Source organism: Pagrus pagrus (assembly GCF_965226575.1).
Source record: "Pagrus pagrus genome assembly, chromosome: 1".
NCBI lineage: Eukaryota > Metazoa > Chordata > Actinopteri > Spariformes > Sparidae > Pagrus > Pagrus pagrus.
The window spans coordinates 20,550,088-20,694,266 of NC_140185.1; the positions used below are offsets into that span (position 1 = coordinate 20,550,088).

Sequence of the window (144,179 nt, forward strand, 5' to 3'; positions counted from 1 at the left end):
ATCCCCCTTCATTCGCTTTCACATGATTAAATGATCAGGATGTATGTGTCCCATCACCTCTCGGTGCTCCTACCATCATCCTACTCTCGGTCCTTTTTGCTTCCTGACGTGGTAACTTGACTTGCTCCTACTTGTGATGTTGTTAACACTTCCTCTGCTCCCACAGCTTTTCGCAGACTCTGTTACTGACTCATACTCGTCCCTTTTCCACTATCCATGCCCTCCCCCGCACTCTTCACCACAATATCTTATGGCTGAGTCCGAGGTCACAGATCAATCACTTCATCCCCCTGGGCTGCATATGACTGCATGGCATTTTGCTCTATGGTCTGCCAAGATACTTCACCTCTTTTGAGCTTACTCTTGGAACTTTTAAGTGTTTGAGCTGAATGTATTTTGGCAGAGGGAGTGTTATTAAAATGTGTAGCCAACGGGCTGCACCGTGGGATAAATATGGAGATGAATGTTGTGCCATTACGCATCTTTGTGGTCTCTGAAGAAAAACTGAGATTGGTATGGATATTGATATTCATTAGGTACAGTAAACACAGTGAAGAAGATGTATGAACAGTCGCTGTATCGCTCTTTAGTTAGCAATCGCCTCATTACCACTTGTTGTTATTACTTTAAAGGAGCACAGTGTTGTTCTGGGGAAGACATTTTAATCGGAAGACAAAGATCTTCATGGACTGAAACAAACTAAGGCCTAGTCCACACGTACACGGGTATTTTTAAAAAACAGCTTCTCCGGTTTCAAAAAGTTCCCATTCACACCGACAGTACTTAAAAAAAATCTCTGTCCACATGAAAACGCATACACAGGCTGTCATGCACACACCAAAGCAACAGGTGGCGATATAACCTCTACCGTAAGGCCACGCTGGCCAATCAGAAGACTGAAGTCATTACCGGAAAAGGCGCAACAACAACAATGGCGCCTCACGGGGAGAATCATATGTGTGGACTGACACTGAAGTGGAGTTAGTGTCAGACTTGAATTTAAAGTGAGCAAAATTCAAGAAAATGTGGACTGGGAGTCTTACTCATCAAAGTACGGCGATATCTCAACTCTCTTCCTCAAGCAGTACGGTTCTGAGACGTCGCCGGAGGATATAACCAGGATCATCATCACCACAAACACACACTCCGATGTCAAACAAAGGAGACAAGCCAAAAAACCCTGGTTTTCCTGTCGACACGTAAACGCTGAAAACGGCGTCTCTGAATATCTTCACCCTGGCAGGAGTTTTCCAAAAGCTCAGTTTTCAGTGGCGATAAAGCTTTGTTTTAAGAAATACCTGTGTGCGTGTGCACAGGGCCTGAACTAACAAACTCTCTTTGTTTTTACGACTGAATAAACAAACTGACATTAAAGGACAACACAGTTTCATACTTTGTTTATATGTGGCAGACCCTGCCACTTTTAGAGCTTCAAACAGTGTTCTGAGGACCTTATTTTCCTCTGAGAACAGCTTGTTGATTAAGATATGGAAAAGATAGATATTTCTGAGTTTGTATTATTACCTCATTGATATTGTAAACATTAAAATTCTGAGTTTGAATTTCTTCTCCGAAACGACACAGTGCCCATTTAAGATGTGTTTTAATGCACCCTTCGCCTAGTAGCTGACAACAACCTGTCCGTAAAAGCCTTACAAATGAATCCCCAGCTCCACAACTGTACACAATTAATAACCAAATAAAAAAAAAAAAGCATTGTTAAAGCCAGTTATCACACTTCCCTGTTTACATCCGCTAATTACATTTGGGCCCTGTCTGGTCTCAGGAATCATTACTAAAATGTAGAGTGCCAGCCTAAAATTTTGAGTCTATCAGCACTTTCCTCCCCCTCGCCGTAATGACAACTATTAAGCCAGAACGGATCCAGTCGGAGCAATGTGCATCATTATTACTCTGTCTTAATCTTTGTTCCATAAATATTGATAACAAGAGCCCCCACGTCATGTGTTACTAGTACCTGCTGTTATAAATAGACGGCCGGCTGATGGCAGGTTATCTCTTACTGTCAGATCCCAGTGTATCTCACCCCCCCCCTCCTCTCCTTCTACCTCTTGTATCTACAGGAAGTTGAGCTGTGGGACAAACAAAGAGCAGACAGAAGACAACAAATACTCTGATTACACACCGCTCCTGCACCTCAATCTTCGATTCACGCTCAAACAAAGTGCAGTTCGTAAAGAATATAAGTCCTGATTTACGCACAAACATAATTCCTTCTTCTTTCTTCATAATGAAGCGGCTCGAGCGAGTCACCCTTGTTGACAATGCGCTTCATGCTGTACATCTGTCATTCTGTCGTGCAGCTTCATAATATTTCTGTAGAGTGTGGAATTAATTATCAGGCTCGGTCGGTGACTCAGAGCTCAGGTCTTCAGAAAGTAATGCAGCCCCGTAAATAATCGCCCTACTGCCACCATACTTCACGCTGATGGCGAGCGCTGCATTTGTGCTAATTTCACCCGTTCTATGTATAGTGTGACGGACAGTGTCTGGATGGATGATATTTGGGCTGCCCCCGGTGGCCTAGCAGGCTGAAATTGAACTGAATGTGCTGCTGGTGGGATATTGAGGGTTTCAGTCTAATCTGTCTCCTCCACACCATCTTTTTTTTTTTTTTTTTACAGTTTAACACCAGGTGACTATGTAAACTCTGTCTTTAGTGCCTGAGGGGAGAGATCTGGAGCTCTGGGTGTGACATACAAGAGCATTGATCTCCTAACTCTGACTAACCTCCGTCTGCCTGACAGGCTGGAGAGGAGGATGCTGCCTGTCTCCTTTTAGCTTTATGACTGCCGGGGTGAGACGGGCAAACTAGGCCTGCCACTGGACTGAAACTACAGCAAGCAGCGAGAAGGGTGAACACAAAAACAGATTCATTGTTGGAGAACAATATGCATCGAAAAACTTGTCTCGGATCAAATCTCGCCCCAGGATTGTGACTTATTCATGATTAAACTGATTGCAGTGTATTTCAAATCTGCAGCACCGAGTGAGATTGTGTGAGCTCGAATGTGTATGGAGTGGTGCGAATTTGAATAGATGTATTTGCATCTTGTTGCTTAGCCAAAGGCATTATTGGTTCCCAGTGGTAGTGACCTGAAATTTTGCATGCAAGGCAACTCTGCAAATGGTAGCCCCTTTATGATCAGCCAAATATCGCACAGTGGAGGCACGAGGCACTGACCTTCCATGCAGCACATATATGTAACACATGTCGACGGAGATGTTCGCATTTCATGATTGTCTCTCCTCCGCGGCTTTTCTGCTGAACTCTACGAGGAAAAGAGAAACAATAAAATGCATTTAAATCCATCTGGAGGGCGATGGCGCAGATTGTTTCGGCGACACTGGTCATTAATAGTATTTGCATGCCACCAGGCCTTCAAGTAAGAAGTCAGACATACTGTAATGTAACAAAACTACTGGAAAGACGACCACACTAGTAAAATACCAAGAGTGTGGGGATTTTTATAGCTTGCAGACGTATGGAAGTCATTCCCCGGCATTTCTGCTGGCACACTCAGGAGGTAGGTGGTAGATTGTGAGTTCAAATATTCACTTTGTGTGATTCAGTCTGACACCAGTGAGGTGGACTGAAGCAGCGCAGGCTGTTGACCTTGTAATGGATTTCTGAACTGGACGTTAAGCCCATAGACATCTTCTTTTACTTTGAATAACAACACACTCTCTTTTAGTTTGTCAGAGAAGTTAGCCAGAGTGAGTTTCCAGTATAACCACTAACCGTTGTAAATACCTCTCTGTTAAATCCAGTGGAAGCCAACTTAAAATACAGAGTCAGACATGGTCAACAACCCCGCAGAACTAATATGAGCATTACTCAGGCTTTAAAACAAACCCGTTTTTTCATTTTTATGTAAAAGCCCTACTTCCTGACCCCCACACTAAAATGTCTATGTGATAAATATAATCTTTATCTGCTTAAGCACTTGTGGTCGCCCAGGAATAGACGGGTCAAAAGTTTTAGCTCTTTTACTGGTCGTCTGATGTAAAAGACAGCAGCCTGCAGAGGAGGTGGAGGCTCATGACTTGGAAGCCGGTGGTTAAAATACCCGGACTGACTGACGAAAGCAACTCAGCGCTCCGCCTGTCACAGTGTTGCTGCACAGTCTCACTGAAGTCACAACTGTTCAGTCACAACAGTGTAAGACTGTGGCAGTGTACTGGGCAGCTCCCAGGAGTGAGTGTGTTAACTTTCTCGCTCCTCGTCCGATTACATGACTGATTTTAATAAACTATATGTTTGGAATTACACTCAAAGCCGACAGTTTGCTTATCAGACATGAAGCAATGTGCAGCTGTTTGAAAAAGGTCCAAAATTGTAAAATGAACATTTGACACTCTGTGGAAACAGCAGTGGAGGAAGCAATCTCAACACAGGGTCAATTTAGTAGATGTGCTGGAGCTTTCATTCATATAAAAATGATCTTCTGCAGATGGAGATTGCCCAATGCTTAAAGGATAAGTTTACACAAAAATGAAAATTCAGTCACTATCTGCTGAGCCCCATGCCGATAGAACGGCAGGTGAAGTTTTATAGTCCACAAAACCTTTCTGGAGTTTCACAGCAAAACAGCAGCTGCATCCTCAAAACCCCCCAAAAGACGTTATTTACACAATTTATACAGCCAAAATCTTGAGTATAGCTGCTAACGTGTCAAGGGTTTAAACAAAGTCTTTTCAAATCAAGTTTGGATCTCAGGCTTCCAGAGATTTGGATTATGCTGCCAGTTTTTTCGCATTTTTAAGTCCCCGTCTCCTTCACTTGTTTAGGAGAATGCTGCAACTTTGTTTTGCTGTGAAGCTCTTAGTTTGTTTTGTGGACTGTGAAAGAAAGAGCGCCAGGCTTTGAAGTCAGTTTATCCCTATTTAAGTTAGCTGGGTGCTAAACAGGAAGATAGCCGTCTCGGTCGGCAGGAGTGTCTACTAAATGGACCATTTGGTAAATTTGTTTTCTTAACTCCAAATTATTTGTAATATTAGATTGCATAATTTGTTTTCATTTCAAAAATTGAATTATAACACAATAAACATTTTGATGCCAGTGTATCATCTTCCACATATGAGAAATTAAACAGATTCCTGACCCATCTTTAACAACAACAACGAAACGCTCAGTTTTAGCTCCTGTCTCTTTAAGCCCCTAGCTGCTAGACATAAATGATGCAGATATGTGACATGGTGACGTAGTGTGATGTCACAAAGTCACAGAATTAAAGGCGGGACTTGTGACGAGGCGTTTAAGGAGCAGTGTTTTTCTGTGGGAGAGAGGAGCTCTGTTGGTGCGGACTTTGACCTTTTTAACTTTCAGGATCTATAACATGCACACGAGCCCATAAAAACACTGAAGGAAAGGATAAAAATTAAAAAACATAATCGGTCTCCTTTATTCTTCCTGATATTGTTCAGGATGACACATACTTATTGGAGGTATCGTCATCCCATTATTTGTAAGAAAATGCAGACAAAGAAAGAAACAGTGTTACCATTTCTTTGTTTGTCCACACTAAGCAGTGACAAGTTTTTTTTAATTTTTATTTTGACTGCGAAATGTCCCACTGAGTCACAATTCTCTTCAAAAACTGAAACCTTTATCAGAAAAGTTCACGTTATGTGTACATGTGAAAATAAATACTGGCCAATATATTGTTTTAAAGAGTGTTTTAGCTCTCAAACAATGAGATGGTAAAAAGCCCTTATTGGTCGGGCTCTAATTTGGAGTTTTCCACAAATCATGGTGATAGCAATTAAGCGAAAATAGGCTAATATTCCAACACACTGTCCGTACAAACAGCATGTTGAGTCTACACTGTAAAAAACTTTAGAGGTGCTGGTGGGTGGATTTTTGTTTCGAGTCTTTCTGCTAAGCCAGGTTAACCAGCTGCAAGCTATAGCTTCATATTTACTATACAGACATGGGAGTGGCATTGATCTGATCTTACACTCGGTGAGAAAGCGAATATGCATATATTCAAAAATGTTAAAATATTCCTTTAAACTACTGGACAAAATTAACATTAAAACATCAAAACTTTCATTTAAACTGTGCAAACTTTCATATTTTTACATATTTTGACCGTCAAAAAGTTTCAGTCACCATCTTTCTTGATAAACGATATCACTTGGTCATGTGATGTTTTTTCATAACTGAACCGTGTGCCCCCAACTGCCCGGCAAACCCCCTCCTCTTTACACTGAAGTCAAACAAGATTCCCCATTACAGTTGACAGACAGACAGTAGGCACAAAGTTTAAAATAAAGGTCTTAAAGGGAATAAAAGCTTTGCAGTGAATGGTAAGGGAATTGTTAAGGAGAATACAAAGGAGTGGGATTTCTCGTGCATTTGTCTGCTAGGGATATCCCAGCCAAAGTTTCTCTATACATCAAAGGGCCGCCGCAAATAAAAGCACACTTGTCAGGGGCGAACAAACTGCCTCCTTTGTGCCTTCTACCAGCCAAATTCAGGCACACAAAGCCTTTGGATGTACAACACTGCAAAGAAGACATACTATTCAGATGACATGCTTTGCTCTCTGGTGGTTAGCTGTGTGCTTTTGTCTGCCCTGACCAGGACAGATATATAATATCACTGGATCAAAATCCTTTCAGTCCCTTTTACTCCCTGTTAAAGACTCCCGTTACACTCCCTCCCCCATACACTCCACTATTCTTTCTTTTCTTAAACAAAGTAAACTTGATGCAGCCAGATAACACTTGCAGCCCTCAGGCCTAATGCCCATAAATGAGTCTCAGGTTCATTCAGGTTTTTTAAGCTAAGAGCTTTATACAAACTGTGGTCAGACAGACCGGACACTTTTTCACTGTTGCCTCAGGAAATCTTTGTCCGTTTTGGTTTCCCGTTTCTTTCAACATCTGTCGTCTGCATCTTTGACATTCCTGCTAAATAAATCACTATCACTTGGAAAGTTTTTCCAAGACAAAAAAAAATGAGAAAGTCGTTTAACAGTGTGCATAAACACAGATATGACCCACAAAGTGAAACACACTGAGCATGAATCAAAATGATTTGTGCACGTCTCCTGTGCCAAATCTTGTAAGCACTCATATAACTATACATCTATTTTAATTAGAGCTGCAACTAATGGCTATTTAATTAATTTTCAATTAAGCTGCTGATTATTTTCTCAGTTAATAGTTTGTGAACATATATGAAATATAAAATGATTGTAAAAAAAAAATGCCCATCACCATTTCCCACAGTGAGAGCTGACATACTCAGATTGAATGCTTTGTCTAATCAGCAGTCCAAAACACAAAGATATTCTGGTTATTATCACAAAAACAACAAAGGCAGCAAATCTTTACATATGAGGAGCTTGAATTGAATCAATCAGTTGTAATATTTTGGATGTACTTCAGTTTGTTATGGAGTTTGCACCTATTGGTCAACAGATGTGTGAAGTACATTACACCCCCATCAGCTGTGACAAGCAGGATAAAATGTTGGCACTTAACGTGTCTGTAAACTGATACTTTCACATTTGTATGTGTCATACGTACCATATTGCCATTTCTACAATACATGTTATATCACATTCACATTATATGACCTGACTGTCAGGTCTGAAGGTTGAGGTGAGGGTGCTACAGGCGAGAAGGCTGCCAAGCCAGTGAGTGCAGTTTGAGACTGCGTTTTAACATTTGTAAGCGTGACACCACTGAATATTTCTGAGGAGAGGTTGTTGACAATTTCCAGCCGTGTTTGTGATGACAAAAAAGAAACCCAAAAACAGATATTTTTGACAGTGTAAGTGATTTCTGGACAGGTGTGAGGACAAATGGGTAGCGACAGATTTTCTGTTGCCTGAATATCATAAAGCTTATTATTAACCAAATAAGCTTTTTTTTCTGGGGTGCAATATGCAACTTCTGCCACTAGGGGTCTCTCTATCGAACCAGAAAAAAGACAATTGCGAACTGTCGTGTGGGAGGGCTGGATGGAGCAGGGGGATAAGCAGCTACTCAGCTACTCAGAGTCAGCTAAGGAGCTGTATGCAGAGCCAGACCTTCTGAAGAATAAACACCCAGAGTCGCTTTGGATTCTGCTCTGATCCGGAGCTGTTTACCGACGGGAGGAGAGCTCAGAGATTACTTTTGAAGTTTTGGGATTAAAAAGTGAATTTATCTTCACTCCCGTTTATCAACCTGACTGCAGCAACAATCGACGGAGGTCACCTCCATTGTCAGGTGTTTACATACTGTAATGATGACTGCCAACTGAAGCTATGGGGGGATGCTAAGGGGGCTAAGCGGGGATGTTCTTTGCTTCACGAAGACATTACAGAGAGGGGAGAGGAAACAAGAGAGAGAACCTGAGTCTCTGGTGAGAGTTGTAAGCGAGTTGAGCTGAGCTGTACCCTGCAGCTAAAATGAGGTTCTAGTCACACAAAGGACAAATTAATTACACCCACCGAAACCCTTCAAACACTTGGAACATGTCCTGACAAATGTAAAAACAGAAACACCAGCCACATCCTAACTGAATTGATACAGGATTTTGAACACGGCTCTGGCTATAGCTACTTCTAATAAAAAAATATGTCCGATAAAAAATTGCAAATGGCACTGGCGAAGCAGCTGAGGCGAAAAATAAGGACAAACTAGGCTAAATGCTTCTCGTACACTGATTCGGCTAGCTCAACAGCCAATCAGAGTGAATTATCTTTTCGGCTTGATCCGCTGCTGATTCTATGCGCTCAATCGGCCAAAAAAATGCCACCAAGGGTCGACTTGTACCAACAATACGGGATAAACCGCAACAACTAGGGCGACAAACGCTCACAGACGTCCCCGACGTTGGCCAACGGCTGACTGTCAACCAGTCACAGGGATGATGGTATTATTTCTAAGTAGATAACTATCGAAACAATAGGGACATATTGTCAAACCTGAGTGGTATTCAGTTAATCAACACAAACCACCAAGTCGTCACAGAATAGATTCATTTATGCTCCCTTGACATCCAAAAAATAGATACATAGAACCGTTACTGCCCACACATTTCCATGTGTCCTTCACGTAGCATGGATGTTACCATTGCAATGTCCAGTCTCCTTCCAGTTGTTCTGTAGTAACTTGATGTGGCTGGGCGAAGTAACATCATACAGATGTTTAAAAACTTCTCACCAACTTGCATAGCTTTCCCTCAAAAAGTTCAACCATTTTCAAAACTTCTTCCTCTTGTCCTGTGGTCGCTTGAACTATTGGCTGCACTGCCCACCACGACTACCGGGGGTATTGCTCCATTGGTCGGTATCCGTAAGCTTTCAGAAAATGTGCAGAAAAAGGGATGAAATGAACACAAACATACATAGAGAAGGCTGTTACATACATACATACATTTGTTTGTCACCACAGTTATTATCACAGCGGCTCTTAGCTGCCTTACAAAGCACATTTATTCCTCCTGCCAGTCTTGATTCTTTTCGCTAAAGTGATATGTTTACCCAAGAAACTAATTTCCGAGGAACACCTAATTATTGATTGGCTGGAAATATTATATAAAACCCAGTTTGATCACAGGAGCAGAGAGTCCTTTAATTGTAAGGTGTGTGTGTGTGTGTGTGTGTGTGTGTGTGTGTGTGTGTGGCTGGGAAGTCAGAGTCTGACTTCAGTGGATTTTAATGACGTTATGTGCTATTTTTGCTTGGCTTTTTTCTTTTTTTTTTACGTTTGAGAAAAACGTCAAGGCACACCTGAGCTCACTCAGAGGCACAATGGTGAGAACCACTGCTTCACTGCCTTATGAGATTTCGGCATGTTGAATAAAGCAAATCTCTGAGTGAATGCAATGACTCATCACCAGGGTCATTTGCCTTTCACTGCAAATGAGTGTGGGTGTCTGACTAACTTGCAGTTATAAGCTGGATATTGTTTTTTAATCATTGAAGAGAGAGAGAGAGAGAGAGAGAGGGTGGGAAAGAGAGACCTCGTGTTTGTGTTCATGCGTACAGTACGTATGAAAGAGTGTGAGAGTGTGTGTTTGCGTGGCAGCATGTACAGTATGTGTGTCACGCACACTCAAACTGAAGGCCACATTTTGAGTCTCTGATGAGACTCATCAGCGCCCAGAGCCACGCGTTTTATTTATCAAACAGCTGCTTTGGCCTGGAAGTGCAGTTTCCTGTCATCTGATGGAGACCCTCTGCGTGTCTCTCGCCTACATGGATTTGGGGGAGGAACTGGCAGTAAGTGGGAGGAGATATGATAAGTGTGGTTCCCACACTTTAAAAAAGGTTTTCAGTGGAAGATTTATCATCTCTACGAAGCAGTTTTTTTTAAAAAAACATTAAAGGTAGGCAGGAGGAAATCTAATTAAGTTCTATCTGCAGAAATCCAGCCCACATATAGCTACTATAATATCCAGTGGTGTGCCAGGACAAATTCACATAAGAACATTTAAATGTGTAATAAAACTTTTTACTTGAATATTTACTTACACTAATACTTATTTGTTTCAAGATGCAAGACACAAAGAAAAACAGATATATACAGATATTTACCTTATAAAACCCTTATTACAGACTTTAACCCCTAAGTTGAATTTTGCATGAAAAGTGATATTTTTAATATGACACAACGAGAACACAAATATATACAGTAACCGGTAACACCCTCTTGTCACTTGTCTGTGACCCCTAGGCGTTCCTCAGAGCTACCTATTGTAGCCAAATTATTGTTTACTAATATTTATTATTATTTTTTTATTTTAAAGTTTGAAAAAAAATATGTAACTGTCTGAAAATACAGTACACAGCAACATAGATAAAACATATTATAGGCATTATCACAACATTGATGATAGTCTACCCATCATTCCTTTGCAATCATGTAAGCAAGTTAACATAACTCATCACTAAATTACTGTGCATAGCAAACTATGTGTTATTGGAACATATTGGCCAGTTTTTTGTATAATCTTCCCCAGTGTGCAGACGATCTTGCAAGCCACAATGAATTGTTTCCTAACATATCGAGCAAGCGACTCTGTGATATTCACCTCAGAAACCATTGAGGAAATTACACAGGGTGAGGCTAACGCACATATTGTTAACTATGCTTCTGCTACTGACTTGTTTATACGCTGCACTACAGGTGTTATTGCAGGTCCAGTTTAACATTCAACAGAACTGTATATAACATATGTAGCAGGCTGTCCCTGTTCATCTCTCCATCAGTTATAGGGTCCTTAGCCTGAAAAACGTTGAAGACACCTGTTTTGGAGTGTGAACGCTCCTAAAGCCTTGAAAGTGCCACCTGTGCATCAGTTCTTGTGATACTTTGTCACCTACACTTGATGCGTCAGACACCGGAAATATCACTCAAAATCGTTTTCCCAGAAACCTCCCAGGCGACATACCTGAGAAACATGTGGGTAAGGGCATCGGATCAGAGAACGCTCCTATGTGTTGTTCTGCAGGGTGTGGTCGAACAACACAATTTGTCACTTAATTTGGAGGACTTTATGTTTTTTTCAGTTATACCAGTTATACTGGTTGATTTGACCTCAGCTCAGGTTAAAGCTGGGTGGAGATATGGAGAGATATAGAGTTAGGACATTTTCAATGCTTGGAGGGGCATAACTATCTCAAATCTGAATCATGAGCTCAAAAGATGAGCAACTGCATTATTCTGGGTCAATTTTGGATACATTTCACAACTATGTTGTGATATTTTGTTGTGATTTAGTTTTGCCACAGCTCAGATTTGACTCCAACTTGCTAATTCTCCAGAGCAACAGTGGCCGAGGCATCAGTTGTACTGAACTGACTAAACAAACAAACATTTCTCAGTGATGGAGATGAAGTAGTTAAAACACAAAACAACACCTTTTGTTAAATTATCAATGAGATGATAATAAACAAATGAAACTAAAGTGAGATGAGCAAAGTATTTGTTTGTACTAATAGAATATTTAAGGTGTTAAGTTGTAGTTCCCTAACAGGTGCAACAAATCCAACAGGAGAGTGATGCAGATGTGAATCAAGCACAGTCTGTACGCGCCCACACAGCCCTGAGAGGAGGTCTAATCTGGCAGAATAAGCGACAACACCTGTGTGGGCAATGTAAAGCTCAAACTTTATAAGAAACAGGACTAACTAGGCCTGTGTAAAAAGTTTTCAATTGTAGAATTAAAAGGAGGTCAGGATGTATAATGAGTGTAAGGTGTTGTGTTGAGGTTACACTTTCCCCTGCAGGTGGACTTCCTCACTACTGACAGATTAACTGGGCTACACCCTAGCCACAGTCAACCACTGTCGTCTGTGAGAGATTTACGTTCCTTAGCGTTTAGCACTGTTGCCCTACAGGTACTATGTACTCAGTCAAAACAAGAACCACAGTTTTTTTTTTTACAGCAGTGGTTCCCAACCTGGTGGTTCTGAGAAAGGTCTGAGGGGTCACCTGAAAACTGTTTTTTCCTACCACACAAAAATATTTTTATCTCGTAATATTGGCTTTTTATTTTGAATTGCATTTTATTTGCCCCCAAAGGTGTGCATGCTGGATATCAGTGGTAGTATTCCCACCATTTGCAGCGCTGACTTCAAATATATCCTGGCCCTGCCTGCTGCTTACATTTATTATAGGAGAAATGCGAAGGACATATTTCACCACAGGGAGTAATAAAGTCGAATTTAAAGGTGCAGTAAGAGATAATTCATTAATGAGTACACTTCCCAGGTTGACAAATACCAATACTTTGGCGTGCACAGTGTCTTGACAACCTGGCAAAGAGAGTCAACAATCAACTGTCTTTCTCCAGAATTGCCCACATGTGCTGACATGCTCGTGCAGCCGGCCCGCCTATCAAAACAACGATCAGAGAAGCTCAGATTACAACACAGACGGAGGGAGTGTGCCTTCATTCTCTATTCAGGACACTAAGACTGTTCAGACTACCAGCCCAAATCCGCTTTTTGGCATATCCAGATTGCATCCGGATTGATTTTGAGGAAGTTTGGACTGTAAAGAAACACATAAAACCACATTTCATCTGGAGGTGGTTTGATACGTGATTCAAATCAGATTCCTACAGATGCGTCTCAGTCCGACCATCTGGCCGCTCATAACGGATTTAAAAGGGTCTTTTGTGTCACTCGAAATGCGACACATAAGGGTGACGTCAAATCCAGAGAGACGGAATTGAATCAGAGCGGCTGAGCAGAATTCAGGCTGCTACTAGCAGAGCGGCATGAAGACAACGCAGACAACAACAGTCTGTGGAGTCACGCTGCTCCGTGACTTGATTGAACATTCTTCCATGTTGGGAAGCTGCGTGATTGGAGAAACAAATCAGATTTGCCTACTGTCTGAACATAGCCCGTTACTCCACCATGTCTTTTAATGATCACTGCCTGCGGCATCTTTTCGACCATCCAACCTGACCCACCGGACCGCAACGGGGGGAGAGGAAGAGAGACAGGATAAAAGTAATGGTAATGCAGTTTGGACTTAAGGCTGCTCCTGGCTGCTGTCCGCCCGCAGGAAAATGAAACGGACAATGGGACTCAACAATGTGAAATCAGACTGTTGTGCCTACATCTTTACAGAGAACTGTCTCCACCACGAGCTGTAATCAATGTGCGGACGGACCGCGTTCTGAGCCGACAGAGTGCAGGACGAGGAGAGGTGGACTCGACTGCGTTTACGTTATTGATGCTTGGGGCTCAAATGCAGTCAAAGATGATTGGCAGTGTTTACCTGAACCCTGAACACAGAAAATAGCTATTTGCTCAAAATATCATATATTGCACCTTTAAATCAAGGAAATGTAGACAAAGCTCTCATAAATGTAACGCTCCATTAGTGACAAACTTAGTAGAATAACCAGCCCGAGCAAATAGGACAGAGCAACAGGCTGCTGCAAACTGATTGAGAATCAAGAGAGGACCAACAGGATGTTCGAAGGAAACAGGTGTGAAGGACTGCCGGGAAACAAAAAATAATTTGAATGCCTGCATGCTCCCTAACCATCCTAAAGAGGTGGAGTCACCCTTCCACTCATTTTTTTCTGGAAGTTGCGGTAAAGGGTAATGAGCATACACTCATACACTGATAATACCAGTAGGTTTGGGACTTAACCCTGTCTCCATGGCAATTGGTGCAATGATGACAAATTTGCTGTTTCAATAAACATTCTGGAGCCTTAACGGATGTCTCACTGTTGTGTGTTTTAGTGATATAGTCATTCATGTGTAATACAGAAGGGACACATTAACACAGGGGGATATTTTACGCTGTGTGTCTGAATAAAACAGAATCGGTTTGTCAGAGTTTGTATTTGCGGTCTGTGGGTTCAGACTGTAAGTCAGCAAAGTACTTCAGTAGACTCTGCAAATCGTGAAATGTTTATTTGCAAGGCTACCTGCACCATACAGCTCATTCTCCTGAGGATGAGTCATCCACAGGCTACATACAGTACATCTGAGGTGGGCTTTGGATAAGCTCCTGGAGGAGAATCTAGAGGGGCAAAGAACACTGCTGAGCCATCACAGCTGTACTGATTTTCTGTCACATTGTTTCACAACAGGAGACATTACCTGGTAAAGGAAACTGTAAATCTCACCCAACCCCCACTACAACCACTGCACAAGGTCCTGCCAACAGTCAGCTGTGTATTGATAAAGGGAGCCAGGTATTTGCTGCCACATTGCTTTCTCACAAAATTTGTTTGCAGAGTTAGACGTAGAGGGAGACTGAACACTTCTGAAAACAAACTGAATAAGGAAGACGAACAGACACATTGCTAAATATACACATTATCAAATACATTTCTCTTGTAGATATCAGACAAAATAATCAACTGAGGATAAAAGACAGTGTGTGCCATCTTGTTTTCTTTGACGTCTCTTCCTTTCTGTAGTGGACAGACAGTATACATATAATGTCCCTGAGGATGGATGTTACCTCAGCTCAACAAGGCCACGTCTTTTCAAAGTCCAAACAACAAACAACTTCTTTGTTGTGTTTATGTTTCTTTTATGACACGGTTATGTAAAAAAGTCACCTAAGGCTTAAGGCTGTTTTAAAAACAGGAAAAACAACTAATTATTTTTTATTTGTTGATAAAATGTTTCTTTCTTCTTTAACTGTTTTGTCCACAAAATGTCATAAAACCAACTCCAGCTCTTGAAATGTCTATTTTTGTCAAAATCAAAAACAGAAAAGTACTACATTCTTACAATAGGGGTTTATTTTGCTTGATAAATCACAGATTAAAAAGAATTGCTGGTCGTTAATTTGATTTTCTGACGGCTGACTAATAATGCCGGCACTAGTTTAAATCTCTGCAAGAGTGCAAGTTTGTCAAGGCTTACCTTATCCAGAATCGCTCTGTCTGATCAACTTTTCTCCCCAAATGTGCTCGAAATTTGTGGACAATAAAGCAAATTTTTATTTTATATACTTCTATACGTCTATTCCTTTGCTTCCCACTGTTGGATGTACTGGACACAAATGTACCTGCTGTCAACAGCAATCCTCTTGGCCCTGTTTTACATGCCAAATTCAGAGTGCATCCCAGGAATTTCCATAACCCCCATTTAAATATTTGCATTTAGCATCACGGGACGGGGCAATGAGCAAAAGCAACTCTTTTATGCCTTGCTGCTTATGATGCTATTTTTTTCAACAAAAAATTCAAATACCTTATAAAAATGTTCCAATTTGATCTAATCTTTCTTTTGCTTCTGTTTTGATTTAATTGAACTATCTGAAAATGCATCAGTGCAGAAGAGCGAAAAGTTAATAAATACCAAGGCTTCCCTTGACAATTATTTAAAGCACCATTTTTAATCTGAAATATTAATCTTCATTTCACAGTAAGCTGTGGGGACACATTGAGCATTTATTTTCAGGTGACATATCGATATAATTTAAGGCTAACAGAGGTAAAACACAAGGCAGCAAGCGACACTATTAGTGGTAAAAGGACAGACAGTGCTGGTGGTCACCTCTCGACGAGTTATTCCACTGTGACATATTGCTGTAAGATATCGGGTCATCTAATTAGACAGGGGACGAAAAGTTCACAGCTGTGACGTGCTGCCTTGTGGGAGTCAGGAACACTGTAGGAGGGATCATATGCTTTTTAACTGTGTGTGGAAGTCGATGTCTCTCATCATGGCCATGCGCAAGAATAAATTCAAACACTGGATTGACCAAAACAAACCAAAATTCACATTCAAGGTTTCTTGAGAAGTATGATAAAGAATCAGAATTAACTGTGCTTTATGTGTGAGCGTTAGAGTGATGGTATCTGGGGGTGTGATGGGTTAAATGTTGCAACAGCAAATGCTGACGTTTCACCTACATATAGAATCGTTGCTTTAAGCAGCCTCGTCTGTTGTCTATGTTTATAACCACTCATCTCTGACTCTGCGTGGGGTTCAGGAAAGGTAATTATCTCTGTGATCAGCAGCAAAAAAATACAACAATGAAATCAAAATGATCTAAGATGTGCTCCGGTGACTTGGCGATGAAAATAAGACTCCTACATGTAGTAACATAATGACAATCAATTAAAAGTGCTCCGACTTGAGGGCAAAATGCCATTAAAGTCACTGTGATCTTTGTTGAACAATACAAAAATAGAGTTCACAACTTTGTGACGCATTTGCACAGAGGTGTTTTTTACTAACAAATCACAACACATAGCATGTAATGTCTCTCAGGGAGGCAAGATAAAACAATGGGTCCGACATGATCTGAGATTCTACCTGCAGTTGCTAAGCAACACCCACCTCCAACCTCTCAATCTGTCCCATTGGTCAGCAGGAAAAACGCAAAAGGCGCCCCATTGGCTAAGAGAAAGTTAATAAACTTTAGCCAAGACCTGCCTCCCTGTGTGCGCACACACACTCTCTCCCTCTCCCTCTCTCTCTCTCTCACACACACAATGAAGAGATTCTTGTGAATGAGAGCATGAGAGGGTGTCAGTGCTTGCGCAGTACAGTGCTGATATATGCATTGAGCTCCTGAGCTAAAAATAAAGATCACACTGAATGCTGTGGCACTGAAAGTTGCAAGACTGAATTCAAAGTGACAAGTCTAGTTCTCTCCAGACAGAGCAATGAGGTCCCACCCTCATCATAGATCCAGGAGGTATTTTTTGACGTTCGATTTTTAGGATAGAATTCTAATAAAAGATTGTTCCCAGCGATTCGTCACATGTGATCAGGCTAAAAATGTAGCATAGGAAATCCTGAAATATCTTTCAAATACAGTTTAAAAGTGGCATTTTCAGTGGTTCCCAGTCAGATGAGCTCAGGTTACCTTCATCTGTAGAGTCATGCTTGTTTGAATGGATGTAAACTTGATGCTATTTAAAACTGTTTATTGCTATAAAAAAGTGGATATTGTCATAATACAGGCCTATCATTTTTTTTTAATATCTGTTGCTCTTATTACAACCATCTTTCCATTAGCTGACTTTTAGCTAATTATTTCCAATGTTTATTTATTATGCCAACTTTATCATTAAACAGGAATTTCAACCAATGACTCATTACATTTAGCCAATGCAACATTTTTTATATTTCTTTCTATTACAACCATTTATTCATTACTTTTTTCATAACTTAAAGCTAATTACCTCCGCCTAGGAGGTTATGTTGTCACTCATGCCTGTTTGTTGGTTTGTGAGCAGGATTACACACAAACTACTGAACGGATTTTGATGAAATTTGGATGGAGGATGGGTCTCAGCCCAGAATAGACCTCATTATCTTTTGGTGTGGATCCAGATAAAGAAAAGGATCCAGGAAAAATCACTAGCTAGCTAGCAAACATTAACATTGCTAATACAAGCAACGTTAACTAGCTAACAGGGCAGTACAATTTACTGCATGCATACTGTAAAACTCAGCCATTCTTCTGTTTTTTTCCACAAACTGTCAACTACCAAGCCTGACGAAACATAGATACAACGTGAAACCATCAACTACATATTGCCAACAAACCTTGGTAGAAGCTGAAACCAACCATCAGAATTCTTACACAGGGATAAACAAAACAACCTTTTTGAATCCGAGAAAATGTTTTAAATTATTAATTCACAATCATGATAATGCTTATAATGTTACCTTTACACAAGCTCTGTAGATGTATTACTGTAAAAAGTGATTTGTCAACATAAATGTTGTCAATACAGCGGGAGAAACTCTACTGCACATATTCAGTAGGCCGTATAACCAGGAAGTAAACCCAGAAGCAAGAAAACTTTTCGGATGTATGCGCGAGGTAGGCATTTCTCTTTGGACTGATTAGGCGCAGTCTTTAGGTTCACCATCTAGTTCTATTTTAAATCTATAAGTGTCCAGATTTACATCCTTTCTGTTCACTATCATGTTCTGAAACTTTTGGGGGCTTTGTGGCAATTTTTAGCTGCAATACCACAAGTGGCCACAGGGTAAAACTGTAAGCAAGGCTGAGTGGCACCATTGTATCCAGTCCTAAATTGTGGACTCATGATTTTAACACTTTATTCATTACTTTTAGCTCTTCTCTTTCACTCTAGGGGGACAAGTAGACCCACCATTTAATATTCTTTTGTTTAAATCAAAATGTTATTTTTTGTCAAATTAACTGAGCCACGGAAGCCCCAGCAACTGCAGAAATACCCCCTGTGGTTCACATATTTTGTCAGAAAGACTAATTGACAATTAATGTGTCATAAAGGTCAACTGTAATGATGCTAATATTGCTAAGCGATAATAGCTGTGCTTTAACACTGAGGACAGCTAAAAACATTCCTTGGCCAACTCTCCACTTCTGATAAGTGCATGTTGAGATAAATTGTTTGGAGAGAACGGGAGGCAGGAAAGTGTGACAAATGGCTCTGATACATTGTGACAGCTCATGCAGTTTTTCCTTACTGAACTGTACTATAAAATGCATGTCTACAATTAGATTATAATGTTATCCAACGGCCATTTAATATTCTTTTGTTTAAATCAAAATGTTATTTTTTGTCAAATTAACTGAGCCACGGAAGCCCCGGCAACTGCAGAAATACCCCCTGTGGTTCACATATTTTGTCAGAAAGACTAATTGACAATTAATATCCATATCTACGCTTTGCTTTTTGAAAAATAATTTTAACTGAAGTTTCAGACAGCAGTGATTGAGTTAGTGGTAACACCAGTTCTGAGTCTTGTGTTCTGTTAAATGGTGAAATACATTTATCATCCAGAATCCCCATGAGGCATCGGCAGAGACAAAAAGCATCCTATCAATCACTGCACTCGAGGTTCACCAATCTTCCTAAAATGTATCAAACGGTTGCTTTTTCAATACGAAGACAACAAGAAAGTTATCCTTTTGAGTTATGCTGTGAGTCACTCCCAGGTCAGTTCAATTTTTCTTGCCATTTTATTTTTCACCTTCGCTGAGCCTGTCTAACGTCACTTATTTATCGTTGGAACATCTTGTAACCCACACTTCATTGAAGACCACATTCAGACTCAACATCAATAGCACAAAAACACACATTGCATCTTAGAAAGGGATTTATTCATCAAAGAACAGCCATAGATTCTGTTACAAGCACTTTTATTATGAAATATCAATAACCCCATGTTATTATATGTACAAGACAAAAAGAGAATAAAACATAAAAACACAAACAGCTCAGTGAAGAGCTTCAGTTTTTTTTCTATAACTCTATCTGAGGTCATGTGTAGTCTACCTCTGATATTAGCTGCCTGTCAAATGTCACCTACCAGGCTGATTATGGTTTAAGAGGATAGTACATAACGTACAACAAACACAGAACATCCACAGGACATGTTACTTTATTTCTTGCTGTTAGTGTGTACAAAGTTGGCTTAAAAATGACAAAAATCGGAAAGGACACGACAAAATACCTTAAACGATCAAAAGAAAAGTCTAAACACATGACCAATAACTATACAACATTTATATACAGTCAAGTAGAGTTCAATCAAAGATTGATCAAAGAGCATAACAAAACAATGCAACTTCACTGCACTTCATTTTATTTCATTAGCAGTTGTGTGGCCACATCTTCTGAGGCCTTAGAAAATAACTGGGAATGAAAATACGGACAGAAAACAGAGGATAGTGAAAATGTCCATACAGGCAAAATGGTCTCAACACGATGTGGCTTTACATCCGTTTGGTCACTCGTTTGAACTGCTGAGATGTTTTATAGAAAATTGACTTGGATTTTTGAGGTTCAAGAAGGCTGAGATTTCCTTCTGAAATGCTCCTCACAACTCTTCGTGCCTTGTTCTCGTCTGAACCTGAGGACGGAAACCAGACAAGGAATCGTATCAAGAATGAGCAGAATATAAAGTTAAAGTATTGTTTTTCAATTGTTATGAAAGTATATGTACTCTGTCTTTAGTGTGTTTTCTTGTGTTGACACTTGCCAGCAAAACGTTGCACTCTGAGTGGTTTCCGCGACACCGTGGGGTCTTTCTTTATACGCTTAGGTGCAGAGAAACCCTGTGTTAGCTCTTCTCGGATGCTGCTACAGTGAATAAAACAGAAGGAGGAAATTAAACAAAAATTAATCAAAGGTACCTCATCATCTAGAAACATGATTCTCCTCTCATAACATTCAGAACTGGCCATTAATGTTGTTATTTTGTTTGACAGTTCTGCATAGCTTTAGTCCAGACCCAAATAATCATAAATGTGTCAGAGCAGATTGTTGAATCCACTGCCAGTATGTAATAAAAATGATTTACACAAATGTAAGTTAAAATCCTGTGGCGCATTACCGGTTTAATTTACGCTTTCCTTGTGCAGCAGACGTCATATCCATGTAGGTCGGGTTGGCTCGTCTTGCTTCTTGTAAAGACGGGATCTGTTGTCTACAGAAGAAAGTTTCACATCACCATGACATCTCGCTGTTTGGACTTCACGTGAGAATTAACATTTTCCTTTGTATTCAAAATCAGACCACTAAAAATAAAATAAAACTTGTGTCAAATCTCAAGATTTGATATTTGATGCTTCATTTTGATGCACCTGCATTCAGAATTTTGGTTATGCAGCTTTTGTTGAGTCTCTGATAACTTTGAAGCAGTATTTTATTTTACCATGGCACCTTCAGGTATATAAATGAGTAAATCAATATTTTAGCCAGACCTTGAGATTTCTCATATTGCGCTTCTGTTTTTAATTTTTTCACTCACTTGGAGTCACTTTTTCCTTCCTCTGGAGTCCCTGTGAGCTAGACTTTGCATGAACCCTGTCCAGGAAACTGCCACTGAACCACCTCGCAGTTCCAGGAATCCATTTTCTACAGTTGGAAGAGTAAAACTAATGCAAGTTTCTTACAGTAGACTTGCACAGAGAAATATTTACTAAATGTGTAATTTGTTTCCTGCAATCTAAATGTAACAGTTTTCCTTTGAGATTTGACAAGGTGCTAAGTGCTCTCATAAAGTCGAGATTACTCTGATCTTCAGTATATCATGAAAAACAACTCCTTATGAAACACTATGTTTGGGGGGAAGCAGAGATTTTTCAAGCAATTTGATTTATTTGTGTCACGATTTTATTGACTGAGGCGATTAATTTTTATTTTGAGTTTGGCTCGGAAAAAATGTATGCAAAATTAAAATGATTAGACTCAATGTGTCACTGTGAAGGCTCCTCTGTTGGCAGCATCATTCACTTACACACACTGCTGCTTGATGGAAATGCTTCCTGTTTGGTTTTCTAGCTAAAGACACCATGACGCTGCTCAGCTCAGCTGACTGAAGCTTCCTGGCCCAATGTTCCAGTCTGGAAACCTGCTGCTGGTGAGAAGGCTTTCACTACTTACGCTCTAGTCTCCGTCTTTGTTTTGAATAAGGTTTGGGGGATTTACCATTTTTGAATGGTTTAGTTACCATTCAGACTGTCTTTTACACATAATGCCTTGAAAAGTGTTCAGTTTTAAGATAGTTTTTAAAGATTTTATGGAACTGATTTGAAATATTTCTTCACTAGTTCCCCCTGAACCAATTTTTAAATAATGCAATAGATGAATTTAATAAATAAAATATTTTCATTATGCAATTCTTAAAATTTTTGTGTACTGCACTGAGGCTTGCTTAAAATTTTTATAATTTATGCTTTCGGGGAGCAATGTTTAATTCAAAATGTGTTGTACAAGAACGGTCTGGGTTGAATACTGAACCAACACTAAATCATGGTGCTGGTGTTAGAGCGTTAGGCATTTCACCAAGATTAGCATGGGTGACACAAGGAGTGCTTTCCCTTTGAACCAATTTTCTTAAGAAACATCAAGAAAAACAAGCAGGTATGTCCCTGATGTTCACACATCAATTAAGAGAGTTAATGACATTCAGAATTTCTATTAAAAGATTCAGGGTGAAGGAGTAAATTAAGATTTTTAACTCTCGTGATTATCTATAAATAATCTCAATGTGTTCATATTTTGTCAGAGTGCCAATAGACATCCATACAATATTCTATTGCAAAAACAATAGAGGTATCTGGTCACAAATATTGTGATCAAAGCGTGTATGCTTTTGAGGAGATTTAAAAATATCAAGATATACATTTAGTATCACAATATAACCAAAAATATTGCAATATTATATTTTTATTATATTATTATCATATCGTCCCTACTAGCTTGTCAAGGCATGAACAATATTCGATCAAATCTTACATGATACATAAGACATCTGAAAAACTGAGAAATACAAAAGCGATGTGTGCTCAGATAGCAGCTGATGTTCACAAAACACTTTCAAATTTACTTTAATGATTAATGGCAGTAGAAATTGTGAATTTCTTGCTGCCAACTTGCTTCTCCATGTGTCATAAAGGTCAACTGTAATGATGCTAATATTGCTAAGCGATAATAGCTGTGCTTTAACACTGAGGCCAGCTAAAAACATTCCTTGGCCAACTCTCCACTTCTGATAAGTGCATGTTGAGATAAATTGTTTGGAGGCAGGAAAGTGTGACAAATGGCTCCGATACATTGTGGCAGCTCATGCAGTTTTTCCTTACTGAACTGTACTATAAAATGCATGTCTACAATTAGATTATAATGTTATCAGTTTGGTTTCTGCTGTGACAGCAGTATCATGTGTATCCCAAAACATTTCCCATGAAGAGGAGAGTTTCCTATCATCTTTCTTGCAATATTTCATGTTTATGTGTCACTATTGTGTTGTGTACTCCATTGAAGCAGTAAATATCTGGAGTGACCACAGGAGCTCTGTAGGCAGTATGTAGGTGTACTGATGCATTTGTTTACGACTACTTCAACGTGTTAGAAAGATGCACCATATGGACTGCCAACAGAACCAATGTAATGTATGCATAGAGTCTGTCAAGAGAACTGTAATCTAGATTACAGGCCAGACTGAAAAAGGACTTTTATTGTTATCTAGCTAAAATGACTTTCTTTAAGGGGCTCTATGTAATAATTTGTGATTTGTCATGAAAAATGAGACCTTCCCTCTCTCTTTCAGTTGCCTATACAAGCCTGTGGATGATAAATTTAAGTCATTTAATGCTGCTGGACTGTGGATTTCTTTGTGAAGGAGTTTACGTACGTTCTCAGGTGCATCATCTCAGTGCTTCTCTCAGCTCCACTAACAGAGAGCATCAGTAGCTAACGTTAGTTATGAAATGAAGTCTGTAAACTAGGGCCGGGACTCGATTAAAAAAATTAATGTAATTAATTAGAGGCTTTGTAATTAATTAATCGAAATTAATCGCATTTTTAAACGCATATAAATATTTGACCTGAGAACAGTGAGAAGCAGTTTTTTTCATATGGGTTTTAGTATACCATTGAATAATGACTATTACACGGCCTTACGAGTGAAATAAATAATAAATAATCACCCACAATGATTCAGCAGCGACAAGGATTGCTTGGTAAAGTTTTAACTTTCACTTTCAAGGCCGGCCTGAGAGAGGAGCTGGACAGCGTGCTGTGGTTGGTGTAACGCGTTGAAAGTCCAGCTGTCTTGCCTATGTTGCTATATGTTGCCAGGGCGGATCAGAGCGCCGTCCCTAGCTGCTCTCATGTGTCCAGTCACAGACATGATCTGACGACTTTCAAGGCCGGCCTGAGAGAGGAGCTGGACAGCAGTGCTGTCTTGCTTATGTTGCTATTGCCAGGGCGCCAGTGTCGGCGGCTTTTTAACTCGTTAAATAATTGTGCTCCAGTATAATCGGTACGCCTGAAACTCATCCAGTGAGAAATGCTCCGCGGTGCAAAAATAAGTGCGATTAAAATGCGCTAATTTTTTTAACGCGTTAATTTTTGTGTAATTATTTAATCTTAATTAACGCGTTAAAGTCCCGGCCCTACTGTAAACATAAACTAACAACCGCTTTCAAGCACAATGCAGAAGTTCCACGGAGCCCCTTTAACTGAGACGTTTTTTTCCTAAAAACCATGTGATGTGTGTACGGCGGATGGACAGAAAGCTAACCAACCAGAAGCTAAACAATCCTCATATATAAAAAAAAAGTTTAACACATGTTTTCTCACCTTTTGGTAGGAATCTGGTTCCCCTCATTAGCCTTGGGAGGATGGTGTACCTTGCTGGGACCTGAGAAGTCCGTTGACGTTGACGCTTGACAGGAACTCTCGCCACTTATTATGATGGTTGCATTACTTGCAGTTTGATCATCGTTGTCCAGAACTTCAAAGGTCATGTTGGGATCCATGGTGCTAGAGGAGCCTAGCGACAAGGCTTGAACAGTTTTTTGAGCAAGTTCTGGTGTGCACTGGAGGGGGAACATGCCCTCCTCAAACATTTGGGTGTTGGTGATGGTCCGGGGGCTTTGTGGTGGCAGGGACGCGCACAGATTTCTCCTAATGGGCATTCTGGGGAGGGGTTGCTTTTTCATATCCGTCTGATTTCCTTTACCTAAAAAAACCCCAAACAAACAATAATTAACAGTTGATCAAAATGATACATACAAAGCAGCAATAATATTAATTAAACCTAATAAACAAGACAGTTTATTAAACAACCTATAAGGGATGAACATGGTCACAAAGGGAATTTTATCCCACGAACTTCAACATCTGCCTGAGTTAGGATAGTTTTGGCTTCTGTATTTCAGCTCTTCTTGCTGGTTTGAAGTGGGCTGGACTAATTGTGAAAAGGTGATCACACATACTTTTCATCCACCAATCAGGTTTCAGAAACTGTGAATCAAACTTTTTTCTTATGAAAAACAAAATATATGAACTATAGCGATGAGTCAAATTGGCCAGAGAACTCCACAGCAAACAAAAAGGGGAATGACCCTTTGTCCTGTTTCATCGGCAAAGTGAACTGTGTATCCACTTTTTATGGGTCCCAAAGTTTTTGATCAAATCAGGAATGACAGCATTCTACTTTGTGCCTACAATGTTTGCCAGCAGAATGAATATCATGTCTGCAAGTGACAAGCTTTCTGTTAAAACAGACACTGCAAGTACATATGAATGTACCTTTAACAATCAACACGCTTGTTGACCATTTTGTCAACAGAGCTTTTCAGTTGTGAGACTATATGCAAACCTTTGGCCCACTTTACCTCTGGGCATTGAAATACAATTAAGAACAAGTTATGTTATATCAATGTAAACCTTCTTAGCAAATGCAGCATCCGTAAAAGGCTATCTTTGAAATGAATACATTGTTTACAACGAAGGGCTTTGGAAGTGAACGAAAATCAAACCACTTTAAAAAGTAAGCAGGGCAACAGTAAACACAGCCCTCCCCAAATGATAGTCCCCCATACTCAATCAGTAATCAGTAATAAGCGCTGAAGTGCCTGCCTTAGGCTAAACAGTGCAATTTAAAAAATGTCACAACAGAGAAATGAGATGGATCGTTCCCTTAAGTTACATCAAAGTGTGATCAGTAGTGTTGGAGATATTATGCATGGCACAAGGCAATTAAACATCATAGTGCCCCACTCTCACATCTAAACTTTAAAATGCTGGAACGGAGCTGAGACATGCATTATCATCCTAAAAAGCACTGCGTTTTATAAATAGACAAGAATCCAAGGATTTCACCTGCTAACGGCCTTGGAAGTTATTTTTTTCAGACTGAGGAAAACATGGTGCTCAAACACACGACTCTGAACTCTGTGAACTCGCTTCTGAAAGCAGAAAATGTAGGTGCTGCTGCTGTAGGCATTACTTGTTCAAATATATATGTGTATATATATATATTTATATATGTATATATATGTATATATATATATATATTTATTTATTTATTAGGTGTGGAAATTTCTCGATTACAAGATGAATCGCGATGCGGACATGGAAGATTCTGCATCGATGCAGAGACAAAGCATAATCCAGAGTCTGCAGCTTATGCTGATTGTTTACTGTCTGGCCTCAGCTGGATAATAAAATTACGTTGCGACGTTGCTCCCATGCTTTGAATTGTGGCGACATTAGCCTAACGTTACTTATATAGGAGGCATGTCAGAGGGCAGCAGAGATCATCTGTGAGTGATAAAATAAAAAATATAAAAATGTCATCATGTGGATGTCATTTTCCAGGCACATTTCAGTAGCTAGGTTGTAGCTGAGTACTGACAGGAAGCTAAGGATAGCACATAGTAAATAGCATTTCCAATTTACTTGTGTTTTTGTTGAAACTAAAGTTTGTCATGTTTGGCATAAGTAATAATGAACCCTTTGTTTTCAGCATCAGTAATTTTAAACATTAAAACAGGATTAACAAAATAGGTATATCCTGATTTATTTAAAAACTGATTTATGTGTTAAATTTTATCCAGGATATTTGTGGCCACATTGTCTAGCTTTATTGAAAGAAGAAAGAAAGAAAAAAACACCTCTGCTTGGTTGCAGAGTGAGGTTAATCATGGTGTCTACATCTCATTATGAACATCATTACACTCATGGCATTTCCTGCAGAGGTGTGGTGGGGGTGAAGTAGGGGACTAAAAACGGAAAAATGCCAGCACATAAAGGAAGTGAGAACACTAAATGCAAAGGTGAATGACTGATTTATACATTACCCCAAGTATCAAAATGCAATATTTAGCAAATGTGAGTCAGACCCCAGACAGTACACCGAGTGTGGAGACGATGATAAATAGCCCTTTTCTGTGGCAGAGGAGTTGTCCATAGCAATAAATGGCAGCAGAGTTCCTTCAATCACATATTTTTGGCTTGTAGGGGATTAATACATGCATGAGTTGCTATTTCTGGTGGAGGCTGCACTGAATTAGGGTCGCCTGGTTGCTGCTGCCTGTTTTTTATAGTGCGCCTTTTCTGGTTGGTGGAGCAGGGGAGTTTACGTCTGTTGACGTTTTTTCCTGCCCTGCTGTGGATCTGCATTTTCATGAATGAAGCTCAAGAGGGATTGGGAGGGTTAGATGCTAGACAGACAGAGAAAAACATTTAAGGGTAGGAGGGAAAGAAAGGCAGAATGGAGGAAAAAGCCAGCCTAAGAGACGTTTGAAGCAAAGGGGACAGCAAAATCTAGGGAGGAAAAAATAGATAAGAGAAGCGAGGGGAAGGAGATCGAATGGGAATATAAAAAGAACAAGATAAAAAGGGGCAGCGGGAGGTAGCCGAGAGAAAAATCGTGAAGCTATCAATAAATGACTGAGGGGAGATATTTTAATCAACACTAAATTATGGAATGCAGAAATATTCCTTCAAAGTGATCACTTTTGTGTGTCTCGCTATTATTAAGCAGTCCACAAAGAGTTAATGCTCTTTTGAAACCCCAGCCCTCTCTAAAACGGGTGAAATTTGATTGGCTTTGCAAGCTGCAGGGTGGAGCTATTTCTCATAACATGCTGCAGTGACTACCATTAACAGCTGAGGAAGCAGTAAGGGACTGACAAACAGCATCAGGATAAGATCAGAGCAGTTTGTCTGAATGCTAAATAAAAGCTTTATTTATTAAAATACATCTGTGTTATTTCATAATATCTTTTTTAGAATCATTGTCAGTTAGGATTACTAATAATGCAGCACAACATGTATAAGGTGTACCCATTGTGTCTATATATATGTATATATATTTATATATATGTGTCTCTGTCTATATATACACTACATGCATGTATGAGCTGTAGCTCTAGACTGAAATTAAAATGGACAGGGCGGTTTTTCAAGGATGAAAGTGTGAGTCAGTGAATGCATAATTGAGAAGGATGCACAGTTATGATTTTATTAGAGAAATTAAACTGTGGTTACATGATCCCAATAATGTGAAATAGTGATGTAAAGAGTTATTTAAAGGCTGAATAAATGACACTGATCAGACTGCATGTATGTTCTGTTAAAATTGAATGCATGCCTGGACAACAAATTTATTTCATAAAGTGCTGCTACAAGCAATCCTTCTACATTTCATGTAGACATTATTTATGAATTGTGGACATAAATCTTTTTGTGTCAGGCACATTTACCTATCATACTGTGCATTAATCTATTGTTCTTTCCACTTGCATGGAAGGTGCACTGTAATCTTCAACTTTATGTAGACGTTTAGCTTTAAGGAAGGATGCAGATTACATTATTATTTGTATGCTCTTGATTAATAAAGAACACAATCGCCTTTTAATTATGTAACTGAAAGCCATATGTACATATCAGTAAGCATCTAAAAAAGTATTTGAAATTTGTTTCAGTCCAAATTTGGAATATTATCATTTAAGTTTGTGTAAACTTCCCTTTTATTGGGTTTAAAGCGGACATGGCAATGCTTGGACACGTTTGTGCTGTCTCTGGGTGCATATCCACCAGTGAAAATGACAATGTGTCTTTCTGTTATTTCACAACTGTTTCAGTCCTCCACCACTCCGAGGTGGAGTCATCCACAAAAACTCCCTCAAATGCAGCACTCATTCCCCCTAGACTGGTTCAATAATTTCGCCCAGAAAGCTTCAGGTTTTGCAAAACAAGTATGTCTTGCAGCTGGAGCTATACCCTCTCTCTCTCCACTACACCCTCGTCCTCTCCAGACATTACGTGCCCTGATGTAGTCAACAGGGGATTGATAAAGCAGGTTGCTAGCCATAGATAAAATTAAGCTATTCATTACATGTAACTGACTTATTAGTGTATTATTAGAATATATTCAAAGTTATCTAACTATTATATGTTGTCAAAAAACAATATATAGGAAATGTGAATCAAAACATGATCTTTCACACCTACACAATCTTGAAAAATGTTCAAAACAGCTAAATGAACGTTTTTTCGATCTACCAATAGGCTTTCTAATTGTTATGAATGTTTAGTTCACCTAGTTTAGTTGTGGATGATTAACAAGGCACTCAACTTTGAATTCCCACTCAGTAAGCATTTTTATCATTTCAATCCAAATTTCCAAAAGCTTTGATAACAGGGATTAACAGCGCACCGTAATAATATAATTAGAGCAAGTGCATGTATTGACAAAGTTGACAGTAGATGTATTGGCAAGGACAAATAAAATGAGGAGGAAATAACAATAAATGGCTGGCTTGACTGGTTTGTAATGTATAAAGAAGGGTTGGACGGACAGACCATTGAGAAAAACCTTCAAAACTGAATGAAAGAAGTTCTCTTATTATAATAAGATGCAGGGAAATTTAATAGCAGTGGTGACAAACTCCCTGGTGCTTTAATGTTTCATTTCCATTCAAGGAACTCTGGTCATCTGGCAGGAGTATTTTCTTCAAAAGTTACATTTCCCACAATGTGTTTCAATGAAATGTAGACCACCTGCAGTAAATATCATTACAGTCAATTTGAACTGCAATATTTCACAAAAGTTTCTGTGTTACATTTCCCCAAAGGTTCCCTGCTTACAGTTTTCCCTCTATAAAACTGGTTGCAAGTTTCCACATCATTTCATTATTCAATGTTTGGCCAGGACAGAATGTCTGCAGCACAACTATAAATCAAATTATATTACATGTCTGACTTTAAGTGTGTATTTTACTACTCTGAACAACTCGTCTCAGTTAACTGCTAAAAACATGGTCAACACATAAAAAGCAACATGGCAAAGTGAAAATGTAGGCCTACACAAAACAATTACAATTGTATTGGCACATCTTTGATCTGTGTGTTTAACTTTAATAAGAGATATCATCATGTTGTAGAGTGTGTTTGGGCAAGTGTGATGGATTGGGTGAAAGGTTGCATGGAGAAACAAATGAGTGAATGATAGAGGGGGAGGGGGGATTAACAGGCATGCAGGGTATTTAGATAAATGACTACAGTATGTTATCAAGACGGGGGAGAAACGAGAGCTGATTTACCTTTTGGTGTTGGAACAGCGTTGCACAATGATGTTCTCTTCGTTTGCCCCGCTGCACCTGAGAATAAAAAAAAACAAAGACATTCAGCGTCAACACATCATCACTTTCATAACTACACAGAGCACTTGAAAAGCTTCTGTAACCCTTATGTTGTTTTCTTTTATTTAAAAAGTTACTTTAGCACCAAATGTTGTCTGCCAGGTCACATTCTGTCACTTTTATTTATCGGATTTTAAAATCCGTAAAAAGTAATTGTGCAGACTTTATAGACGTTCAACCAACTAACAAGTTGTGGTTCTATCTTTTCTGAAGAAAAAGTCAGTCTGGCTATTAAAAATAGAATAAAATCTTACGCAAAAGCTCAAGTAAGATGCACAGTGCACCATGGCAGAGAAGTGAACTGGCAATGGAACATTTTAGTCATAATGACTTGCTTGGAGACCAAGACAACCTAGAGTGGTTTGGGTCTTCTCTTATGATCTTTTAAACCTTAAAAAATAAGCCATAAGAGGCTGCTACTAATATCTGTATTCAAGGGTTGTCATAGTCTTTATATAACTGACAATGAACTTAATAAAATTTAAAATGAGCCAGCAGTGGAGCAGAGGGACAGGTGCGCTGTTAACTGTCTCGCAAATGATAAGACACCATCATTATAATTGAGTATTGTTGGCCAGCTTTGGTTCATGCTCCACTGTTTGTCGTGGCTTATATGTCATGAGGGCCTGGTGCTGCTAGGTCATGCAGAGATGACAGTTAAAAATGAGCTAGGCAATCTCATGGGTGCCACAATACACACCAGACCTGGACTAACGCCAAATACACAAGGCCTTATTGAACTTCCTTACTGGACACCTGACTGATATGTTTAACACATTCATCTTACAGCCAGGTGTCACATGTGTATACTTGTCGTTTAAGTTCACATTTTAGCATTATACTGTAGAAGCATTGAACCTAGTGCGAAACATTTACTGGGAAGTGACACTACAATTATATAATTGCAGTCATCAAACAAAAGCAGCATGTACGTAAGGGGATACTGTTCATATATGTAACACACCATGTACTGTAGCTACTGTGCAGCCTCCTGGGATTTAACACATCCTGATCAGAACAATACGTTGTGAAATGGACATGTTAGCTATAATTTTCATCTAAGCCAGACCTATTCAACTGGCAGGCCGTGGGCCAAATGTGGCCCTTTAACATCCTCATTCCGGCCCTTTGATCATTTTGTTGTCTGCATTTATTAGCTGTGTCTGTTGCTAAGCACAAAAATACTTGTATTCAATTAATGTATTGACCCAGGCTACTAAGCAGGGGTATTAAATAATAGTCTTAATTTTTCAATTTCCTTTTTAGATTTAATGTTTAAAAAACTATTTCCTGTACATTGAGAGCAAACGTAACCGAATACAAATTCCTTGTGTGTGTACACATACTTGGCCAATAAAGCTGATTCTGATTATCAAACTGACGAAATATTTCTACGATTAAAAAGGTGCATTGATTTTTTCCTTTACTTTTGAATATATGTTTTTTTTTAAACTGTTAAAACTAATAAACAAAGCAGAGAGAAAAAAAGGTGCATTGTTTTAACACATTTATAATCTGAGTTTTACAGGCCAGACATAGCGAATGTGAAATCCCCCTTGGCCGTCCAATAGAAGTAGTTGAAACGGCCTGGTCAAAACATTTGAGGTATTCATATACACTGATATAACTTTGGTTCAGTTACCTTTCACATATTGTGTCTTTTACACATTACATGTAGGTATATTTATCTTAGAGGGCGGCCCAGTAAAGTCGAAACGCTGTGAACTTGATGTTTACTGTTTGACTGTCAGATTAGTGTTCGCTAGTCTCTGCCATGTTGCACTGCATTATGCCTGAAGGCACTGTTTAACTTAAAAACATTTTTTTTTTATGAAAACCCCAACTAGCTACCAGATAAGATTCTGTATGTTAGAAGGATGAATGGCTGAGTGGCATTTTCTCCCTCACCAGTTTGGCATACAGTAGATTCATTTAATGTGAAGACTCTCTCATTCATACACTCTCGAAGGGGGAGGGGTGAGATTGTCGCATGCACTTGACACAGTTAATTAAGGGGAAAAATCACTTATATTCAATTATTGGGGCGACCTGCCAACGCATAAAATGTCGCCTCGTCTATATTTTTTCCCCACCAACACAAGATGATTAATGCATATGTCTTATTGGGTTGTCTTTGCCTGAATTTTCTAAATGTATTTAGTAGCTCCCCTGTATCATCTCAGTTGCACTTTAAATTTCTTTTGAACTTTTTTTTTTTTTTTTCATTTTTAAGTCACTTTCTATTGAGTGGTGACTGGCTCAATGATGTAAACCGCTGTACTGGCAGAATTATGAACTGGCTGAAAAATGCATTTCCTACTGCTGCAGCTTAATATCAAAAAACTTTAACTCGCGAGACAAAACATGACTTATAAAATGAACAAGTCACAGGAAATGCAATGTGTATGTGTAATGTATGTGTAATGTGTATGTCAGCCTTGGTGAGCTGCAGATAACATGCTGCACACCTCCAACTTCTCAGTGAGGTAACCAACTCCTTTCACTGTATCCTGGTGGCAGACTCATGCTGTGGGCAGCAGAAAATCATACATCCAAAAGGCACCAAAGTCTGACTTCTACAATTTTGCTAGTTTCGGTGTCCCCAGAATTCTAGGACATGTAGAGTTAAACCTCAATTGCTATTATCACCAGTAACCACAGGTGTAGCTAATCAACCAGGACTAAAACAATTTTGAAGTTGCCATTGATGTTTGAGTGTTTTTATGACATATGTCTCACACTCAGAGGTATACACAAATTTTGCATCAAATAAACACTTTAGCCACTCCATGAGTGTATAAAAAAAGTGTCCAAGGGATCAGGCCACAAAATCACAACTTAATGAGTTGTACAAAAACATAACTTTAGAACTTTATTCACTGATTAAGATGAAACTGGATCATGTTTTATGGAGAAAATATTTTCTGGGTTTCTGTTTACTGCCCTCTGACAGCTCTGCTTTAGCTCAGGACAGACAGCTTTACTTGTTGCTCCAGTAACTGCTAAATTTTGCTAGCCAGAAGCCTCTCAATGAACACCTAAGGACCGGGGACACATGAAGGCTCCAAAAATGATGGGAAGCCAGTTATAGTGCCAAGGTGAGTTTCCCGAGGGACATACACCAGTACCGTTGCTTCTAAAGTAACAGCTAACTGCTTCTGAATGTAGTTGCTGGTAGGATCTAAACCCGATTAGCTGTGCAGCTAGGCTTGCCGCCTCGGTTAAGAATGAAAGAAAAAATAAAAAGAAAAAAATCCCCAGCATTCTCAAGTTTTGTAATTTAACCCAAACAGTCTGAATGCATGATAAATAAACAACAGGAGAGTATGATGACTTACTGCAGGGGCTACTCTGGTGGTATAACAGATGTGAGAAAGACAGGACAGGTGCCAACTCGCTGCGGAGCCCAGCGCTTCCTGCCTCATTCGTCTCCTCTGATTCCTCTCCCATCCTGTCACCTTTTAGCTGCTGTCCCGCCCCTTCCTGGTCTGCCCAGACCACGCCTCTCTCCCTCAACACAAGGTGCTCAAGTTCATGGTTCTCCATCTCTTCTGCTGCTGTGACCAGCCCAGCCCCATGCAACGCAGAGTAATTCCGACTATAAGCCGGCAACAAGATGTTTACCATTCTGAAATGCAATGGAAAAATAACATTGAGACATTTTTTCAGGGAAAATCACAGTGGGGTGAAGTGCAGGTGCAGGCTGCACTGAGTAATAGTTAATTGAATAAGAATTGGTTCCATGTATTGTCAACCTACTTCTGCATGCGCTTGTTCTCCTGATCCTGCAGTGTAGTGAGCTTGACCATCTGCTTGATGTGTTGTTCGAGATCGTTTACCTGCAGCTCCAATCTGTGGCAACACAGGTCCTTCTCTAACACCTAAACAAGGGGGAGAAGTGAGATCAGGGAGTAGAGATGATGAGGAAACAGCTATTCTAAAATAACAGCATATTGAAAAAGCACTCTGGTGAGGAAACAAGAGGTGGTTGGGGGTCAGAATACTAGAGATAAGATGCAAAGTTCTGTTTTCATCCATGTTTCATCAGAAAAGCTGTCTGCTCAGGGTAAGGGAGGGGAGTTGAAAAAAAAGAAAGAAAAAGAACTCTGACGTAAAGAAAATACGAAACAACAGCAGAGAGAACATTTGACCGGTGGGTGCGTCATAGTTCTGGGTCAGTTCCTGGAAGAAAGGATAAAGAAGAAAAAAATAACATGGGCATGGTTTTAGGTAACTGGCTGCTGTGTGAGGGATGAGTAAAGGGTATTGATTTATTCTCTTCAGTGATCCACGAGTGAGCTGGAGAAATAAAATGAGCACGGTTCTAATTACTGGGAGAACAGATGGGAAGAAAACAAAGACAGTCACGACACCAGTAGAGACACAGCCTACCTTCCAAAATAAACAAACAAAAAACACCAAGCAATGAGTTTTGAAGGATGTAACCCACATTGTTAAGTTTTTCTATATATTTAATCATGCTCATTTGTTTTCTTGCATTAACTCCAACTATTTCATCGTGCATAAGTATCTAGGTTTTCTCAATGTTTATCTGCAGTCCATTTATGTACTCAATCAACAATGATAGTGTGAAGTGTTTTTGAAATCTATAGAAGCATACTTGCAGTTTCAATTAGATACAGTTTTCTGAAGTTACAACAAAATTCAACTTGTACTTGCAGTTCTTATAATAAAAAAATAAAAAGTTTACACACAAAAAAGAGAAACCATCTGTCCCAACAAAAATGTTATTTTGCTGTTTTTCAGCACCAGTGAATTTGAAAAGGGTCAATAAATATACTCTATTTACCTCTGAGGTCTGATCATTTGACTTCAGCAGTTTAATCTCATTCTCAACACGATGAAGCCAGCCGTCATTGTCCAGGAACCGTGTTTCTGCCTCCTTCAAACGTTTGCAAATGTGTTGCTGCTGAGTGCGCAAGCTGGCAATCTTCCGTTCGTGCTTACAAGTGGCCTATTGAAACCAACAACAACAACAACAACAACAACAACAACAACAACAACATGTCAGTTAAGTGACATCATGCATCATCAATTGTTTGTGCTAATATTAGTATTACATAATATTAATTGTGTATGTGGCTTTAGTTGTTAAGAATTTACTGTTGGAGAGGTAAATCTGAAAAAACATTATCTTGAGACTGAGGATATTTCTAAATTAAAGTTTTCAAATGCAGACAGAAGCTTTAGTACCACTCTCAGAAAAACTGTTCCCACAGTTTAGTTTGTTTTGGATGACAGGGGACCATTCTGCAAAGTTTGGTACCATAAATTCTTGAGAATTTAACCTTTTATACTTTAAGTGGCATTTACAGCTGGGCCTAACTCTGGGACGCAAATGGCAGAGAAGAGCCAGGAACTGGGGAGCAGTGACTCTGTCCTGTAGTGGCGTAAATGAGAGGCTAAGACAACTATAGAGAACAGAGAAGTGAAATGATGACTCAGCAGCTGTTTTTCTGCAGGGATGATGGAATCTGTGGATAGCAGCGTAAGCACCAGCTACCTTCTCAGTCTTTTCTTTGGCACAGAAGTATTGGACCTGCAGGTTGTCCTCCTCGCTGTAGCGCTGGCGCAGCTCATTCTCCTTCAGTTGTCTCTCCAGATCCAGCTGTTCTCTCCTGATTTGGGCCCGGCCCGAGAAGATTTGCTGCAGAGATTCTGACACCCTAGAGGGAGAGAGAAGAGTAATGTTCGAATGTTGTAAACTTTGCTTTGAAAGGGCTGCATGAGGAAATTTGAACTTAGCATACATGAATTACGTCAAACTTTACTAAAAAAAAGAAGAAAAAAAAGAAAAAAATAATTAATTTGCATCTTAAAATAGACAAATATCTACAAGTTTAGTCTAATCCCATCAATTACAATAGCTTTTAAATATATTGTGTCTTGAAGCTGTAATGCTCAGTTTTCAGTTAATGTTTGTTTTCTTTTGTCCACTTGACAAATTGACATAAATTCACATGTAAGGAGCAAGTTTATATTAATTGTTGTGCCAAGACCACTGAAAACACTTTTGTTCATGTATTCAACACATCCCAAAAAGGCCATGGGTTATTTAATAGCTTTAAAAAGACATTTAAACCAGAATTTTACAGCTGTTATTCAAAAGTATACCAATTAAATAAATCAAATATTTGATAAGTAATTATTTACTACAATTAATTATGGCTGTGTTAAGGCCTGAGCCAATTATTAAGTCATGTGTTAACCTTTAAATACAATCTAAATCTTTCACAAGATGCCAATGCTGTTCAGACTGAGTCAGGGAGATATTCTTAGCAATATGATGTATATATGTATTCCTGGCATGGAGTTGAGGTGATATCCAGATTGGATGCAAGTGGCTGTCTAGTTGAGTTAAAGCAGGAGGAGAGACAGGAGAGGCATGCAGGTAAATAAGACTGGAGAGCTGTCGCTGAAATGTGACTGCACTCTTCAATGCAACTCCAGTGACGTAGGAGACGTCGTGGCCTTGCTAGACTGCTGAATTTTTAATAGTGTGAGAAGCGTGCAGCCTCTATTCAGAGCCTCTCACTGCGAGTTGTGAATTCTGATGCCAGTGAATGAAATGTGTGGGAGTGAGACTCATTCAGCTTTTCCATGTCCCCCGCCCCCAACCCAAATACCCCGACAGATGCCACTGTGTGCCTTAAAGACGACTAGATAGGATGAGGCTGATCTGATTCATGTAAAGGAAAGAAATGAGTGTATATCATTTGAATTAAAATGAAGGCACGACATAGCTGTGCTTATCAAAATGAAAACTCCACATTAAGATAAAATAAGATGGTTAAGCTAATGTTGAATATAGCAAGTCTTTTAAACACTAGTTTACCATTATACACAGAGGTACCTACTGTACATTAATGCCAATGGAAAAACAATATGCAAAATTTCCAATGCCAGCGGTTTTCAGTCTTGATCCTTGGACCTCAAAGCACATCTGGTTTTTAATCCAAGAAATAAAAAGTCCCTAATTGGGTAGCGAGCTTTAAAACTGTCTGCACTCAACCCTACGTAATGTTTAATTTAATGTATCATCCTGTTTTAATTAAAGAAAAATCAAATGTTTGCGTACACATGACAGTAATTTGCACAATAACAAAAAGGAGTTATAGAGAATAAAGCTTTCTTTACCTTGAATTTGTCTGAAAGTTTAATTAATTACTGACACACTGTTTATCAATATTTTAGTACCTGCCTGCTCTCTGCAGGTTCACTAACAACAGTACAGGTCAGGAGTGAATGTGGAAAAAAGTCAAACAGGTCGAAGAGTATAAATAATATTGCTGTGCTACAGAGCACAAATTCTTACATAGGTGCTGCTACAGACCTGATAATCCAAACATACAAACTATCATAAAAAAATGAATAAATCACTTGACACAACAGTAGTGTGTGTCAAGTGTCTTCATGTGATGCATTTCCTTTTCGACGAGACCTTTTACAGAGGGGCATTAGACTGTTATAGACAAAAAACTAATAGACTATCAATTGTAAAAGTAAGACAAGGATGCTGACAAAAAATAATAATAGTATTTTGAGAGGACATTTTTGTTTTGTTCAGCATGAGGTAACTGCTGAAAATTCACCATTTTCCAGGAAGTAACAGTTTTCCAGGCAGCGCAAGAGCCCATTTCACGGGAGTGACACAAACAAGTTGTGTAAAAAGTAAAAAAACAAAACAGAACAAAGAATAGGTAAACTAGGTGTAATGTAAACGGGTCCACATGAGGTATGGGAATTGATCAAGGCTTTTATCAGCAATTTAGCAACATTGGATCATCAATGCTGACACTGTTTTGAGTACACTCTGGGTAGGTCGGCTGTCAAGAATACCACTAATGCTTTGTGTTGCGAGTGTGTCTGCGTGGCAGCACAAACAAATAATCAGCAGCTAGCATTTTCGACTAATGATATCCACTCTGACACTGTGTGGTGCTGATCAAAGCAAGTGGAACTGCCTCTATTTTAGCAACATTTTGCCAGTGTACCACACCTTGAAAGCGCTGCTCCTGGTAGAAAACTACATTTGAACTTTGTGATTCTGTTTATGTAAAGGGTGAGGACAGGCTATTCAAACATTATCTCCGTAGGGAAAAAAATATATACAGTATATGGGCCACTATTAAATAATTACAAACAAACTATTTTAATTAGGTGCAGCCTAGAAACAGAAGCAGAGACAATCTCGTTGGATGACCTCAGCATTGCATCACAAGGCCAATCATTGTAGTGGAGTGCAAGGGATTTGAAAAGCTAGTTTAGCAGTGACTAAACGCATAGAAAGGCACTTTGAAAAGAAGGATTAGCCAAAAGAGAAGCTAGCCAGGATAGCCAAGCTAACTTTAGCCCTGACAACCGACTGCTGAACAGCTACTTCTAATTTCTTCACTGCTGGCTAGGAGATGCAGTCCAGTGTGCGGATTTCTCCCGCACAGCAACAAAACAAAGTGTGGAAAAAGTCCACCCATGCCATACTAGTGTGCTCCTCACTCAGAGCCCCTCGTCTGGTAGATGTCAGACAACCTCACCGTGAAGCTGAGGAAGTGCGACAGAGCTCATTGAGTCAATTGGAAAAGGTCAAAAGGAAAGCGTTTCTTGTAGTTCATGTAATTTCGCACTTCATTTTCTTAATAATTAACTGGTTAGTAAATGGATGTTGCTCCATCTAAAGCAAAAATAACAGACATCCCTATTCACCAGCACTGGATGGTCTCCACCTCTTTAGCCACACATTGCTGGAAAACTACAGCTAAAGGAAGCCAAATATCGTTGGTTCATGTTCATGAGTGATGATAGAATGCTTGGGTTCCACCGGGACAGGGTGAGGGGTTCAGAAATCTATAAGGAGACTGGCGTAAAGCTGTTGTTCGCTTACATTGAAAGAAGCTAATTGAGGTGGGTGGGGTGTCTGACTAGGATGTGGCCTGAATGGCTCCCTGTGGAGGAATTTCAGGCAAATCCAGCTGGGAGGAAACCCTAAGGCAGACAGGGAGCGCGCTGGAAGGATTATATAGCCTGTTTGGCCTTGGAATGCCTCGACCAGGAAGAGTTGGAGAAAGTCAGCAGGGAGAGGAGCTCCTGCTTGTCCAAACTAAAGGCTACTATGCTAGGTCATGCACACTAGCACAAAATGGTTCAGTAATTCAACAATAGGTCACTAGACAACTACGACATGAGACTATAAAATTGTTATAAACTTAATGTGATTGTAGTTCTGCTGATCCCACTGAGAATCAACACCACAGACTCCACTCGGCACATTCTTCAACCACTTTGCCTAATTACACCTTACACTTCCTGATCTACTTTATTATAAATCATGATGGATATAAAGCAATCAGATGCATTTGTAAAACCACAGGTCCCATGAATGTAACACAAGTGCCCAACATGTTGGCAAATGCAGGCTAAGTGCAATCAGTGCCTGCATTCCAATTACAATGTTTACAATAACATGGGTTTGACACATGAACAAACAACTACTGATACTGTATGTTTCATGTGACACTCTGAATCACACTCATGTACATGCTTACCTTTTGAACTCTGCTTGTTTCTGGGAAGAGATCATGTTAGAAGCGCCAGGCACCATGTTCTTCTTCTCATAGTCTTTTAGTTTCTGCTTCAACTGTAGAATCTGTAAGATGCAACAGAAAATTTAAATAACTGTTCGAAATGAACCACTGATCATGGTGACCAGGTTGATCAGGTTTTGTGGAAGTACGGTGGTGTTGGTTGTTTCATATTACCTCTTGCTTTTGCTTCTCACATATGACTGCGTATTGGCCAATGTGACTGTCCAGGCTTACAACGTTACTCTTCAGCTGGTAGGTAAGCGTAGAGAAAAAAAATGTGACAATTTAAAAGAAATCCATACATTTACAGTCCAAGAATCACAGCAGTTATATTAAAATCAATAGTTCTAAAACAACATAACTTAAATACTAACCGAGGACTTAATCTCCTTGGCCCTGTTGGCATACTTAAGTGTGTTGTGGGTGTCATCATATGACTTGGATGAGGGGCTAACATTGGCAATCATAACCGTCCTGCAATTGCCTCCCAGGGAATCTTTAAGTAGCCGTGTCAGCTTGCTGTCCCTGTATGGTATATGAGTCTTCTTACTCTGAAACAAAAGAGAAAATTGAACATTATCCCGAAAAATCAGACCACCCTAGATGTTTGGTATCACTTAAAGTGTACACAAAGCAAGTCAGAAATATGAAAACTGGTAGGGTTCTGATTGAGAAATTACATCTAATGAAAGTCTGAAAGGGAATAAATGTGAGGTTCTGCCTTAATATGCATTCTCCATCTGGACAAGCTCTGATCACTATTTGGTGGGGAACAATAATCCTCAAAGGGAACATGGTTCAGTATGGAGTGCTCATTTTAGGGTTAAAACGAGGAGCAACCAGCCACAACACTGGAGTATTTCTGCAGCTGGTCTGTGAACACAGCGCAGTCAGTAATAATGGCATTAGATAAACTACAGCTGCTAAGGTGAGTCACAATCTCGTGGGCATTTGGATTGCAGAAAGTCACATTAAAGTTAAGTAAGAAAAAAGGCGGGTAAAATGATCTCTTTTGGGGTTCCCAGCTGTGCCTGCACTTCTCCCTGGAAATAACCTAAGTCTACATCTGGATTTAAAGACCTTTGCTATAGTTCATGTCAGGTCCAGGGAGAGAAAATCAAATTTTTGGTAAGGGCAGACATTTAAACGTCTTCTTTCTTTTTATTGAAGCGTGCCGTCCACTGTCACAACTCAAAACAACAGGTAAGTCAGTTGGATCTGTTCTTGTTGAAAATCTTTCAGTTGGCAAACAAAACTGTTAATGACTCTCTTTTTTTTTTTTACATTGCTCAGGACTATGTCACAGGTTTTGTTGCTCTGATTGGTTGTAGGTCCGTCCAATTGCATTCAGAGGCATTTTAGTGAGCTAATTTACAGTGCTACAGAGACAGAAGGGGCTAATGACTGGCTATGCTGAGCCTGTGGTGCTCTGTTCTGTTGATTACTTTCAATATTTTAATTAATAAAGCAGATCACGCAATACAATATCCAATGAATGGACATGTCTTTTTGTTTCTGTTGTCAGAGAACTGCTTGGGCTTAAAATAGTGATTTAAACACAGGTAGGAAATGCAAATTGTAGACAATAATCCCAGTGCTGGAGCATGGAGACCCTAGTTTTTAATATTTGAGTACAAACTAAGCTATCAGAGAACACTGCTGCAAGGAGCATGACCATATCAGAAAATACTGACAACCACACATAAGCATTTTCAAAAAGCTCAGTTTTCCGTGTCCACAAACCGCATCAATGAGCAAAATTGCCACTTTCAATGCATCAACTTTGGACAACATTTCCAAAAAGCCCCTTTTTGTGGGTGGGAAACACCCTGTTCTTCACTCCGTTATGGTCGTCCAAAGGGATGCGTCGTAATAAGTATCTACATCGCCTAAGGCAAACAACTTGCACAAAAACCTCTGTGCAGCATAGCATGGAGATGACATACTGAACAGCCCAAACAGAAGCAGCAGACATTCTTCTCACTCAAACGAATGGCACATCAGCCCAGACACAAGTGGGGACATTTTTCATGTAAATAATGGCCACAACATGAATACCATGTCTGCCAACAGTAACACTGGAGCATCAATAACCATGAGGATCGGGTGGGGAAGGAGTGGGGATTAGCTGTGGGCTTTGTACGTTGAGGACACTCAAACGATGAGTCAATGGCTGCAACACTCAAGAATGGCGGGTACAATACTAACTGGACAGTGTCCATGAAAGAATGAAGTTTTAACTCAAGAATGAAGTAACCTGTTGAAGAAGGATCACATTTCAACATGGCTGTGGTACATTTGCACAGCACTTCCTAAATGCATGTGGCCTGCTTGCGCCTTGTCCCTTGAGACTGGTGTGTAAAATGAGAAGACTGCTTGACAGGTTAATGTATGCAACTGGAATGAAATAATACCCAAATACTCAGTTGACTCTCCATTTCCCAGACTCTCTTTCCATATGGAGGGTAGTGCTACTTCATATACTTACAACCACAAAAATTTCCATATGCATCGATGATTTGCTGATGCGTAAAACACTGCTTACTACTAGACATTTCATTTGCTAGCAGCTCTTGGTGTGTGTAAAACTTTGCACATTTTCTGCAATACACTTCATCATCTCTGGACACATCTATATGCAATTCTTTTTCAACGTTATTTTGACTGTGATAATGACAAAGACACTGTACACTAAAATAAACATTCTTTGTCAGATTGTCTGTAAGCATCTGCAGTGGATAATCTAGTTGATCAGAATCGTCATTTTCAGTTGCAAAACAAAATTGAGTTCTCAGTTTTTTATGCTACATCACAGAAACCACAATAACAAAAACATATAGATTTTTTTAAATAAATCAATTTTAAAGAAGCAAGATGATATATTAATATCAGAAATGTTTTACTTCCTACTAGCAGTATTGGTCCCAAAAAATCGAGTATTAGTCAGATTTTAACTTTAGTTCTAACTATTGAATCTTCCTTGACTTTGCCTTATTTGTAAATCACTGTGTTATCATTGCAAAAGTTTATAAATAAAACATAATTCTAACTTTTATTAAGCTGTGAATCACAAAGTAGCATTTCATCTGTTATCAAGCTAACCAAACTCTTTGTACAGTTTCTGGTCTGACAGATGCTGCTGTGCGCAGCTGTCTTCGCTAACCAGGAGGTGTCTTTCTTCTGTGCATTCAAAATTCGGAGTGTCACAACACCAAGTACACAACACAGTTTGAATGTTAACTCTTTTGGTGAGCAGATCACCAAGTTCAACTTCCAGCTGTCACTGAGACATCTGACAGTTTGCTCCCAGCAATAGAAAATGTGAAACACTGTTAAATATTTAAGGGGAGACCACTTATCCAAGTTTTTTCTTTTTCCAAGATTTCTTTATTATTCAAAAACAGTCCAAATGTTTAAAAGTTTCCCAGGGTCTCAGAAACTTGTGGGCAGTGTTTACAAAACAGGCTGGTCCTGACATACGTGATATCCCATAACTATTACATTACATTACAGGAGTATTCATTGGACCTAATGCCAAAATTACATGATATAAACACTGTAGGAGTCATATATTTGCGTTAGATTTGTTTTTTGTTTATTTTCACTTATTTTGGTGTGGTGACGTGATGTGGGAGGGACCCCTTAATTAAACTATATACTTTCACCTGTCACCTGGATGCCGGTATTAGAGAGAGGGGGTCGACCTGGGAGCGCACATTTTTCGTTAACCGCACGTTTAAGCTCACAGTCTTTACCAGTTTTTTGTTCCTTGAATTATACAATCAAACCTTTAAAACGGAACGACTTGGAGTGGACATTGATGATTGAGCAGCGTGTAATAGAAAGGTTAATTCTCCCAGTCTCAGCCTGTCAGCGGCTCCAGGAAGCAAGAAGCTGCTATAAACACATTCATACCAGTATGAATTGATAGTACTTGAGTTAATTTCATCCTGGGCCCTATATGGCTGATTTAATTTCCCTTAGTTTGCATTCGGGGGCCACCTTCATGCATGAAAAATAAAAACTGTGCAGCGTGTTTAAGCAATGCACCAGAAATCTGCTCTATTTTTGAGCACTGCTAAGTTTCTCCAAAAAGTCATCCTTATCTGCTTTGACTGTGATTTAGCTAATTAAAATGAAAAGTTCTTGTTCATGTGGCCATTACATTACTTCTGCAACGCTACAGAATATGTAAGGTAAAAGAAACTCACCTTTGGGTCAGCAAGAGCATTGATAACATTTCCCAGGGCAAGGAGCGAACGATTGATGTTAGCACCTTCCCGCAAACGTGCCCCTTTGGCGTTGGTGGCGCTGGCTCTTTCTGAGCCTGCCAGATCAATAAGGCTCATTTTGGCAATGCAGACATTAGGATTGAGACTGGCAGTTTTGTCCTTTTGTCTCAAATATATCTGGAGAAAATAATACAAAAAAGTAAATTCAAGACTATCAAGAAGTAAATGTACTCTCTTATATGCTGAAGATATTAGTGACAGCCCACTTGAGTTTGGGGAGTGGGAACAGTTTACTTTTAAGCGTGTATATTTCAGTTTCTTTTTTGTTAGTTATTGACTGTTTCTGTTGTTTTTTCAGACCAGATGGAAATACCTGAAATACAGCATGGGACCGGGAAGAGGTGGCATTCATATCGGTGGGGTGCTGTGTCCTGTTGCGATTGCCAGAATCCAAAGCCTCTAGGATGTGCTCTGCAGATTTAGGCTATATAGGGGGAAAAAAAGATATGGTGTGTGACCCAGTAAAAGGCCTGATTTGGAACCCCCACGGTGGGATTTACACAGCACAGCAACAGAACAGTAAGGGGGCTCAACATTAAATCATTTGTGTACTGTATCTAACCCAGGAATATAGAACAATATTTGGACAGTGTTTGGATTTGATCATTTTCTCAATTACGTAGGAAACACCCAACATACTGTCTCACAGACTACACTTATTCTATGTAACTGACATCACAATAAAAAAGTCTTGATTCTGTTCTTCCACAGGACCTTCATTTATTGAGAGCGGAAGCCACTAGAGAAAACAGTATACCTGAACATTTGTATACACGTCACATAGTTAGGGGTGACTGTTGTGATCAGTTTCCATCAACTACCTAAGCTGTCGCTCTCATCCAGACTATTTTTTGATAATGTCTTAACACAGGAACTGCATTTCTAATCATCAGAGCTTGCAGGGAGCCTCTTTCCTGCAATTTATTCTTGCAGAACATCTAAAGAATTGGAAAATATGCTTTCTTAATTAAAAACATCACATTATGTACTGCAAAAGCAACTGAGAGACATCTTAATTATATCGACAGTTAATCAATAGACATTAAAATAACATCCATATTTACCTTTAATATGCTCTATGGTGTTATGTGTGTATGATAAATGTTGCTACTAACCTGATGCAGTGTGAGTCCCTGAACAACTACTCCTTTGGTACTGTCCTCTCTGACTGCGAGAGGGCCTGCATTGGCCAACAAGTCTCTGATCTGTTCATTGTAAACCTGTAAAAAAACAACAACATATATAACATAGGGCAAATCCTTCAAAACCAGCCTGAGAGATCGGTTGAGACTGAAATTGGTTAAGGCTCTTATGGGTATAAGAGTTCATACTGAAATGTTAAAAGAGCCATTAGAAAAGGAAATAGAAAAACATGAGAGGAAAAATATACCCTTTAAACTTGGGCATTAATGCAGTGTGTAACTGCTGCAAAGCCTTTAGACACAAGTGCGGTTTAATTATCAATGAATATTACAATTGAAACCCTTCGCTCATAGTCTGAGAATCACTTTGACTGAAAAATTAACAGGTTCTGCCCTAATATGGAGAACAAAAAGACAAGACAAAAGGAAAAACAATAGAAAATTCTCATATTCACCTCAAGATATGAGAATGCCACAGCAAACTCTTTCTCCTCCTTGGCATCATCCATGCGTTTGAACAGCTCTGTCATGGTGCGGTACATGACCCCAGGGTCATCTTGTGAGCCTAACATGGTGTGTGTCTTGCCTGCTCCGGTAGCCCCGTACGCAAACACTACAATTGAATTGCAATTAAAGACAAATTACTACAGAGTAAGATGGAGTACGGAGCAATCTCTGAGGACACTGCAGCCTCGCTTGAAATGCTTGTGAGACGTGCTAGTCACGCCAGCAGCGTTGCTGCTCTAACCTGTTAACATGGACACCGAAATTAAAAGCAAGACGTTCAACCATGCACTCACGCTGCTCACGCAGCCAGTGAGCCCAGCCTGTAACTAATAAAAATGAGATGTTCTAATCAGCATAGAATTGAAAGCGGCCCTAAAGTATGCAGTACTGTTTCATCAACACCTAAATGATGAGCTTCAATCCCACAGCTTTGAACCAAATTTTAACGTTTTGAGTTACATAGTACCATTCAATCAAGACTAGCTTGGTGGTAAACATTAGTATTCTACGTCAAGTATACATTCAGTAGCTAGCTTCTTTGGTGCACCTAGCTATCTAGCAAGTCCTACAATAAATTGAATTTTAATGAAGGGTATAATTTAATTTTTTTTGTTGAAACTGTTTTAGAGAGGCGATGTAAACTGTTTGATCATTTTGGAGACTGCAGTTCATGATGGTGTTGAATTGTGTAGCAAGTCACTAACAGGTGTTTCTTTTACCTTATGTCCACCCAAAATGCACAAATGATGGCTCTCTGATAATGCAATACAGTTCAACAGCACCACAAACTACATCCTCCAAAATCACCATACAGTTAAATGTTTCAGGCAGATTGAGATTCATAGCTGATCTGAGTATCTTCAATGGACCACTGATGACTCTCTAAAGCCAAATCTGTTTTGCTCCTATCTGCGGCAGGTGCACTAGCTTTCAAAATTTCCCAATTGTGCTGATTTAAAACACTGGAACTGCAAAGTGTTGTGAGCTTGTGACCAGCAAGTGAACCCTGGAGCAGACAAAGCAAATTAACAGCAGCCAGCAGTTTCAATTAATGATACAGCAGCATGAGTCAGCGGGCCATGCTGAGGGGGGGAAAAAAAATTAAAAACACAGCTCTGAAGTGGTGCTCGTGTGGCACCGCGTTTGAACTTCAGTATTTGGCCATGCTGGAGTTAGAGAGAGGCGATCAAAAATCCATATTTACTGCAACGACAGATTAGATCACTTTACTGTGGAGTCTGCAAGAGGGCACGGTGGGAATTGTGTTACCTTATGATAAGTTTTGCGTTATCTTACAAGAAGTTTCTCATTGATCCATAGAGGAAGGCTGAGCTGTGTTATGATGCGGTATTATGTATTGGACTGCACCCGGTTCTAACCACAGCCTGAATCTGTGCATCCTCAGCTGTGGCTGGCTTTGGCACATATGATAGATAGATAACTAGCAGCACATCGAAACTAGTTCACCTAGCTCTCTACACTGTTTTAGTATAACTGGCTGCTTCTGTTTATTGTAGCTGTGTTATGACTGTATCCATGGTAGGGCAAGGCGATATATTGTTACTATATCATTATCATGATGAGACTATATATGGTCTTAGAATTTGGATATCGTATCGTAAATTATTTCAACATTATTTTAAGGTCAAATTGCCCAGCCCTAAACCATGGAATGACATAGGCATGATTATGGCGATAACACATTAGTTTTTAAGAGCTGCAACACTGAATACGTGCAGGGGTTGTTTATATGCAGTGAATTGACACAGTTTAACTGGCTGAGTACTGAAGTGAGCTTTGACCACCACAGCCAGGCAGAGCTGCTACAGTTGTAAAAAATGACTATAAATATAATTTAGGTAGTGAATATTAAAGGACTCAGATGGGGTTTTGCTCAATGTTGTAATAAAGCATGTGTGTATTTATTTGTTACCTGTGCAGTTAAATCCATTCATCACACCGTCCAACACTCCTTTAGTGGTGTTTTCAAAGATGTCCACTTGAGTAGAGCTCTCGCCGAAAACTTGGTCAAAAACAAACTTAAGGTCTTTGTTAGCCCTCTTGTTGACATCTCTGTTTCTGTTTCGAAGTCTTTGTGACCCAAAACATCCTATGTCCTGTTCCTTGGGGTCGAATATGATCATGTGGTTATCAACAACCTGGACCACATTTCGACAGTTTTCGCGCTTCTCGTTGTCGCTGGTTGGCCTCACCCGAACAACTACCTTTACATGGCTGCACACATCGTTTGCCATTGTGGTCCCAGCGCAGTGACTTAAGTTTTGCTGCAAAAACCAAGAGGGAAAAAAAACGGTCAACAAAACGTTCCATATTGGAAAGTGCAAACATCACTATAATTCTTAATGACATGCTCATTAAATCATGCCAATAACAGGAAGAAACAGGAAAAAATGGACAGAAGACAGAAAGTGATGCAATTCTGCTTTGTGTAAAATTGAGGATAGAGTCGGATGCTCTACAGATTTGAAGCAATTTCAGGTTAGTTTGTGATGCTGGGCTATATATCGTTACAGATGCTATATTTTGCAGTGACTTTGATTTGTAATGCTTTGTGGTGTGACATGTATTTTTTTTCTAATATCTAATTATGGCCGGGCAGTATATATGATATACTGTATATATTTATTGTGATGTGAGACTATATATCATCTTAGATTTTGGATTTTATTTTATCATTATATGGTATAATTGATGTCCTTTCCTGGTTTTAAAGGCTACAGTAAAATGATGTACTTTTCAGACTGTTCTACTTTTCTAAATATTTTTACCCACTTAATATCATAATGTCATAATATCCACATTACTGATGATTATTGAACAGAATGCTCATTGTGTTAGTATTTTGTGAAAGTAACAGTACTCACCCCTACAATGTTGTTACAATATCGATATCGAAGTATGGCCTATTTGGTCAAAAATATTGTGATATTTGATTTTGTTGCCAAGAGACTGCATTACAGTAAAGTGATGTATTTTTCTCAACTAACCAGACTGTTCTACTTGTTCTAATACTTGCCTTTACCCACTTAGTCGTTATATTCTCATTAATGATGATTTTAATCAAAAATCTCATCGTGTTAATCTTTTTTGAAAGTACCAATAGTCATCCCTACAATATTGTCGCAATATTGCTGTCAATGTACTTGGTCAGAAATATTGTGACATTTGATTCTGTTGCCCAGTCCTTGCATTTATAAGTGCTTTTGAGAAGATTTCAAAATATCAACATAAATATTGTATATCACCATGTGGCCTTAAAATATCGTAATATCATTTTAAGGCCATACTGCCCAGGCTAATCTAATATCTAAAATATTTTGTCCATTCTCATTCATATAAATAGGGTTGGCGTAAAAATGCATTGGTTTTTCGCAAGGTGAACCTAATAAACTGGCAAGTGTATACATACACAAGATCATACAGGTGTTACTTGACCCTGGGTGTGCAATGTTTATGTGTTACGTATCTACATGCACACTGTCATGCCTACCATTGCAGACAACATTGATTCCCATGCTCTATTGCTACACATTAACAAGGGAATATAATGCACTTACGTTATAGAAACTGGGTAGCAGTTCCTACTGTTACAATCTAAGTTAACGGCCTGTAGTCCTACGTTGCCACAATGCGGCTTTATAAAGGCATGATGCATTCAGAGCTTGTCCAACTATTAATGCATAGTAACTACTCTCAAGTCGCTAACGAGTTACGATATAAAATACGCGATAGTGTCTTTAATGTTATCTTACTGTCGTTTTACAAGATAACATAACTATTTGAATTCCAGCACGCATTGTAATATGACGTTTATTAAAGGCGTGACTGTAACGTTAACTTTGCTCAGTTGGCGAAGCTAGCTAGCTAGCTAGATCTCGCACAACTTCCAACGACACGTTAGCATTGTTCTTGTCTTCACGTCGAATGTACCGTTTGAGCTTATGTCTTACCTTTTGTCAGAAACGGCTATCTTTCACCTCATTACCGCGGTCACGTTTTCTGAAGTGACACAAGTAGTTCGTGGTAGAAAAATAAATTCCCCAGCGACGCTCAGGTGGCCAATAGCTAGCACGACCAGCGCCAATATTTTCAAAAACAAGCCCTCTTCCTCCGTCGCAGGAGATTGGATGCGAGCCGTTGGTCGTTGGGCGGACCGGAGTGACGCGGCGGACATGCAGCTGCTCGAGGCGGAGCTACTCTCTGCTACTACGGTAAGCTACAGTTAACTTCCTGGGCTGAGGACACGGTTGTCCTTTACGCCTTACCTTGCTTAAACGTGTTGTAAATACAAGTGAGTGTACTGTTGCGTTCCTGTTCATGTATTTGTTGACAATTTGTGTATTATTAAGCATTGTTTTGTTTATCTCTGCGCGCGGCCACCCAACATGGTGACATAGCAACAATATCAGTCGCATCGCCCTGTCTTCAGCTGATCCAACACCGACAGCGACCACATACACGTGATAATGAGCAAGGACTGTGTGCTAAACCTTTCATGAGACCTCTTACAGTCTCCAATATGTAGTATATGTAAGCTGTGTCAAACACATCGATAACAAGGGAGCATGTGTTAAAAACATCCAATGTAGCACATTTTCTCCACGTTAGCTCTGTGTCTCTGAGCAAGGTATCTAGCTATCCTGCCTAACCCCAAAACTGTGCTTTTGTGTGGTAGGCTGCTCAAAATAGCAACAATCCAAAGGTAACCCATGCTTGGTTAAATGAAATCCCCTTGTTGGCAGCCACCAACAACCCAGTGCTGTAAAGGTACACTACTGTGACCTGCACTCACTCCTAAAGCTTAAAGGACAACCACCAATTTTACACAAAGTGAGATTACAGGTCAGAGGAGTACTGCCAGCCTATGTGGAAAAAAGTTGTATAAACCTTTTTTGTGGCTTCGGAAAAAGGCTGAATGCAATCTGATGAATTGCCTCCAGTGATGTCACTTAGTGGCTAAGTTGCATTGTGGGTAAAGTAGGCATCAGGTTTTGAAAAGTAGTCCACTGGTTTAGCACAAGGGCGTTACATTAAAACCTTGACACAACCTTGGAGACAGAGCCCCGTTCATTAATTTGAAAGCTGCCCAGTGGCGCATGAAGCCAAAATGGATCAACCTCCGGGTGATAAAAATACCCACATCTTCCGTGTTGTGGGGCCCACAGAGTGTGCGCACCAGAGACTTCCGCCGACCGAACCGACTAACTTCCAGTTTAGCGCCAGCTAACTTGAATGGGGATAAAATTATTTATTTGTGCGGCTCTTCTAGACTTGCCAAATTTTATTGGACTGAATGGCTCAAATTCTGACAGAAAGTTAAAGTTTGTCGTACTTTAAGTAAAATATCATCTAGTTTTGCGTGAAACAGCTCAGTGAACTATACGTCTTGCTCAACACACGTCACCAACTCGGCACAGAAAAGGTACTAAAAATGTGAAAATCAGAATAAATCTGGCCATATTGACAACTGCACTTATGTGACAAGGAAGTTAGCTAATATACAGGACCAGCTCTACAATGTTTAAGTTACCGGTTTTGATGACCTTTTAACGAGACGATGTCACTAACACGACTGTTGGGTGTGAGTCTTTATAACTGTGTATTTTCACAGTCTTATATTTCATTAGTTTTATGACAACTGCAACTTTTTCAGGATGAAATGAAGGAAACAATTCTGATGATTGACAATTTAAAAAATTATTTTCTAAGTCAAGAAAATTGTAGTTTGTCATAAAACAGATGAAACACAAGACCGTGAAAATACGTAATTCGAGAGACTACACAGCCAACAGTTACGCAAGTGACTTCTCGTTTTATGCTCACCTCAACCTATAACCGAAACCTTGTACAAGCCAGTCCCTAATATTAGCTAGCTCACAAAACTGATGAACTCTCCTTTCACTCAACTGCAGCTGTAAATATTGTCAGACTTCATTAATTGAGTGATTTTCACCTTTTTCATACTTTTTCTGTTCCGAGATGAAGCCATTTTGGTATTGGTGATGTAAATTGAGCGCGATGATGTAATTAATTGAGCTGAGAAAAGCAGTCCACCGGTCCAGCATTGCACTCCATGACACTGTTAGACTCATTATTGACAGATTAAATACAAATAATCAAAACCGGTACCGCAGAACCAGAGATGTCACCTTTTTCAAAATTTGGCACAAAATGATTCATAAGTGATGATAAATGTACAGTTTGTTCAACACATACCATCCTTCATTTGGCTCTGATTGTCCAAGGATAGCTTACTTTACTGGATGAATGTAATATTTCAATTGACATCTATGAACAGTAATGTTGTTATTGTGTGTATGAGTAGTTGACTTAGATTCCTGCAAGGTACAGCAGATATGGCCCTCAATCTGACAGCAATCATGGATTGTCACTCAATATTTTTATTGCCAACGCTTCAAATACTTTTTTTTGCTTTGCGTTCAGCAATACCATGCGCACACTTGTCGAGATTTTTCATCTTCTTCACATATTTTTATTGTATTAGAATCATTCATCACTAACAGAGCTCTAATTTTCTATACATCTTGTTGCCAGGAAACACCTGAATACCTTTAAACCATGTGGCTTACTTTGGTGCCTGCTGCGGGCAGTGTTGTTCACGTACACTGCCAAAATGTTGAAGCAATCAGCCACATATGTACTTACTCTTCTTGTGGGTTTGGTGGTGTTGCAGTGTATCAGCCACACATGTGTGCTGCTGGAAGGTGATTTGGTGAACTGTTTTTCCGTGGACACCTCTAGTTGGAGAGCTGCTCATGTCATTTAAAAAAAAAAGAAAAAATCTCTTCTGGAAATATCAAAACTACATGATAAGCCTATGTCATAAGATTTTTGTCCATACGTACTTATGATTTAGGCCTAATGTTGTTTTAAATTAATTATTTGCACTCTACATAGTAGTTACATAGCATTACTGTATGTAACCACTTGGTATACATAAACTAGATAGAAAACTATTTCAGATAATAGCATAGTAACTACAAAAAGTTACTGTTAGTAATCTTAAAGTTAGCAGTCGTCTGTCACTTTAAGTCCATAACTCCATTACCATCTAACTTAAACCTTCAAAATACTCACCCATATTCACTAGTATTACAAAACCTGTTCCACCTTATTGGTTTAAGCACTTTATGTTTCTGCTCATATGACCACATAACTTATTGACGCTCTTATTTTCTCCATAGATCATTAAAGAACCATGATTTTTCACATGTCTGTGCACTGCAACCCAATATTACAAAAAACAAATCTGGGTGTGTGGAGAGCGTGGAGATCATGGAAGTTAAGCCTGCACGCTTCTACAGTTTGTGCATCTTCTGGTCCTGGTCCCCTGGACAAATCTGAAGAACTGTCTTCTGTGTCAACGGAAAAGCCTCCTCACACTCCTGTCATGCTCAAAGAGGTGCTTCATTACTTAGACATCCAACCAGGTCAGGTAGGTTTGTATTCTTGTTATTTTGGCTAGTTGGTGTCCTTAAGAAAGTTAATGTTTGTCTGTTTAAATGTTCTTTTTTTATGATTATAAGATTCATTTAGGCCAGATAAGTGCCATGTGAAAGTATCTAAAAAAATGCCTTGTTTCATTTGATCTTTAGTCATCCACTGGTATATTTCCACATTAAAGGGCTCCTTGAATGTGTTCAGCCTGTTGGCAAATCTGATGTTAGCCTAATTTGAATCCCTAGGACTGACTGCCCTCACTGATGTCAGCAAGTGATTAGGTTGTATTTGTATTTTCAGGCATTGTTATCCGGTCCGCCTTGGTTGCTGTGGTAATGGCATAGGCATGCAAACTCGGACTGTTCCTCTGATGTGTGTCAGCACATTTGAAACACCTGTCAGTGTCCTACATTTCACTTCAACACCACCAGTAACTACAGTCTCATAAACTACAACAGAGTTGAATCAACATCTCCTTGATAGCATCAATAACCATATATATTATAAGCTTCACAAAGATGAGATTCATTTCAAGACTGTAAAAAAATACATTGGTTGGTTTTGAATTGGATAAAAAACATAACACAAATCATGACACCTCAGTAATATCTCATTGCAAACTGAGGCCAACTATTAGAAATGACCTCTTTAATAACAATTATTGTCTTCACAGAGATGTTTTTGTTTTCTTGATTTAAAAAAAAAAGCAGTTCACACACTATTTAACAACTTGTTGTTGTAAAAGCACACATGAATTAGACAGGGTGCCAGCAGCTTGGCTTTCACTTAATGTATGTACTACCAGGACAGATGGGCATGAGTCAAAAGCCTTCTGGTGTGGCAGGCAAGCATAGGAGGGGAAGTGATGCCCCCTCCATATAATGCATGGTCAAGGCAGGTGGGGGCCATGGGTCAACAACTTAGTCAGGAATTGCGCCACTGTAAGGCTGTTGGCAGGACACAGGGTGCTGCGTCGCTCCTGCCTGAACTTTAGCACCTCTAAACTCCTCCGCTGCCCGCCCATTTGCCAACTGTCCCAAGACAGCTTGCCAATCAGATGCTATTAAAGAACAGTTTGATAGATTTTGTTTTTTTGTACAGTACAGGCTGTATACCTCACTTAGTGTGACATTCTGTGGAAATATTGAATGGTAACATTCAGAAGTCATGATTTAAATGTTGCTTCAGTGTTAGTTGATTTATTTATGTGATGACACATATGTGATGTTGCAGTTTCACTGGTTCTATAACCACAGCAACCTGATGAGGGTGCTGACACATATTACACATTCACAAAGCTGAATTATAACACTGTAGACACAGCCACATGCTCTGTCAGTCTCAGTCAGGCAATCACAAATCTGATTTCTGACATGACTCTCTGACAGAGCTGCCATTAAAGCAGTCACATTTGTGGTGGTTAAGTGATGGTGTCATTGACAGATCAATTGCTGTGAGGAAAAAAACCCCTACCCTAATATCAGACAAATGTCAACTGAAAACACTGAGGGCAGTGGGATTAATAATTTGAATGGCTATTGTAAAATAATCACCAATATGTAATTGCTCTTGTCAGCTGAAGCGGCGTGTGTATGAATGGAGTACTTAGGCGATGATGGGTGTCAGAGCGAATACTGCAGTTAAACCAAAGTGTGTAAATGGAGCCTTTCAGTGCCCTGCTGCCTCCCACACAGGACGTCTGGCTGTAAATGTGTATGCAGGTAGCTAATTTGCACTGGTAGCCTAAACTATATTTTCATTCGTTTTACAAATGGCCATCATGCTTGTTGGATCTAGATTGATGGTGTGTCATATTTCTTTACTGAAAGCATACATTCACTTAACAAAGAGGCATGTAGCTCAACAGCAATTGACTTTAAGGTCTCATGCAACGACTTTAACAACACTTTTCCTCACTGGTTTGATGTGTCTCTGTATGAAGCAGCACACTGGAACAGGACTTAAACATAAAATGGGCAGTGATTTTCAGTCACACTAGCTATGTGGCTCAAGGGCTGGTGAGGTCAGTCAGCTGGTCCACCACGTTTGTCCAGACTGAAATAGCTCAATAACTATTTGATGGATTGCCATGAAACTTTTCACAGACATTCATGCTCCCCTCAGGATGAATCGTAATGAATTTGGCGATCCCCCGACTTTTCATCTAGCGCCACCAGCAGTTCATCTTTTGAAACGTCTCAACATCTACTGGATTGACTGGCTCAAAATCTTGTACAGGCATTCGTGGTTCCCAGAAGATATATCCTGATATACTTTAATGATCTTCCAGGATACCCATTAGGGAGATATTCGGTGGTTTGAGTAAAATATCACAACATTAATGGATGGACATTCATGTCCCTCAGAAGATGTATTGTAATAACTATGGTGATCCCTTAACTTTCTCTCCAGCGCTGCCATCCTTTCAGTTTTTATGTGTTCAATAACTAAAGATGTAAGATGAAAGAATTTAGCATTAAAATTTCTAGGAACAACTAGACTTTTGAATATGTTTTGATGAGTTGTGTACTAATTTTTTCCAACAATGTTCGAACCCTGAAAAATACACGTTAACTCGAGGTACTCAAGGTAAGGGTGCATGTTGTTGTAACTTCCAGGATAGAGTGAGGAAGGAAGTCCACAAATGCGACTAAATGCAACATGAATAAAACTAAAACATTACCTAGTCCATGAACATTTGTGCTGAGTCACGTCAGATAGATTATCATCTGCATCGGTGGTTGTTTAATGGAGTATTCACCACCACCAAAGTTAGTTTGACCACAGGGTAATTTGTGTTTACTGTAGTTGCTGGTGTGTTTATTTGCCACAATCAAGCAGATTACTTTACTGCATATCAGCCGTAAGCGAGAGCATGCAGAGGGTGTGTCTGTCTGTGTGTTTGCATTCACGACAGTCGCTAAACTCAGCACTCACCAGAGATTCCGGTTCTCTCTCTTCTTTTACCCCACTCTGTAACGTTACGTGCATAAAGTGAAGTACATTTCCCCTCCAGCTCCATTCAGCATCCAACACAATACATAAAAACCTGACAATGGAGGACTCCTCTGTCTTGCTGCTGCAGTCAGGTTGATAAACAGGAGTGAAGAAAATTCCACTTTTCTATCCCAAATGTATAAGTATTTTGTCAGCTCTCCCCTGTTGGTAGACGTCTCCGAATCAGAGCACAGATCCAGGTGTTTATTCCTCCAGAGTGTCTGGCTCTGCACCGGACTCTTTCCTCCAGAACTGGCCAGCTGTGATTAGCTGAGTAGCGGCTATGTCCCCCGACTCTGCTTAGCCCTCCCCACACAACAGCAATCATCTTTTGATTTGTTTGATAGAGAGATCCCATAGAGCCAGAACTTCCGTACATATTGTATGTTAAAGTAACGTCTGCAAATCTACATTCCCATCAGCTGCACTTTGTGTACTTTGCTAACACACTAAACTAAGATAATGTACATGGTACAATGACATACCTGCTATACATCAGCATTTTTGTATTGCATTTTTAAGGATGTTAGCATGTTGACATAAGCTTTAGGCTCAAAGCACTGCTTTGCTACAGCATCACAGAGCTGCTATAGATTGGCTTAGTCTTTGTATAAGTAGTTGGGACAAGTACTGGAAATAGAGAGAAAATGGAGTACCTTTTCCACTTGCAGGAAAAGTGTAAAAAGACGAAGAGGATGAATATGTTTTAGCCCAGTTTTTATACTTTGTTATCAATATCAATATCATGTTATCAACAACACGAAATTCATGTTTTAAAAATTCTTTGTTGTAATGGTGTCATGCACCCGCCTCTTCAGCTCCTCAACTCAGTAATACTCTTGCTTAAGTATATGAATTGTGCTGAAATGGATGAAGCATGAGGAGTCCTCCACTGGCGCGGGCTGCTTGCGTAGGGGACCTCCTCTAGAATAGATTAATGAGCCATCAGCTGAGAGTCCAGGGGAAAAACCCTGTGCTGCTGTAGAAGGAGAAACGAGCTGCCTACTCTTACATTTCAGTCTCAACACACTCCCCCTTGTGGATTTAATGAGGCCATAAGTGTTAAACCTACTTTTTTGGGATCAATATCAGTCTTTCAACAATCAACACATTTTTTGAGCAGGATTATGCAAATAATCATTATTGGTTGGACAGTGACATATTATACCTTTTTTTTTCATCTCTACCAACGCCTTAAGGCATTTACTTGTCATCTGCTGATGTGACAGCAGATTCATTATTTCTCATCCCAACATGTTAGTATTGATGTTGAATGACTGATGTAGTTTTAGGATTAATGAGGGAAGTTAAACAATTATATTATTTGGCATACATTAAATTATGTTGCAGGAATGCTGAATAACTCTTAATTAGTTGGTTTAATTTTTACTTACTTTAAGATGAATTAATTAGCCTGTATATTGTAATTAGGGTCAACTATGTATATAACATGACCTCTTAAATGCTGGTATCTCTTTATTAATCAAATCCCAAGGCAAAACTCATTAAAGCAAACTGTTCATAGACCACCTAAGCACTTGAATTTTGAAGTCTGGGGTCATTGTGAAAGAAACAGAAGCATTAATGGCAGCTAGTGTAGAGAGCAGGTGGTCGCTGATGTGGAGCTTGCACACCATAAATAGCACGAACCAGGCTAGACTCATGATGACAATGGAAATCTAGCACAAAAATAAAGCCAAACAGGCAAACCACAAATCACAGGTGTCATAACTTGTTAAGGCCCTGAACCACAGCAGACTCTGTCGAGTGCTGCATTTTTCACTTCCCCTGTTATTTGGGTTATTTGGCTGGCTGTAATTCGGACACATGAAGAGGCACTCTGTTCTATGGATAGATGACCACAAAACACTCCGCCAGCTGCTACATCTCAGTGTTTTGTTTTTTTTGTCTTGCATTTTATATGCAAGATGGAAGGCAGGGAGAAAAAGCAGCGTACAGTTGTGTGACATGAAAAAGTAGTTACGTCGTTACCGTCTGTTTTATCTGTCATTTCCACATTTTTACATTAAATGTGGTTTTGTGGAATTTATGGCTTATGGAGGTTGTCAGGGAGGAAAAATGCATCAATGTTTGATGGAAGTTATTCCTGCATATCTTCAAGTGTGCCCCTCCAGAGTGCTAATATCAGCACCGGATGATTTTTTTTTTTTTACCAGGTACTGAGTGTACCAGCTTGTAAAGAGGGGCATAGATAGGGCTAATATGATCTTGTCTCTTTAAATTAGTTTAAAGTCCCACAGCTGAATTTTGGGCCATCTGAGGTGAGAAATGACTCTCTCAGTCTGCAGTACAGGGTGTACTTTGCACTTTTGTGCAAGGCTATTTAGAAACTTAATATACAATCTATAAAGCCTCCGTTGTAAACCTGACAGGCAGCATATGCAGGAAATTTATATTTGTGTCATATATCTTTGTTTGCACATGGACTATAGCATTTGAAATATACATTATTTCAGATAAAATGTCACTTTCTGTGACTTTTATCTGTGTTTCCTAACTTATATCCCCAGCATCAGCCAGGTGAAGTGCTGTTGTGAATACAAGCAAAGGGGTAATATGATCTTGTCTCTGCAAATTAGTTAAAAGCCTTCCAAGTGCTGTTTGGGCCATGCAGCTGAAGTCAAGAAATGTCTTTAGAAGTAAAGATGAAGTCCAAGGGAGCTACAGCAGTTGTTTATGCGTCTTTTCTTTTTGTAAAGGACTTTGTAACAGTGTTAGGACAGGCACTTTATAAATTATTATTTTTTAAAAATGTTTATTTTATTTTTTATGAAAGAATTTGTCTGTGTCTCCTAAGACAGACAATTCCTGGCTTTAGTTTTGAAGCTGCTGTAAATAAACTTATACATTTTGTGAACATCCCAAGAGTTTAGTGCAAACCTTTATTTTCAATATCAGTCTTTTGTCAGTTGTGTATTTGTCGAATTTTTAACTGTAGAAATTGTAGAAAAATGCCATTTTAGTTAAATGAATCTCACAACACATGTTGACATTTGTAGTCGTTCTTTAGAAAGTGTAACAGCCCAGAGAAACTCATCTATCTTGTAATACTCAGAATAAACACTGTCTTTATCAATTGGAACAAGCAGCGTATTGTGTTCTCTGTATGAAATTTGCCCCCACAGCCTCTTCTGGGTCTGTCATGTTTTTTCTTTTCTCTTTTTTTTTTCTTTACACTCCTTTTTTGGGAGCACTGAGTAGTGAAAGAGGAGGCTGGTAAATAATTGATCCTTGTAATTAAACACTCCAGCCAGGGATGCTGGGGCTGATTGACGGCCAGATATTAGGCCCTTGTCTCGTAAGGTTGCAAGTTTAGTCTGAGGTTATCAGTGGCCAGAAGAGTCTTTCTCCCTCCCTGCCTCATTACTTTCATGAGTAGAACATTTCATAGTGGAGTGGTGGGTGGGGGTGTGGTGTGAAGACAGTCTGGGACTTCATTAGCCAAATGGGGTGCCTCAGTCTACAGAGCACCAAAGCGTTCAGCCTTGCTGAGCAGACAGCCCGTTTGTGGGTGCTTCACCACCCTGTCCTGTTCCAGTTGTTTTAGCTCTTTCATCTTACACATTCTTCAGCTTCTGGTTCACTTGAACAACAACTCAAACAAATAAAACAAGCCTCCCAGCACCTACCTGAGCAGATGGTGTCTATCATAGCTAAGCTCAAGTAAACCTCCCTCCTACCCTCCAAAATGTATTTGTCCACCTTTGCTGTTTTGTTACATTGCTTACAAAGCTGTATATCTTACAGCTTACAGTACAGAATGTCCAATAAAGCTTAAATGCTCCTATAAAAGTAAATACTTCTCCAAATGTTGCACTTTATTAATATGTGATTCAATTTGCTATAACAACATTGACTCTGTGTGTGTGCGTGAGTGTGTGTGTGTGTGTGTGTGTGTGTGTGTGTGTGTGTGTGTGTGAGTGAGAGAGAGAGAGAGAGAGAGAAATCTCTTTATAACTGATGAATGCTCACAACATCAAATAACAGTGCATGGCACAGGGGTAAACTGGAGCAGAGTGTGCTGCTACGACATCAATTACTCAGAGTTATATTTGCATATTGCTTTAATAACAATTATTTAAATTGTGTAACTCTATACTCACATGCATCCAATATTGCTAAGCTTGGTAAAAATAAACTGGAACCCATCCTCGATGCTGAATTGATACTATTACAGCAGGTTTTATTGCAATATTTACATTTGTTCCTGGTGTGTGAGTGTGGGTATGCTAATCAGCTACATGCCCTGTGGACAGCTGGATTTAGATGACTCATTCCTGCAACACATCTTCAATTTGTGTTTGTGTGAGGTCCAACTGCATTATCTCAGTGGTCTTTCTTTTAAATATGTTCAGGATAATTAGATAACATAACATTTATAATAAGGTCCAGTTACTATTTATCACTGTTAGGGTTTTGGGTATCATTTAAATTTAATGATTGGGATTTTTTACTTGCTGCTACAGCATTGGCTGGTAATACTATCGCCTTGTGAGTCTGTGTTTGCGTTTGGGTCATCATGGCAAAATGTGTTCCTGGAGACACTGTAGAGGGAACTACCACAGAAGCGATTTTGCATACTTTGACAGGTGTTTATATGTCTGTCTGTCTGTCTGTCTGTGGACAGATGTTTGTGAGCGCAATAGCGTCACAACCATGCAAGATACATACACAAAACTTTACAGGTATGTAGCTGAGATCAAAAAACAAAGGCCGAGATCGAAGATGGGTGTGGTCCAACCCATGAGTACTGAGTAGTCATGGGTGCAGAACGTTAACATGTTGACTGGCATTGCGTCTGGTCTGATCCCATCACAAAGTAGTCTATACTGATTCTTGTTTTTAACAAATGGTCCCTTGGCACTATAATACCTTTATTTTTAGCTGATTTAGACTAGCAAAGAAAGAAAGAGTGATTTATTTATTTATGCTTAGATATTTTTGATTCATTTTGTAAAACACCAAGAAAGAAGAAAAAATTATTATATTGCTATGCACACGTTGAATATTTTACACCTATTTTTGAGTTCAATACCCTAGAATTAACTGATTCTGAGGCATTCTCAGTACCACTGAGTGATGGTGCATGTTTAGACCTTGCTGCAGTAAATGGTTTGTCATGTTAGACATGCTTCCTCTCATGCATGAAATTGTCTTTGAAAAGCGATCTCATTTTTCTGTACCACTACTGTCTACTGTAAAGCCTAGTCACTTATGAACTCTACTAGCAGAGATTTTGTAAACACTAGAGATGTGTGGTGATGCACATGTAAGCGGTGATGTAGATGAAAGTGTCCTGATCCGCAAACACTAGCCAGCACACGCTTTCTGTGTAATGTCATCAAAGGTGCATCCCATTGCACAAAAGCGATTTGTGAGCACTGCTTACACACAGATCGCAGACGTTGGCAGCTTCTCGTTTCAGAACTGATCGTTGCTCTCAAATTGCAGATACATTTGCGAGTCCTGCAGGGCCCCATTGCTCATGAGCTGCAAGTATGGGATTTGTTTTCATGACTGAAACAGGTCATGATTAGTGAAAGGAAATGATCTCACGCTGTAAATTGCAGCTTGTATGTTGGATACGTGGTAAAATGGGCCCTTGGCTTAATTTTTGGCACACGCAATGCAATGTCATCTGAGGAGGTGCGGAGTTGGTAATTGTTAACCTGATCATCGACAAAAGGACAAAATGATTGTCTTCTGACTTTCCAGATGTCAAATCTAGGGATATGTGATATTGAATTTGTGGCAATATTCAACATGTCAATATTTTCCAAATCATTTTGGCCACGTGTGTTACATATATACGCATATTTTTCCCACCTAATGCAGAAAACATCAAGTCTCTACTGTAGTGGAAATCTCATATTATACTGATGCTGGTATTTCATTTTGCAGCCTTTTTCAACTGATGCCAATATTATCATACATCCCTGGTACAATCCCTCCAAATGGTATGAGAAACCTCAGTCTTGTGGCCGATTTAAACTGAATGAGAGTTAGAGCAGGTGTGAGATATATATATATATATATATATATATATATATATATATATATTCTCTTACTGATCTTCCTCAGCAGGTGTTCCTGCATCCAAATAATCTTCATTAAACTGCTGCTGCACCTTTTCTGATAAAAATCAGGTGCAGTGACCTTATCTGTGTAACCAACATTATCTATATTCCCAGCAGCATCCAGATGAAGTGCTGTTGTTCTCAGCTGGAGTGCTCCCACTCCTTGCCTACTCTGTTTCCTGACTAATTTGGCAGGAAAGAGCATGTCCGCTCGACACTACATGACACTACTGACCTAAGCAGTAACAGAATTTCCCTTGCTTCCTTTTCACTGTTCGTACACCGTGTCCACCTCAACAGTCTAACCAGAGTGTCCCAGCTCACACCTGCTGACTTTCTAGAAACTATATTACAGACACCTTGCTTAAAATGTATCTCTTAAATACCTGCCTGGTTCACAGTTTTCTAACATTTCAAGCATTTGCGAGGAAAGCCTTTAGGAAACCATGGCACCAACTGTCAAAATAGGTCCCATGAGGCTTGCAATACTCTTGTCAGTATACCCCTCTTAAAGGTCCAGTGTGTAGAATTTAGAGGAATCTAGGGTTCCTGTAAACCTTAGATTGAGCCCTTTATGTCTACAGAGGGAGCAGGTCCTCTTCCACGGCGTCCGCCATGTTGCACCGCCATGTTTCTACAGTAGCCCTGAACAGACAAACCAAACACTGGCTCTAGTGAGGGCTTTAATGTTTTTGATTAGACGCCACTAAATCATACAACTGAACTTTTAAACCTTATGCTTCAGAGGCCAAATGTGCTTTGGCTCACCTTCACCTATTACACAAACGTATGCACCCTCCAGGCAGCCTAAGGCTCCTGAGACTGACCACTTTCACCCAAAGGCTAAAATGACTGATATCAGAGATTGAAAGCCCGGAGGTGGCTGATGGTCTTTAGTCCATATGGCAGCTCAAAGTCTGAATTTTGGTCATTCTCACCTTTACAAAGTACAGATCTGTGCCAGCCCCTTAAAATTAGTGACAGACAATATGACCATGTGAACTGTGAGACAATCTTCATCAGTTCAACGTTAATACCATGATAACCTTCTTGTAGATCTCTGAATTGCTGCCCACACCCCTGATTAGTAGGAGATTTCCCTGAGACTATTTATTAGTCCTAGCAACCACAGTTTCTGTGTTGACTGAAAGGGAAGTTGGTGGGATGGATACATCACTGACTACTTATTTTTCAGGGCAAAACAATGAAGTGCATGAACACCATGTCCAAATGTATAAAGAATTGAAAACTTACTGTCTAATTAATAAACTACTACATATGGCCTAGCCTGTGAACAGGAGCTCATTTACGCAGGGAGATGTCGGGCCTCCCTCCAGTTCAGACAGATTTCCATCTGATCTGATCCATATCTGGCCAATCGCAACTGTTCATCTAATATGGGGCATGTTTGATTGGATGATTGACAGAGGAGCATTACCATCTGGTAATGGTAAGGTTTGAAAGTCACGTCACAAGTTTTGCTGGTATGATTGGTTGTAGGCGTATCCAATAGCATCCAGGCAAGTCTGCCCAGCAGTACACCAGGCTTGAGAAAAACTTAAACTGTCAAGCTAGGCAATACTGTTCAAATATAACCCCTTTCACACATCACAGTATCACACTGTAACCCTGGATGTATCCAAAGTTTACCCAGAGGAGCTGTGTGTGTGAACACAAATGTCTGGATTATTTTACCCTGCCAACTCCCTAGTCCAAAATCTGGGTGAGCCAAATGTGTGAATACAGCAGACAATTGTCTTGAGTGAATTCACAGCGAGAGAGTGGGTGTGTCGATGACGTGTATATTGTGCGACTGGCGCGTAACTGGAAGAATACAAATATCCGAGGGTGAAGAAGAAGAGTCCTTCTACACGACAATGATGAAGAAAGAGAAATGTCTGTGAATTGGAGGGATGAAGAGATGTGAGAACTTCTGGCGGTTTAGACCAATGGCGAAATTGTCAGTCAGATCCAGGGGACAGCGTGAAACTCTGTCGTTTACAACCAAATCATGAAGCAGCTGCAGCATTGCATCTTTTGCGTCATATCCTGCCTCCTGCATGCTCCTACCAAGGTAAATGCCAGGCTAAGTATGGAGACCCACTGACACTGACAACCTATTAGGAGAATCAAAAAGAATGTAAGACTATGTACTCCTACATAATGTCTGGTCTCTTTTGTAGCTTTAACTACACTGAATGTGATGCACTCTTTGGCCTCTACAGCCACCCCACCTCTTTTTAACAGGTACTGTAGGTACTAACGTTGATGTACTGATGGTAATACTAGTCATGGATCAACCCAAGGCAACTTCATCAGTACATAGCGTTGCACTATGACACTTCCTTCCAAGCCCACCCCCTCCCCCAAGCCACCTCCACTGCCCCCACCCCGTTCCCTACTTCCTTTCATTTCATATTGTATTGTCAACCCAGTCTTCAATCTAGTGGAAGCGTCTTCTTACATGCCTCTAGATGTCTTTTCCCTATTACCATGCCTTCCACCACGAAGCCTTCATTTAGCTTGACTTCTCTTTGCACTCCCTAATGGACTTGGCCCTGTTCTTCTTTTGTCTTCCTTTAGTACCATGAAATTCACCTTCAGGAGAGAAAGCCATCTTTCCTGATGCTTCTTTACATTTTGTGAATATAGTTAGATGATTCCACCCCCTCTTTTCAGTTTCTCTTCTGTTTTCTCTCAGGCTTTATATAGTTTGCATTGTTTCCTTGGCACACTGTATTGACAGTAGTGTCACACTTAGGATAAATCTTTGAGAGCAGTGAAGAAGAGCAATGAAGCACGTAATCATTTTGAATAGATCCACTGCGTCATTTTTGACCTTATTTCTTGTTTCCGGTTAAAACAAAGACATAGCCTTTTGGCATTTCTGTCACAGTTCGTGCCATTTCCTATCTTCAGGAAGTTTATAGTCTATATTTCCTGTTTTAACAGCTATACTGTAGGCTTGTCAGATTTACAGCATATGCGGTCAGACAACCAGATTGAAAACAATATTACATTGTCAGTAGATTGATAGAAAACGCAAAGATAGTTCAAACTGCTTAAAATGGCAAGAGTTTACATTCAGTGCCAAAGCTAGAGGTAGTGTGACGTACAGTCATAGGGAGGTGTGGCAATATACAGCTTTTTCTTTGACAGTTGAGACCAGGCTTTGCAACTACGAGTGTGATCTCTCCCTTACGTTATTCTTGAAGTTGTAGTTGTATAAATTTAACCATACCTTTCCCATTATTTATTTGGCATGACCGTGAGCTGCCTCTAATTATAACCAAGACGTTTCGTTGCTTAAACTTGACCACACCTTCATTATCAGGGCAGCAGACCAGAACATTCTTATGCTCGTGCTCATTTTATGGAAATTCCCAACACATCTATAATATAACATGCATCTCGTTATGTTGCATGTATTGACGCTTGTACACTGATTGTTTCATACAGACGCAGATTGTTTAAATTTTTTAAAATGCTTTCTTTAACATGACATTTTCATAAATTTCTCAGGGTATAATACATGGATCTTTCCAAAATAAAATCTGGCATATTAAGATGGCTGGTATCTATGATTGAGTACAATAAAAATGGTTCTAGCAGATTTAAATACGTTTTATTTGATATTGGATTTGGCTTGATTGAATTGGGCCATGGCGGAGGTATGCACTCAACTGAGTGCCATACTAGTTTATATTTGTGATTTTTTTAACAGAGTGTCTGATTAAAGATCCCCTCGAGACATGCTTTAAGAAAAAAAAAGAAGTACAATAAATTATTTAGGCAAAAATCCTTAAAATGAGCCCTACCCCTGCACTCCACATCACACTTGTGTAAGTTTCGCACTGGACCACGACTGGCTCCCAAACTAGCTGTGATGTCATAAAATCATGCTTACATCACATGTTAAGATCTAAAACAAACACAGATAAGGTTTCCACCTGCAGCAGATGAATGGGAAAACGGCTGTATCTTGTCAAACTGTACATGCATCATTCAGCATAGTGAAGGTCACACGTCAGAGGAAAGTAACAGTAAGCAAAGAACAATTTTAAGTGGAATAATATGGCAGCAGTTACTTTGCCTCAGCTTCTCTTTTGCTTATAAATAAGAGAATAAAATAGTAATATCCAAGTTTATTTAACATAATGTGAAATAAACTGTTGATTTAAAGCCCTCTTGTATATTTATATATCAGCTCAGCTGTGACAAAAGTGATTTGACTAAACTAATCAAAGTAATGAGGAGGATTTCACACACTGCAACCCTCGTGCCACTATTTTCAACCCCAAACTAACCTGCTAGACTGTGTTAAACATTAATTTGATTATCATGAATGACTGTCTCCCACAGCGACGCAGAAGTGACGCTGTAGTCTGTGCTGATGTAAGGCTGTGTATCCTGGAGCCACAATGCTGAGTATATGGAAGAATCTGTTTGGAGGATTAGGTAGATGTAATACTTTTTAAATAAAATTTCTAGGTATTGAATCATTATCATTTAAGACAGACAGGCTGGTATAGGAACATGTTGAAAGTGGAACTACGTGATAGCAGACACAGCACCCCCCTGATAATACTGTTAGAAAAAACATGAACATTAAACATCAACATTGTTATAATTAAATACATCCATTTATATTCAGGATATCTTGAACTTACTGTAATATCCTTAACAATCACTGGACCTTTATTGTACTGCACTTGCAGATTTGACTCATGATGCTACTCACAATAATTTGCTTGTTAAGTCTGTGTCTGAATTCAGTTTTATGCTAAAATGAATCTTTCCAGCAGAGAAAATGTAGCTCAGTAAATCTCCAACCTGCAAGACAAAAACAGACAGTTTGGCTGGGGGGGTGGGGGTGGAGAGTGATGACTCATGCACACAGTAGAGGTCCCTCCCTTTCCATTTCTTTCAGTGTCCAATCAGTTCTTTCGCAGCTGTCATTCATGCCTCAGAATCAGATCCCCACAATGCTTTACTGTCCTCTGTAAATCACTTCATTTGCAGAGGTTTAGTACATGCCAGGTGAAATCGCCATTCACATTAGTTTGACACACAGATTGCTGCTTGATAATGTGATTACCTTACAGCGCAGGTGATAATCCTCTGCATCCCGGATGTTTTGGTCATTCAGTGGCCCCAATATCAACTGAAACACAAAGTGGCACATTTCCCAATCCCCCAGACTAGATTTTAATGTAGCTCCTTTATGTGGATTGTTTTAATTTTGAAAGAAAATAAGTCTGATACAAAATAGTTCTCTGAGATGAAAGCTGGATTAATTCATCATTTTTAAAATGTAATTACTTACAGATTACTTTTTCAGAAAGCAAGCAGGCTATAAAACGGAAAGACTAATCGTTGCCCTGGGTTGCCCACGTACAGTAAATATTGAGTTATTGGCTCATAGTTTCAGAGAAGATACAAGCGCCTGCTACCCCTGTTTCTCCAGGGATCTCCCCAGCACCACCGTGGTGTAAGAGCCAGTCTCGGGACTCCTCGAAGTGGGCGGATGCTTGACATGAGCTTTATGAGCTTTATGTAGAGGAGGACAGGGACCGGGGTTTTCCTCTTTCCAGTCAGCTTTTTTATTGAAAAGTATAACAAATGTAACCATAGAACAAAGGCAGAGCTGGCATGAATTATCTGAAAGTGGTGGTGAGAAAAAAAAAAAGAGAAAATGTGAGGGGGTTGAGGATGTTTGACTTGAGGTGAGTAGAGTGAGGGGAGATTACTTCACAATATAACCAGAAGCTTCATAATATATCTACAGCCATACAGTGAAGCTTTCAAAACGATTTACTTTAAAACCAAGGATCCTTTAAGTTTAGCTTCCAAAAAGATGACTTCCAAAAACAATGTAATCCAGTGTGAGCAAGATTGTTGTCACTGAATAGCATTGATTTTTTTCCGCTATCCTTAGCTCTGCCACTGCAGTGCAATCTTCGATGCAGGATCACCTTAAAATTTAGCAGCACATCATTAAAAGGAAGGTGCTAGTAGGCAGGGACTGGTGTTTTTAATGGCGCTGGTAACCTCTGGGATTGGGCTTGGATAACTTGGCATGGTATATCTTCATGTCCTCCTCCATGCAACTGGGTTATATTGACACTCAAGATAAATAATATAGGACAAGCGAGTTAAAGCAATAGTTTTAAATGCAACCATTACACTGAGACATATTACCATCCAGCCTTCTAATTGAGAATTTTATCGATTGAGATCACATCTTGACGTCTTCTGGAGGTAGTTTGATGAAGTATATGATCTACTGTTTCCTGCTTTTCCGGTGCACGGAAGGCAAACTCGTCTCTTGGTAATGGGAAGGAGTGAAATGCCTATTTTTTAGTGGGTATACCCGCATTTAAAAAATCTGCATGTACACAATAATTTTGGTAACTTAAGGAAGAGTGTTGGTGACAGCACCCACATCCCTGGCTGTCCCAGGATCAGCACCTTGGACAGCGACCATGGCAAACTTATGTACAAAATGCAAAAAATTATCAACCTGAAAACAGGGCCACGTATCGATAGTCTCAAACCTTTACCACAGCTGATTGAAATATTCTTTTAGATTATTGAAATTCTCTGTTGTCCATGGTCTGTTTGTCTTCCAGGAGCAGGACACAAATAGTCACCTTAACTAGAGCTCTTGCTGATGCCCCTGTTAGAAAAATAAAAGGACAAGAGAGAAAAGTATCTCAAAAAACATACACACATACAGTAGCTCTATCTTTTTGTGTGCAGGTCTCATAATTTCCAAACTACTCAAGTTGTGTAGCTTTCTTCTTGTGAGAGTTAGCCGTGCTTTAATACTATTGAAATATTTCTTTCATGCCATTTTGTCAAATTATATTCAGTTTGTGGCATTTTCATCTCCTGCTTATTCTCCTAACAATCAGACTGCATTCATACTCAGGTGGAACATTCATGATCAAAGACCTATTACAGAGAGATGGTTTATTTGTGTTTGTTAAAGTCAAGCCGGAGGGGCTGGCCCATGAATTTACATTACAGGACTGTGACGGGCAGTGAGCTAGTCAAGTGTCTTGTTGAAGTATCTTCACATACGGACTTTTCATTTTTCTGGAGGCTATAATCATTGTATTGATGGGCTATTCCAGGCTTATGATTAGTTTGGATAGCTGTGGGTTTGCCTTTAAACAACAGCTACTTAAGCTGTTTTCCAAAGTTTAGAAATAAAAATGTTTTGCCTCTTAGATAATACACTTGTCTTGAGGTGGAAAATAACAGACTCAGTGGAGGAGATGTCTCCATTCTTTACCTTCATGTTTCTTACAGCATATCAGGACATTTATACATTCATTATACAAATGTTTGCAATTGTACTGTTTGTTCATGTTTTTTCTAGTAAATATGACATGAATGTATTATAAACCTGTATACAAGGACGCTGCTCAGCCTTTGCTTCTAATTTTGCCCAATGGTCACTTGAATATTGCAGCAAAGAAACTCCACTGTGGCCCAAAAAACATTTTTCCCCATAGACCACCATTATAAAAGAGACATCTGTAAAAACTGTTGACAGGACGCCTTGAACTGCAAACAAGGTTAGTTATTACTCTTTCTATAATGAATTTTTGATCCATAGAGGTTTTGTACTTATGAAACTTTCCTTGAGCAAAGAAAGGCAATTTTAAAATCTACTTTTTGGTGAATTTTGGCATATTCGTGAGGAGAGCTCCCATTGGGCTGAATAGGCACCATCTTTGGGTTTATTATCTAGTTCTATTAAACATCTACATGTAGCCTAACTCTAATAAAGCAGTTTTAAGTGATTTTTGATGCATTTAACGTCACAGAGGTACTTTGCACAGCTGATGTAGACATAAACAATATTTTATTTGCGCAAATGTCACATATTTGATGTTCTTTATCCTCAAATACAGTTAGAAAGCTGCCTGATAACCGTGGCTTTATGAACCCATATATGAATCTCTCCTGAGCCTAAAGCAAAGTGACATCATGAAGAACTTAAAGACACTTAACCATGTCTATGTGTTTCATAACAGCCCAGATTGTGCCTGAAATTTGCTATATATGGTGTTGGGAGACTCTGTGACAGACTATCCAGCTTCCTGAAATTGTTTAGATAGTTTTCCAGTATGTCCTCGGCCTTGTGCTTCACTGGGAACACACATGTCCTGTTGCAGCCAATCCAAAAAAGGGATGTCTCTGGAAAAAAGGCAAAACACTGGCTAAATAGTAGACCCAAGAATGCCTGCTTGGATATTTTTCTCAGAAGTTAAATCCATAAAAACTTGAACATTGGTTATTATCCAGTGATCCTTTCAGTGTCCATGGCTGCGCTGAAAGCTCAGCAGTCCCATTTTTTGTGAGCGTATACAATGTGTCTCTGTGGATGTGGCTGCACAGAATATGATACACATTTACTATCAGTCTGTTAGTCTTTGGCTCTTCTGTCGCTCTCTATTCCCAGTCACATCTTCTTCGGGGGAAGATGCTTGACTAGTAGCTTGCCGTTGCTTCCTTTACATAATCATGTCAGCGGTGTTTTGTGATTGATCGGGCCAAGATTCTTGCTGACTAATCCAAAAAATCAAATCGTGAGAGCTTTGATAATTGAATAATCATGGTGGTCTCAAATGGGATTTGGTTTTTGTTGCTTTTAACTGTGGCATTTAATTCCAAAGCTGAATAATTTTTTTTAATTGGCAGGACAAAAGCCATCCCTTTGGGTTTGGTATCTTCTAGGGAGCGTGAATCGTTGAATGAATCATTAGCTGCAAGTCTAGTCAAGTGTGAACCCCTCAGAAATGTGTGTGAACGTGAGAGTAGGATTCATATAGTGGCCCTGTATGTAGCATCATGCCTTTATTAGATTTGGTTTGATCTCCAGGAGTGTTAACCTTTGTCAGCCTTTGTATGCCTCTGTGTACATGTCAGCAGATGTGGGAGCATTTCCAGCAAAACAAACAGTGTGTGACCCAGTCTGCTTGTTTAAAAAGGAAAGTGAACAGAAACAGTGAAGTGACAGGCACTGATAAACAGCTACAGTGAGACAATAACAAAGGAGAGAAATGTAGAATAAATACATTATACGTCAGGCTTCAATGACATCTAATCAGCAGCAGATAGTTTCTGAAGGGCCTTGAGGAGAATCCATGTCTGTAGAGTGTCAGGTGCAACAAGTTTGGCAAAGTCTTAAATATGTAGCTATGACTTAAAGGTATATTCAAATACATAGATACTAACCTCAAAGGATGAGTTCACCCAAAAAATGGAATTCAGTTATGGAAAAGTTGGGTGAAGACTATTCACAATTTCGATGTGTGGTCCAGCTTGTGCACCCACTTCAGATGGGGTGAAACGCTTTTACTTGTATTTATACTTTACTTGTATTTTACTCTCATATTTACCTCTTTTCATTTTTTTTACTCCCTTTAATATTTTCTCAGCACCAGCACATATTTAATCATATGTCACTGCCAATTAGCATAAAAACATTTACCTAATTATAGTTTATCCTTTGGGGGTACCGTGAATATCAGCACCAAATTTCATGGCGATAATCTGTTAATTAGTGTTTATGACAGTTAGCTGTGGACCAAAGTGTTGTTGCGACATTAGGACTGAGGGGCCTGTTGATAGTAAATCTGTCTTCACATCTTATCCCCGGGATATTTATCTGAAATATTCAAAAATTTGACATGAACAAACCTGTTGCGTGACCAATTGACCTTACAGGAGGAAAGTATGTCGCCATCAGAGAACCTTATATTCTCAATGTGCAGTTCTGTCGCCCACATAAAAAAAATAAACCTCCATAACAGCCGGGTCACGTTCTCCAATAATTAGTTGCCGTTTCTTAGTAGTGCCTACTCAGCACTTCAAAAAAAAGTATTTCAAAAATATTTTTTAATCTCACACAAATGTTCTGCCAGACTCTGAAAAGGGGCTGGACTTTCTGTAAGGCTCTGAAGTGCCTCAACTAGGTTTGTTGATTCTCACTTATTGGTTTAGAAATGACCTACAAACCTCTGATGGGTGTGTTTGGAGGCAAATGCTGCTTGTAGACGTGTCTTGTCCTAACTAGCTCAAATACCTCCTCAAGTGCCTTTTATTTAAACATGTGCCAAAAGAGTGCAAACATAGCTGAATGGATGAGGAATGAAAGTATTTGTTGTAACTCTGCAGCATTCCTTCGACAAAAGAGAGATTATCTCAACATACAGAGAGGCATTTGCAAGGAGCCCTCTGGCAAAGAGTTTTGTCGACATTTTTGTGCTCCTGTATCACTCGTTCACTCGTTCACTCACTCTCTCTTACTTGCTCTAAGACTAAGTACTATGTTTAGTTTAAATTTAGGAAGCTCAGGCAAAAGGCCGCATGCATCTCAGACGTCTCTGACAATCTCTTGACAGAGTAATTGCGGGAAGCTTTTCATGCCTTTTGAGTTTGTCTGCTCTCACTGGCCATCTGCTTTGCGCACCCCACCCCCACCTCTGCCTCCTACCTGCAAGATAAATGTACACGCCTATTACATTAGTTTAAATAAAGCAGAGAGAGGAAAAACGTATTTGCACCCTTTTTAAAGTAGAGTTCAACATGTGGAGGGAAGCTGTGGAAAATTAGACAACCCTCTAAAAGGTGTTTTATGCGTAACTGTGCTGTTAAAAAGTAATTTTACTAAAAGATAATCTTGGTGATTGAGCATAGCAGCAGTTTAAAGTGTGAGATTTATGTCCACAGCACCTTGTATAGTCACTTCACTCGTCTCTGCTGTCAAGAAAACCGTTATAATACCCATAATCACAACCTTCATCCATTCATACCCTGCTCTCATGCTGCAGACACGGCTAAAATATGTGCACACTTGTATCTCGCCATGAACTTTGTGTGACAGAGAAAGAAATGCAAACCGGTTACCTCCACTCTTGCCATGGCAACGGACGCGACAAGAAAAGCGATCCTGTACCTGTGTATCTGTCTCCCTAATGGTCTGTGTGTTAGTGTAACAAGATCTGTAAAAACTCCCCTCAATGACATTTTAGATCCCCCACTGTAACTGACCTGGGCTGGGGAGTCACAAGTAGGATTTAGGTGAGTACTCAGCCTTCTCTCAGGTTCCTGTTCCCCTTTTCCTAATGAATTCAACCATAAGAAGACTTGAGATGAGGCCCCTTTTTTCCATATGGCCAGGAGATTATTTACTGTTGTCGGAGCCGCATGCACAAAATCTCATTAATGCAAAAATCATACTTTTCCCCACATCATACGTGCTTATAAAACCTCTCAAAACAGATGCTCTTACTCATGTTTTTGATTTGACATACCAAATGAGATTCTATGTTGTGTTTACTCTTTCCTTTTGGGATGAAAAGCTCTCATTGAGAATGCTGTGGGGTGACTGCTGAAGTGTCCTGCATTATAGCACCTTGCAGCTTCACTGTTGGACTGCACCACTCGGACTACTCCTAACTCTCCTATTCCCTCTGCTGGGAAAGGCAGATATTACACACCCTAAACAGAGCACAAAGCATCAACTCCAGTAATTACTTTTATTTTTAAGTATCATCTCTGCGATTAGAGCCTGAGATGACCCACGTTGTTTTCTGGCTTCCTTCCAGTCTGCTGCTTTCTCTGGGAAGGCCCGGTCTAGGTGAGAGCCTCGCTGACACCCCTCTGTATGAAATATCAATGCGAATGACTCACTCCCCAAGTTCGGTGTCAATCATCATCGCAAATGCCAAACCCATTATCACCAAATCTTTTCAAGAAGTTGTTTTGTCCATCTGGTGGCAGGAGCACCAGGCTTTTTGGACAAAGATTTTCACAGCAGCATTCAGGGCTTTTGAAGAAGCTTGTTTTCCCTCAGGGTGAGGGGGACAAGATTTTCAATTTACCTTATAAATGACCTTGTAAACATTCATTTCTCAATTTTTGGTTACACACACTTAATTTTCAGTTCATTTGCTGTGTGTATCTGAGTGAGTGAGGGTGAAAACTTGTATTCAACCTCATAAAGATAGATAGTGCCTGTGCTCAGTGCAGCAGTGATACAAACGTGAATAAACATTCAGTATTTATATTTCCAACCAACCACCTCCAAGAATATTGAGTTCAGTTGGCAGTCTTTTCTATCATTTGCACCAGTCACATGAATAGGCTTTACCTTTTTTTCTTTTGGCTACAGCCTCCTGAAGATGTGACAAAAGATTGTTGTGACAAGTGCTGCACACTCCAGCAGAGGACTAGTTTATCTCCTGGTCGCTTGTGTCGACAGTTTCGATATAAGCCAGCCTACTTTGCTTTTTGTGTTTCTGTTTTCGTTTTCCTTTTTTGTATTGAATAGCACAACAGGCAAGTTCATTATGCGTGTGACTCATCCCACTAGCCCACACCCCCTCCCCATCTGCTGCTGTGCGCTGGAAAGGAGAGGGAACCGCCATTGATCACTTCTTCCCTCACACATGCACGCACACACCCCACCTTCAACGTCACTATCGATCGACATGTTTAATGTTTTTGTGGGGAATAGCTGGCATTTCCTTTTGTGTCATTTTACATCTGTTCCCCACCATTTGCTGACATTAGAATAAATCACAGAACAAGAATTTTAAAAAAAAATAAAAAAAGTAAAGCAGAATCCAACCAGTTATTCAAACAATCTCAGACCGTACAGTCAGTGCAGGGCTGTGATTTTCAGTCAGGAAGTATAGAAGGAAATATGCCTGGGCAGGAGATGTTTTCTGCTTTCCAAGTGTTAATTCATGAACACAGCTGAGTTTACAGCTAACTGACTAACAGCTAAGACGCAGGATGGTTGGCAGGTATTGGACGTTTCCTTGATAAAATATTTTCCCACTCCCTCCCTCTCAGGATATGATTAATAAATAGTGTTAAACAATTAATACATGCTTGCAAGTCGCTATAACAGTGACATACAAATGCAAAGTATATTCTGAAGTAGCTATTCATTCATTCATTCATTCATTCAGTTACGCGAGCATATATCTAGTGGTATTTATGTTTTTGTTTTAAGAATAAATTGATTGAAAACCAAATGATTTCTTTGGTAACCAAAGGATTGTAATAATAGTTTTGTGTTTTATTTGAAAGAATTTTCAGAAGAACGGTTTAAAAATATTTTTAAAAAATATTAATAGTTTTAATTTCTGTCATCGAAAAAGATAATCATTTTAAACGCACAGAATGTAATTTCAAAACAAGACCAAAGTAAGTAGTGTAGGATCATGAGAGTCGCTGTCTTTTGGTGTTAGACAAAGATTAATTCAGGTTATGTTTAGTCTTATTATCAGACTTCCTTCTTCACTCTCTAGCTCCCCCTCTCGGAGGTTAAAGCGACAGGCGACCAAATGAAACGCACCGTTACCTTCAACGAAATTACCAATCCAAGCGCCAGAATACATGTTAGCTAGGTACGTTTCTGCAAAACCACAGACCAACAAACCAAACTGAACTTCTTTATGTTGCAACTTTAGGTTAGGTTGAATTTTTTCTATCTCCCTCTTGTGACAATGCTGTGCTTATGTTCTGGTTAGGTTTCCGAGCAAAAGAAAAAATTGGTTAGGGTTAGGAAATAATCATGGTTTAGCTGAAATTACCTGCTTTGGTCGCCACGATCACAGATCGAAAAATAGCCGGTTTTGACACCACAAAAATGGCTTGAAATGTACCCAGACTCGTACTCGAACTGTGGTTGGCCATTTGGCAGCCTCGTTGGCTTTGTCATAACACCAGAAAACTACAGCAATGTTTTGGTGGCATGCATCAAAAAGTCTCTTCATCACTGTTACCAAAATTACCAGTGCGTTATGATTGCAGTAGCCAATAATATTACGTATTCTCTATTTTAAGAAAGATAAATCTCCACCAATCGATTAATTAGAGCAGCACATTTTTGTAAGTAGTATAAGTTGAGGCAAACACCACAGTCAGTCTCAGTCAGGACGGGATGAGTAAAGAAAAAACTCACCCCTGCAGTGTTTAGGATGAACAAGTGTCCTCTTTAACGGCTGACTGTGGGCCAAGTGTGTCCATGGTTTCTCCTAGTGATGTTGCCAGCGCTCATGCCACATTCTTGTCATATGGGATATATATATATGACCTTTAGTTAATCAGGTACTCCCATGGAATCTCATGAATTGATAAAGGTCAGTAGAGATGGAATAATGGTATTGATGAGAAAGATTCCCATGTCAACGACTTGCGTGTGTTAACGTCATGAAGACAGTTGTATGAAAATAGAGTTTGTCATATGAGGATTAAAATACAGTGCATTAAAGCAATAACGTCTTATCCACTAACTTTTCTGCCACGTGGAAAGACGGTCTTTGGCTGATGTGAGGCGTCCATATTTGTTTAATTTTCATGCGATTCCCTAAAGGCAAGTCAAATATATTAGTTTCTCAGTCATACTTCTGACTTGGAACTTGAAACGAACACTATATAAAAGTTGGTATATCATGATTACATGTGTACCTCTACTTACAAATATCCTTGCTCAAACACGGGGTTTATCAGAGCTTTGTCCTTTTGCTAATGGAAATTAAACTGAGAGCAAACAGAGTGAATCAAAGTTCCCTTAAGTTCGGGGAAAAAGGAGCCAAAATGCTCTGTAGAGCAAAGGGAGTCAGGTGATAATACTGTGGGTTTGTGACTAAAAGCAGCATATTTCACGTTACACGTAGTTTGATCCACTGTTAATATGAAATCATTGATTAGATCAGCTTCAACTGATTTGAATTATTGATGCTTAGTTCTGATGAAATCTGGAGGCATCAAACTTAAGACCAAAGATTTCTTTTTTATGGGGTTGTGGTGACTGATGGCTAAATAATGGTTAAGTTGGTCTACAGAAACACTGCTGTGGGATTTCAACATTAAACAGAAACAGATAACATTTGCTAGAACATGCAAGACATTAAAGAACATTTAATTTCATATCATATCATATAATGATTTAACTGATGCTGGTGCTCCCATGTTTATCTTGTGTCCCTTTTTTTCAGATGAACTCTTCCTACCATATATTTTTTATGTATCACATTGTAGTACAATGCAATGGGAAGAACAAAATAACAACATGAAAAGAGCTTAAGGAAGATCTTTAACCTTCCTGTTTGCTTCTTATACGGGATGTGGTAACACGTTGTGAGAAACATCATTAATTAATGGTCAAATAATAGTTAATTAAACTTTAATGAATAGTTACACATTTTAACAACAATTTTTTACAGTGCCGACAGACAACTTTTCCCCCATAGCATTTCCAAGTGGTATTGTTGGCGCTGCTGTTGCGAAGACAACTCCAGTTAGATCATTTCCATTTTCCTCAAAGTCGCAAATAACAGCAATACAGGACAAAACAAGAGCTTATTCATTCATTTAGTCTATAATAAAAATGGATCACCAGCTAACCTTCTTTTTCCAGGGTGACCACATGCCCGGTGGCAGTCAAAATAATACAGTCATACAGTAGAAAAGTTTATAAGGAATCAATCTAAATGCTGATGGTTATATTATTCTATAGCCATTATGTACATTGTGCAATCACTATTACATATATAATTAAATAACGTGTAAATGCAAGGCAAAAACTAAATATGACTGTGAAAAAAAGTGCAATCATAAAGATTTATAATTGAATTATAATCATCAATCTTCCATTATTGAAGTGCAAAAACCACCCTTTAATCAGTTCAATCTACTTATATTGAGGAAGTAAATTTGGAATTAATTACAGCTTTAATATAGTACTTGTAATTAAGAGGTAAGACCGATTCGGACACATCAGGTTTATATGACACTTAAAAGTGCATCATTGTGACTCAAAGGGGCTCTACTTAACAATTTACAGCAATTTTCATGTATTAACTCTTCTTTTTTTTTTTGGCCATATGTGTGCAATTGTAACTTGACGTGAAAAATGAGACCTTCCCCGTTTCTCTCAGTTGCCTATACAAGCCTGTGGACGATTTGTTTAGGTTGTTTAATGCTGCTGGACTGTGGATGTCTGTTGGACTCTGTTGGAGAGCAACAGTAGCTATCGTTAGTTGAGAAATGGAGTCTGCTAACATAAACTAACGACCGGCTTCCAGCACAACACAGACGCTCCACAGAGCCCCTTTAAAACACTTAAAACACTGAAAAATTAACATTGTAAGTAAAAAATGATGATGATGATGATGATGATTAATAGTGTATATGGAGTCGTGGTGTGAGAAGAATGTGTTGTTTTCTTGCTTTCTCACATGTAGGTGGTCCTGGACATGACATTTGGAGGTGGTGGTCATACCAAAGCCATACTGAATACGGTTCCTGAAGTCACAGTGCTGGCCCTAGACCGAGATCCTACAGCCATTTCTCTGGCCGAGCAGCTAGCCAAGGAACACTTGTAAGTGATTTATTGAAAAATATCAACAACTTAAAGCTTATGTTATAAGCTGTCTAGACAAATGTTTATACTATATCATGTTTTGGCCATACATTTTTATGGTCTCAGCTGACAGCTTGACCATTTTGAGCAATGTTTGGTTTGTGGTCATTATTTCTTAAAACATACCGTAGGTGTGATATAGTATTGCAGTTCTCCTTGTATTTCTCACTTCTTGCCGGAACCCCGATCAAATACTGCTCGCCAAGATACAGCCCCTGAGTTTCACCATCCAATCAAATCCATTTCTCCTTCTTAACTTAAAGCTTTTCTCCCCCCACGCAAAGCTGGTGGGCCCGGCATGTCATTTGTCAGAGTAAGGGCCCACGCCTGCAGTGTGAGGGAGATGCTGCCTCCCACGGAGGATCTATAAGAAATGAGGGGGGGTGAGTAGAGCCCAGAGAAGTTAAGAAGTCGAGCGGGAGAGAAAAAAAAGGAAAAGAAAACATGAGAGTGAGAGAACAGGGAGACACGAGGACACAATGCCAGGGTGAGAGGGAGGGTGTGTGTGCATCAGCAAGGCGCGGGTGGATGAAAATGAGATGTTCCTAAGACCATGGCGTGGGAAGGAATCCTTTTACGTAGATTCTGGGGAAACCTCTCTCAAGGGAATCTGCCAGAGCAATGTGCCTGTGAGCAGGGAATGACAATTAAGAGAGAGAGAGAATGAGAACACTGTATTCTGTCAGCAGCAATATACCCCTGCTGTAAACTCTTCCACGCCTACTCGTGATGCAAGTTGAGAGAAGCTAGAGAAATCTAGCAATTAACCAATATTATTGGAAGCCTGAGTAAAAGACCCTGGCAGCCTACGCAGTGCATGAGAGGATTTTCTCTCTCCTCTGTGCTCCCATGTCTTGAGGAAAGTATAACCTCGATGCAAACTGTTGAGTGTTGGTGTGAATCTGAACCCAGTTTCACAGGACACAAAGAGTCATTTCACCCCCGAACGTTTTATTAAAAAGCATCAGGCTTATGAAAGTTACTCTCTGTTCCCTCAAAGACATTCATCCATCTCTTCAATGGGATTTGTCTTCCGCATGTGGAGCCTCGCTGTTCTCTGCTTTTCACCATTCTTGTTGTTGCTATGACTTCCCTTCGCCTTCGAAGCTGATGTTATAAATGTTATAAATCTGAAAAGAAACCAAGATTGTTGAAAAGCAAAGTCGGGCAACACTGGATTTACATGTGTGCACATAGAGTCACACACAGACCGATGTGATATAAGATTAACTGTTTGCATGCACTGTGCACTGTGTTAAGGTTACACCAAGTGACATGTTGGTTATCACAACAATATAACAGAAACTAAATATTTTGGTTACTTTGTCTTTTGGCTCATTGAAAACTGTGTATTCTCCTATCATAAAACAAATTGCACGTTTTTTCAATCATGTTATCACTTACTGTGACTGTACAGTTTGTCCTCAGGCTGTAACTCTTCTGGTTCAGTTGAATCTTTATTTTGCATTCTTGTATTACGTGTTTTCTTGTGTTTTGTATTGTTTCGTTTACTGTGGGCGTTTGTTTTATCCTGATATAATAGAAGTTGACAAATCTTTAATTCAGAGATCAGTCCACATAGTGAGGATGTAATGAAAATGTTATAAATGAGTGACAATGAATGACAATCTAACATGGCATTCTGAATAAACTCTCATTTCCTTTAATTTCATCCAGCCTGGCATTGTGTTCACATTATCCTGCGAAAGAGGTTTTTTTTTTTTCGTTTAGTTTTGTCCTAACCAATTATTAGCAAGTGATATAGTAGCCGTCCCATCAGTGTAATTTTCAGCCATCCATTCACCAATTTAAAAGTTATATCTGCGGGTCTACTTTGAACAGCTTGTATGGTCTCATCAATAGCACTGTTTTTTTTGCGCTACTGGATGCTATAGATGTAGCAAGGAGCTAGCTATGTAGGAAGGAGACCACAGCATTCTTAGTGGTGATTCAGACCAAAAACAGCCCTATGGTAAAATGCAAGGGGCTGCGTTGGTGCGGGCTTGTTGTTTAAGGTACCGATGGGATTTGAAATATGATCCAGTTCCAGTTGTAGTAACAGATTATGTATTTAAAAGGCTAATCAGATGTCAAAACACTGCAAAACCATACGTAATTCTCAAAGACAGGATTTTAAAACCCTAGGAAGGTATTGCAGTGGCAAATACAGTATGTTAGCTTTATTTATGACAATAGTAATGTTAATGGAAAAATTACATTGTAAGTGGGTTATTGTCAAGTGTAAAAGGGGTAATAGTAATCTATCAGGGATGTGCACTTGTATTTATGTGACTGGCCAATGAAGTGCCTTGCCAAATGAGATGAGCAAGATTGTTGGTGGAATCTTTTTTTTTTTTTTATGGTGACAAAACAAAGCAAAGTGTAACATCTTTGCATTGTGCAGTAGAACACACAATTCAGCCGTTCTCTCAGTTCTATCTAGTTGATTAATAACCTCAATCAGTCAATCAATCAGTCAACAATCAATCAATCAATCAATCAATCACCCATCACAAACATCCAGGGAATTGTAGATTTCCATATTTGGAAACTTTCCTCATCTGTGAAGCAACATTTTCAAACAAGGTTTTGAACCAGAAAATAAGATGATAAAAAATAACAGCAGGGGAGCATTTAACAGTCATTTCCAAGAGACGATGGCAAAGCCACCAACGAGTTATTAACAGACATTAAGCCACAAGTTCACAATTTTCCTGTCGCTTTAATTGTGAATAAATAATTCACAGGGAGGTTTTTTATAACCTTCCTTGGGTCAACTGGGGTAGCACAAATTGAAATTTTGAATAAAACACATTTCTAAAGACAAACCTGTTTGTTGGTTCTGTGTTTGTAGCCTTTATCTTTTTTTTTTCTTCACTGGACTGTAGATATTTTCATCACTGCTCCCCTGCTGAAAGCAATCAATCAGCATCTTGTCTCAGGCTTCAGTGACGCAGGTAAAGGAACTGAGCAGGTCAACACAAGGGAATATTTCAGGCTTGATTTGTGAAGAGGCAGCATCGTGTTGAACGAGCATGCGCTTAGACTGAGGCTGCTGTGAAGGTTCCTGATGTCCTCACTGAGTGTTCTCTTATTTCACAAGAACAAGTGAATGCAAGGAAATATATTTGGTGAGGGGACGGTTTGTCAGGAAATAAATAAATGTAGACAAAATGTTATGTTTCATGCAAATTGAACAATGTCTTAATGATGCTTGATGATTCATTATTGACTTTTGTTTGATAAAAATACATTTTAACACAAGGTCACCAACTAGAAATCTGAAAGCTCCAGGAACATTTCATTGTCTAATGTAATGACACTCAAAAAGTAATTTCGTTATTATCCTTCCTTATAATCCATATACATTTTATAACTGGTTTAATGGAAAGGATTGTTAACAATGTAGATATTCTAATAAAATATATATGATTTGTATTTTTGAGAATGATAGAACAGTCGTCATTCGGTGTGTTGCTTCATGAATCGCTGAAATGTGCAGATACAAAAAACATAACACGTTTTAAATAAGACAAGACAGTTCAATGCAAGATACATTTTAGAGGCGGCCTGATTGCAGAGAAAATGGAATTGGAAGACACGATTAGACACAAAATTTTCACAAGGCAGTGTAACTTGACACAAAGAACTGTGCACAAGGTGAAAATGTATCAACTTGAGATAAAGAAAAAAGCATTGGTCAAAGGTTTTTATGAATCATCCCCATAAATGTCCAGATAGGAGAGAAACAAAGTGAGAGACTGAAGAGAAATAACCCTTCAGTGTTTAGGACAAATCAACACGGACTGCACAACTGTCCAGCATTCAGATTTGTACAAATTACGCGTGTGAGGATGATGATGATGCCGATGCAAGTGCCAGTAGTTTTGCTAATATTGGGTGATAAAATAAAGATTTCAGTTGATCTTAACCTGGTGTTAGAGCCCTATGAGCTAAGGCATCACCAAAGTTATTACAGTTGATCCTGATGGGAACTTAACCACCTTGACTACATTTCATGGCAATCCATACAGAAGTTGAGACATGTCACACAAAACCACAAATATCAACTTCATAGTTGCCTTAGAGGAAAAGTCATCAAAGTCATCCTTGTATCTGTGCCAGTTTTCATGGACATCGATCAAAGAATTGTCAGGTCATTTCAAATGGTAATAATCAAAATTGTTTAACGGTGAGCCAACGACCGACGAACTGCCACCCCCGCTAGTGTGGCTAAGTAATAGCAGTTGAACTTTATTTAAACTTATAACTTATAGTTGTACCTGGTATGCGGTGTCTTCACTTAAAAAGACGGTACAGCCCAATGGGAAATAAAGACTATTGCTATGCTTTACTGTTCACTCACACTAGTATTATCAGCACTGGATTTTAATGTTTGTCACTGGCTTGTCACATATCCTGTGATTCAGTCTGCAAAGCTTTGTAGTATCTCAAATAAAATCATATTCAGTGTGAGGTTGATCCATTGAGATGCCAAAATAAAAAAAATTTGCATGATGTCAATGTTGTGGGGTGCTACGACTATAAATAGCTCAGATCTCTTAAGCAATTATGAGCCCACACTTGGACCTCAGCACATACACCACTGAAACTTGTCCTCTTTAATAATATAAGACCTTACATAAGGCATTTATATCTCCAACTCTGTGTCTAAGCCACATAAAGAAGTTAATAATTTAGAAATGTTATGTAACTGTTTTGCATATTTTTAAATCCTTCAGTGGCTTACAAAAACATGTAGAAGAAGTCGCAGTGTGTAGTGGAATCACCTGCGTGTGGGCGGACGCACAGACTTCAGAATTTTAATTAAGCAATTAAAAAGTCATTTGGTAAAACATAAATGCAGTTTATTACAAGCCTTTTATTACCATGATAGAACTTTCAGTAGTGTATAATAGCTAGCTATTACAAGACTTAAAAATGATAGTCTTAAAATTGTTATTTGCGTATAAAATGATTTATACGAATATGTTAAAAAAGGCTGAGATCTCTTTTGTGTCAGATTAGTAGATTTGAGTTGTATCACTTTAACCTTTTTCCATTCATGCACATTAACTGGGCAGGGTTGGGAACACTGCTTCATTATGTAGCGTACTACGTAATGAAGCATAACATGAACTCCCTCAAAGCTGCCCCCAAATAAAGCCGTGGGTTCCCACTCTCTCTGAAGATAGACTCCTCCCTCCTCGCTGCTCTCAACCCTGTTTGTCAGTTACTATGCTGACTGGCATTTACAGCACCACAAAAATGTTTCATGCCTTCAGTTACCCAGATAATGTACTCTGCATAGACCATCTCATATTCTTTCTATGCCCGAAGACTAATAAACCAAGGAATTTATTCTTTTGTTTATTTCGCAGTCCTAACTTGTGTAACACTTGTTGGAAAGCTTGTGGTTTCTTCAGCGGGCACGGCCCACCAGTCAGTGGAGGTCTGTCCCCTCACTCCATCTCTACCTCTGCTGACACTTTCAGCCACTGACGGATGAGCCAAACATTCACTGTAAAGGGATGATTGTTAGCTGTTAGCTAACTGTGCTATGTATTGTAAAAAGTATAGAATTGTGAGAATGTTGATTATTCATTTAAAACAACGATAAATATCCCAACTTACATGCCCCAAGCATTTAATTGGGGATGCATTGGCATCTTTTTGGCATCACTGAAAAATCTCATGTCAATATGTTATATATTTACTATTGTGCCATATTTCTCATCGTAAATAAAGTTATGTCATGTAAAAAATAAAAATACCCCAATCATCAAAGGGAAAAATCTTATCATGTGCAAGTACAAAAGAAACAGCAACAAATGTCTCTGAATGATCTGTGTGCACTTTTGCCCATCATCAGCACAATACTGCTGGCCTGCAGTAAATAGCGTAGAGTGTATCAAAGAAGTGGATGTAACCACCATGACATCACCCATTGGTTTGCAGGCTAATGTAAGGCTAGTAAGGCTCAAATGTGTTGTTTTGGCGCTGGGGAGGAGCAAGAGTTGGATCTGATCTGATTCGTAATTCACATTAAACTGTGCTATTAATTGGGATGCTAATTTCGGCTAGCTCAAACTGGCTTAAAACATAATGTTCTTCCAGGAAAAAAACTAACATTTGGCTGTAAGTCTTTTAGTACAACCGAACGCTGAACGAGGTATTTTAACCAAAATGTTACAGTAATTTTTAATGAACTGAAAACACACTTTGAAAGGGTCAATGGTGAAATCCACTTGATTTGACCCTTGACTCTTTCAGAAGTAGGTTCATTTCTAATAGATTTCTATACAATTGAACTCATTTTTTAAACCAGTGGAGTTGCCCCCTGCTGGCCATTAGAAAGAATGCAGGTTTGAGGCACTTCCTTATTGGCTTCACCTTTCAGACCCGGCGGCTATGCCCACTTCTTCTGTACAGTTTGGTAAATAGGCTTCCACTCGAATCCTGAATGGCTAAAATGTTCTTAAACCAATGAACTAGAAAAGTTTTTAAAATCTCACTAACAAGATAGTTTGTGCTGCTACTTTGCATAACGGAAAAAAAATTAGAAATTGGAGATTGTGGGTTGAGTGCTACTGAGGAGGCAGTAGCAGGAAGGGATTGCGCAGGTGATGAGAGAGAACAACAAAGCCTTTACTATAGATTTTTTAACAAATCAATCGCTGTGCAGGATAGTGAATAACAACAGCAAAGCAAAGGAGGCCCCTGGCAGCGTGGGTGAGATGCTCCCTTGCCATTTTGTCTTCAGTGGGTTTTGAAATAGAGGACCTGCCAATTTGTGTTCTTTCCCTGAATGCCCCTAGTTAATCTTGAGAAACGTGGAGTCATTGTTGTGTACATAAAATGGAAATGTTTAAAATATATAAAATATCTTCTACAGTACACAAGAGGAGGGTCTGGATACCTTTGATTGTTATCTTTAAATTGATTGATACCAAGCACTCTTATTGCCACACCCTCATTAGCTTGTATGGAGCTTTTTTTTTCTTCAAGAAATATTTAATATACATTTTTGGTGCTTTACAATAAATAAACTAGCATAATAAAGCTATACAGGAACAAAAGAGCAGTAGCCACTTGGAAGCTAATAGCAATTCAAACATTTACATGACTCCTGTAGCCTATGCAGTAATTTAACTTGCATTTTGCAACTACTGTAGTATTACGGATACTCTGGCTAAAATGTATATGGAGGTGCACCAGTGCGCCTAAAAACGCACCCATTGTGATATGTAGAAAGAGAGAGTCAATGGGAGCTTGTGTGATGAGCGCTATGTGGCTATTGTGGTCTAGCTTGGATGGCATACACTAAAAACAGCAAGCCTTCTCCAGATGGAGGTTCATGTGTTGACAGCAGTGACTCAATCTATGTGCACAGATTCCTAGTTCCATTCCTAGATGGATGAAAAATCAGATTCACTGAAGCATCTGAAAGTGCACAGCATACATGTAAGAGCAGAGACTCGTTTTTTTTTCCGCGGGAAGAAGATCATTTGATCACAGCTAGCCAGTGCTAGCTAATGTTAACACAGATGTTAAAACAGATCCAGGTGCTGTTGCTTACCAAAGCTATTAGAGCCATTGATACCATTAAGAACAATACAATGTTTTCTAGGTAGGCAGCGTAAGAATGACTGCAGTCAACTTCGGCTTCTGATTGGTTAAAATGTTTACCAGGTTATCTGTTGTTAGATAGTTGTTAGAGCCAAGAGTGCACACTAGTCTTTGGCTGCAGGGGAATAGTACGGAAGCCCTAAAGTGCTGCTGTTTTCCCGAGATAACGCGATAATTTTCTCGAGATAACGAAACTTTGTTTTCCTGAGATAACAATATAATTAATTTGAGATCTTGAGAAAACAAAACGATAGTGTAGTATATTAATCATTGCAGGAAACATCATTCAGTGTAGCAATGTCAGAGGAGCAGGAGCATATCGATCACTGCGTCAAATATCTTTTCAATCAAGGCCTGACACAGGCTGAAATAGCATTATGCCTTGTTATTACAGATAATATACACATTAGTGTGCGTAATCTGAAAAGACGGTTAGCAAGGCTTCAGCTATATCGGCGGCGCAATCTAAGTGAGCCTGATGTCGTCGTTAACTACATAGCTGACCAGCTATGAGGTCCCGGGCGTCTCAATAATCTCAGGCCTATCATATCACAGTCATTATCTCGAGATCTCGAATTAATTATATCGTTATCTCGGGAAAACAAAGTTTCGTTATCTCGAGATCTCGAGAAAATTATCCCGTTATCTCGGGTAAACGGCAGTTGTTATTTCGAGATAATAACTCGAGATCTCAAGAAAACAAATGAAATTACTCGTTATCACGGGTAAACGGAGGAAATAAAATGTATGAATGCATGGCCCTTTGGGGTTTCCGTAGAATAGTGCAAGGAAAGATGTACAAAGTAATTCATAAGGACTTAGGAAAGGACAACTGCAGTGCTGAGAGAATCACTTACACTGAGGCTGCAAGGAATTATGGGACAGCATTGTCATCTTTCCTTCCTTTAAGGATCGTCACTTGTACCCTATATGCTAAAGGAGATACAAAGGAAGCATTGAAGCACCTTTCCATAGCGTTGAGAGGATTCACAGCTGCCACTTCGATACTTCTGCCTCATTTCACTCAGTTAGGAACCTTCCTTAGCAATAAGACAGTTCAGCCACAGCCTTTGACTGTCATGCTTACAGTGCTATTTGTTCGTTTTACCATTTTTTTTGTTTTTCAGTAAACGGGTAGAATGAAGAAAATGGACTACAAGGTTTTATTGAAGCACCTGTCAACCAATATGCTTGGACTAAACTTCAATTGGGCATTTTCTAGAAATAGACAGAGGCACGCTAACAAAACCTAATAGCTCTGAATCAATATCTGTCGATCATAAATACAGTTTTATGGGGCTGCAACAAGTCAACTGCCACACTGGTTTGCTTCACCATTGCCAGTTTTACTGCGCTGAGTCAAGCCAAACTGTGCTGCGCCATGCTGCGCCAAGGAAGACCTTCTCTAGTTTAGGGTTAAAGTGCCCCTGCTGCCCCGCCTCCAAGCGGGCTGCCGTGACATTCTGCAACTCTGGCTTATCTGTGACAACCCCCCTTCTTCCCCTCAGACTAGCCTGTGTTGCGTTACTTAACTCATGTCAATGCTGGAAACCTAAGAGACAGACATTTTTAAAGTCCGTGTGCTCAGCTCTCAATGTCCTCCGCTCTCTCCAGCATCCCTGTTTGTATTTTCTGACATCTGCTGTGTTTAACTGTCATCATGTTCACTATCAGCTGTTTTGGGAATCATGTTACATTATTGCTTGTGAAAAACCCAACATTTCCTTATTTTGCTGCTTCATAATAAAAGCTTTTAAATTACTAAATAACAGGAGACTTTTATTGTGAAGTTATAGGAAGTGAAACAAACTGAATAAGCTGAGCTTTGTTAGCGGATATTCTTTGATAGGGTGGAAGAGTGTTTACAGTCGCTCCTTTGACTGCTACTCAGGACAAGCGTGTCATCAGTTAAAGACACACCTTCAAGCAGGTAGCCCTGTTGTAATGGAAATGCACATCCATTCCGTGCTGGGCTGACATGCCGAGTCAAGCGGAGCCAGCACATGTGATTGGAAAAGCCGCATTAGTTGTGCGAGGCTTGAAAATGTGTCAGCATTGATGAATGGCTAGACACGGAGAAAATGTTTGTTCATGCTTATTTTATTAATGAATGCTTCTTTTGACAGTGGGAAAACTGAAAATGAGGTTTACCAATAGTTGGAAGTCGAATAAGAAATGTGGATCCAGAAAATGTTTAAAATGTCCCAGAGTCATGTGAGCAGTCGCGTATCCTTCACCAGAGGTCATGACAACCAGAGTAGGGCTTCCCTCTCTGATGGCTTCCATATAACTTTTAAAACCGATTAAAAATGCATGTTGCCCTCGTACTGACTACACATTGAGTGCTGGATGCGGATGGTTTAACTTCAGCAGCTTAGCTTTTGCAGTGGGTCTGTGATGTACAAAGTGAGTTGTTAGAAAAGACAATCCGATATTTGTGATCTCTTTTGTTTAAAGATCACTAACTTCACTAGAAAACTGAAGGTAAACCAGATGGGTGGAGAAGGCTAGAGAAGACCTTTTTCCTCCTAATGTATAGATGGTAACTCCTGTTGCTCTCTTCTGCCATCATCTTTGTCCACACAATGTTAAAAGGTCACATGAAAAATGCATGAGTGTGGCTGGAGGATCTCGCCACTCGTGCATGAGGAAGTGACTGAGTACACATGGTCTTGCTAGGTGACAAGGAAGCATCTCAGTATGCCAGCTAAGATGGTTAGTCTGCCTCCCTGGAAACACCTGACTCTGGTTTAAAAGGTTGACTGGAATGTTACTCAAGCTATTGTGGGTCTCCATTGATATGTATATCTCACATGGTCTCCCCATGAACATGTCTGCTTAAAATTATCTTGACTTGCCTGATGTTGACATGACATGAAATACTGATACTGAAAAACAATACTGATATCTTCCACAAATTGAAGAGGAGACTTCACTAACCATTTCCATTGCGGTTAGATGAAGTAAAGAGCAACACTTTGTGCTCCGTCATACCTGAGTCATGGCCCAGGCTGAGGTGCCCTTGAGCACAGCTGCTAACCCTCAAACTGTTCCAGTGTAGCCTTCTGTGGCCAGCAGGTCAGACCGTGGTTGTACTGGGCAGCTTCCAGGTGTAACTGACAGTAGAAACACACAGAACGCAGCAAGCTGGGTAAACCTAACAACTTAACGATTAATTTTGTATGAGAAGCAACCTCTGTTTTTTTTTTTTTTTACCTCCTCAAACTGTATTTAGAGCATTCATCACACAAAACATGGCTGAGATGAAAACCATTTCATTTTTAGTAATTTGAAGACATGCACAAAAAACTGCATTATACATGTATCTTTCTCTTATTTTCTTTCCATTTTTAGTTTTCATGGTCCTCTTAACTCCTGAAAGCAATGTTGTTTTTTAGCTGCATGACAGTGAAATTGAAATTACAGCACTAGATGCAAATAATTTAGCATTTATTTTCTAATTCCTTCCATATAAGGCCAGTATTTTGTATCAAATGCATTAACAGACAAACGTCCAAGTGTGCCATTCATTTCATTTCCCTCCATCCTTTCTTCAGTGGTCGTGTGAAACCATTGCTCAGCCGATTCAGCGAGCTTGAAGCCCTGATGTCTAACGTGAATATTAAGCCAGGCAGCATTGATGCTGTCCTGTTGGATGCTGGCTGCTCCTCCATGCAGATGGATCAGGCGGAGAGAGGCTTCTCCCTCAGCAGGGATGGGCCCTTGGATATGAGAATGGATGGAGAAAGGTGAGAGATTTTCAGCATAAGGTTGTTCAGGAAAGGATGATGGATCTTAGTTTGAATAACTGGACATACTGTGAATGAACACTAGACCAGACTAGACTGGGAGTTGCTGGATGATCAGAATCACTGGTTCCTTAAAATTGCTTCAGTACTCACTGTATATTAAAAAAAGATTACGATAACACAGAAAAATGTTTCTTTTAATTTATTTTTCTACTAAATTTATTGATACAATTTAAAAATGACAAACTTCATAAAACAAACAGAAAAAATCCATGAAATATTGAAACAGTTTTTTGTGGTAATGCGAATACAACTTTTCTTTCTAAATAGCGAAGAAGAAAAGGAGAAGAGTGATGTTAGATTACTACAAAAACTCCCAGGGAGACATCAGGTGCAAGATTATGTGTACAAAATTTGTGAGTTTGACCACAAAGACCTCAGTTCGTGTCCGATCTCCGACGAATATTCGGCCTTGATTTCTAGTAACCATGAAGGAGAATGTTCCCTAAATTCGATCAGGACCTCAAAGTTTTTTGAACAATACCTCAAGTCATTGGGATTAAATATCAAAGAAACTCTCATATTTTGAATTTTGGCAAGGTAGGTCGTGAGATAACCACAAAATCAAGTATATAATGCAGCTAACTTTGTAAATTTGCCTGTATAACAAAACTATGTTGTAATTTCATCATGAATTGTGGAATTTACAGTATTAAGCTGCGCTTTCAGAATGTTGTTCTTCGTAAATTTAAATGTAATAGCAAACTTTGATGAGACAGAGTGATGAACCATACAGATCAATTGAAGCAGCTGGTGATAGGCGTTTTTTAAGAACGTTCCTAAAATGTTTTAAGTATATACTTGCTGATAACAACAACAAAATGTCCTGCTTAGGACATATCTTGGTACAGTTGTTTAATGATAACCAAATTTAATAGATTCTCACCAAAAATGTTTGTTATAGTTATGTGTGAATGTAAATGATCATATATATATATATGTACAATATATGTTTATAAATGTGCAGTATATATGTGTGTCTGTGTATATACATGTCTATATATATTTGTATATACTTAATATGTGTATGTATATGTGTTGTAATGTAATGCTTTGTTAATGTGATCAGAAATGTATATGATCCCTCTACAATTTCAGCATAATGTATTAATCAACCTGCTTAGATAACCCCATTAGAAGCTATTGCTCAAGCTGCATTTCTCTTTTCAACCCCTTACAATCATTCTTTTCATCGCTGTCAGCCATAAGGGTTTTCAGCTGTATCTCAGAGTTGTCAGGATTCGCCCCTGTCAGCAAGGACGTGACGTCAAGCAGCTTAATTGGGCTTCTCTTTGTGCGTAGGTACCCCGACATGCCCTGCGCTGCTGACGTTGTGAATACCTTAGATCAACAGGCTCTTGCATCCATCCTCCTTGCATATGGGGAAGAGAGACACGCCAGGAAAATAGCTTCAGCCATTGTGGAGGCACGCCGTGTCAGCCCCATCACTCGGACACAGCAGCTGGCCAGCGTGGTGGCAGGTAGCTCAACACTATCCTGATTAATTCCCTGCAGCATTCTGGAGGCTGTAAGGGAAAATAAAACACGAGTGGAGTTATTAAGGCTGTCTCCCGGTGGGACGTATTTGTCTCAGAAAATTACGTCGACTGTGACCTCAGTCATCATCCTCTCTGCTGTCTCTGTTTTGGGTGCCTTTCTTCTGCGTCTTCCTTTAGTTGAGACACAGACACAGCTCGAGGTGGCTGGAACAGAATGTGGCTAATGCCTTGAAAACAATACAGTAGCCGTCATTTCCCCCGTTTCTCTGCCCACAAATATGCACACACACCTGACACAAATGCAAACACCCACATATGCTCACACACATAAGACACAGTCGTGCATAAAGCCAGGATTACATTGTTTGTCTTCGCTGATTGTTTTTTTTTTTTTTTTTTTTTTTTTAGCCGTATGCCTCCAGATTTGAGCTGCTGAACAAGTGAGGTGTCGTTTCAGTAGTTATTGCACAGAGCAGTATGTGCGTCAGTGTCACCCTGGGAGAAGAGTTGTGAGTAAGAGCAGCTGTTTAATCTTTTTGAAGAGCAAAGCGAGTCACCACCGATGTTTATTCAGAAAAATCAGTGAGGTCTTGATTTAAGAAAGTTCCAGTGGGACTGTATGACCAACTGTGACAGTGATGCTGACAGGAAGAAAATGTACAGTTATGAGAGACATGAAGAGGGCTTGTGTGTGCGTGTTTAGGGACCTGGTGGTGTTAAGACATCATATAAGAAATGGCTTTTAGTCATGGGTTATGTTACACGTTACACAGCAGTGGGTAGTTTTCTAAAATGTTAAATTTCCTGGATGAAAATGAGACATATTGGAGCAAAAGAAGTGACTTGTTTTGACTTAAATTTGTGTGCATCAGCATCTAAAGGGTAACCTTTTTATTTTATTCAGTATTTGAATAAAATTGTGCATAATTATAAACATACTGCACTTGGCTGTGAGTGCCAAATATAAATGATTCGTACCCACAAACACTATATGTACACCATTTCACACACATACATTGGTAAAAACTCATGCATAGTTCACACCAGGCATACGCATGATTCCTGGTTAATTGCAGATCGCTATCTGCAAGTGATTAACCATGGAGAAGGTGATGGGTTGTTGATGTTAATGTGGAGAAATAAGGGTAAAGTCAGAATCAAATCACTTCTTTAGATTGTTAGGCACCTTCACTGATTGTGTTTACGTCAGTTGATTTGAGCGCCATAAACAAAATCACTTCACAATCACAAAAATCGACACAACACAAATTCAATTGCACTACCTCTTTTAATTGACAGTTCTAATGAGCAGTGAAACACACAGAACCATGCATATACACAGCTTTATCCATGATCCAGTATGTTGTAAACACCATCTCAGTATCCCAAGAGGTCTGTTGATATTGGGCGATTCTGACACGATTTGTTGCAGTGCCAATCTTTCTTGCCAGAATGGGAGGCAGGGTGACGTTCATGTTGTATTGTTAGAGGAAAGGGTGGGAAGGTTAGGGTGGTGGATGGGTGTATATCACATTTATAAACATGATTTGAGCTTCTTAAAAGCCGTGGCATTGCTTTACAAATCTGACAAAAAGAGTTCATAAGTATGTTTCTGACTTTGTGTGCGCCTAGAGTTTTAGTGAAGAACCTCCAGAGTTTTATGTCTCTGGCCTCTGGGTGGTAGGTGCTGTCCTTTTATGTGCTAATACAGTCAAGAAGGGCATGAAAAGCATGTAAGTGACCTGAAGATTTAACATAAAAACACATTTACATGGCACAGGCAGCCACGGAAACACAACCACAATCACACAGATGCAAAGGTAGCAGAACTATTTGTTTTATTAATCATTGTTGAAATGAAAATCGCAGCTTCGCCAAATCAACCCAAGTTTGTTTGCTGAACACTTGGAGCAGGACTCAAGTGAGGAAAACCATCAGCATTAGCAACATTATGCCACCATTCATAATCACCTTGTTTTAACTGTGTGAGTGTGTGTGTGTATTTGTGTGTTTTGATTAGCCAGAGGGAAGGACATGGATGCATTGATTTAGAGATGCCAACAAGCTGTTTAACGTTAATTTCCACCCAGCGCAACAACTGTGGCAAAAAAAACACGTGAGGTAATGAACTTAATTATTTCACCTTTAGGATAAATACTATCACTGCCAATTTAAAATGCATTTAGACATTTTTTTGCAGCTTTCTTGTGTGACAAAGCACTAAGCTTGTGTCGATGCCACATCATCCCCAACAGTCACATGTTTCTGTTGATTTCTTGGCTCTCATGATCACATCTGTTGTGCTACCTCAAACAAAGTTGTGTCAATGTTGTCCTGTTCCATTTATTCTGTTGTCCTCAACACACTCCTGTGTTCGGCCGGTCACACCAAAGCATCAAACACTGTTGCTGTGAAATGTAGCTGTGCTCTTGCCTTTGTTGATCCACGCTTCAAACATCAAATATGGCAGTCTACGATTGAGATCACAGCGAGTGTTTTGTGTTGTTAGTTCCACATGTTCTGTGTCATACATTCACTATGTCGTGGTTCCTTCTTAACTACCTGATTTTCTCCGTATGTGCACATCTTAATCTCTTCTTCTCTCCATGGATCTGTCTGTAGGACCTTTGAAAGATGAATTAGAGAGAGAGCATATGGCTTGGTGAGGCCAGACCAGGGCTGGTCCTTGCTGTGCAGGCATTGTATTGATTGCAGTGTGAGTCACACCTTGGGCTGTTTAGTGCAGGAGGAGAGAAATGCCACATCACTCACTTCTCTATTTATTGCAGTTTCTCTTTAGGTCTATATAACTCTCTAATTGTTCTTTAGCCCTCTGTGTGGTGGTAATCAGGTGGATCTTACAAACTCGTCGTATATACATTTAATATTTTCCAAGCTGTAATGTGCTACAAATGTACATTTGTATATACTTTATATACTTTTCATTTATTGACCTTTTTGTGCCTGAAGCCAAATACATTCTGCACCCTGCATGTTATCTGTCAAACAGGTGCACAATAACTGCGATTTTCTTGGCATCTGGAACATTCTTTGCATGGAAAAGTCTCCACTTTTAAAAAGTAGGAACAAAATGTTCAGGAGTGTTAAAGAGGAATGTTGTGGTGAGGAAGAGAAACTTAAATAACCCTTTATTTAACAGCAGCAGGTCAAGACTAAGTGCACCATCAAGAGCACAATAACTACAAAAATAAACAAAACATTTTTTTAAACTGTAATCAAGGCCCAGAGGGTAATAATCGTTTGTGCTCAGTAAGATTTACTTTGAGCTGAAGTGAACTGAAAGATGCTGAGAGGCATTTACCTACCTTTACCTTGGTACTTTGGTGACACCTTAGCCATCTCCACCAACCCCGCACAGACTCTCTGATGGACCTGCCACTCAGTCCTGCTAAAGATCTCAGTGGCTTCTATGTTGTTTGTGCTTGTTTTTACACATTAACGTGTATTTGCAGGTCTTTGGGAGTACTACTGCATACATGAAAAAGTAGTTAAAAGCCTTTTGTAGCTTCAGAGGAAGCTGCGTGGAATCTGGTACATTTCCTGAAGTGATGTCACTCAGTGGCTAAATTGCATTGTGGCATGTTTTAAAAGCAGTCCACTGGTCTGGCATCACAGCATAACAATGTTGGAATTGACAGTTTAAAAACAAATGATCAAAATCAATACGGCAGAACCACACATTCTTCTTCCTTTAAACCTGGTTCCTACATTACCCACAATGCAACTTAGCCACTTAGCCATCACTGGAGGCAGTTTATCAGATTACATGCAGCTTCCTCTGGAGCCACAACAGACTTTAAACTACATTTTCACATAAGCAGGAGTACTCCCCAAGTACTGTAAACACACTGTAATGTGTGAAATTGGTGGAGTTGCCCTTAAATTTATTCCTTCCTGGTGCCGTGCTTCCTTGAGCTGAGGTGACCCCCCCCCCCCCCACACACACACACACACCCGGTGGTATGATAGCCGATAAGTGGTGTGGCAGCCTCTCCCCCACTTTGTTCATGGTGGGCTGTTTAAGTCTGGCACAGATGGCCTCCTTCAACCTGTCTCTAGATCTTTAAATAGATGTAGACTGTGGTCTTGACCTGAAGAGTTGGCCCATGAGTGTGTTCACTGGCTGTTTTGGCTTTTTTTGCAGTGTATATTACATTGCCCTTTGAAAAGAAATGTATGTTGTCATGGTTGAAAAAGCCAACAATAATTTAACATAGTTAATCTTAAACTGGTTATTAACTTCATGAAATACACAATATACAGCTGTGGTCTACTTTGTGTCATTTAAGGACAACTACTTAAATAAGCTGTAACTATTACTTGTTTGGCATTTGAAAACATTAAAACAATTATTCAATAATGAATTATTTATAATAATATAATGAGTAATAACTTTCTGTCAAATGACTAGTCAACCTTAAAGGTGCCCACACTCCTTCATTCATTCACCCTTCATGAAGGTGTAAACCTTTGTTTTTAGCCTCTACTTATCCAATATTTTTTCACTTTATATTGATATTTTTCTTTCAAAGACTTTTTTATATTATTCTCCATCCATCTTTGTGTTGTGTCAGTAAAAAAATACAGTAACAACAAAATGCTGTAGTGCATTATACTTCAGTTCCACTCTCAGACCATTTCTTTTGCTCTAGGATCGTTTCCTGCTGCTGTCATCTACGCGAGGAAAGACCGACTCAACCGGCCGGTGCATGTTGCTACAAAGACTTTCCAAGCTCTGCGTGTCTTCGTGAATGACGAGCTGAACGAACTACACGCAGGCCTGCGTGCGGCCCAGGCAGCACTGAGACCTGGAGGGCGTCTCTGCGTAATCACCTTCCATTCACTGGAAGACAGACTAGTCAAACGCTTCCTCCAGGGAGAAGACTTGTCTAATCTAGATCACTTCAGCTCGAGGGAGCACAGCACCAGGAAGGACAAAAAAGATGGTGGAAGTGGTTATTGGCTCCCGCTGCGAAGAAAAGTGATCACCCCCGAAAAGGGCGACGTAAAAGAGAATCCTCGAGGACGCTCTGCTAAATTACGCGCAGTGCTCAGACGTTAACAAAAACATCTATTTTCTCTTTTTTCATATAATTGTTGGAGGTTTTTTTATAACCAGAGAAACTTTTTACAGTTAAACTTTAGCAAGGTAAGGCAACAATATTAAAATACTTAACAGTTTCAAAATCATTGTGATGGTACAGTGACTTGTAATAGGTTGAATGGTGACTCTGTCTCTGTCACTTGTTTCTGCACTATGTAACTTCAGTGAGAGGGTCGGATCGCAGCGTTACATACATGTTTACTTCAACATACAAGTTTTCAACACATAACATTGTTATGACGTAATAAGTTTTGTTTGTAGTCGGCACCTACATTACGTCCGACAAACTGTTACAAACCTGGGATTTGTATTTATGTGAATTGTTTACTTACGTCTTTTAAGTTAGAGCAACAACTGTGAGAACAACAAACTGAATGAAAGCTGGTTGAACATTGAAGTGTCACGTATAGATATAATTGTGTTGAAAGCTTTTTATACCAAAATAAAAGTATGTGACTTTTGTGTTGTTTGCCTTTTTGTCTTTTAAAGTGTACTTAAAATGACTGTAAAGTGCCTCACAATTTGGTGCATGTATCTAAGCTCACCCCAGTTTTATGTTACAAACGTTTTTGTGTAGAGTCCTGTAATGATCCCTTATAATACTGTTTTAAGTGACAACTTTGAGTGTTCAACATCACATCACATCACGGAGGTTATTGTGGCTCAATAGCTCTACATGTATAACAATGAAACACCTTTTCCCATTGACGTCTGTATTTCCCCTGAATGTCCCTTGATGACTAGCTGAAGTGAAACCTCTACTGTACCGAGTGAATCAGTGATGCCACTAAATGCTGAGTGACGCAAGTGTCAGAAGTGGTGCTGAATGAGCTGGGTGGTTGTTCTTAAGCATTCTCTCACCTTCAGCTGTAAGCAGATGAGGTGTTTTCATCTTTACTATTTGACTTTGATTAATTGTAATTGCTCCATCAAGATTATTAACACTTTTTTCTTCTGTCTCAGTTTAGTGCTCTCTAAATATACCCTTCTCGTTACCTTGGAAACTAAATGGCGCAAGTAACATTTAACTGTGTCTAAAATTATGTGCTGTTTTAATCTAATATGAAATGATGCCATATCGTGAGTTTGAATGTCTCCCTGTTGACATCAGTGGATGTGAGTTGATGCAAATCACTGTCCCTGTTGATGGAATATGTCATGACATTTTACTGTGTTTCTATTTTATTGCCACATGATCTTTACTGAATCACACTGTTGACATCAGAAGGTGAGCATGGGTAAGAAAATGTTACTCACGACTTCATTTCACACTGATGCGTGACACTTTTCATATAAATAGAAAAGAATAAACACCAAGAGACGCCCAACTTTTTGAAGTGAACACATATATATATATATTTTAAAGGTTTATATGACATTTTTAATTGGGCTTTTGTACTGGCACCATCTTACCCTGTAACACAGGATGTAACGTCATATTAATGTATACTGTGTGTGTTATAATACAATCCCTTGAACACTATCTCAGCATCTACCGATTACAGAAATGTAGTACACACTAAATTACAGTAACTCAAGTGAAGTCAGTCAGTTGGGTTGGTGGAGTTAGAAAGAAGTGATCTCACCAAACTTCTGTAGCTAGCTCCTCATTTCTAGTTGAGGCTTGTGGCGCACACCTGCCGTAAGCGTTGTCATCATTTTAGCTAAGTTCCTGTCCAAAAGTGGGCAGGGATACCAGCTAATTAATTTTTTGTTTGCTGCATGAGCAGGAGGAGAGACATGGGATACTGACCAAACACTATAACAGCGATTGCTATTGGAATACAGAGCTATTTAATGCCTTTTTTAATAAAAATGTTTCACGTACAGCAGTTTCAACACATCTACATCTCGTCAGAACTGTCAGCGGTTGAGTTGCATTGTGGGTAATGTTGGTGCCTCGTTTTGACAAGAGAGAAGAATGTATGGACTAGACAAGGACAATATCTCTTGTCCATGGTGAGGAGTGCTGTGTACGTCAGTGGAGTATTCTCTTTAAGTACACATACTTATGTACTTGAATATTTCCATTTTCTGCCACAATATAAAGCAGAATGGCTGTTTTATAAACTCTGTTACTTTTATGTACAATCTTAATCCTGCAAAATAAATACTGAGTAGTAGCTTAGTAAAAACTTTACTTTATAACCATTAGTAAATGATACATTTATAGTTAATTAAACTTTAGTTAATAGTTATTTCAGCAAACAATGAATTGCTTTAAAAAACAATTATCAAACCAGTTTTATTGTAAAGTTACAATTTACGCGTATAATATTTTTATATAAAATGTTGTATAAAATATATAAATATAATACAATAACTAATGTTTATTGATAATGGTTGTAATAAAGTGTGTCTTTTACTCTACTACTACTACTTCGCAGATTAAGATTGTACAAACTGAGCATTTCTACTTTAGATACTTTAAATACATTTTCCAAATTATATATACATAATTTAGAAAACTGAAATAAATAAATACATTTGGAATGCAGGACATTTTTTATTCCAGTATTTCTACTTTTGCAGTGTTTCTAATTGTGTAAATGATGTTGTGGATGGGTGTTTTGGTGTTATGTGGATAAATATAAAATATGTGACTGAGATATTTTTCTTTTTTACCTTAAAATGGTGTCTCAGGTATCAGGTTAAAGGATCATATTCAATATGGTAATACTCTTTTCTGAGCCACTGTGCAGACAAGGATGTTTTATTTAATGGTGTAACCAGTGTCAGAGTGGGTGATGGCATGTAAATGTAATCTTCAAAGTTGTCTCCCTGATGTTTTCTTAGGAATCACTTAAGTCTAAAATTCTCAAAACATAAAAAGTGATGTTTGTTGCTCAGCGCAGTAGAAGATGATAAGACAGGAACATCAGTGATTTGAAATTATTATCTGAGCATTATCTGACTGCAATTTCTCAATCACCATGGAAACAGTGACCTCAGATAACAGTAAATATACTGTTAGACGATGCTATTATTGTAGGCTTGGATCAATCCATAGACTACCAGGTAGGTTTCTAATAGCTACTGGAGTTGAATCACGTCTCTGAAACTGCAGTCAACATCTAACGTGCTGCTAACAAAGCTGCAGGCACAGGATCTTCACTTGACACAGGGACAACAATACAAAAGTCAGGCTTCCATTTCAATATCAGCTTTCCTTGTCTTAATTCATGACAACAGTGTCTCGTCATTGAATCAAGCTTGCAAGTGTATGCTCAGTTCGCAGGGAGTTAAAGACTCAATCATTCACATTCTTACTAATTGCTTTATTACTGAGTATAACTAGGGGTGGCCAACCTGGGCTCGCATACGTCTTTCTGATGTTTATGACAGATGTTACTGTTGCATTTAAAGCTTTTATACTTGAAAATGTCAGTCAAGAAAATCCAAACGTGTTGCAATGTAAAGTGTCGGTGACTGTAGTTAACGTTGACGGATAGATTGGTAATGTAGATGAAATTATAAGATATCTTGCAAAAAGCAGATTTATTCTCCAGAAGTGAATACAATCAACCTACCAAAAGTTCAGCCTTTTCTGACCTGTTTTCCAAAAGGTCTAAAAGTCTTTCTTCACCAACGTTTAATTAACAACATTTCAGAAGGAATCTTTCTACTTTTTACTTCACTAAATTCACCAGCTTTAGTTACTTTACAAAGTAAGATTTTACATAAACATACCGTGGATTTATACAATATTTACACAATACGATGTGGATATACAGATGTGGATATACAGATTGTATATATACAGCATATAAATTTAGCTTCACATCGGCCAACTGGAAACAATACAATGCTGCTAACACATTATTGTATCATGATTAATGATCTAATAGAAAAAATATAATAATAGTATCATCCTGACTTTGTGCATAATGATTTTTTTGTTGAAGTAAATTTAGCTAAAACTCACGTTTGCTTTTTCAATGCAAGAGTTTTACTTGTAATGGATTACTCTGCAGATACATTATAATATATTTATACATCATGTTATATAAATTGGGCTGTATAATCTGAAATAAAGAACACTTTATCCTTCATATTTGCACTGTGCAACTATCATGTACTAGTCATGTTTGTATCATGTGTAATCCACTTGTCTCTGTGCTATTTATATTTATACTCTTATACTTTTCCCATATATTAATACACAACATGTGTGTATTACACTTATGAGTAAAATTGTCTTTAATTGTCGTTGTTGGTCATATATGTGTGTGAAAGCTGAGCAGGGTGTATAAAGTCTTACTATTATTACTTGAACTTTATTTTTCCGTTATTCTATTTTGGTCTTGGTTTGTATTGTTTCATTTTTCATCATTCAATCACCTTTCCTCCTGCTCATGGCTCTTGAGCTGCTGTAACGAGTGAATTTCCTCACTGAGGGATCAATTATAGTCTTATTTTAATTGTCATAATATTAGCTGGCATCAAACACTGCACACGTTTAAAAGCTGTGCAATAATGAAAAACCTGTAAAAGTGCATCAGCGACGTTGACACCATCCTTTCTCCATTAAATGACAGACTCTGCAGACCTTCAACTGTCACGACGCACGATTGAACCCAGAATATTACATTAAATTACTGAATCACAGTTGTATTCTAATCTTGGTATTTCTGGAATTGAATTGGATTCGTTTTGAGAAAGCATTGATGTGTGTGGTCAACAGAAGTGTGGCCATGAGCCAGATGTGACGAGAAAAACAGGGAATTCAACATGCAGGTCAAGCTGAGCAGTTCGATACAAGGTCAGCAAAAATACCAATGAAAATAAGGTGCTGACATTAAATCTTACTGGAATTTTGCGTCGGTGTGCTCGTGTGATGATCTGTTGTTTCTGGGTCCGACCGTTTGGACACACCTGATATAATCAGTCAGCAGTGTGTGTTGACAGAGCTGAAATAATTGAATATTCAGCAACTAATTTGACAATCAATTAATCACTTGAGTCATTTTTCAGGCCAAATTACCAAGACTCCCCTCATGTCCAGTGATGTTATGACATTAACCAGGCTTTAGGAGATTCAGGCTTTAGGTAAACAGATGATTAATATACCAAATTGTCATTTTAATCTATGAGACATAAAACTCCCAAAGAGAAAAATACTTAAATTTAGATAAATATCTGGAATGTCTAGTCTCTTTTATCAGACTATAAGAGTCTTTCTGGCTGCCCGCAAACAGATAAAAAAAAAAACCCACAACAACAACAACAACAACAACAACAACAACAACAACAACAAGAAAGACAGATAAAGACTTTGCGCTGTTTTTGATTTTAACGGCAAAGTTTGTCGTGAACAACTTGAAGTAGACAACACCAGGTGAGAATTATGAGATCACTGATGGATAAAATTAGGTTGTTGTAGTGCTGAAAAATTTAAACAAAAAATAATCAGTATAAAAATTTGATGGTCAACCAACAAGGCAAGTAATCAAGCTAGCATATCAAACATTTTTCTGGTCATAGCTCAAATATGAATAATTTTCAACTAAATACCTGTTGATCAGACATTTTATAACCTCACTTCTGGTGAGTGGAGATGGGATGTTTTACAACAACCAGAAAAAAGGTAGTTCAGATTGGACTAGATGCTCTTAATAGCTGAAATAAAATTTTAAAAAAGGCTCTTCTTCGGACAATCTCTCTACCCTTGTTCTCCATCTAATATATTCTTTTTAATCTGGGTTGAACAAAACATTGTAAACTATTTAAGGATTTCCAGTCTTTTCATCTCATTAAAGACATGTGAAAACATCAGCACTGCTCTTGTAACTGTAAAACTTGGTGGAGGAAATTAAACTTGAGCCTCCTATGAAGTCATTATTAGAAGTAATTAATGAGGTTTTAATATCTTGCCCTCATTAGCGATCTTTATGCAAGAGGTTGCATGAGGGATGTTGGTCTGTTGTGCATCTCTACATTTGTTCTGCTGTATGTGGGCAGTGTAGGCTGTTATAAAGCAATGCCTTGACTTGCAGGGATACTAAAAGAGTATACAGCATACAATGAAAAAAGGTTGGCAGTCAAGGTTTTGCAAACACATAACACAAATATTCAACTTGATATGTTTATATGTACGGATTGTCCAGTGTGAGTGTGTCCTTACACATAAATCACTGTAAACTAAATATCTCATCAATTTCTAGACCTCACCGTGGACACTGAGAAGCTGTGATTAGTATTTTTTCCCTTGTCTTCTTGCTTCCATGCTGGCGATAGCCGTGGCCAGAGGTATTATTGTTTTGGGTTATCTATCTTTCCATCACATCTTCTGAACAGGATGTCTCACGAACACCTCGAGGGAATTTCTCCGAAAATTTGGCACCAACATCCACTTGGAATCAAGGGTGAACTGATTATATATTGTAGGTCAAAGGCTAAGGTCACTGTGACCTCACAAAACTTATTTTTGGCCATTACTCATCAATTCATATGATAATTTGTGTGTGTTCTGGACATTTTTCAATGCCAGAGGTCAGGAAGAGCACCTTGACTGGTGCATGGGGGCTGTAATGCAAGCAGGTAATTGTAGCTTGACATTTGACGGACTGAACAATTAAATTGATAAAAAATAATCTTCGAATTAATCGATAATGAAAATAATTGTTGGTTGTTCTAAAAATGTGTGTAATTTCATTTGATTATTGATGTGGTGCTCTGTAGTTTCAGAATATTCTGTAAATGCTGGGTTTTCAAAAACAATTCATTTGTGAAGGTAAATTCTGCAATTTTTAAGAGCAGTGGCATGTTAAACTAACAAAATAAAAAAAAAACAGATGCAGAAGAACGACAAGGCAAAAAAATGTGACAGCTGAAGGGAGAAGAGAAATGCGCTGTGGGCTAAAGCATTAAGCAATAACTCAATCTTTCCCCCCACAAACAATGAATGACTTTGCACTACCTCTGGATATTCATCTACCCCGACTGAAGCGTTTTGTTTTTTCACCATCTCTGGTGGAGAAAAGCGAGCCAGGCGCTGTGACCATTAACTCTCTGTGTGAGGAGAGAGGCATGCGTCAGCCTGTGGCTCCCCCTCCGACAGACTGAAGAATGTATGAGTTTCACAGTGTTGGAGAACAGACTGAGAACAGACACATCTTTACTCCCTCCCTCCTACTCTCACTCCCCGCCCATCTCTGCTGCTCCGCCTGCTATAAAAAGATTCCTCACTGAAAAACTCTGAGGTCAAAGCTTTTTGAATAATTTTTGTGATTGACGCAGGGCCTGCAGGTCTCATGGGAAGAAGGTCCAACTGTGAAAGAAGACAGCCATGTTGGATAATAGCGGCAGTACACACAGCCAGGGGCTACGTCTGTGTTTTGCTGACATTCAATTTGAAACTTAGTTCAAAGGATTAAAATATGACATTGAAAACATTAATTACCTCTTTAGAGTCAACCCAAATTCATCACCTTTAAGCTGCCAGAAATAAACTGGAGGTGTTCAGTGTTTCCTGGAGCTTAAGCTGATGGCAGCCTCTTCGTTATGTCTGACCCAACATCACAGCACCGCTTGCTGTGTCAGGTGGTGAACAGGGTGACCTGATGTCAGCTCACTTACTCGAGAGTCTCAAGCTGAAGGAGACACAACACACTGGCTTTCCTGCCTGCTATAACAGCCAATTGGATTTTTGCACCTGTTTATTTCTATCTGGCTTGATAACAAACTACAGCCAGCCTCCAGGACAAGAGGGAGTCCTGGAAATGTTAAAAAATACCATCTTCTACGACCAAAGTATAATCTATTTAGCTCAGCTAAGCCTTTTAGATGATTTCCAAAAATCTACAATGCAATTGTGGTTCAAATATGGTCCACATTTACAGTTTAAACATTTTAAGCGTCACTAACATAACTTTTTTCCACGTGTGCAGGAAGGGTATTATTCACAGATTTGATCTTATCGTTAAAGGTGCAATGTGTAAGAACTGGCCACCTGTGGTCCTCCAGACAAATAGGGGGCAGCATATCACCAGAGTAACAACTAACAGCTGCCAACCATTGTTGACTAGTAGGCTCTGTCACCTCTTGAGGTACAAACTGACCAAGGCCTAGCTGTTTAGCATGCTAACTTCAATAGAAACCCCTGTAATACAATCCATAGATGTCGTTGACAATGTCAGCACTAATATTTCCTCACATTCTGTTGATCATTTTTGGATGTTTAAACCACTAATTTTAACCATTAAAGTGTGTTGACAGGTCTTGGGGAGTGCTACAGCATATGTTTTGTAACTCTAGAGGAAACTGCATGTAATCTTATAAATTGGCTTCAGTGATATCACTCAGTGGCTAACTTGCGTTGTGGGTAATGTAGGCACCAGGCTTTGAAAAGGAAGAAAAAAACGTGTGCAGTAAAAAGGGTGATATCAGCCGTTCTGCCACCAATTTTGATCATTTGTTTTTAAACTGTCCACAATGAGTCCAACAGTGTTATAGGAGTGCAGTGCCAGACTAAAAATCCGGTGCCTACATTACCCAAAATGCAATTTAGCTACTGGGTGACATCACTGGAGGTAATTTAGCAGATTACATGCAGCTTCTTTTGGAGCCACAAAATACTTTTTAATCCTTTATTTTTCACATATGCAGTAGTTCTCCCCAAGACCTGTAAACACACTTTAATTGATGTTTAGAAATGACTCCGAGCTTTCGACCAGGGTAAAGACTTGAAATGTAATGTTCTTTCTGCTCCAGTGAAAAATGGAAGCTGATGATCTGTTGCTTTCAGTTCAAGCCATGACATCAAAATGTGTTTATTTTGAAAGCAGTTCTGCAAATGCTTTACCTGAATAGTAACCTTTCCTCTATGGTGGTAAAATGACAAAATAAGGGAGCGATAAAATTACACTGGAGGATAAAAAAAAAACCCCAACTACCTTCAAATCAGGTTGTAGGAGGTGAGATGGCGACACCTAGAAACCAGGAGCTGCCTGTAATCAACACCAATGAGGCGATATATTGGATGGTGGCAGCAGAATAAAATCACCACCCTCCAAGTAAGTGTACAGTATATGACTAAATCTTCCCACCCCCCCACTTACTGCCATTATCCCACCGTAGGGAAAATTGCCTGTCTGGTTACAAGCCTGCAATATTCCTAGCAGTCGTCCATTTGGCTCTTACAGAAGCACCACTCTGCAAAATGACAATGAAACTGAGGTCACACGCCGAACAGTCACCCTGGGGTTAAAATGATAGAGTTTGTGCGAGTGTAAATTACTGTATAGCACAGGAAGCCTTCACTCCAGTCTTTAATGGATACCTTTCTAGTCTTGTGTTATGGTTATCAGTGGGAGCCCTGTTGGCTTATGGACTTTGCTGTGACAATATAAACACGGGACCTTGTCAACACTAAATCTGTACATCAGAAACTGTGATCCATTCTGTGTTTTGGTAATTTTCTGGCCGAGCAGCTAAATGGAATGTAATGTTGTAAAAATGATCTGTGGTGGTACTGGATTTAGCTCTGTTCCCTATTTCAGGCCGTTTGAGCATCAGCGGCTGCTCAAATATTCAAGAAAATGTTACGAGACATTTATCAATTTGACTGTGAACGTTCATTTATACATAACTACAGTTAATCTTAGAAACAGGAAGTTCGGATGTTCAAAATGTAGCAAATTGTTTGCAAGGTTCAGACAGCTGCATCAGTTCAGGATAATTGCAAAAATGATCAGCAGTGGCAAAGAAACTTGACGAAATTAAAATGTTTTTCGTTGACTTAATGAAATTGTTTCAACTGAACTCTGTTAACAAACAAACAGCCCTTGTAAAGTACTTGAACATCAAACTTATTTGAGCTTTATAATGAAGGTAACAGTCTACATTAGCCTATCAAGATGATCAAAGGGCCAAAATGAGCATTCATTAATGTTTTCACATGTGGTGAACTTTGCATTTCCACAACAATCATGTTATGTTGGTGCATTTATGAAATTATAGAACTCGCCTACAATGAAAAGAAATGTCTCAAATGTGTTGTCTTTGTTGTGGGACTCTACAAAACTGAACACTTGTGAAGTGAAGAAAACACCCACTGGCATGTGTAGGCCTACTTTGAAATAGAGAAGCAAGGCAGAATAATATAAAGGCCTTCCTCCAGTTTGTGAAAAGTGAAAAGACTTTTATAATAAATAAAACATTCGACAGCAGCCTAGCTTTATAAACAGTAAGAGTTAAAAAAAAAAAACGATATCGATACAGCGATATCAACTCATTGACAAATTATTGAAAAAATCACAAGCTCCTAGAGCAGATGCGTGTAGATCATGTGTGTAGGCTACTTATTTTTACAGTCAGAATGTAAGAATCGCCCACAACAATGATAAAGTTAGCTCGGCGTAACTTTTAACACTTTTGGCAAAAAGTTCAACTCTCCTCTTGTATGTTTTTGTGTTTTCACATCTGGACTACATTACTGCATTATTTACTTGATTCAGTCTGAGGCTTGATTTCCTCATAGCTAGAAAATTCTTCTGCTCATCTTTCAAATAAAATGAAACATTCTGCAGGTCTCACATCACTGTTTGAAATTTAGTTTTATGGGTCTTATCATGAAATTTGGATTTGCGATGAGCGCTCAACAATGTTTGCATGTGAGCAGCAGTGTCAAAAGTTTAAGTCAAGTCATTGTTCACAACATCAGCATGGCTCAAAGAGTTTTCCTTCTGTTTTGAAACCACATCATATTCAAGGATTTTGCTGTGTGGACCTTTAATCAAAACTCAGATTTTCAGAACTGCTTTTAATGTGTGATTAATGTTATATGATGTATGTTTTTAGATTTGCTTGTAGTGTGTTGCTATTATGATATTTGTTTCTAGTGTATTGCTTTTATGTTCACATGTGCACATGTGAAGTGTCTTTGAGTCTCTTGAAAAGTGCTATACAAATAAAATGTATTATTATTATTATTATTATTATTATTATTATTATTATTATCATTAAACCAGATGTTAGAGTTTTAGACTTGAGGGCTCCAGTGGTACTATTGTTAACAGAATTAAACCATCTACACACAAAATATAAAAAAGCACAATGATCACATTCAGGTGCCTACAGGTAACTGGAAGAAGACACATTTACTTGCACAGTGTGCTCTTATTTTTATACATTACATGAAATTCCATCCTGCGTTTATGATGCTGACTGCCCACCTCTGCTTGCATTAGAGTAAATACATCCTGTTCCTGCAACATTTGTGTTGGGTCCTCTGGGACCTGTGGCATCGTAATCCTGCTGCAGCTCTCAACACTTAGGTACTGTGTGAGAAGATGGGTTAGAGTGTATTTACTGTTTGTGACAAAGGGGGCAGATGTGTAAGCCTCCGTGTAGATTCACAACTAAAACTGTGTGTATGCACAAAGACAATAGTAACATATGCAATCTTTTCATTCAGTTTCTAAAGCCGTGCATATGCATTATTCTGTTTCATAAATAAAGCTTGCTGACAAACATTTCACATATTTGTCATGGTTTTGGGGTACAGCTTAGTCATTTCCTGTTTTATCTTGTAGGTTCTGTCCTATGTGTCATGTTCGACTTTCCACTTCCTGTCTTTGTCTTTTTCCCTCCAGTTTTCTGTGTACACCTTTGTTGTGTTAGTTAATAAACCCCTGTGTATTTAAGTTTGTGTTTTTCCTTCACTCTTCATTGGTTTCAACTGTGTTTCTATGTCTGTTCCCCCGTCCTGTTTTCTCCTTGTTTTCTATCAGCTTTGCTACCTGTGTTCCTCGTGTCATCCTGGTTTGTACTTTGTTTTGCACTTGCTCTTGTTATATGGACTACAGCTTCATATGATCACTTTTTGTTACTTTTTGCTGCCTGCCTTAGTGTCTTGCGTTTGGGTCCTTTGTTTGACTGTAATATTATGAAATGGTTGCAGTCTGGTTGGGTTTAGGCCCCAAAAACTACTGGATTAGGCCTAGGAAAAGATCATGGTCTAAAGATCATGGTTAAAATACACAAGTTTAACCAAGTTCAGTTCAGTTACATAATGCATGTCAACTTTGACTTTTTGTTACACCCAAGACTCAAACTCAGGTCTCCTGGGTGGAAGTCCTGTGTTTGACCCATCCAATGACTCCAATCACCTTCTGTTGTGGACTTTTCTCGCTCTTTATTCTACCATGCTAGCGTGGCATCTACAGCATCATAAATGTTGTGCCAAGAAGATAAAGAACTCATGTAGAAACAGACTTTACAAACTTTCTCACAATTCAGGATAAAACAGCTGAAATGTAAGTAGAAACTGATAAAATTCATCACATAAATAATTTCAGTGATATTTTTGGAGAACGCTGTGTAGACTGAAGAAACTGGCAAAGACCAAAACAATGTTTCACTCTGAGGCTACATCTCTCACCTTATATTTATTCTTCTTATACCTCCAGCAACTGGCTCTAGACAACTGTGGGTGAGGTATGCATTAGTTGCAGACATTCATGTTGCACGTTCTTCTTTCATGAATACCAGTTAATGTGGGAGAAATGGTGTATGCCTGGTTTTGTTTTCGTTTGTAAATCTGGCCCCGGGTCTGTGCTTAGCAACAAGAACCAACGAGTGCATGTGAGAGGATGTGTCAGACGACCATGTGACAGTTAGGGTGTACTGGCTAATTCTTGACAGGTGACGCACTTTTGGACTCCTCTGGATGGTTGCTTGGCACTAGGAATAGACCTGTGGGTGTATGTCTGCTTTACACTGAGTGTTGTGTTGGCTATCTCGCCAACCCCCTCACCCCCGCCCTCTCTCTCTCCTCAGCAAAGCTGGGGGAAGCGGTGCATCCGCCTCTTGGTCAGTGTTGTTCAGGGCTATAGCTTCCGGGCAGCAACAGATGAGAACAGCTCATTGCAGTATTCATGTCAGTCACATGCCAGACACATCAATGAGATCTTGGCTCAGTGTTGCTGGGTTTTATATGCCTTGTAAGGGCCACAAAGAACTTTGTGTTGTCCAAAATTTGACTAATAAGTCACATTCACATGCAGTGATCCTTTTTTTTTCAAAACTACACTGCAGAAAACTGAAATCTTACCAAGAGTATTTATCTTATTTCTATTCAAAATATATCATCACACTTAATATGAGACACACTCACCTAACAAGTAGGTAGAGATATAAAAACTGGTTTCTAGACATCACATCTTATTGCAATAAATCTTAACTGAAGAATTTTTACTGAATACAAGGCATAAACATTGTTTTCTTTCTTTCTTTCTTTCTTTCTTTCTTTCTTTCTTTCTTTAAGAACTTCTTTACAACAGGATTTATAGGACATAAAAGAAAAGGCACTAACATATTACAGGATAAATCACCTAAAAATTAGCATTTATTATCTACTAACCCTAATGCTGATGGAAAGTCGGGTGCTGTTTTGTAGTCCACAAAACATTTCTGGAGCTTAACAGTAAAACTGAAGCAGATGGATACTTTACAACGTAAAAAGAAAATGCCGGAAAAAAATCTTTGGTCCTACTGTGGGTCATGCCTTTGTTGTAGTAGGATTCGTAGGAAAACATTATGTTACACTTATGTTACAAAAACAATTGTGTTTTTGGTCATTCATGCTGCTTATCTGATCGCCAGCTTACGTGATTGGCCCCAGCAACCTGATGACGGGTTGTGTTTCCCCAAAAGTTGAATCTATTTCAACTTTTTCACTGCTGTCTGCATTTCTTTTATGGCACCCCCTGTGGTCCACAACACTGCAGCCTAAACACACTCCCCTCAAATGAATTGGAGGAGTAGCATTTTCTCCGCAAAGCCAGATTCTGTCTGAATTAGCCCTGAAGTAGTTTGTCTCCCCCCACCACCACCACCACCATTACCTGAGCTGCCCCTGCGACCATGTTTTCTCACTGCAGGATTTAATGCCTCACCATAGCCATCAGAAATAAAGACCACTTTAGTGATTAACCTGCCAACGAGACTCCACGTCCATCCAAGAGGTGTGAGCAGAACAGAACAAGGCGTGCTATTTGCTGCAGCCACCCTTCATGTCGAAACCCCTGTGTTTTTTTTCTTGCTCTGCCAATTTCTCAATTTCAGGTCGTGACAAAATAGTAAGTTGTATGTTTCTTTGGTGTATTTCTTTGTACTGCTCTACTGCAGTGAATACGAATGAATAGATTTTTGTTTTAAATCATTTCCCAGGGTCTGTAAAGAGAAATTATCTTGATAAATGTTGTTAGTGGATATATTTTCACCTGCCCCACCTGGACTAAGCTTTGGTTGCGTGTTCAGAGGAAAATAAATGCTGAAAAACGTATCATTAAAGAAATGTGAGATACGTTAACATGGAAACATTGTGATGATAATGTTAAGTGTTTGTTGGTTGAAGCGCAATGAGTCATACCATCGCTTGACACTGGCACTTAGACAAAGAACTGCACAACAGATAGATCTCTGGGAGGGAGTTCAGAGGGAGAGATAGATAAATAGGTAGGAAGAGAGACAGAAATATAGATTGAGATGAAGAACAATAGATAGATAGATAGATAGATAGATAGATAGATAGATAGATAGACACTGTACACATAGACAAATGCACAGTGTCTCAGATGTGAGAAAGGCTCAAGTGTGGCTGCTGCTCACAAAGAAGTTGAAGCAGAGAAATGCCACAGCGCACGCTGAGTGACGTCAACCAGGAGGCCCCGTGGGGATGAGGTGAGTCAGAGGCAGGGCCGCGGCCTCGCCAGCTCTCCGCAGCCATGAGCGCGTCATCACCAGTCTCACTGACACCCTCTCACATTTCGCTGCATCTGCTTCAATGTGCCTCTGCCTCCCTCCATTCCTCCGCCTCCTCAAGAGGATCTCTTCACATCCATGGCATACGCCAGTACTAGCTATGCCTGTCTGTCTTTGTCTCTCTTCACACTTTAGGGTGGGTACTCATCAAGCATGAAATGTTTTATGTCTAATGACAGTGTAAATTATCTTTCATTTTATAGGGTACTGAAAAAAAGAGCAACGTACAAGATAAGTCCTGAGGTTTGTGATTACGTGTTGAGTGAAAAAGGATTTTTTTGGATACCTTTGGATAGTTTTGTATTGATAATATACAAACAGTAGCACAGTTTGATGGTGCAAGCGCAGTGAGTCACACCTCTGCTCGATACTGGTAGTTAGACAAAGAACAGCGCAACAGACCAACATCCTCTAATATCTTGCAGACCTAACCATGTACAGGTTAAGAGAGCAAATGCCTCTGTATCTGAGCAGTGTAGGTTTATGCTGATAAGGAGCTCATTAATGCAGGATATACTGTTGTGATGGATCGGGGCTGGCAGATCTGAGCTGCGATGATTCACCCATCACAAGCAGAACAACACTTTCAATATTTTTGAGCAACCGCACAGACACAAAGTACCCTGTAAAGCTTCATAACTTAACCCACCGCAGGGCCTCTGCTGACAGTCCGCCAGCTCTGATTGGGAATATTTTAAATAAAATTAGGATAAATGGATCCTCATCATGAGAATTACTGACTTTTATCGTCACATTCACAAACGTCTCTAGACTAAGAGATCGCTTACACAAGCTTTTAACCCTCTGACAACAGGCATTTTAGTATAAAATGTCTGATTTATGTATTCTTTTAATGTATGTGATCACAGTAACAGCAATGAGTACAAGTAAAATACTTTGTTTTTAAATAGCGCCAAATTAGTTTAATCATGGTTCAGACTACACAGTATTTTTGTCTGTTACAATGGTCAGTGTCAGATTAGACGATTACAGAGTCATGAATTCCTGTTGTGTTTTGGCTGAAAGACGCGACAAACTGCACGTTGCTTCTCGACAAATCATCGCTTGCCATCTTTCACAATGTGCATGATGTCACCTTGAAGGAGATACATGTGGTGGTGATCATGAAACAGGCTATGTTGTGTTTGGAACAACCTAAAAAATAAAGACAGTTGTCACAAGAAATTCCCATCGTCACTCCCGACCCGACACCCGATATGTCTGTGTTGTCAGTACTCAGCATTAATGACAGTCTTTGTATAGGAGAAGACATCTCTTTTCTTGTATTTCACTGTATATAAGACATTTTGAACATAGACAGGTCTCTGTTTTCAGTAGAGCTCAAACCTTAAGTCAATTAATAGATTAGTTGAAGGACAGAAAATAAATTGGTTACCATAAATGTGATTTATTATCTGTTTCCAGCTGATTTTTATTTGCTGCCTTTACCGTACAGTACTTGTCATATATTACAAGATTATGAGATATCATCTTGGAGACCTTATCCTAATTATATATGTATTTTTAAAAAGTAAATGTTCAATATAATCAAAATTTAAGTACAAGTACTGTGATACAGTAAAGTATTTTTGCCTGTATTCTTCCCTTTACAGCTTCCTCAACTTTGAACCGTATTGAGCAGAACAGAAAAGAACATAAATCCTACAACCCTTCTCTTTCTGACAAGTTCAGGCACTTTTGCTTGCTTTGCTAGAGGAGAAACTCTGAAATGGGCCAGAGATTTTAATCTCGGTGAAATCAACAGCTGTCACAGTCTGACTTGTCAGAATTTCTGTTAAAAACAGAACGAGAAACAATAACTTTCACTCCATGTTCTGACTATAAAACATCGTACTCAACGTTTCTACACAAGCTCTCCTCTGCTGAGATGCAATTTAGTAGAGAAACCAGTTGCTCTACAGCGCAGCAGTGCTCCGGTGGCATGACACAGACGAGCCTCTGGTGGGGAGGACTGCAGCAGATGGAGGGGAGGTGGGGCAAATATAGAGAAACAGACTTAATCTGTGTATTAAACACCTTCCAATGGGTTGTCGCCTGTCTGCTGGCTGCCTGCAACGTGTTCATGCCAGGTAAAGCATGTTCAGCTAGGGGGAGCATGAGGGTGTCTGCTGGGTGAAGGGGTGGTGGCAGCACTGCTGTTGGTGGTGGTGGAGGTGGTGGAGGGGTGCTGTTTGGTTGAGAGCTGGGTGGGGGAAGTAGCTTGCCCGGAGAAAGAGGTCTGCACCACATACAACATTCAAGCGGACATCTGACGTCAGTACATCAATAATTAAAGCATTTTATTCATAGCCTGGGAGAAAAAGAATCAATTGACAAATCACATATTCACTTTGAGTTACTTCAAACGGTGAGACAATTAAAATGCGCAACATGTCTATGTTGGCTGTGTTTGTTTGTGTTTGATGCTATTTACACATTTTTCTATTTATAGCCCATGCGTTATTTAGGATGCACTCCCTAATATATGGCAACGGCAGGCATAGAAACCGTGACTCACTTTTTTTCCCTACTTGTCTGCCCTTGCTCTCTGATTGGGTTTAGGATGCATCCGGGCGTTGTATTTACCCCATCTATCATGCTTTGGCATGGCAACTTCCTCATTTGGATTTCATGTACTGGTATGCACGTTCTCTAAGACTATTCACATTATATTTTCAGATTTGAGTGAATGTGGTTCACTGACATGAAACCTGGTTTACAGCAGCATCTTGTTCAGCTCACTTATTCCTGATATAGATTGTTCTGGAAAAAAATGCATTTTTGTTCAGGTATTCATAAAACAAAAGAAGTCATAACATAAACACTAAGGACAACTTTCTGAAGTCACTATTAAAGACCCATATTGCCGAACTATTCCTTTAATATACTGTAGCTTTAATTAAGTTGAAATGCTTCAAATGCTACAAACATTGTCTTTGTCTTCAACCTTTTACTGCCTGTTACTCCGGCCAGCCTCATTTAACTCGATAAAGGATTCAAGATTTCAGTTCATGTTTGACTTTTGTAAAAAGTGCAAAACACATATGAATGTGGACTGCATTAACTTGCTGAGCATGTCCTCAGTTTTCCCTTTCTGACCGTCTTTGGCCTGAATGCCGGCCTGCCCCTGACCTAACCTGACCTACACTCTGTCTTTGCCAGTTGCAGCATCTGAGCCTTTGCCCTCTGTTACTCCCAAGACACTCTGGGATGCGCTTTCTGGGGGTTAAGAGCATGTTGTTATTATAGTCAGAATCTGGTAGTAAGCTTTGTTTAGGAGAGAACAATATCACTGTCACCTCTGAGCTGAGTCAAAACAAACAGGACAAAACAAGACTTCACAAATGCTTGCAGAGTTAAAGACAACAGTACAAATCACAAAACCTTCTTTAAGATACAAACAGTTGAGTGAACATATATAACCAGCATATCAACTCTATAAGGTGATTAATGGGATGTTTATATTTGAAATATGTACCATCTGAGTCCTCTGACTACTGTTGAACTTTGGCTACTTTTGGCTGTTTTTCAGCACAGCCATCCTCTTTATGACTCTTAAAACACATTTGATGCAAGCATTACAAATGTGTGATCACTGTACTACAGACTGCCAAGATTTATGTTAATGTACTATTCATTTCTTTTGCCAAAATGATTGTCTATACATTGCCTTGAAGACAAGTAGACTGTTTCTGTTGGAAGCTGAAGTCCTTGCGCAGTGCCTGGTTAAAGTTAGGGCAAAATTGTGGTTGAGCTTACATGTTTAAGTAAACTAACCCTAGCCAAGCACTTTGAGCGTCTAAACGTAACCATAAAAACAAGACCGCAAGTTAGAGGAACTCATGTTTATAATTTTAAAGTGGTCCAAAAATGAAAACTAGAAGTTTTTAGTTTTTTAAGCTCAATTAACTTCAAATGAACAAAAGTTGCATATTTACGTTAAGTTATTGGGAAAAGATAAGTGGATTCCTCTAAATCCCTGTACGACTTTAATAGTGTTTGTGTGGATATTGTATCGCATAAGCAGCTGGTATGTTCACCATCAACATTTTACAACCTGGCAGATAAGAATCAGATTAAGCTTCGTTGGCCAAGTGTGTATACACGCACAAGGAATTTGGCTCCAGTTTTACGTTGCTCTTACACAGAAACAGGCATACAGCTAGAAATGAGTACTACAAAAGCGTAACAAACAAACAAAAGAATGATAAGAAATAAAGAAATGGTGAATGGTACAGGTAGGTACTGTGCATAAGCATGTAGGCGTATATTCAGTATATTAAGAGCACCATAACAGTATTCATGCAAGTTGTAATGATATGTTTATGAAAGAGGTTTCAGCCAGTTGCTCAAAATAGGTTTGCTGTCCCATATAAGTAGTATAGAAATATAATTATAGCAGACAGTGTTGTATTTTGATTGACATTTGGCACATATACTGTGACTGAATTAAATTCACTTTCACTTTTTCGACTCAACTTGCCTTTGATTAATATCGCTGTACTGTTACATTTATTTGACGAGTCCACTGTGATACCACTCATTAAAGGAGATGTTTACCTACTTTTACAATGTTAGTGTTAATCAATAATGTGTGCACTTTGACAACTTCCTAATTCCTGGCAGACGCACTGAGAAGGCGGACAGGAAGCAGACTGAATGATTAATGTGTTAGCTCTGTGACCGAGAAGGATGCTGGTTTGATTCTCAGAACTGACTGGAAGAATCATAACTAACATCACTCACCTGTCCTTCAAATCTTTCAATTGTGTGCCCTTGACCAACTCCCCAAGGCTCTGACTGAAGACAGTGGCAGCTTCCATGTTGTACCTGCAAACAGTAAATCTGTTGTTGAGTTTACGGTGTGCTCGGAAAGTTTGTTCAATCGATGATTTAGGCTCCTCGGGAAGGACATATATTTACAAAAATCTGGACAGTGAAAATTAAGTCCAGGCTGTATCTTTGACTCTGTGTGAGGCTGGCCATGCCACCCATGTCAATGTGCCATTCTCTGACTCATGGTGTTGCCTACAGTGGGGGAGGGAAACTCAGGAGGCAGAGAGAGAAGACCGAGAGCTCTGATACAGAGAGTGGGATGAAGTGTTTTCTCCCCCTACTGACTGAAACGCTGTCTGGTATTTTCAGTGGAAATTTTTACATAGATGCACATGTAGACGCAGACCACCATTCATCCATTTGTTGATTCATATTTATCTTTTTCCTTTTTTTATGTTAATGTTCTACCCTCAAATGAAGAATTGTGTTTTTGGCTTTCCACAACATGTAGTCGTTTTAACGGCGGTGTAAAGCCTTGACATTTCTTTGACATTAAAAGGGCACTATATAGTTTTGGAGAAAAAAAAAATCAAACTCAGTTAGGTAATAGTAGGAACTTAGACAAATGTATTTTTTCCATAGTAAACAAGCTGTTCTCAAGGTCCCCAGAACACTGTTCGAAGCTAGAAAGGTGGCAGGGTCCGCCAAATATAAACAAAGTAAAACAGTATGAAACTGTGTTGTCCTTTGAGGTCAGTTTGTTTATTCAGTTCATTCAATCATGAAAACAAAGAGAGTTTGTTGATTTAGTTTGTTTCGGCATAAATAATTGAACTAAAACAGATTTCTTTTCAGTCTCAGATGGAGGAGTGGCGAACAGACAACGCCAGCCTCTTCTCACACCTGGGGAATACATTTCTGATATGTTCCTTTTGCTAATGGATTGTTGTTCTTTTTTGTTTTGTTGTTTCCTTTGTAAAGTGTCTTTGAGTACCTAGAAAAGTAGAAGAAAAAGTGCTCTTACATTCAGATAATCAATTTCAATGTAATGGCAACATTTTCTCTGCATGCAGGTGTCTTATTGAATATGGGCATTCTGACTCCTGAAATTTAAATGACAAGATTTGTGAGACTGTTTGACCAGAGAAGACTCATCTCTCTTCTGTCGGTCTTTGTGTGGTCCTCAAAAACACACCGCACACAGTCAACCTGCGATGTGATGTGTTAGAGAGCAGGGTTTGCTTCTCTAACGAGGATCTTGTCCCAAGGACAGACAAGGCATGGAGAGAATACTTATTAGAGAATTGTCACCAAGTTTATTTTTTGGATTTGATAAAGTAATCAAAAGGGATTATAAAATCCAAAATGAATTTGATATTGGCTTCAGATTACATAAAATATAAATAAACATTGCAAATAATTTTAAAACTGACATGATGTTAAATAGTGAAATTATATCTTTTTTGTTTTGTACATCATTCAAGACACAAATGGCAAATTACTTTTCAAATTTGATTAATATTGGCAGTCCTGGACTTCCATAGTCACGAAAACTTGTCAATATAATACTTCCTCTAAAATAAAATAACATTAATAACATTTAATCAAACCTGTATGTCTGATCACATATGGGCTAAGGATTAAATTATTTGGTTTCAAAGCATTTATAAAAACGTATTTTTATTCAAATTTCTTGTTTTAGCATTCAACTTCTAGAGAGCACAAGAATGAACGATGATTCACAATTATTAATGGTGCTCTGAAATCTGAAGCATATGTTAACAGAGCGAATGTCAAACCTTTTTACCCGATATTGAATCTGTTGTAATGACAAACAAAAATGTTTTTAATTTTTATCAGCCTAAAATGTTATTATTTGGAATGTTTGATTTGTCGGCTGCCATCATAAGTGATCTCTGTTAAATGTGCATTCTTGTGTTATAAATTATACAAGTCCTTTCCTTTAGAAAAGTAAAAACAGAAATACAATTCACATGTGTAAAAAGGCAAATTAATAACTGCTTAAATATTCATCAAATCAAATTCACAAATAAGTAAATCTTGGATATCAAACTTTTTGAAAATATACTGTTTTTGTCTGTCTTAGTTCACAAAATGTAAATTCTCATCTTCACAATGTGCTCTAAAACATTTACAACTGAGTTGGTCCCTTTAGGAGGCAGGAATTTAATGTGTAGAAACATAATTTCACAGCTTAATTGAGCAATAAAAACATGATAACCAAAGAGAAAGGTCCCAAGACTTTCACCACAAAACTGATACTGAACAATGACACTCGTACGCAGAACACAAAAAAAATAAGTTTAGAATGGATAAAAAACCTCCTGCTTGCCATTATGTAAAACCATTGTTTTTTTGTTTTTTACAAAAGAAGCTAAACATATCAATATCTGATGTGAATGGCATATTTTTTTTATGCCATGTTGGATTGCACATGCCCATGTGAGCTCTGGTGAGATCTAGATGTCAGTGACAAACCAGCAGTCAACAGGATAATCCCAGTTAATACTCTCACCCACTGTGAGGATATTACAGGTGAGAGACAGAAGTCTTTCAACGTCTGATGCAACTCAAAATGTGCCCAGATTTTAACTCCTATATGTGATCCTATACGGCTCACGCACATGAACATAGTAACCCCTCTGAGTCACTGCAGTACATGTGCAAACAAATATAGCTCATCAGTAGGTGTGAATATACATTTTCCTGGTATTAGGAGAAAAGCGCGTGCACACACACACACACACACACACACACACACACACACACACACACACACACACACACACACACACACACACACACACTCTCTCGCTCTCTCACACACGCACGCACACGTGATTGTCTGCCCATGTGCACATGGATGCATCAGTGTGTGTATGTTATCTGTTTGTATTTTGATTCTAACATGAAAAGGCACTTCCACACCCATATATTACCTTCTAAAAATAAAGTCATGACGTCAAACAACAGTTATTTCAGTTGGTCAGCTAGCGTTCACCCCTCCCCTCTCAAAACCCACTCAATAACAGAGCAACTTTCAGGTTTAAAAACATAAAAGTATAAAAATGTTGCTTTGTAAACAAGTAGCACACAGGATAAATATGTGAGATTGTGTCTTGTGTTAATGATCCTATAATGCAACGAGTTATCTTAATGTACAATCATAGGACTGTAAAAAGTAAGATGGATAATCAGAGAGCGATTCAAGAAAACACATACGTTTCCTCAACCTGCGTCCTCTCTGCTGCTGGGGTGTGACGCAGCATCATGCAAACTATTAATATACATATCAGAAGCAAACATTGATGTGCTCCTGTCCCACTGATTTACTCATAGAGGACAGATATGTTGCTACCAGGCTGACGTGTAGAAACAAGTTTAGGATTGTTGCCTTGATAAGTATTCACATCACATATAACTCTCTGCAGTGAGGCTTAGATATGAGTCATAGTCTAGAATGGTAGGAGGGCACATTAACAGACTGACTTTTTATTACCACTCAGCTGAAAACAAATGTCTTCAATGACTGGATGAATGACGGTGGAGCAATGATTAGGAGCTGACTAATTAAAGAAATATTAGGGTGTGTCTATACATATTAAATATTAAACCATGAGTACAGGAAAAGTGACTGGACTGATTTGAAAAATGCCTTGGATCAATGACAGATTTGATTCATGTCACATATGTGCAGACAGAAATCCACACTCAAAAAGTAACTCATTCATCATTTTGACATGAAATTTAGTTTTACTGTGGAGGATAAAAAACATAATCACCAAATGTTCAGATTCAAAATTCTGTTTTAGTTATATTTTAAATCATCAGCAATCAATTCTTAAGTAATTCCTTTTAAATGTACTTTATTTGTAATATCTATATTTGTATTTCAAGACACCTTTGTTCGATGGAAAGAAACACATGTAAAAATTATAAATTAGTTTATAAAAGTAGGTCTTACCTTCAAAGAAATATAAAATACTCAGTGATCCTTCTTATGAACTTGCCAATGAGAGCTCATGCTGCAGCACGATAGATTGGACCTTAATTTTGAGTACATTAACACAACCCTGCTCTTTTTTTAAAAAAAGTACCTGTAAATGTGGTCATTACTATATTGCATTATTACGGATCAACCTGCTTCTCTTGCACAACCTGCACTACTCCTGGTCGCCTTTGGCATAACTATGATTGAAAAAGCTTGAGTCAGGCATAGAAGGTGGGCTATTGAGTTGTAGTTTCCTCAGTAAACACACCAACCTCTTTGGCCTCCTCTCTGGTCTGCTGCTGCTCTTCTTGGGGTCACTCATCCTCTTGAGCCAGTCTTTTCTGCCGGATTGTCTGTGCTAGGCAGAGCAGACAGGATTGGTTTGTGCAGGGCGGGCTGCCACCAGGCGGTCCTTCCAAAAGTCCACTACCGAGCCCCGCAACACTGCAGCTGTGACAGTCGAAGAGGTCAGTGTGTTTACTGGGGAAACTACAGCTCACAATCCTTTGTATCAGCTCCGCTGGTGGCTGTGTGTTTAACAAACAAACCACATAAAAAGATGGATACAACCCAGTACCGGAAAACCACTTAATATACAGTTATAAAATAGCACTCTAGCTGGCTAATTCTTCTGTGGTCCGATCAAAAAGTTAATTCATCGTGGCCCACTGTCCTCCCTCCCATCCTCTTTTGTCCAACAGACTATCAGGGCCAAGAAAATCTGTAAGATTTTTCTTGTTTGTCAGTTGAACTTTACCACTCTTCTTGCCTTCTTCCCTCGATAAATGTGATAGATGAATTTAGCATGGAATAGCAGGAGTGCGAAGCTGTCAAGGCTTTCATCATACACAATTGGGAATAGTTTCATTGTGGAAAATTTATAGACGCAAGCCTTTCAGAGGCAGAGTAGAGCACGTAATTATCCTGTTCCCTATATGCAAACCCTTAACTTCCTTTTTAATACCACTAATTCCATCAATACAGCGATAGTCATGTCAGACATTCTACTTGGTCCTTTGCCTCCATGTTAATCTACCATGAGTGAAACATAGCACTTAAATTCCCGCTCCCTTACCTTTAAAGGTGGGCTTTTAATGTGATTAAACATCTGTTGGTGTTGAGTTTTATTGAGGGTTACTATTAATTAAAAATGAGCATGGAAAAGAAGAAAGTAAATGAAAAGAGTATGAAAGCATTATTTCTGTTAAAAAATAGAAACTCAGAATAGCAAAGTGGTTATTATAAAATGGCTCTGGGAAATAAATCTCCTTTTTCTGACATTTTATGTACTAAACAATTGATCGATTAATTGAGAAAATTAGCTTGTAAGTAAATACTGAAAATAATCATAAATTGCAGCCCGACAGTAATGTATACTAAAAATAATCATAAATTGCAGCCCGACAGTAATGTATACAATAACTCCACAAAACACAATAAAAAGAAATTGTGACGGCAGAACAGATATTCGAAACCTGCGAAACAACACTGACCTCAACACTTAGCATTTTGACAATTACAAGCCAGAGCCTGTTAATGCTTCAGATTCCATGGAGGGACTCCAAGTGACAGCACTTAAGATATTTTAAGGATGAGGAACTGTTTCCTTTTGAAGAACAAAGCAACAGCTCTTCTCCATATTCATTCTTCTTTTGTTAAGTCTGCTGCATTTTGATGCCACAGAAAAATGTAAATATTGAAAGTTGTCAGGAACCGCTGTGGGAGCAAGAGTCGAAGCAAATGGCAGTTTACATATTTTAGTTGTGAGTAACATTTCTGAATGAGTCTTGCATAAATATCTTACATCAGCTGGGCCAAGGATGCATCTTCAATAAAATATCTAACTGACTGCAATAAACCAGTGAACCTGACTTGTTTCAGTAAGTCTTGTTAACTTTTTCCGATAGCTTGTTTTACAAGAAAGCCCGAATGAATGGCAGGTTTACGCACATCCCTCCTGGTACTGTAAGCTCGTCCTACAAGTTCAAAACATCCTGTAAGACCTGGAACATTTCCCCCCTTCATATTTAATGCTGCACTTATTTCCTGTGATGTTATTGTCTGCCATTCTTAATTTTTCTCCTGCATTCTTATGACATACAGTAAAGCTGATTCAGTGAACCTTGTGTTCATGGTGAATGATTCAAGCTGACTGCAATTATGCAAGCAGTCAAATGTATAATTAATAAATGTGTGATGCTTATCCACATTTGTTCATATTCCTTAATGCCACAATTAACCTAACCTTGCAAATGTAATGTTGACATATTCTTTCTTGCCATAACAGTCAGAATCTGCCATTCAAGGTCAAACAAGTAGAAAACGCTGTTAAATATTTTTCAGAGAGATTCAGCGAAAAAGTAATTAAAAAGAGGAGAAGCAGCTTTAAACGATCCTATAAATGCTGTGTAACAACGACTAACCAAGCACAGTTTTCACATCAGACACTATTGTGTGTATTGTACATTTTATTTATATTGAACTATGTTTTGTATGATGGTGTATGATATTGTTATTATTATTATTATTATTTATTTTTTACATTTATTTTTAAACAGCTCTCAGACAGGAGCCAGCTCCCACTGTTCAATTAAAAGAGCAGGCTCATAGAACTGACTCTATTACGACCGACACATCGCTACGAAGCAGGAAAATTGTAATTGGTCCCATTCAGGACAATATAAACACAAACATGTCTATAAAATAAAAAACATCACATTAACAGAACAAATACTTTTCACAGTCACTGCACAATTCTCTAATTCCAGCCTCTCAAATCAAATATTTTCTTGTTGCTTTACTCCACAATCACAGTAAACTGAATATCTTCGGTTGTGGACTAAACAAGACATTTGAGGATGTCATCGATGGCTTTGGGAAACACTGATAAGACATTTTTTACATGTCTTTTAGACAACTGCTCATAAATCAGGAGCCTCCGAAATTTTACAGGATATCTGGTCACCCGAAACAAGGTGCTTTTCCTGCTTCTATCTGACAGAACTTGGCTTAGTTGGTTGTCAGTTTCACAGCCCATTCACATCACAATTTTAATTCAGTATTGGGGGCTGTGTGCCACAGAAAAATGGCTATGAGAGTAATGAGATAGCTGTACAACTGCTGCCTGAACTGTTGAAATTATGTTAAAAATATAGAAGGTTGTTTTGAGGTTCAAGTTTTTACTAAACTTATCTCTTTTCATCACAGGAAAAATGTTGCGGTAGAAAATTGATCAGGCTGACCGTCAGCTTCCTAAACCTTGAGAAAAATATGTAAAATGTAACATTTGTGAAATACATGGACACGCTTTGCTTTGAGCTGGATTTGGAAAAGCTCTGAGGTGTTAATCTGAGATGTAAGCAATTAAGTGAAACGGTACAGATTATTATCCTGTTCTCAAATTAGAGGAAGTGAGTACTAAAAGCAGTTTGAGCAGCTGCTTGTTCGTATGTATGTTCATATGTGTATGCAATTAGAGCCGTAGCACTGCGGCTGTGAATGAAACAAGGTGCTTGTAGCTACAGCAGGAGAGGAAGTAATAACTCTTAATGTTGGGCACTTGGGAGATGCACAAGGCCTCATTATCTCCCTAAACGCTTCAGGCTTTCCGATGTTCTCACCTTACACCCACTGCTGACCTATGACTCACCAGCCCGTCTATCCTCATAGTAAACCTTTATTACATTACCTTAATCGTCAAGCATCATGTTGGAAGGTTGGAGGGCAAACCCCCGGCTTCTCATCATTTATCATTTCACCCTCTTCTCATAAATGACGTACACACGACTTCAATCGTGTCCATTCGTCAAAATACCGCACATACTATGAATTCTTCCTGCACGACGTACAAAAAGAAACAGTTCACTTTTATTTATATTCACCAGTCTGGTTGCTTTGTTCGCCGCCGTGGCTGTGTGACAGAGCACAGAGCTGTTTCAGGACTGACGTCACTCCATTGAGATAGTCAATGGAGTGACTTTGTCAGAGAACTGGTATGTCTCTGTATCATCAATTGTATCAGTTGGTGTAAATGTGAATGTTCTCTTTAGTCAATGAGCACCTTGACCTACAGTAAGTGAGGCCCCTGACACAAAAAACAGCTAACAAATAATCAATTTTAGGCTGACGGATTACTAAAATACACTCACGTCCTTGGAGTGAACGATTAGGTCCTTTTCCTTTGACTTCAGTGAAGGTGTAACCAACATAAATATTATTATTTAGACGTAAACTATTAAATTAGGCGAACCAATCGCCAGAGTAAATGTTGCCAGTTAACATTTCTGCAAGCCACAGATATTATAAAACTCACATTTCTTTCAATGTTTTGGTTCAATTTTCAATTTTATGTTGTGACATTGCTGTGCTTATGATCTGGTAGGTTTAGACACAAAAAACACTTGGGCATGGTGAGAAAAATGTTTTGTTTTGGCTTAAAATGCCTGTTTTGGATGCCATGAGATAAGACGCCATGGAAATTGTCCTGGTTTCCTTAAAAATATCCAGTCATGTCACGCTTACAAATGTTGAAACATGGTCTCGAACAGCCTTCACTGGCTTGCCTTCTCGCCTCTGTTATATTTATATCAAAATCTGCTGCCTAGGATGCCAAAAACGGGCAAAAATCTCTACAAATTAATATATGATCGCCATCTCTTGCTGGAATTACGATCATCCAGTGACTTCGGCTTCATAGACACGACTACTCGGGAGTGTTTACATATCCTCGGAGTGCTACACTGACAAGACCCAGTTGCTATGGACACTCCTAGCATCACAAGCCGACAGAGGAGCAAGCGGATTATTGTGACCGAAGGCGGAAGCGCGGCTGTCGGGGAGGACTAACAGCTAAGCTAAAAGCTAACCCCTATAAAACGCCACTTCCATCTATCTTCCTCTCAAACGTTCGTTCCCTGGAGAACAAAATAGATCATCTGCAGCTGGAATTAACAAGTAAACGAGAGATGAGGAACTGTTGCACAATAATTCTGACAGAGACATGGCTAAACTCATCAATCCCAGACAATGCTGTCAGCTTCGAGGGACTGGCTACATTTCGTGCTGACAGGAGCTGCGCACTCAGCGGTAAATCCCGAAGGGGTGGTCTATGTATTTACATCAACAACAACTGGTGTATAAACACTAAGTTTGTCTCAAGCCATTGCTCACCGGACATTGAGCTTTTGAATGTAAATTGCAGACCGTTCTATCTGCCCAGAAAGTTTATCTTAGTTTCCATCACTGCTGTGTACGTGCCCCCCAGCACTGACACTATAAGAGGCCATGAAAGTTCTGTACCGGACTATCAGTGAGTTGCAATCTACTCCCACTGAGGGCTTTTTCATTGTCGCTGGGGATTTCAACCAGGCCAACATGAAGTCAGTTCTCCCACATTTCCACCAGCATGTGGATTGTGCAACTAGGGGAGTAAATACATTAGACATGGCTTACACCACCATGAAAGATGCATTCAGAGCAGCACCCCGCCCCCATCTTGGCTCTTCAGACCATCTATCTGTTCTGCTAATTCCAGCATATATGCCCCTGCTGGTCAGAGGAAAACCTACAGTGAGGCAGGTGAGGGTGTGGTCTGAGGGGGCTATGGAGGCACTACAGGACTGTTTTGAGTGCACTGACTGGGATATGTTCAAAGCAGCTGCCACTTACAACGATCACATCAACATAGATGAGTATGTCATGTCTGTGTCAGCCTACATCAACAAATGCACAGAGCCTTCAAGTCTGGCAACGAGATGGCACTGAGAACAGCAAGAGCCAACTTGAACCGTGCCATCAGACTAGCAAAGCGTGCTCACAGTCGAAAAATCCAAGAATTTTTCCATGATCCCGCTACACCAGGGATATGTGGCAAGGCATACGGACTATCACCAACTACAGGATTGCCCCTCCTGCGTGCGACGATGACGTGGACTTCCCAAATGAACTAAATAACTTCTTTCGGAGGTTTGAGGCACTGAACAACACTCCTGCTGTGAAAACTGTTCCACAGCAGGATAAAAAGGCACTCTGCCTTGACATAGCTGAGGTGCGAAGGTCTCTGAGGAGTGTCAACTCACGGAAGGCTCCGGGCCCTGACAACATACCTGGGCGGGTGCTCAGGGAATGTGCAGATCAGCTGGCTTGTGTCCTAACGGAAATTTTTAACACCTCACTGGATCAAGCCAAAGTCCCATCATGTTTCAAAACTGCCTCCATCATCCCAGTGCCAAAGAAACCTCAAATCACATCACTCAATGACTACCGGCCCATCGCACTCACTCCTATTATGATGAAGTGCTTTGAAAGGCTGGTAAAGGAGCACATCACCTCCAGACTCCCTGCCATGTTTGACCCCGTCCAGTTTGCCTACAGGCCAAAGCGCTCCACTGAGGATGCCATCTCCACCGCTCTTCACTTGAGCCTTGCACACCTGGAGGAGAAAAACACATTTAATACCATCATTCCACAGCATCTGGTAGACAAACTGGGACCCCTGGGCTTCAGCACCCCTATGTGCAACTGGCTGCTAGACTTCCTCACTGAGAGACCACAGTCAGTGCGGGTCGGTCAGAATACTTCCAGTGTCATCACCCTCAGCAGAGGCTCCCCTCAAGGCTGTGTCCTGAGCCCCCTGCTGTTCACTCTGATGACTCACGACTGCGTCGCAAGGGCTACCACCAACCACATTGTGAAGTTGGCGGATGACACAACAGTGGTGGGCCTCATCAGGGATGACCACGACCTGGCTTACAGGGAGGAGGTGGAGCAGCTGGTGGGCTGGTGTAGCAAAAACAACTTGATCCTGAACGCGGACAAAACCAAAGAGATCATTGTCGGCTTCAGGAAGAAGCAGCCCAGCCACGTTCCAATTCTCATCAACAACATGGCTGTGGAGGTGGTCAGCAACACCAAGTTCCTGGGGGTGCACATCACAGACAACCTCACCTGCTCTGTGAACACTGCGGCACTGGTCAAGAAGGCACACCTGCATTTGCACCTCCTGCGAAGGATGAGGAGAGCCCTCCATATAGAGCATCCTGACCAGCTGCATCTCCATGTGGTGTGGAAGTTGCAAAGCCTCTGACTGGAGGAATGTGAGGAGAGTGGTGAGGACAGCGGAGAAGATCATTGGGACTTCTCTCCCTCCATTCAGGACATTGCTCCCAAGTGCTGCATGTCCCGAGCTGGGAATATTATCAGAGACTCCTCCCACCCTCACCATGGACTGTTTTCCATGCTGGCCTCTGGAAAGAGGTTCTGCAGCATTCGGTGCAGGACCACAAGGCTCTGTAACAGCTTTTCCCCCCATGTCATCAGACTGCTGAACTCTAAGTGACAATTGTTGTTTATTCTGGAGACCTTGTTTCCTCAAAATATTTGCACTACCTAACTCAACAATGTCACTTTCAATAATTTGCACTTTCAGTATGTTTCTGTTTTTGATATTTATTATTCTTATTGTGGTATTTTTTTTATATACTTTCATATTTTAATTATATGCTGAGTCTCTGAAACATTTCATTCTGTGTTCACTTGTTGCTCACTGAATGACAATAAAGTCTGTCTAAGTCTAACTCCACCTACCGATATCAAGGTCTGGTGATAAACAATTTTTCCTGGCAACTGAGCTGAATTTAGCACTACCATTCTCTGTCTCTTTTAGAATAACAATAAAATGTCCGTGAAATGTGTTTGTTATGAGATAAAGATGTCTTTCTTGCTCAAATACTGATTAAGTTACAAGAGTAAGTTGGTCTTTTGTCTTCCATGAAAATCATCACTCACAAGGCAATTTAGGTGCATTTGAATGTAAAAAATGAGCAGTTTTCTACTCCTATTACAATTATGTTCTTTCTTCTGTATTAGTCACATGGGATATTGGCAGCTTGCACTCATCAAAATTCTCTTTAATTGGGCAGACTTTTCAAAATGTGGGTGAAACACTGAAACTGGACAGGAAAATGTAATTATTCAGGTATAGTATTGATGACAGGGATGCTCATTCACAGGGTATACAAAGACATTTACAATAGTTTAGGCTATGTGAGATTCTGGGGTATATTTGTGCATGTAAACGTAAAATCTGTATCCTTACAGATCCATCTACCCACGTTTTCTGTGATGTGCTTATTACAGAGAAAGCCCTTATTGGTTTCTTGAATATTTTATCAATTTCAACAAGACAAAATGAGAAGAAGAATGATAATGGGATAAAACTTGAATTTGTGCACCTCTTTCAAGAGTACATGGGGTTTTATCAAGTATGACTTGTAAAGCTGGTTTAGCTGATGAAATAAGGTCTAAGAATAACATGAACAATGAAGCATGAAATAACCCTCTCGTGTTAGATTTTAATGACATTGTTCATACTGTACCTATTAATCCCAATTGAGGGCAAAGCTAAATTCTCTTAGAGGATAAAATGAAAATTCAGTCATCATCAACTCAGCGCTTTCTCTTCACAGCAAAACCACCAAATCTCCTGAACAACTGAAGAAGTTTTTGACTTCAGACTTAATTTGCCCACTTTTATTTTAGCAGCTACAGTGAAGATTTCTGTTTTAAAAAGGGAGTAAATAACATCTTTTCAAAACAATATAGGATCTTGAGGCTTTTGGAGATTATGCCAGACAAGCTGTATGGAGACATTTCATGTTTTTTTATTTGTTTTTTGGTTTTTTTTACGTTTTAAAACAAGTCCTCGTCTCGTTCAGTTGTTTAGGAGAACGCTGCGCTCCAAAAATGATTTGTGGACTATGAAACTTTACCTGTTTACATTTAGCAGACACTTTTTGTCCAAAGCAACTTAGAGTAATTCATACGCTGACGGCAGTTTGGGGTTCAGTATCATACACTTCGACATACAGACCAGTGGAATCAAACCAGCAACCTTCTGATAACAAGACGCTGGCTTTACCCCTGAGCCACAGTCACCCTCAGCTGACTTTCCATCAGCATGGGGTTGAGCCGATAATGACTGAATTTTCATTGAACTGAACTTATCCTTTAAAGTTCATGCTTGCAAACTTTGAGTTAAACTGTAAGGCACAAGATAATTTACTTTGTTTGGCTTTTGTCCACAGTGGCCACCAGAATCAAGTAACTTTAATGAAGTGATACTGTTTTGAGGACCATGACACAAATGTCCTGTCGCGTTTGCTGTAAAAATGTTGTAGTTTGATTATTGATGGAGAACAGAGGCTATGATCAGCTTGATGTCAGCCAAAAATAAATTGCAATGGTGACAAATCTTTACAGCAGAAAAAAATAAAACATTCACCAAAACCTCTTAAACAAACTCTGTTGCATAATCCACTTCTTAACTGTCCATACATATGCTCAGTAAGTTGCAAGCAGAAGCACTTTCGTCAAAGGAATCTGAGCACCTGATTTCTTTTTTTTTACATTTTAGAATTTAAAGTTACTAAAAGTTTTTTAAAAGGCAGATACCAATAATTTTTTGATTGTGGCAATTTCTAGGGGAGGCAAAATTAAGAAATACATAAATGGATAAGTACAGGGATGTTTCTGGCAGATTTTATTTCGGTATACACTTCAGAAATCAGCTTTTACAAATTCCCACTACACTGTTTTAAATGATTAAAAATCTTTAAAAAAGACATTATAGGACAGTTTAATGTAATGAAATCATAACCCGGTTAATGGAGTATTTTACAGTACTATTACAATGTGTTCTTTTTAAAGGTGCTTATACTTATTATGTATTTTGCATTTTTAACATCATGTCTATGTTCTTTATTTCAGTCGTGTCTATATTACATTTCGTCTCTCTTTATACAGCATCACCCTACTGAAAACTCGTTGTTAGCACAGCATACTGGACATATGGGTGTACAATAAAAAATGTGATTATACTGGATTTAAGGGAACGAGTATCCATCAAGTGCACTGTGAATTTTAACAATCATGTGTTAAAATTTAAAGGACTGTGTTCAAAACTGAAATGTCGGCAGCTTTATTTATTAGTAAAGTGAATCACTCTGCTGGAGCTGAGAGGAATTATAACAATATTGATTTATGGTAACTGAGTGCAGTCTCACTGATACAACAAGGGATCCAGCGATCTTTGTGGGTCACCTTAGTTGTGCAGGAGTGTGTCTGTTCCTCAGAACCAAAGGTTTTCATCTCAGCCAGAGGCCACAGTCTCCACATTCCTTATTTCCAAGCCTCACTTCTGCTGATGACTCATCTCCCCTGCCTTATTACAGGGAGCAGCACTCACTCTCTATCGTCGGACGACAGGATTAGTTTACAGCACACACCTCGTAATGAAATGGATAGGCCGATGCAAAAGGTAGAGAGGGTCGACAAATTGATTGTAAACTGTTTATTTAAGTCTATTTATACGACTGAGGGATTCAGATGTCATGATGAGGAAAATGTACTGAAATGTACTGAAAATGTAAAAACGCCCTGCAGCTATATGCTTAGTAGATCATATAATGGGTGAAATAATGACTTTTCTAAAGCAAGAGGTAGAATCAAAGTTCCAGAAATGACCTGAAACATGTATGGAAGAGGCTATTTTAAGACTATTTTTGTTTTTCAGTTCATAACCAAGATACAAAGATGTAAACACCAGAGGCATACCCAGAATACAAGCACAACCTCACATGAGACACACCCTCTATTTACATCACAGTGTATTCACAATGCTCAATAACTTTATGTCAAATATTGTTACTTGTCTTGTGATTTTAAAGTGTTGTGTCTTAAGTGTTATTTTGAAATGTTGTGGAGAGACTGAATGAATACTGTGGAATCTGTTTACCATTTCACTTTAAACTAATGTCATGGGTTGATTTTGTGGTTCAGTTATTCCTGTTTTATTTTGAAGTTCTGTCATCATGTGTCATGTTTTGCTTTTCACTTCCTCCCTTTGTCTGTTTTTCCGCCATTTTCACTCCTCACCTGTGTGCTATTAGTTGATCACCCCTTGTGTATTTAAGTCCTCGTCTTCCACTTTCTCTTCGTCAGTTCATCTGTTCTGTTTATCATGTGTCTCCTGATCTTTTTACTGTTCTGTTTTGCCCTTGTGTTCCTCTGCCTCCCTGTCTCATCTTCCCATCATGTGTTTCTGGCTTTTGGTTCCTGATTCCTCACGTTATTTCTGGTTTGTACTTTCCTATTTTGGTTTGTACTTTGTTTGCTTTTTTCTTGGTTTTCTCCTGTTTTGTTTTCTGCCTTTTGTTGCCACATTTTTTTATTTGTTAATAAAGCTTGCCTCTTGTTAAGATACCTGCCTGTCTGTGTGCCATGACAACTAAAGACTTGAGACTAAACACAGACATGCATTTTGTCCAGAAGTTGAAATATTGTTTCAGCTGGAGTCGAGTTTCTAGCCAACTGATGATTCTAAATTTTGTTCAGTTTTTGGTTATAACCAGCTCCTGAGAAAAAATCTCCGTCAAGTCACTACATGCTCCACCGTGCTCATTAGCTAGTTGCTAACTGTCTCTGTTTGCTTGTTTGACGCTGAACAACGTTAACGTATAGTAAGTGTTTAGAGCTTCGTCATAGAAAACAGCGGCCTGCTGTGGCCTGAAAACAATGTTTTGAGAGAAGTGAGCGGGAACCAGAACTGTAAGGTCCGGTTGGACAAATAAACAAAGAGCTTACACAGTCTATAAAACTGTGAAATTGTAGGAAGCTGCAGAGTTGGGTGATAATTCTCTAACAACTTTATTCCACCGGGCATGTCCATGTGACCTTGAGTGTGCAAGACAATTTTGTTCCACCTTCAAGGCGGCTTCATACTGGAATCATTTCAGAAGCGGAGCATCGGCCTGTCTGATATTTTTGAAATGTTTAGATTTAGTTTACTTTGTCATTTTTCCTTGATTTTTGTGCTTCTACCACACGTCAGTAGGCTACGTAGGTGTATGGTTTCTTTTTTGTGTCTGTTTTAAGAGTGTTTACTGTTGCTATACAACCTGAGACTGCACACAGTGTTTTATTTTGAAAATTGACCAGATGCTCCGTGCTGTTCCTGTGTCTGACTTCCTGCCTGGCCTGATCTGCTTTGTGTATCTTGATGTTGCTTCTGTCCACTTCCACCAATAAGAGACTCACCGCGTATCCTCAGCAGAGCAGAGCGGAGAGTTGCCGATGAGATGCTGCTGAGCTTCACCGTGGCGCACCTGGTGGAACCACGACCGTCGTCTAGAACGCCCATGTTGTGGCACATGAAGATTTCATATTGTCTTTGAAACACTTACATTGAAGGTTCTATTTGTTAGAAAAGTTGATTTTTGAGTCTCATTCCCAACTCGTCAAAAACTGACACTTTGGGATGGCGACCAACCAAACTTACAATCCAAAAGCATCAGTATTTGACGAGTTAGGAGTCTATCAGCTTGTTTGGAGTTGGTCTGCCCCCTAGTGGCCAAAAATTGATTATTGCAGCTTTAAATGTAGAAGTCATAATCTCCATGGTCACTGTTGAAATAACATTGCTGAAACTCACGTCCGCATGCTCACGATTTGTACTCTGCTGTCCACTCTGTTTACATCTATTATTCATGTTATATACGAGCCAGACGTGGGAGAATTTAACTTTTCAAATATGCTTTAAATATACTGTTGACTGCTGCTGCCTGTGCAGGGTTTATCACCCTGTTTACTGTATTCTCTTTATTTATCACTGACACATACATTGGGCCCAGTATGTTCAATAACCCTCATTTTTCTCTTCCTTTATGATTTAATCAGTGAGTGTTGGCAGGAGCCTAATGGCAAGGCCAGTGATGAGTCAGCCAGGCTGCAGTTTTGGGAGCTGGAGGTGAGAATAACACTGAGGGGAGGAGGAAGGCAGGGACAGAGAGAAAACACAAGCAGAAAGGAAGACAAGGAATGAGGGATACCATTGTTAATAACACTGAATTTGGAAAGAGAATTCTTTTTTCTCATGTTGTCAAAGAGCTTAAGAATTGTTGGAATGCAGAAGGACTTCTGAAACAGCTTATTAATTGTCTTCTTTGAAATGTTTGACATCAGGATGACTACTAGCCTTTGAAATGAGCAGATTTGTTCCATGCATAGATCACATCCCAGTCCCAGGATGCCTTTCCTTAATCAGGTGTCTGGGTTGGACCTGCCCTCATGTTTGCTGAGTGTTATCGAGACTCTCCACTTGGTTAGGAGAACATGAACGTAAATGTTGTTGGACATGTTTCATAACACACATATATACCTCCTATCAACCTGATTGATGAGCCAGGCTTGTAGCATTCCTTCCATATCCCACCAAATACCAGTCTGACAGGAGAGCTTTCCATGCCTGCGTTTAGTCCGCTGCCCGAGGTCTTTATTTTCAAACATTACAGTAAATCTAATGTTAATTATGGACCCATTTAATAGTTGACTATGTTTTCACTGCCAGAGGCGTCTAGTGACATTGTTTGGGTATGACACACTGCAGTTTAGACAGTGTGGTATTTTCATTCATAACACTGAAGCTATTCCTGTTCCTGCTATTGAGCCAAAGAAACCAAATATGTTAGAGGACAACCTTAAGCTGTTTGGGTTTATTTCTATATTTCAGTCTCATCTAAAAGATATTCTATTCTGTCTCTTTAGTCTGTTCCTAATCGTTACTTTCATCATTGTTCTTAAGTGCTGTACTTAGTCATTGTTGTTACAATCCCTGTTTGTAGTGCAGGCCTAAACTACCCAACCAAGGATGACGACAATATAGCAATGACCAGAACTCCAACTGCATATTATGATTTACTGATTTACTGGAACACTTGAATATACTTGTTTAATTCATCAGCCAATTAATTGTAAACTTAGAATTATGTGGTACATGAAAATAGAAAATGTTAGCTTTTATATAGATTTTTTTTAAAAAGTGAAAACAATCAAGCTACTGTCTAACTTTGTGGCATACTACATGTCTGTATTTGTGAGGCATGATCATACGACTGACATTGCTTTGTTGTCGTTGTTCCTGGAACATCATCATCAATGTTGCTCCAGGACCATCATGTTTTTGTAACATCATAGCTTTGCGGCTCGAAGAAAAAGGAAAGGAAATGGAGCTCTCTGCTCATGCAAAGTTGTCCTACGTTACGTTCTATTTGAACCCAAACCATGTTTTCCTAAACCCAACAAAGTATTTTTGTTCCCTAAATCTATCTACAGCGACAGAAAACTGAAAATAAATGGAAGATAATAACTGAACAGTATAATATTGTTCCAAAGAGGATACAAACCCCAGTCTCTTGAGTGACAGTCCTATACTAAACTCACTCAGTCACAATAGCTTGCTCCACATGTGCACTTTGTTACTCTCTTGTAAATTACGTCCTGGTATTGCTCACGCTGGCTCACGGTCAAGGGGACTCTTGACGGAACTGAGCCATTGTTAAGAAATTTTGTTTCACCCGTGCACTTCCTGCCATGACGACTCAAAACCTGAGTATCAGAGTAATTGCTGAAGGTTATTTGTCCATAACTGCGCAATTAATCCTGACATTTTAGAGCCCGGTGTGAACACTAAGATTTGGCTTAAATGAATAGTTCGATATTTTTCTAAATGCACTTTTTTTGCTTTCGCTTCCAAGATTTAGATGACAAGATTATAGTTGAGTTTGGGGTTGATGCAAGGAGGTGATTAGCTTATCTCAGCATTAAGACCTGAAATGGCAGGAAACATCTAGCTTGGCTCTGTATGAAATTTAAAGACTCTGCATACCAGGTAGGGCCGAGTGCTAAACTCAGTGCTTTAAAGGGTACTCACTGAATGACTTTGGGACTACCTAGTACTGATTCACGTTAAATTTTCTTTACTTGAGAGCGCATCTTTAGAGTAACCTTATGGAGAGAAAGAGAGAGAGCGAGATGTCACCCCTGCAACAAGTCACAGTGAGTCAGGGCAACACTCGCTACTACATTTCTAATGCAAAATAAATGCTGAACAGGGCAACACGTCAAACCTGAGAAAACACCTGGTCAAACATAAAATATATCTCAAAGCCAAAAAGTGTGTCATGTTAAATAGCATTAAAGCTAGGTCCCATGAAACAGCAGCTACAGGTAAGTTACATGAACAACAAGGCACCATCACTTTCAGAGACATCTTTATGTAAATCATTACCTAGTTGTTAATGGAGATAACTGGGCTTTTTTCACTGTCTTGGTTGACGTCATCTTAGCATTTTTACTAGCATTAGCCAAAACACAGCCAAAATTCCATAGTGAGATAATTTAGTATGTCTGAAACGTTAGTATGAAACCTATCATTCGTAATTGCATTAATATTTATGGAGAAATAGTATAGCATCCAAACACTGCTGTAGTGACAGAAACATAACAAAAATGTCGTATTTCTTCTTCGTTGGATCAAGCAGAAACTGCAATGGTGAATTGCTGCCCTCTACTGTTTGTTTTATTTATTTATATTTTGTTATTGAATCCAATGCTGTGCTGATATTCCACCAGTTTTCTCATTGTAGTCCAGGTTGAGTAAAGTGCACAGAGTAAAAACAGTTTCTCCAGCTGCTTCCAGATCTTTGAACAGCTTGCTCCTTTACAGAAATACTAGTCTAATATGGTGACTTATTTCTTACAACTGAAATGATGTGTTTTTTTTATTACAGAGAGAGTAAAGTACCAAAAAAAGCTACCACTGGGTACCAGTGTTGGTTCAGTTGTGACCAGTACCTTACCCTAACCCCTCACCACCAACAAGTTGTATCTCATCTGTTAATTTAATCTAATTTCTTGGCGGTTGTAGCGATTTCTCTTTTCCTGTCCAGGTGTGTAAAGATTAAACAAACAAGCTATGAAGTGTTCATTTTGTTACATTTGGACAGAGTAGTGTTGGCTGTTTCCCTCTGTTCCCTGTCTAAGTGAAACTAATGAGCTGCTGGCTTTAGCTTTGTCTTTAGCATACAAACATCATTATCATCCTCTCATCTATCTCCAGCAAGAAAGTGCAGAAGCATACAGTATTTCCCAGAAAGATGACCATTCCTTTAAGTGTGAGGTGGATGTTTTCCACTGAAACTGAAACATTATTGACTGTCATCGTCTCTTAAATCAAATCTTTTCTGGTCTTTCCATTGAAGCAAAGAGGGAGTCCAGTAACAATAATCAACTTATGGATGTAAGTACAACATAAAGTTTGTTGTCTTAATGAAGTCTTGGACTGAAAAAGGGGCTAAACGGGCTAAAATAAATGCAGAATCATTATGAGGGCAAAATATCTTTTTTTGGGGGGGGGTGTGTTCACAGTGCAGGTGAGAGTCTGTTTCATACTCAGCCCACACATTTCAAGGTAAAAACTCGTACAATTTTTTTCCTGGTGCTTCTCAGTGGCCACCTCATCACCACCCCCATAGGTGATGTTAGATTTCTTTCACTCATTATAAGCACAGACTCAAAGGTGGCTCTCAGTCATATTAAAGCAGCCAGAGTGGTTTATTCTATACTTCATCCCTGCAGTGTCCACAGTGTCCGCGCTGTCCGCGCTGTCCACAGTGTCTGCAGTGTCCGCGGTGTGCACAGTGTCCACAGTGTCCATGGTGTCCACAGTGTCCACAGTGTCTGAAGTGTCCACGGTGTCCATGGTGTCCACAGTGTCCACAGTGTCTGAAGTGTCCACAGTGTTCACAGGCACCTGAATGTAGCAGCTGTTTGTAGATTGATGTGAATCATTTGAGATCCGACTGCAATCTGTAAGAAACTTGAAGCTGAATGGCACACACACGTTAAGATCCATTGATAAAATGTTACTGATATATTAAGGTGTGAAAACAGTGTGAAAATATGTGAATTTTAATTATGCCTCAAGATGGGGATGAAATGTCATCATGACATGGACTGCCTGTGAGCTGCCTTTCAAAGAAATAGGTGGATGACGCATGAGCTAAGGTGTTGAATGATGGTACCAAGAAATGAGGGTGAGAGAAAAGGTTCGGTGCGTGTGAGAGAGGGAGTTGGAAAATATCTAACAATTAGGCGATGGAGATGGAGAGACGTAGATTATTCTGTTACTTTCATTTATAACTCTCATTTAAACAAACATATCACTGCAACAACATCCATTGACATAGATAGTTCGGTCTGAGTTTCAGCGCTCAAGACTTTCACAAGAAAATATCCAGCCAAACACGTCAAACAATACCACTCATTTCCTAGTATTTCCAAGACAGAACTTTTGCAAACTGTTATTTCCTTGTTCCAGGAATATAATAGAAGTGTCTTCTTAAAACTAAACAAAGTGGGCAATTTAGGCCTTGATTCAAGAAAAACAACTCACCCCTTGATTTTTTATGTAAGGAAAATCGTGACACTTGTTAAAATACTTTTTGGGCAGTCCTGAGCCTGGCTTGATATGTTGAAGGAGGAAAGCCACAAAGATGTGTCCTTGAGAGGAGCGGCAGGCGGGGCTGAACAGGTGTGTTTGGGCAGCTCATCCAACCTCATGAAGTCAAGGTTCATCTCCGCAATGTCAACACACAACCAGCAGCATGCACAGCCACGTTTTTATGACATGGTAACTGTAGTTTAGACAATTAAATTAACTGACAGTAGACAACTTTTGTTTAACTTAACATTCTGAAGTAAATACTGATTGCACAGTGTAATGGCTGTAGAAAAATAACAACATCCCTGTATAGATTGTTTTCTATAAACCTTGCTTTTACTATGCTATTCGCACTGATAGAATGTAACTAAGTACATTTACTCAAGTACTGCACTTCAGTACAATTTTAAGGTGTTTGTACTTCACTTGAGCTCTCCATTTTCTGCTACTTTATACTTCCTATCCACTACATGTTGGAGGTAAATAAGGTAGATGAGTAGATGAGGTAAATATTGTCCTTTTACTCCACTACATTTATTTGATAATTTAGTTACTAGTAACTTTGCACGTTGCATACCGCATCTTGTATCAGAGCCAAAGTAGCACATTTTTTAAATATTAACTTCAACATTTGGCCAAGCTGATAACTGGTCGATCCCTAGTATACACTATATATAAAAGTATATGGAAATATATGAATAATTTATTAGTACTTTTTACACATAAGTACATTTAATATCAGATAGCCTACTTTAAGGACTACCATCAGGACTTAAGATGGTTCAAAACCGGCATCCTTTCTATTAGATCAGTAAATAACAAAACCTGCCCACTTATCAATTCAGCCAGGTGTTTAGCATTGAGATTGGGGTTTCGAGGTCCACTTACACTTGTTTGTGCTTTTTTTTTTGTCACCAGGCTTGGTTTCGACAATGGCACCAATACCATAAGGAAAGGAGGGGGAAAGTTGAAAAGTCATCTTTTTCTGCTTTGAAATAAAAATGTAACTTCCTACGGAGGAAAAAAATGTTTTAGAAATGTTCACATTTGGAATACCTCACCACACGAGTAGGCTATATGAAATGCTAGTGGTAGCCATGTTGCTAACACTGTGCTTGCGACACTGTGTTATGTTCACCTAACGAGCTGCTAAAGGGCTCCAGCTTAACTCAGAGCTGACTTTTCTTTTGACAAGTTACTTCATGGGTTCATAGTGTTACATGTCTGTTTTAATGTTTAACGAGATGCTGCTGAATGTCAAATACAGCACCTCTAAGACATATTTGAAAAAAATGTCATCGTATCCTGTTTTAATGAATTATTATTGGAGCAAAAGAAGAAGTTATCTGAAGTAGTATAAAGAGCAAAAAAGTCTGCATAAGGAGGAGGTTGATGTGGACGGTTGGGATTGACATGCACAGGCCTTTCATCCAGGAGACAGCTGTCCGTGTCCAGAGAAAAGCAAAACTCAACAGTGAGTTATTCTAACCTTACAACATGACCATGTGTAACGCTGGTATGTTCAAAATGGAATTTATATAAGAAACATACTGATTTCAATTCTAAACCACAATGTTTGCCAAAGTCTTAAGTAGTTTTCATGCCTAAACCCAACATACTGTGACCGTACGGCAAAGGTCCAGTATGCCTGTTGCCAGTAAACTGCGAGAGTCATGTTGTTTTGGAAAGGATGCTGCATATCGTTTTTGGAGTCACTGGCAATATATGCAGTCGTTTAGGTATGAGGATGTTTTGGAATATACAGGCGCTTGAGCGAATGTGTCGCCTATAAATAGCCAATTAAACAATTGAAATCAATCAAACATATATTCGTTTTTTATTATTATTAATCTGCTTAAGTAGTACTTTTACTGGTGAAAATCCATCCCCTTAGTTTGTTGAGTTGTTGGAGATTGTTGAGGCTGCAGGCTAAATGAGGTAGTCCAGACGTCCGTCTCCACCATCAGGTCTTCCAGTTCTTTCTGGGTAATCATGAGGCATTCCCAAGCCAGATGAACATATAATCCTTTCAGGAATTCCTCCAAATTGGATGCAGGGAAGTGTCCAGGAGGCTTTCTGATCAGAGGCCAGAATGACCTCAAGTGGCTCTTCTCAATGTGAAGAAGCAGCAGCTTGACTCCAAGCTGCTTGAAGATGTCTGAGTGCCTCACCTTCTTTGCAAGAGTGATACCATCAAACTTATACAGATTTTACCTTTTACTTTCTAAACCTTTATTTTACCAGGAATATTCCCATTGAAATTCAAAATGTCTTTTACAAGGGAGTCCTTGGCTTCCAGGTCATTTGAGCCATCGACTCAAAATCAACAGCAACATGTCTTGTTATGCTGGGAGAATGAGACACACCTGTTTTTAGTGGACTTCAGTGGAATTTCTTTTTGTCATGAATGTTTTTAAGACAAATCAGCATTTATAGCGAATACACCGCACAATTTCTTCAATAGCTCTTAGGTCATTTGAGCCATCGACTCGAAATCAATGTCGACCGATCTTGTTATACTGGTAGAATGAGACACAGCAGTTTTTATTGGATTTTGGTGGAATTTCTTTTTTTCAAGAATATTTTTTTCCAAAAATCAGCATTTTCAGCGAATACACCGCCCGATTTTCAGGTCATTTGAGCCATCGACGCAAAGTCAATGCCGACATGTTTTGTTATACTGGTAGAATGAGACACAGCAGTTTTTATTGGATTTTGGTGGAATTTCTTTTTTTCAAGAATATTTTTTTCCAAAAATCAGCATTTTCAGCGAATACACCGCCCGATTTTCAGGTCATTTGAGCCATCGACTCAAAATCAATGCCGACCTGTCTTGTTATACTGGTAGAATGAGACACAGCAGTTTTACTTGGATTTTAGTGGAATTTCTTTTTTTAATGAAAATTTTAATGAAAAATCACCATTTTTGGCGAATACACCGCCCAATTTTTTCAATAGCTCCCAGGTCATTTGAGCCACCGACTTGAAATCAACGGCCAAATGTCTTGTTATACTGGTAGAATGAGACACAGCAGTTTTTATTGGATTTTAGTGGAATTTCTATTTTTCATGAATATTTGAATGAAAAATCACCATTTTTGGCGAATACACCGCCTGATTTTTTCAATAGCTCCCAGGTCATTTGAGCCATTGACACGAAATTAATGTCGACCTGTCTTGTTATACTGGTAGAATGAGACACAGCAGTTTTACTTGGATTTTAGTGGAATTTCTTTTTTTCATGAATATTTTTTTCAAAAAATCACCATTTTTGGCGAATACACCGCCCGATTTTTTCAATAGCTCCCAGGTCATTTGAGCCACCGACTTGAAATCAACGGCCAAATGTCTTGTTATACTGGTAGAATGAGACACAGCAGTTTTTATTGGATTTTAGTGGAATTTCTATTTTTCATGAATATTTGAATGAAAAATCACCATTTTTGGCGAATACACCGCCTGATTTTTTCAATAGCTCCCAGGTCATTTTAGCCATTGACACGAAATTAATGTCGACCTGTCTTGTTATACTGGTAGAATGAGACACAGCAGTTTTACTTGGATTTTAGTGGAATTTCTTTTTTTCATGAATATTTTTTTCAAAAAATCACCATTTTTGGCGAATACACCGCCCGATTTTTTCAATAGCTCCCAGGTCATTTGAGCCATTGACACGAAATTAATGTCAACCTGTCTTGTTATACTGGTAGAATGAGACACAGCAGTTTTACTTGGATTTTAGTGGAATTTCTATTTTTCATGAAAATTTTAATGAAAAATCACCATTTTTGGCGAATACACCGCCCAATTTTTTCAATAGCTCCCAGGTCATTTGAGCCACCGACTTGAAATCAACGGCCAAATGTCTTGTTATACTGGTAGAATGAGACACAGCAGTTTTTATTGGATTTTAGTGGAATTTCTATTTTTCATGAATATTTGAATGAAAAATCACCGTTTTTTGGTGAATACACCGCCCGATTTTTTCAATAGCTCCCAGGTCATTTGAGCCATCGACTCGAAATCAGTGTCGACCTGTCTTGTTACACTGGTAGAATGAGACACAGCAGTTTTTATTGGATTTTAGTGGAACAAAAACATTGGAGCTCCCAGAGGTTGCTGTGGTTCCGCATTTACACCAGTTGAGTTTTTCAATGCTAATCGGGCCCACATGCCTTTTGACCGCAGGTGGACAACTGAGCACCTGGACAAAACCAATGTGGACTTTATCCTGTCGGGACAAAAGCAGCAATCTATTAGAACTGCAGCCCATAGAGATGTAACTGCAGTTCCTCGAATGGCCTTTTGAGGCTGGCTCCGATAGTGAGTCGATCCCTATACGAGCTTATGTTAAAATGCCCAAATTTACAGCAGGAATAAACATGTTTACAGCCTGGTTCAAAACCCGTTTTTGGCCTCTATACGTATACTAACAGTACGGGGGTGAACTTTTATATAACTTACTTGTTTAAATTGTAATGAGGCTTAAATGTACGCATAATTAAGGCTGTGGCCACTTTCCGTGACAGGTAGCCATGAGCTGTCTGCTTGGCTTCACCTCAGCCAATTGCAGTTACTGAACTTGATCTTGGCTGGTTTTATGGTGTTGGTGCCTTTTGGAGGATTTTAATTCAATCATTGGACACATAATGTCTTTCTGTGTGGTTCATTGGACTAAACCAGTGCGGAGGGACAGAGGCCGGTGTTTTGGACTAACGAGCGACTCTGTTAACATTTACAGGCAGACAGCAGCTGGAGGAGAAATTTGCTAATCCTTATGTGTGAGCACAGATGGCTTGTTAGTGTTAACTGGCTTGGTAGCTTCCATCTTTGTGGGCTTGCTTAACTAACTCGGCTCGCTTCAGCTCCACCCACGCTCAATCTCTTTGCCCATTTTTTGATTAGCTAGGAGTTTGGCAAAGACAGGCACTGCCAAGATGGCGACAGCCGATACCACTTGACGTCACAGTTGACTCTGTCCACTATTTTGTACAGTCAATGGTTGGGGCCCATTGGCTCCAGACGGGCCAGGCCGGGGTCGGACAGAAATTTAGAAATGAGGTCCAGGTCGGGTTCGGTCACATCGGAAGTTGGTCTGTACGAGTACGTAAGAACCATAGAACAGTGTTCTGCATAGAACAGTGCTTTTTCACAGTCATCTACACCGTACTTGTCTGTAATCAATGAAGACAGTCAAGCTGTAACCTTGGCAACAACTACATGACAGAGTAACACAAACTCAGTGCTCCAGCAGAACGCTCGTCGAGTTCGGTGCTTGGTTACTAGTCTCTCAAACTCGGTTGGGTTTGGATAAAAAACTGCAGCCCGACCCAAACTCTAATGTAGATACAGTGTGCAGGGCCTACATTACAAGCTGACCTGTTCATGTGGAAGTATCAGTATTCTGCTGGGTTAGTGGTGTCAATTAACTGAATAAGTTGCAGCAGAAGGTTGTCATATTTTATGCAGGTTCACTTGACATCACCTTGATTTTTAAAAATCCACTGCACTTGTCGCCATTCGAGGGCAGAGAGAGCCATGGGTTCAGACAAGGCTGTGCTTTATGGGAGCTTTCTGGATGATTCAGTATTAATAATACAGTCTGTTCTTAACTGCAAAATCTATACCTCACTCATATACGTTCAGTTTAGAGTTCATTCATATGATCCATCCAACACATCAAATATCTTTATTCTATCATCATTACTTTGCTTTTTAAGAGAACCACTCTTTCCAAACGTCATCAAAGTTGAAGCTTCTTCATGGCCCGTAGATAAATATATCACTGTTGACCTCCCACCGTACAATACATGTCCTTAGTAATAATTGAAATCACAGATGCGTCAGCCTTGTCCTTTATGTCTGTCTTGATTCAGGGCTCAGCCAGAAGGCAATCTTTTGTCAACAGTTAATCCAAAGCATTTCTGTTGGACTTTTTCTTAATTCTTAGAAACGAGAGGAGTTTACACCTATCCTTGCCTTTCTGCATATGCTTCCTGTGAGTTTTAGAAAACATTTTAGGACCTTATTCTTTTTATTAGAGGCACAATCTGCATTCCATGCTGTAAAAAAAAAATCAAGTTTGAAAAGTATACCAATTAACATGTTATATCTTGTTTGTTTAATCTGCACAAAAACTGAGGTATCCACCAGTTTCCTGGGGAGACAATTACGGCTGATACATCCGGTGTTTGATGGCACTAGGGTAAGTAAAAAAGTATCATATAACTGA

The 144,179-nt window shown here is 39.3% G+C and overlaps 2 protein-coding genes across 6 annotated transcripts; one reads left to right on the top strand and one right to left on the bottom strand.

The window, feature by feature from the left end:
- Window positions 1-19,835: 19,835 nt before the first annotated feature.
- Window positions 19,836-50,098, bottom strand: kif18a (kinesin family member 18A). 4 transcript variants are annotated; one of them, XM_084356752.1, is made up of 18 exons: window positions 49,932-50,098; window positions 47,894-48,245; window positions 45,909-46,066; window positions 45,427-45,531; window positions 44,625-44,735; window positions 44,231-44,428; window positions 40,394-40,570; window positions 40,194-40,268; window positions 39,981-40,081; window positions 35,942-36,104; window positions 35,228-35,392; window positions 34,177-34,298; window positions 33,756-34,045; window positions 30,319-30,375; window positions 24,563-24,944; window positions 20,808-20,900; window positions 20,454-20,551; window positions 19,836-20,324 (listed from the first exon to the last, which is right to left on the bottom strand). In XM_084356752.1, exons 2-18 carry the CDS (start codon window positions 48,213-48,215, stop codon window positions 20,188-20,190), a joined length of 2,754 nt encoding a protein of 917 aa, XP_084212878.1. In that variant the 5' UTR covers window positions 48,216-48,245; window positions 49,932-50,098; the 3' UTR covers window positions 19,836-20,187. The 4 variants fall into 4 exon arrangements, with proteins under 4 accessions (XP_084212878.1, XP_084212877.1, XP_084212880.1 ...); XM_084356751.1 differs by having other exon boundaries at window positions 20,454-20,554; window positions 49,932-50,097; XM_084356754.1 differs by lacking the exon at window positions 19,836-20,324 and adding an exon at window positions 21,225-21,331 and having other exon boundaries at window positions 20,462-20,551.
- Window positions 50,099-50,108: 10 nt separating this feature from the next.
- mettl15 (methyltransferase 15, mitochondrial 12S rRNA N4-cytidine) lies at window positions 50,109-97,520 on the top strand. 2 transcript variants are annotated; one of them, XM_084356789.1, is made up of 6 exons: window positions 50,109-50,192; window positions 53,187-53,437; window positions 78,818-78,954; window positions 90,183-90,374; window positions 91,737-91,915; window positions 96,607-97,520. In XM_084356789.1, the coding sequence occupies exons 2-6, from the start codon at window positions 53,201-53,203 to the stop codon at window positions 97,014-97,016; spliced, it is 1,155 nt and encodes a 384-aa protein (XP_084212915.1). In that variant the 5' UTR covers window positions 50,109-50,192; window positions 53,187-53,200; the 3' UTR covers window positions 97,017-97,520. The 2 variants fall into 2 exon arrangements, with proteins under 2 accessions (XP_084212915.1, XP_084212916.1); XM_084356790.1 differs by having other exon boundaries at window positions 50,191-50,272.
- The last annotated feature ends 46,659 nt before the right edge of the window (window positions 97,521-144,179 follow it).

Bases quoted from the DNA above. Each gene is read 5' to 3' on its own strand.
- mettl15 (XM_084356789.1), top strand. From the start codon at position 53,201: ATGATTTTTCACATGTCTGTGCACTGCAACCCAATATTACAAAAAACA. The intron at 78,955-90,182 runs GTAAGTGATTTA...TCCTTTCTTCAG, and splicing joins CAGCTAGCCAAGGAACACTT to TGGTCGTGTGAAACCATTGC. The intron at 91,916-96,606 runs GTAGCTCAACAC...CTTTTGCTCTAG, and splicing joins GCTGGCCAGCGTGGTGGCAG to GATCGTTTCCTGCTGCTGTC.
- kif18a (XM_084356751.1), bottom strand. From the start codon at position 48,215: ATGGCAAACGATGTGTGCAGCCATGTAAAGGTAGTTGTTCGGGTGAGG. The intron at 24,945-30,318 runs GTAAATCAGCTC...GGGTTTTTTTAG, and splicing joins CGCTGTTCCAACACCAAAAG to GTAAAGGAAATCAGACGGAT. The intron at 20,325-20,453 runs GCAAGTGTCAAC...TTCCGTCCTCAG, and splicing joins CAGAGTGCAACGTTTTGCTG to GTTCAGACGAGAACAAGGCA.